Source organism: Gadus morhua, chromosome 20 (genome assembly GCF_902167405.1).
Source record: "Gadus morhua chromosome 20, gadMor3.0, whole genome shotgun sequence".
Classification (NCBI taxonomy): Eukaryota; Metazoa; Chordata; class Actinopteri; order Gadiformes; family Gadidae; genus Gadus; species Gadus morhua.
In genome coordinates, this window is record NC_044067.1 from 17,380,725 (window position 1) to 17,523,819 (window position 143,095).

The 143,095-nt window shown below is 45.0% G+C and overlaps 7 protein-coding genes, 3 long non-coding RNA genes and 1 pseudogene across 11 annotated transcripts in view; 3 read left to right on the forward strand and 8 right to left on the reverse strand.

Moving 5' to 3' along the window:
• Positions 1-4,303: 4,303 nt before the first annotated feature.
• mstnb (myostatin b) lies at positions 4,304-7,113 on the reverse strand. The gene is made up of 3 exons (XM_030343257.1): positions 6,461-7,113; positions 5,674-6,044; positions 4,304-4,689 (listed from the first exon to the last, which is right to left on the reverse strand). Exons 1-3 carry the CDS (start codon positions 6,867-6,869, stop codon positions 4,309-4,311), a joined length of 1,161 nt encoding a protein of 386 aa, XP_030199117.1. The 5' UTR covers positions 6,870-7,113; the 3' UTR covers positions 4,304-4,308.
• A 723-nt stretch (positions 7,114-7,836) lies between these two features.
• On the forward strand, positions 7,837-13,773 carry akap19 (A-kinase anchoring protein 19). The gene is made up of 2 exons (XM_030343259.1): positions 7,837-8,344; positions 9,577-13,773. Exon 2 carries the CDS (start codon positions 9,927-9,929, stop codon positions 10,215-10,217), a length of 291 nt encoding a protein of 96 aa, XP_030199119.1. The 5' UTR covers positions 7,837-8,344; positions 9,577-9,926; the 3' UTR covers positions 10,218-13,773.
• An 849-nt stretch (positions 13,774-14,622) lies between these two features.
• hibch (3-hydroxyisobutyryl-CoA hydrolase) lies at positions 14,623-36,880 on the reverse strand. Its single transcript, XM_030343258.1, has 14 exons — positions 36,761-36,880; positions 36,363-36,405; positions 36,052-36,183; positions 33,610-33,694; positions 33,124-33,204; positions 32,075-32,127; positions 25,136-25,214; positions 21,441-21,586; positions 19,529-19,615; positions 19,178-19,236; positions 18,831-18,912; positions 16,565-16,684; positions 16,165-16,198; positions 14,623-15,585 (listed from the first exon to the last, which is right to left on the reverse strand). The coding sequence occupies exons 1-14, from the start codon at positions 36,787-36,789 to the stop codon at positions 15,470-15,472; spliced, it is 1,146 nt and encodes a 381-aa protein (XP_030199118.1). The 5' UTR covers positions 36,790-36,880; the 3' UTR covers positions 14,623-15,469.
• A 6,903-nt stretch (positions 36,881-43,783) lies between these two features.
• On the reverse strand, positions 43,784-62,510 carry LOC115533198 (lanosterol synthase-like). The gene is given in 21 exon segments (XM_030343549.1): positions 43,784-44,209; positions 44,391-44,469; positions 46,516-46,686; positions 46,864-46,944; positions 47,572-47,634; positions 47,847-47,952; positions 48,571-48,667; positions 55,727-55,876; positions 57,014-57,064; positions 57,455-57,526; positions 57,923-57,979; positions 58,081-58,108; positions 58,377-58,474; positions 58,977-59,095; positions 59,487-59,595; positions 60,049-60,158; positions 60,161-60,168; positions 61,055-61,151; positions 61,306-61,427; positions 61,892-62,000; positions 62,372-62,510. Coding segments are annotated over 21 exon segments (1,944 nt in total). The 5' UTR covers positions 62,451-62,510; the 3' UTR covers positions 43,784-44,071.
• Positions 62,511-62,518: 8 nt separating this feature from the next.
• LOC115533202 (uncharacterized) lies at positions 62,519-69,664 on the reverse strand. Its single transcript, XR_003974157.1, has 3 exons — positions 63,511-69,664; positions 63,338-63,389; positions 62,519-62,857 (listed from the first exon to the last, which is right to left on the reverse strand). It is a non-coding gene; the product is annotated as an uncharacterized LOC115533202 (long non-coding RNA).
• A 3,019-nt stretch (positions 69,665-72,683) lies between these two features.
• On the reverse strand, positions 72,684-74,191 carry LOC115533200 (uncharacterized). The gene is made up of 3 exons (XR_003974155.1): positions 74,080-74,191; positions 73,797-73,834; positions 72,684-73,330 (listed from the first exon to the last, which is right to left on the reverse strand). It is a non-coding gene; the product is annotated as an uncharacterized LOC115533200 (long non-coding RNA).
• An 11,428-nt stretch (positions 74,192-85,619) lies between these two features.
• On the reverse strand, positions 85,620-88,126 carry LOC115533201 (uncharacterized). Its single transcript, XR_003974156.1, has 3 exons — positions 87,905-88,126; positions 87,221-87,422; positions 85,620-87,026 (listed from the first exon to the last, which is right to left on the reverse strand). It is a non-coding gene; the product is annotated as an uncharacterized LOC115533201 (long non-coding RNA).
• Positions 88,127-90,446: 2,320 nt separating this feature from the next.
• Positions 90,447-91,550, forward strand: LOC115533197 (uncharacterized). Its single transcript, XM_030343548.1, has one exon. It carries the CDS (start codon positions 90,454-90,456, stop codon positions 91,537-91,539), a length of 1,086 nt encoding a protein of 361 aa, XP_030199408.1. The 5' UTR covers positions 90,447-90,453; the 3' UTR covers positions 91,540-91,550.
• A 2,310-nt stretch (positions 91,551-93,860) lies between these two features.
• LOC115533548 (uncharacterized) lies at positions 93,861-96,449 on the forward strand (annotated as a pseudogene).
• A 16,499-nt stretch (positions 96,450-112,948) lies between these two features.
• Positions 112,949-128,302, reverse strand: LOC115533383 (lanosterol synthase). Its single transcript, XM_030343891.1, has 22 exons — positions 128,106-128,302; positions 127,573-127,741; positions 126,219-126,357; positions 125,689-125,797; positions 125,103-125,224; positions 124,857-124,953; positions 123,838-123,973; positions 123,274-123,382; positions 122,761-122,879; positions 122,158-122,255; positions 121,862-121,889; positions 121,707-121,763; positions 121,235-121,306; positions 120,797-120,847; positions 119,482-119,631; positions 118,081-118,177; positions 117,345-117,450; positions 117,077-117,142; positions 116,368-116,448; positions 116,038-116,208; positions 113,558-113,636; positions 112,949-113,376 (listed from the first exon to the last, which is right to left on the reverse strand). The coding sequence occupies exons 1-22, from the start codon at positions 128,117-128,119 to the stop codon at positions 113,239-113,241; spliced, it is 2,208 nt and encodes a 735-aa protein (XP_030199751.1). The 5' UTR covers positions 128,120-128,302; the 3' UTR covers positions 112,949-113,238.
• A 233-nt stretch (positions 128,303-128,535) lies between these two features.
• The window catches only part of mcm3ap (minichromosome maintenance complex component 3 associated protein), a 21,405-nt gene continuing 6,845 nt past the window's right edge, over positions 128,536-143,095 (reverse strand). The window contains exons 6-29 of one of the 2 annotated variants that reach the window (XM_030343555.1): positions 142,885-143,084; positions 142,291-142,430; positions 140,939-141,136; positions 140,433-140,701; positions 139,210-139,372; positions 138,526-138,686; positions 138,079-138,365; positions 136,944-137,245; positions 136,718-136,818; positions 136,346-136,477; positions 135,981-136,094; positions 135,361-135,513; positions 135,006-135,203; positions 134,644-134,712; positions 134,404-134,538; positions 133,954-134,107; positions 133,375-133,642; positions 132,895-132,992; positions 132,199-132,556; positions 131,432-131,737; positions 131,138-131,267; positions 130,679-130,870; positions 130,373-130,523; positions 128,536-129,212 (exon numbers count right to left, since the gene is read on the reverse strand). In XM_030343555.1, coding sequence (XP_030199415.1) covers positions 129,036-129,212; positions 130,373-130,523; positions 130,679-130,870; positions 131,138-131,267; positions 131,432-131,737; positions 132,199-132,556; positions 132,895-132,992; positions 133,375-133,642; positions 133,954-134,107; positions 134,404-134,538; positions 134,644-134,712; positions 135,006-135,203; positions 135,361-135,513; positions 135,981-136,094; positions 136,346-136,477; positions 136,718-136,818; positions 136,944-137,245; positions 138,079-138,365; positions 138,526-138,686; positions 139,210-139,372; positions 140,433-140,701; positions 140,939-141,136; positions 142,291-142,430; positions 142,885-143,084 — 4,456 coding nt within the window. In that variant the 3' untranslated portion in view covers positions 128,536-129,035. Of the gene's footprint in view, positions 129,213-130,372; positions 130,524-130,678; positions 130,899-131,137; positions 131,268-131,431; positions 131,738-132,198; positions 132,557-132,894; positions 132,993-133,374; positions 133,643-133,953; positions 134,108-134,403; positions 134,539-134,643; positions 134,713-135,005; positions 135,204-135,360; positions 135,514-135,980; positions 136,095-136,345; positions 136,478-136,717; positions 136,819-136,943; positions 137,246-138,078; positions 138,366-138,525; positions 138,687-139,209; positions 139,373-140,432; positions 140,702-140,938; positions 141,137-142,290; positions 142,431-142,884; positions 143,085-143,095 lie in introns of those variants that run through there. The other variant, XR_003974158.1, reaches the window with a different exon arrangement.

The window sequence follows — 143,095 nt, forward strand, 5'->3', positions numbered from 1 at the left end:
ATGTTAATGATGGCCTGGTTGTGCTCACCGGAGCTCCGCGGGACACACGCGTCTTTGTCTCCGTTAACGCCGTCTCCAGCTGTGTTGGACTACTCCCTCACCCCCACGGTCCCTTCTCCTTCTCGCTCTCACTTCCTCTTACCTGTCAAGAGGTGGAATGTCGCTGGCCGCCGGGGCCCTCCAGGGTCCTATACTCCTGACAGACGTGGTGAAGATCGTCAGGCCTAATGTTTCCCCCTTATATATCCCGTCGATGCCGAGAGCACTGACACAATCAACTGCTTTACAATCAACTTGAGGAGTGAGGACCTTGCTGGGAAAAACATTAATGAACCGCTGTTTCCTCCCGGTGACAGCCCTGACTATATTAAAGTATTGCTTCTGAGTTGTCTTGGAAGACCAGCGTGTTACCATCTACAATCTTTTTTTCAGAAGTTACTTTTTTTAATGCTTTAATGAGCAGGTTTGGGTTAGGGCATCTGGCCCCAGGATGCCCTAACCCATGAGGACATTGGGGCCTAAACCTTCTGTCTTCGACATCCTCAAAGCAACACTATCCTACTCCCACTGCCTCCAGTATACATTTGCTAGATTCTGGGTTGGGATCATCACTTGGTAATTTCTAAGAATAGGCAGCATTTAAGTTGACACAATTCACAATCTTATTATAAGTGTTAAATGGTCATGAGAAAGGATGGGATGCAATATTACTCAGAAACAATACAAACTTTAACCTAAAGGTTATAGATTCATCCAGCAATTTGAAATGACTGGATAATGATTTGTAATCATAATTTCAGTTACATTATTTTTAATCAATCTTGATGTTCTTAATTGTTCTTAATAGGGAGTGTTATCATTCCTATTTTTCCTACGATGATTATCATTATCACTGCTATGAACTGAGTTGATCACCAGTGTCTGTGTCCGGCTCAAATATAGCACACGTGGGAACAGTACACTTCTAGGAAGCGGTGCTTTTTCCAAGAACTGATTTTCCAAGTAGATTTTTCCTAAAAATGTCCAGATGGTGCATAAATGGTCATGATATATGCACACACAGAGGTTATGTATCTGCACGTAGCACGTACTCAATAATGCAGAGGCCAATTTGTTCTGCAGAACTAAGTCGTACTAATAATTAGTGTGTTATTATGATTTAATATTTATAAGGACTTATGCCATATTTTCATTTTTGTTAAAACCTGTTATTAATCTTATTCTACTGCTGTAATGTTCACCCTTTGTTCTGGGGTTGCATTCAGGCTTGTTTTTTACCGACATGGGGGGGGGGGGGGGGGGGGACAGCAGGGACAGAAACATGAGCAGGGAACAGAGCTAGGGTAGAGGTTTATCAGATCGCCCTGAGATTCTGTTCCGGGTCGGGTGGACTTGATCACCATGGCAACGTTTCAGATCTCATCAGGAAAGGTAAGTGGACGAGGTCAAAACACTCATTAGCCTACAATATCTTCAGTGTAACCAACAAAATCCGGATTTGATGGATTAAAAGTTGTTAGGGATGGCGCCAAATGCAAAAAAGCAACGAGTTCACATCGTTAAAAGAAATCTTTCTATTTTGTAGTTTAGCAGAAGCTTTGATCAAAAGTGACTTGAATTGCGAATATCGATACATGTCCTGAATGAGCCAGTAGGAGTTTAGGTGTCTTGGCCAAAGATGCCTAAAGGGCCTACAGGTACAAACAAAACATTGACAATCCGATTACCATTCATCCAAGCAACACTCAAGCCTACAATACCCTGTTGTAGAATGACATGTCTTTCTACAATGTCCTACTCCCAGAAACAAAGTCATTTTGAAAATAAAAAAAGTATATCTCTGCTGTGGAAGTCTTTCTGTAAATCATGTAGGTTTCCCATCAGAGGACAATATTAATAGTATTTCAAGTGTGCCGGGAAAAACAGATTTGTGTGATGATCTCAGAGATTCTTTATGATGAAGAAGCGATGATGTGTTGCAAAGTGCATACAAAGACTGCAATGAGAGTTATGGAGATCTCTCACAATGGTAAAAAAAAAGTTGTTAGGGATGGCGCCAAATGCAAAAAAGCAACGAGTTCACATCGTTAAAAGAAATCTTTCTATTTTGTAGTTTAGCAGAAGCTTTGATCAAAAGTGACTTGAATTGCGAATATCGATACATGTCCTGAATGAGCCAGTAGGAGTTTAGGTGTCTTGGCCAAAGATGCCTAAAGGGCCTACAGGTACAAACAAAACATTGACAATCCGATTACCATTCATCCAAGCAACACTCAAGCCTACAATACCCTTTTGTAGAATGACATGTCTTTCTACAATGTCCTACTCCCAGAAACAAAGTCATTTTGAAAATAAAAAAAGTATATCTCTGCTGTGGACCAGTCAATGCTGTTAAATTAAGTGTTTGTGCTTACCACACTCTGATGTCCTGATGTTGCTGTTTAATTACCACTAGTCAATCCTTTTCATCAACTTTGGATACAGGCCATTAAGGATCAGGTAGGGTTAAAGAAGTCTTAAGTATTAGTACGGGTCAACTGCAAACATGGGAGATCAAACCCATAACACCCTTACCACTAGACTACCCTGGTGCTTTATGCAAATATAGGCTAACTATCCTGCCCCACAATCTATTTCAGAAAGACTATCAAGATGTATTCTGGAAGATAAAATATATTTGACGAGAACAATAAAAAACTTGAAGAAACAAAACTAAACAAATAAGCTAGAAACTTTATTTGTTAAACGCATATACACTGTTGCTGTTGTACATCATTCTTGGCTAGGTTGTGGTCTTAAACATTTATTAACAGTGGTCTGGAAAAGGCATCTGCTAATGGAAAATGGCATATGTATACAGTACAAATCAGCAAACATATCAAAATCAATTTTTACAACTTTTTTTAGCAACCAATTCCTTCTATTGGTGTGCCATAGTGCAAACTGTGGTGTTTGTAAAACAGAGTTTCCTTTGATTTTAACATTCATACATCTCTTATTGATTTATCTGTCTTAAACACATTATATTTTCTGTAGACTGCATTCGTCTTGCCTTCAGTTCAAGTCTTTCTGTAAATCATGTAGGTTTCCCATCAGAGGACAATATTAATAGTATTTCAAGTGTGCCGGGAAAAACAGATTTGTGTGATGATCTCAGAGATTCTTTATGATGAAGAAGCGATGATGTGTTGCAAAGTGCATACAAAGACTGCAATGAGAGTTATGGAGATCTCTCACTATGGTAAAACATACCTTTTCTGAACATGCACACCTTTATACAAGTTCAACATTTTGGATCTTTCCAAAAATGTAAAAAGAAAACAAAAGTTAGATCTTGAAAAATCCCAAACTTAGGTTGGGGAAATGACCGGCAGTGGAATAAAACAATGCTATGGACTATTGAACAAATGTAAAGTTTGGGTTACCTACACTAAAGATTTACACCGTGTTTAAGATTTACACAGATTTACTCTTTCAGGAGTGTTTCTTTCTTTGATTTTTTTCCAAGTGCTTTCAAAAAGTCCATGAGGATTTTCGGTTTTCCTCTGAAAACCAACATTCATACAAACGACCATTAAAAAAAAACACAACAGTGGAGCTAAAGTCACATAAAGCTGGTGAGAAGGGGACGCAACAATCAGATGATGTTCCTGTATATGTGATTGTACATGGATGTATTCTGTCGGCACGTTTATACAGACGGAGCCCAGACCAATGCAAGAGAGACAGAGAGGGAGAGCGAGAAAGAGGGTAATTAATCATTTTCATAGTTACTGTTGTAACAAAAAAGTCCACTCTTTGAGGCTTTCAAGTTATATTGTTCCTGCAAACCTCTGCCTCGTCAGTCTATGGAGTTTATACATCACAGAGATAGAAACATGAGGGGAAAAAAGAATGTGATATGAATGTGAGTTTGTAACACTCAACGGAAACCAAAAGAAGAAGGGGCACCTTTGCTGTCTCCACTACACTGCTGGGTTCTACACAAGAACCGGAGGAAGGAGAAGACGAAGAAGAAGAAGAAGAAGAAGAAGAAGAAGAAGAAGAAGAAGAAGAAGAAGAAGAAGAAGAAGAAGAAGAAGAAGAAGAAGAAGAAGAAGAAGAAGAAGAAGAAGAAGAAGAAGAAGAAGAAGAAAGAAAAGGAGAAGTAGAAGTAGAAGAAAAGTAAAATTGGCAATGGAAGATGTGTCAAAGAGTCTTGGCGATTGGACTGAAGCACAGCCCTCCTTCGTCTCCACCCCGGGCAGGGCTCCCCCTCCCTCCCTCCCTCCCTCCCTCCCTCCCTCCCTCCCTCCCACCCCCTCTCACTCACGAGCAGCCGCAGCGGTCTACGACCATAGAGGGCAGCTTGCCGTAGATGATCTGCTCCTTGCGGTTGAAGTAGAGCATGTTGATGGGGGACATCTTGGTGGGCGTGCAGCAGGGCCCAGCGTTGCCCCGGGGGCTGGCCTTGTGCACCAGGTGGGTGTGGGGGTACTTCTGCAGGTACATGTACTCACACTCCCCGGAGCAATAGTTGGCCTTGTATCGCTTGGGCGCGATCACCCAGTCCCAGCCAAAGTCTTCAAAGTCCACTGTGAGGGGGTAGCGGCAGCACCGGGACTCGGGGGAGTTCTCGTCACAGTCCAGGCCCGAGTCCCTCCGGGTGCGCTTGGGGCCCTCGGACACCTGGACCTCCATGAAGGGTTGCTGTGTTGGGGACAGGGAGGAGGGGGCAGAGAGATGGGGGCCATCGGATTAGAACTCACTTGACTTAATATGCTCTAAAATAAGGAAGGTTAAGTATAGACCTATAACCCCCCCACGCACACACACAGATACACATAAGGTGACTGGGTTTGGGTTACTGCCAACACGCCCTAGAATGTTCTTAAACCTTGTTCTTCTTTTTTTCTCCCCTCATTTGATTTGCTTGAATTGACGCTTGACCAGACACCAGTTTATGAAACTCTACCGACCAGTGCTCTGAAGACAACAGAACATAGTGGCTTTTGAAGCGGTGTGTGGTGTGTGACTGATTGTAGACCTACTGTTAGTGGGACTACTCATGGGACACTGATAGTATGCATACTGGCGTGTGTAAAGGCAATTACTCTGATTATCAGAGACCCACCAGAGCACAGGGAAATGGGAGGCAGGTGCACTCTTATGTAATGGGCCAATGAGATTGCAGATTATTGGTGCACTGGGCTCGTGTCCAGATGCAGGGTGCGTCTTTGTGGGCCTTTTAAATGTTAATTCCTCCTTCCTTCTCCTGGGCAACACATGCCTGCCAAGCCCCTCGCTGGGAGTGCTAAAGCCCTGACCCAGCATCTCCCAAAGCTTTACGTAATACTGCAGCATCGAACCCGAGAATCAAATCAAAGGGACCTATAGTCATAGTTTGGGAACAGCATAATAAGGCTGGTGTACGGTTTTTTTAAAAAACATTATCCCGCTGTGGTGACACAGGGATTGCGATATTTGCCACTAACTAAAATAGAGCTTTACTGTACAATACTGTATATAACTGTCTGCCTACTATACTATCAGTGTTTTGCAGCATAGGCCTAAGAAGTAATACTTTGATTAAGGTTTACAAAACATTACTGCAAGAAAGTAAGTCTATTTTTCCTCCTGGTAATATGAGAAAAATAACGATTTGAATTTGGGGCAAATTTGGGGCACACTCACCAGTCCTTCCTCCCCGGGCTCCACGGAGGTGGCCACCAGGTCGTTTCCCTCCGCGTCATACGCGTTGATCTCGATGCCCCAGTTGGTCTCCGGCTGCCTCAGCCACACGCTCAACACTTGTTTGACGTCTATGCTTTTCCATGAGCTGACCCCGGCATTCACGTCGATCTTCAGCGAGCGGATCCCTATGTGTCGGCTCCCGTCCGTGGAAGGCATGAGGCGGGAGATCTGCAGGAACACCGTGGTGTCCTCCTCCGAGGCGCGTAGGTGCACCCAGAGCTGGGCGCGCAGGATGCGATTGGCTTGAATCTTTTGGCTAAAGGAGAAAAAACAGCACCTCGGCGTCCGGTTGACCTGGACCACTGAGTCGGCTGTATTGTAGGGGAGGGGAAAGAAAACAAATGCCCCAGTTTGTTATGCGCTATAATTACCAAACGACAGTCGGTCACAACAGCCAACTGATTCAATATTGCCCAAATCTGGTTGAGGACTAAGCGCATGGTTTAAGACTACGTTTTAATAGAAAATGCATAGATCAAAGCTGTTCACCATTACGTAGCGCATTGTTTAAACGTGTGCAATGATGTGACTAAAATACAACAACAACTAGGACAGAACGACGCAAGTATCACGCCATATCCCGTGCGTAAAAGTGCGCTCCTTGTCATCGCGTCTAGTTCTCAACCTCGATAACCCACGTTAATAATAATAATAATAATAATGATAATAATAATAATAATAATAATAATAATAATAAGACTGAATAATAAACGAACACGGGACTCACGCTCGGTAGCTATCAACATGATCGTCTCCGTCACCGCGTGCTCGTCGTCCTCTTCGATAAGTCCATCTTGATTGTCGTCACCCAGCACGTCGTACTGGTCAAGCAGCTCCTGCAGCGGCGGCGCCTTGGGCAGCAGCTGCTTCATCACGTCGCGGCTGATGTTCGGCGCGTGTTTCAGCCGCAGTTTGCTCAAAATCTGAGACTTGATCGCGTTTAGCCTCATGGTCTTGATCTGCTGGCGGATCTCGCAAGAGGAGCACTGCTCCGCCTCCTCCGGGACGGCAGCAGCTTCGGCCGCGGCTGGAGCGGCGGCGGTGGGCGCCTGCTGGTGCGTGGTCTGATCTCCCAGGCCGACTGAACCCAAAGCGATCAACAGGCAAAGGTACACCAGGGTGTGAGGCAGATGCATCGTCTCACAGGATCCCTCAGTGTGTGTGTTAAACGAAGGGAAGCGTGTGGTGGATGGATGATGTTGATGATGATGCGCACTGGCACGGCCTGGTGCTTCATCAGCGGCGCAGCTTTTTATACTCCCAACTTTACCCACTTTTTTGTGTCGTCCAAATCTATGATTGGCTGGACTGGCAACAATGAATCTTACCGACTTTTTTTTTTTTCTCACCGTCGACCCATTCAGGGATAGCGAACGGTTAAGTCTCCGAACACGTGCCGAGCGTGTCCGCTGCTCGGATGCGTGTTTTATTCATTACCGAATCACTGCAGGAATGCGAGCGCTGCACTGACAGTCCCGGGACTTTGTTGATGTTATGCAATTTAATTAAAAGCACTAATCCCACATCGCCATTCCAAAGCTGCAAACGAAACTAATAACATAACGTTTTGTAAGTAGCGTGGCTATAATAACAACAATATCACAGCGATTATATCCTTAAACCATACAACAAAAACAAACATTGCACCTATGCATTTATCCTAAAGGTTGCAATCATGTAATAGGCCTTCACATACGTTTGTGTCGCCAAACGTTCTTAACTCATCCGGTTGGGTAACACATACATAGCGGTGCATTACAGATCAAAATTTAAAAACAAAGATAGCCACTATATCCCAAATCTATTGTAATCCCATTGAAGACGATGATAGCGGAGGAGCTCGACTGCAGGCTCCTGTGGACAAGACCTCTGCTGCTCCCTTGTGGCCGCAATCTGTCGGTTCACGTCCGCAACGCGACGAAACCATCAACAGAAGCCGATGGTTTGAGGTGTTCACCAAGATGTTACCCTATCTACTCCGTTTCTGATCAAAGAATAATATTCTGCATTAACTCCACATCTTTTTGTTGTGTAGTTATCAAGTTGTATAGTTTTAATATAGTTTATTCTCTTCATGTGTCAAGGCATAACAATGAAAACATGTGGCATGCTACAGCCACAAGAGGGAGCTATTGCAAAAGCCCAAATGTTCCAGACTCCATGCGCGATGCGCTCACAGTGTTCGTTTACAATGGACTGCTGCGTAAGATTAGGACCTGCACGGTGGAGCTGGAAGGAGATCATCCTGTCTGTCCTGCCTGGAATCATGTCCTAGCCGTGTGGACCTACCTCGCCAAATACCTGTAGTCCTCCAACTCTGGCGGACTTCAGGATTTCTTGTTTTATCACAGGCCATTTGGAATTACAGGTATTAAAAAATAACCGCATGTGAAGCAATTGGTCTACGATCAATGATGGACGTAAACTTGGATAAAACCTCGCTGGGTGCACAATGCTGGCTTTTCTTTCAAGTTCATGCCATGCCTGTGTGTGTCTGAAGTACAAGGAGAATGGGAGTCTCGTCATCTCACGATAACGTCTGGATGTATTTACTCCCCTATGCGACCTTGGGACTTCATTCTGTAACCTTTTTGCTGAGAGGAGACCAACTGTAAGTTATTTATTCATTAAAACTTCTTTTATGTATAGGTATATACATTACAATTCATGTTATGTACTGAGTGAGATAGGCTTTATCACACTAGTGGACATAGGCTTACAATTGTAACAATAATTATAATACGTCTAATAATAATAATAAAAAATAATACAAATAATAATTATTGTTATTATCATCATTATATATTCCAATATTTCATCAACATAAATACTGACGTACATTATACCTACATTGTTTTTATTGTTTGATCTTTTGTGTATGATATGCAACATGCATGCAAGTCAAAGTTGACCGCTCCATAGACCTCTGTTATCATGCCTAACATGGTGACATTTCCTAAATCCACGTAGGCCTACAACGTAAAAGCTTGTTTCCTCGTTGAATTTTACAGTAGACCGACTAGCCGGTCCCCATTATTAATCCACAATAATGTCCACAATACGCCGGTTTCTCAATTAAGTGATTGTTTCCGACTTCATTAATCATTTCGTGAAGTAACCTGTCACACTGAATCATGTTCGGTCGTTTCTACATGAAAAGCTCTGAACGTCTTCGTGTTACCAACCAATCAGTGACCGTGGGCGGTACCACGCTCTCCGTGACCAACCAATAAGTGATGGTAGATGCGCGATCCAATGGTCCAAGCCCTTCTTGTGATAGAGCCATGGTCCGAAGCTGATCTATAATGGGCGCCACAGGTCTCTGTTTGCAGCCAATCATTGATGGTGGGCGATACATTCGATTATCAAATCACTCTTTTGGTCACTGATCGGTAACTGATCGGTTGGTAACTGTACGTTCGGACCCATGGATGCAGTCAACCATAGCGTCATTGGAGAGGCTCAGGCTTTGACCTGATTGAGACACGGTTTTATTACAAAGCAGAGGGATTCAGGCATTCGATTTTGTCTGGCCTCCTATAGGCCAGGGGAGTGAGTCATGAAACCCTCTCTGACCCAGCGGCGAGGACAGATGATGTCATGATGTGCTGAACAGCTTGTGTATGAGAGACCTCCTGACCCAATGAGGGGTCAGCAAAGCTCAACGCCACGGCGGAACTCTCATCCGGGCTCTGTGATTGGTCAGCAGTCTGGACACTTAGTCTGTCACGTAGGATCCCACAGCCTGTGGACATCACAGCCCTCCCTCTGTATCACTAACAATCTTTAGGCCGCGTTTGAATGACAATAAAAGGCTCGTCTCTTTTCTGTCTCTCTCCACAGTCTAGGAAGTATTGAAATGCAAGCCATCTAACACGAGCAACACGCACGCCCAAACAGACTCCTGCGGAGGACCATCCTTCTCCATGCAGACCGCCAGAAGTGTTTCGCTCCTGTTACCCACGGCTACGACGCAGACACAACTTCCTAACGTTGCTTTTTGAGTCCATGAAAGAATGACAGTCAGAGATCACAAGAGGGGCCAAGGAAGTTGACATCTGTTGGTTTGGACGTAGTAACATATCAGCTCAAAACATAACGACAAACTAAAGTATTTCTAACAGGCAACGCGGGTCTTGGATACAAGTTTCCTTGTTTCACTACCCCCCCCTCGATGCGACAACCCGCAGAGTATGGGGTGTGTCAAATCCAAGCGGAGTGAATCGTCTGAGGAGAAGGCCAACTCTGCAGAGCAGTCCGACGGTGAGGCCAAGGGGAGGTCGCGGGGGGAGAAGGCCTACCTAGTGCACTCTGAGACGGGCTGCGACGCGGACCCCGAGTCCCCCACGGCCAGGGTCAACCCGGTAGTGCTGGAGTACGCCCAGAGGCTGTCGGAGGAAATTGTGTCGCGGGCAGTGCAGCAGTGGGCCGACATAGATAGCCGCTACAGCGACATCCCCTACATCGAGTGTGACGTCCCGTGACAGCGTGGGCTGGAGGACGGGAGTTCCCCCATCAGCAGCTGCTACTGCTGCTGCTGTTGCTGCTGCTGCTGCTACAACTGGCTGAGGTCCATCAGATGTCACCAGTTACCCAGCTGAATCCCGCTCTTTCTCGACCGGGACATGGGTGGCCAGATTCACGTGAGGATTAACACCTGGATTAAATCTGACCCCTGCCAGACCCACCGTAGTATTTGTTTGTCGTCATACTATTGGATATTAGAATAACTTCCGGATGTCCCCATACTGCCTTGCCATGGGGCTCACATGACACTTTTTGGGAGGGAATCTTGAGATGCGGCAATGTCTACCTGCTGGGAATGTGGGTGTACATGTATGTAAAACGGCAGAGGCAGGACACACAAATCTATTAACTGCTGGCCTCGCCAGTCGAATCTGGCTGAAGCAGACCCTCTATAGCCGGATATTACCTTCACTAGTATCCCTTCCATCTCCTAACCCCTGTGTGGGGATTAAGAGTGCCAAGATTTCTATGTACGGTAGTTGCCATCGATTGCTTAGTTCGACCCCCAACATGAGGTCTACTGTTGGCCATTGGCAATCGCCATGGGGCCAAATCTCTCTCCTCTTACCGGGAGACTCGCTAAAAGGGGAGAGCAAATGTTCGGGTCACAAGTCTTTGGGCTGGGGAGAGATACAAGGACCAGACACTCACCTCCCCACCGGCTCAGCATCCGGCTGGCTTGAGAGACACTTTGTGGGGGCAGGCTAATGGCCTCCCTGGAGATGTTGTGGTGTTGCCACATCAAGGCGCAGCCTTAGTTCCAGCCCCTGCCTAGTGCACTCCTAAGAAAGACCCCAGCAGCACAGATCATCCGTCCGGTCTAACCCCATCCCAACATGGAGCTCAAAGTAGGTCACTTAGTGGCGGCGCAGGGACTTTGGTGTAGCGCTGCACCTGCAGGAACTGAACTTGAGTTGATGCTGTGTGCGGTTGACAGTCCTGCCGTCACCTCTGATACAAAGAGCAAACAAAAAAAAGTGGCTTCTTAAAAGAATAGTAAGAAAACAACCCTTTTCATTCCAATCAATTCTGTGTTGTCTGCGGACCAAAGAGGGATATCTGCAATCTATGCTGCAGGGGGAAGCGGTGGACATATGCAACCATAAACGCCTGTGATACTTTAACAGCTCTTTGAAATAGTGTGGTGCTATGATGAGATAAGATGAGGATCAGAAGGTACAGCGGTTCCACTGGGACTACAAAAATGGTCACAGCTGCCAATATCATTTATGAAGTGTTATGATGAAGCACAATGCATCCTAGCTAGTTATTGATCCAACATAAAGGCCGAAACACGACCCTGTTCCCTGTTCAGTGGGCTGATGTAGGATGTAAACATCAGTTCACTAGAGAGCAACCTCTTGGAACCTAAAGGGAAAAGCTGATGTCAGTGGTATTTACGTGTGTGTTGTTTGCCAAACCCAATATGTACTCTAAGTCAAAGAATGACCAACTGCCACCCAAACCCCTTTAAAATAGACCCTGCTCTTGTTAGAAATGTTTTGAATTTGCGGTCGTGATAACAAGCCTGAAATGACTGGTACCAATATCAGCAACATAATTCACTACAATAATAATTACTAAGCCATAGAAACAATAGTGGGGAATTATATCCAGTTGCCTTATGCCCAGAACTTGGCCTTTAATTATTCTTGTAAACACAAATATGTCATTGAACTGAAAATATGCAGATTTCATTGACGGGTATTATTTACCAATGAGGTTGATAGAAAAACCCAAGCAAATGTGGTTATGGTATCTCAGATCTCCCATGAAGAGAACCTCTTTTATGTAGAAAAATATCGATCTTGTCGTTTGTGATTCACCCTTTTCGTAAAGGTCCCATGGCATGCCACCAGGTGTGGTGTGATTAGCCGGTACAAGCCGTTTTGGAAATCTGCCCCTTATGACATCACAGGTGGGCGTGCCCACTTAGATGTGTGCTGGATAGATCAGCCTACCAGCCTACCCAGTGAACTGTAGCAAACGTTGCTCATCTATTGTCACACATCTAGGTGGACATGCCCACCTGTGATGTCATAAGGGGCAGATTTCCAAAACGGCTTGTAGCGGCTAATCACACCACACCTGGTGGCATGCCGTGGCAGGACTTTCAATAATAACTTTTCAAATCCTATGTTTAAAAATCCTATAATGTTGGTGAACGATTTAAAAAACAATAATTTAAAGGGATTTGATTCAGAAAATGTAATTGTGCTTTAGTGAGCTAAACCGCCCTGCATTCAGCATTTACAAAGGCGGACAAAAAACAAACAATATTTGCACTAATCTTGGTTGGGTAATTAATCTGACTCTCCAAAACACAGCCAGAGAAACATGGAAATAAATGTAAAGATGACTTACCTTGACACAATTCTGCTCAAAGCCACAATACTAATTAGATGTAATGTGTGTTGTTCCAAATAAATAATTCTGCCAGAATAATTTTATTATTTTATTTTTCTCTAGCTTTTTCAGAACATGAATGGGAAACATGACATGGTATGCAAGGAGGGTTTACAGTTAGTTGTTTGCTCAAAATGTTGTTTTGTCCTCGCAAATACCATAGGTCTACCAACGTCTCATGTTCCTATCTAGCGAACCTCTGAATGGTTGGAAGCTTTGTCCATGTTTTAGGCAGACTAATTTTAGGCAAATGCAGTGATAGAAGTCTGTCCTCTAGGCTGGGGACCGCAGGTTTGGAAACAAAGTCCTACATTTTGGCTAACTATGTTGCAGGCATTTTACGAGTGAGTATGCATTTTACTATTCACCATTAATGTCAATACCGGGAAACCTGTTAGTATGGTGTGTGTTTACAGCTAGACAAACAGAAAAAATATTTCACCAGTTTGTTTCCCGGTCAAGTGTAATACCAAAAGAGGTTACTTATCATATCCAGTTTTATTGTTGAATAAAGTGTTGACAGGATGAACACAAATTGAACCAGTGGCATCAACGGCCAACAGAAAGCATAGTGCTCATATACAAAGCCAAGTAACTAAAGGACAGTGGGTATAAACTTCACCATGAACTTGGGGCCAACCTTTTCCGCTAATACATGCTAGTTGGGTCGCGCTGTCTGAAAGAATGCCTGGTTGGTTTTTACCTCTGGCCATATCTTGTGATTACTTTTCATGATTAATGCTGGAACGTGACGTTGAACAAAGAGTAAAAACTATGTTGAAGTGACTTGACCTTTCCCAATACGTAGTTCTAATTATGTGTAACTTATGTTTCCCCTTCTCATATTATTCTTCCATGGAACTCAGCTAATTGTACCACTTATTTAGAGGATAGCTGTGCTGTAAGCATTGTACTCTGTCTTATAAAAGGGATCAAGCAAAGGGAATTTTGTTCATAGTTGTGATTGTGGCTTGTGAATATGGGCCTGATTCAACTGAATTATCATATATGATGTGCATTTGTAATGTCTTCAATTTGGTGGCTACATCTGCTTCTTCTTTGGAGTTCAGTTACAGTGTTTGAATTAAATATTCTGTTCAAACTCAACGCTATTCTTCTTAATTTACAGCGTACTAAGCTTGTCTGAACCTTATTAGACATGTACATTTATGTGAAGATGAATGAAATGCCAATACATATTGGCATCCAGAGTTGCACCATTGTGGGATAACGTTGAGTTTATTAGAAATGTGATTGCCTGCTAGCTTCTTATCTCATCATTTGTGCAAACAGTTTTTTTTTAACTGGGTAAAAACCGTTGGAAACCTTTGTTTGTTCAATAGTTTCATAACACATTTCTTTCAGCACACGTCCACCTTAAAGTATTTTTTATCTTCCTTCTAGACGTAACACTCAGCCAAAGTTCAGTTTGGCTTGCAGACGGAGATGACAACAGGCGACAGACACCTGGCCGTTTGTTTGAAGACCAAACCGCCACCATAAATTATGTTCTGTGATGCCAAGACAAACACTCAGACCATTAGCTGATGTTTACTGCGGCCCGGTGTTCCCGAATATTGGCTGGGCTCGGGGAAAAGTCATTTGGCCACAGACTCTGGAGGACAGGGAAAAGTGGGCACAAATGAGTGTTTAACAATTCAAGTACACTCAGATTAAATATGATACGCACTTTAGAAGAGATGGGTTACCTTAGTCCTTCTGGGAATCTGAGACGGGGCTTTGTCGAGTTAAGACCTCAGGTCAACAGTAACTCATGCTCCGAAGACATATTTAAAGTAAGTCCCTTTTCAAAGTGTGATGAATATGATGGCTAAAGGAAACAGGATTTACTTCAGAAAGTATACAGGTTGGCTTGCATAAAGTGTAGCAATAACTTAATAACTTATAACTCATTACATATTCGACTTGTGGAAATGATAACTCAACACGAAGAGGCTAGTCTTTGGGACTTTGACACTACAATATTTTATTTCAAAGAGTTTAATAAAAACTAAAATCACTTCAGAAATCGCACAACAAACAACTTGTTATTCTTTACAGCTGAGTTTAAAGTTGTGACACATAACATTTAATCTACCTCAAACGCGGTAAAGACATACAGAACCGGTAGTCACTGGATATATTCACCGTTATTGAACATGAGTGTGTCCACCACACCCCACTGTCTCCCACCCCCTCATGGTAATACACTACTGCAGTGTTGGGCTAAGACCTTATCCATTTGATTAGCTCCCGAACCACCAGATCCACTTGGATCCAAAAGGCACTTATCCCTGTTCCAGCATCTCTCCTCTGAACATGATATTTTCTCCCTCTCTTTCGCTCTCCATTCTCTTCTGCACTATAAAACAATAGACAAAGAAAAAACGGCCTCATCTGAATTTCACCTCAACAGAAAGTTACGTTTTCTTTTGCCCCCTTCTGTAACATGTTGCAGCAATCGGCAGGTAGAGCGGGGAGCAAAAACAGAGGAAAGAACATATTTGTGCAGAATACCCCACTGTATACACTTTCCTGGTCAAGTCCCTCGCCCATCTGACTTGAAGTTGTATTTTCCACTGTTTGGAGTGGTGGAGTGACGGAGACGTGCCTGGTCGGCCGTTCCAAGAACAGGGGAGTGGCGAGGAGGGAAGGGGACAGATGAGAGGAGGTGCAGCTGTTCCATCCGACCAAACGGGCCACGTGGGAGGGCGGTCTGGTCCGGTTACCATGGTGACCGAGAGAGAGAGAGAGAGAGAGAGAGAGAGAGAGAGAGCGAGCGAGAGAGAGAGAGAGAGAGCCTTCAGAGGCGGAGGTCCGTCTCTCCCAGGGGGGAGAAGCACTGGTCCACGCTGTGGTCCGACACCTCAGCGAGCGTCGCCGGGCTCCACCGGGGGCTGTGGTCCTTGTCGATCAGCACTGAGGGACACAAGCGAGGATGCCGTCGTTAGGGATACGTTTTGGTGCCCGGACACACGGAAACCATGGTCATCGATTAGTATCGGTGGACAAACTAAGAGAGGATCATTATTGATATGTATCGGTGAAGAAACACACGTAGAACCTATTGTTATTGATTGAGTATTGGTGGACACAAAGAAACGATCACTATTGATTAGAATAGTGGACACATGAAATTATCAGTATCAACCTTTCAGAACCACCTTGTTCCATTTGAGATGCATTTTTTATTTGGGATACACTGCTTTTTATGATAAAAACAAAAAAATGTGTTGCATTGGTTTATCCTGTTGCATCACTCGTGTTCTTTATTGTTTTAATGTTGTTGTACATTATTATTATCAAGTTATAGTTTCTCATCACAGTTAGGAGGTCTACGAGGCTAGTGGGTGCCTGTGAGGCTCATTAAGGCTTAAACCTGACTTACTATAGAAATATGTTTGACTGGTTGTCATTTACTGGTGTGCTACAGAGTACAACACTATGAGACGGATGGAGTCGGCAATCTGGGACATTTGAGAAAGAAGGTCAACTTACCTGATCGTACACCTTCGTAGAAGTCCTTGCCCCTCTGGAGAATAAGGAAAGATAGCCGTGAGGGGTAGGTGTGTGTGTGTGTGTGTGTGTGTGTGTGTGTGTGTGTGTGTGTGTGTGTGTGTGTGTGTGTGTGTGTGTGTGTGTGTGTGTGTGTGTGTGTGTGTGTGTGTGTGTGTGTGTGTGTGACTCAACACACGGTTGACCTCAATAGTATTAGGTCCATGTTAATACCCTACAGAGAAATGTTTCTGCACACTCTTGAGGTTAACACAAGGTAGCTAAAGTACATTACGCAAGCCATTTGTATATTACTAATAAATAGTCTCTATTTATTACCAATTCAGAATTTAATATGAATACCAAAACAGTATTTGGATGTGAATAACAGTGTATATATTACCATGCAGGCTTGGCATAAGCGGTACTCCATGACCAGCACGTCCTGCAGGCTCATAGCAGCCCCCTGCTCCAGCTGCCTGAAGGTGATCTTCAGGGACGTGGGGGACATCCGGGCCAGGGTCTGGATGGAGGGATGCATAACATGCTTTGGATCATTTATATTAAGAATACTTCTTATTAACCCATGCACAAATGCCTGAGGAAAAGACAGTCTGGAGTCTGCCTGTTAGAAAGAAGCCTAACCTCTACCCGCACATGGATGATATTATCTACAATTTAAAAAAGAAAGTTGTATTGGATAAAAGTGTCAGATAAATTATAGTTTATAGGGGAGAGTAAACAAGAAGGCGCCAATTTGGTATTTACAGTCTTCAGTTTCCCTCCCCATCCTAAATCAAGACAATACTATGAACAACCATAAATACAAACTATTAATAATACATATGTGTGAAAATCCATTTAGGTTGAAATATACCTATACCCATGCAAACCATGAAGCAACAAAGACAGCATAAATATTGACCATATAGTCTCTATATCGCTGTCGTAAATGTTTATGCACTGGAAAATCCGTGGGTCACACCACTATTTATACAAAGCACATTGTTAAGGAGAAGCAGGGGTTAGGGAATCTTTGAGCTGGGTATCAAACACACCAACTGCTACACTATCCTGCTTTAAAGGGCGTATCAATATCAACATAGATTATTGTATTATTTCAAAACCTATCCAAATAGTATCCAAATAGTACAATCACAGGGAACGTCACTCATGTTTAAAACATTTGGACAGAGGCAGCGTTTGACCTCTGTACTGCAGCTATTAATATGGTCATTATTATTCTGCCCAGAGATCCCATGAACAGAGATCTGTCCCTGGGAGCTAAATGTTTACCATTCTGTGGACCGGAGGGAGGAAGAGGAAGGGGGAGAGGAAGAGGGAGAGAGAAAGGAAAAGAAGAGACAGAATGCACTTTGCTTCAAACACAAGTAGTGTTTTATACATTTTACCATCGCACAGAATATTTCATACTGTATATACATTTTGTATTTGTTAGCAATTACATGCAATACATTGTTTTGATGTTACTTTTTTACTTCTTATGTGCTTAGGCAATGCAAATATATGTTTCCGATGCCAATAAAGTCCTTTGAATTTACTTGAACAAGAGAGAGCCAGAGCAAAGGAGAGAGGAAGGCTATGTAGGGCAGGGGGAAAGGTGACGTAAAAGGTTTGAGGCCCAGAGGAGAACACTATGGTAAACCCAGGGCCTGCTCCACACACCAGGAAGGGTTTTATTCCTACTGTTCTTTACTGGCCTAATCCCATTGGGACCATCTGGGCCTGATTAAGGTCAATATCACTGGGACCACACAGCTAATCCACACAGTGGGTACATGTAGGATGAAGAAATAAAGAGCATGCTTGCACTGGTCCATGCAAACTACACTTCTGGCTGAAAGTGTAAGTGAACCCACTGACCCCGCTGGGGTTCAAACACTAGGAGATTACCAACAATGTTTTGGGAGCAAAGTTCTAGGAAGAAGGGGGCATGTTATCCCCATGGCTACAGCCTATGGCCACTTTGTGATACGTTTTCATTGATGTTCGAGAAGCATAACCCAATCTTGGAAGTGGCGATTTATCATCATAATCCAAACACCTCGCTTCAGGTGTCCCTCCACCGAAATGTCAAAAGAATACTTAAAGGCACTGAGACGCAATTAAAAAGAGTTTGGGTTCACCGCCACTTAAATGCTAGCGTGGCCTTTCAAATGAAAGTCCCCCATAGGCTCATGGGTTTGCCTTCCCATCTGCTAACAAGACAAAATGCTATCCCCACTTAGCGCTTAAATGGCCGGCCAATTACTCATTACTAACACCTACTGTTTAGGGTCTATGGTCGAGGATGGGTTCGCTGTACCTTGAAGCTACTGGATGAGACGCGGCAGGGTGTTTGACTCCCATTCAAAAGGTTGGGTTCAAATCCCAATGTGCGCATTCTACCTGTAGGCATCCTTGCACAAGATGCCCACACTCCTAACTGCTCCTTAATAACATGTATCTAGAGAAATATCAACGGTAGCTAAAAGTGTCGGCTAAATCCCTTCATAGGCGATGCGAATAAGTACCAGCCTGTCAACACTGTTTCCAGTCTTTTTGTTCCTGTGTGTGGGACTCCAAACGGTAAACACAGATCCCTGTGTGGTATCAGCCGATGAAATAGTGCCAATGGTTGTGTTCCTGATTCAGTGCAGTGGGCCTACCTCAGCCTGCTTCTTGGCAAATGCAGAGTTGTCTGTATTGAGGTTCTGCAGGATGCCCTCCACACTGCCTGCACTAAACAGTCTGGAGGAGAGGAGAGGAGAGGAGAGGAGAGGAGAGGGGTGGAGAGGAGAGGAGAGATGAAGGTTAGCAAAAATACACAGGATTACCAGAATAAATGACCAATCAAAATCACCTAAGAAGTATAATGTACCACAAAGAGTGACTGATTTCTTTATTTCGCACTACACTTATTCCAATCCAAGTCCACGATTTGTGTGCATTATGTAGGTCAGAACAATGGGTGTTTTGGTACTTAGTATAAATGCAGAGCAGCTTCGAAGCAAACCTGTTTATGTCTTGCAAGTGAGGCTGCAGCACAAATGGCTTCTCTGCATCCAGGCAGCTCTGTTTTAAGAAAATAAACATTATACACTGAATATATGTCCCACATGCCTAGCTAATACAGAGATATTTGGAGTGATGTAATGTTTCCAAGAACCTGCCACCCTTTCAGAATGAAATCAGTCCATACAAATAGAAACCAAGAAAGCTTTGCACTTGCGCGCACGCACGCACGCACGCACGCACACGCCCACGCACACACACACACACACACACACACACACACATACAAACAAACAAACACACACACCAAGTGAACCAGATGGATGCAGTGAACTCCCAAAAACATGGTTACCTGTGTCTGGTAGGACTCCAGCAGCTTGGACACGTCTTCATTAGAGGGAGATCTCAGACCAACCAAGTCCAGCTCCAGGGCAGAGATCTGTTAACAAGCAGTGACCTGAGATGAACCCCATGAGAACACCCCAGCTTTGCGTCTCATAAGAAGAGCAGCCTTGGAATTAATACCTCTGTTCTTCTAGGTCAATTTTTGAGTACTTTAGTTGTTGAGTTCTAAAGTTTTTTCTTATGGTTGATGATTTCAGGGTGCATAGGTTAAAGGGAAGGTTGGTAGACAAGACAGGTAGGCCCTCCAATAATAACGTTTGGCCCAAATGTAACGATTGTACGGGTATATTTCACATATGTGATTTGTTTGCGAATGAGAGTTTCAACCAACTTAGGAAGGTGGCTCGTAAAATAAATGACCTAAACAAACTTTAAAAGGGTACAATATGTAACATTGACACACAGCATTTAAAATGGGTGTTGCATTCACAGTATTGGAGAGTTGATTTCAGCCGCTCCCACCTCCCCAAAACGCTCACGCAGGTTGCCAGGTTGAGGTCACTGAATGGTCAGGAGCTCAAGACGAGCCGAGCACAACAACATTATATTTTGAGACGAGGACAATTCTTTTATTTTGACGATGAAAAGCAGCCACTAGTTCTGTTGTTCATCTAAAGTGAACGTCTGCAACTTGTTTATTGTTTGCAAATGGACAAACCAGCTCATGTGGCATCTGTCTTGAAATCCCCCTGGCTCTAAGCTGTCGCTATCATTCCCATGCAGCTCCAAGATTAACCCGTGTTTCAGCGTGGCCCTGGTTCACAGAGCTATTACGAAAGAGTAAAAGGCTTCTTAGGTTGATTAGAAAACAAGTTCAATTGATCCAGTTTGTTGCTTGCTTCCATGGCTGCGGTTTCCGTGATTCATAGATTGCAAACCTAGGTACCATGTACCGCATCATTACACACAGGCCAAAACATTAACAAGCTTTCTGAAGGAGAATGTTTTTTAAGGAGACATGTTTTAAATGTTTAAAGGATACTATTGTTTTGAGAGAGAAGCCAGCACTTGGCATGTTTCCACAATCTCTGATGACATTGTTGTCATTTGATGAAGTACAGTACATGTGTTGCTTATAGCTCCTATAAATATCTTCTTCAATAAATATAATAAATATTGTCCATTTTTAAGAGTGGAACTTCTCAGTCTTCAGAAGAGGAAAAAAATGGGCAGAGTTAATTTGTTCCAACAGCATTATTTATATTCACTGCCGCTAAGTTTAACATTTCCCAATTGTTTTTCAACATCCTCAATTGTTTTTAGTCCAATTGTTTTTTGCGACCTCACACAGAGACCCCCCCCCCCCCCCCCTCCCCCACAAAGATGAACAGCAGCTGCCCTCTGGCCAACTCCTCCATGGTGGCTCATCTACACACTGCTAGCCTGGGGCGGACATGCAGTGACACAGCACTGTCACACCCCCCCCAGCCCCCTACCACCACCGCACCCTCTCCTCCAAACACCCTTGAGCGGAGAGGAAGAAATGTTTCTAAATCATATTCCTACAATTATAGACTACATGGTATTTATTACTGCTGGGGGTCGCTTCCCACTGGGGACAACCATGCTAAGAATGTATGCCCTGCTGGTGTTATGAGTCGCTTTGGATCAAGGTTTCCACTCGAAGGAATATCCAACACCACACCGACAACAATTAAATACACAGGTTGTTGAGGCAGGAGATCACTTTACACATAACAGTGGGCAAAGGGCAACACGACTAGTAAAGCATACAAGTGCATTTAGACTATTTACAGAGTTAAAGATTACGATGGCGGTAGAGACAAATATCACTTGGTGTTACGAGCACCCAAAAAACGACATCCCGAGGATCCCAGTAGGGTAGCAAACTCTGTTACCTTTTGCGACTCCACAAAGTGACTGGCCACGCCGACGCGCTGCACATCACGTCCCTTCAGACGGAAGCCTGTGAGGGCCAGGAACATACCGAGCTTCCCCTGGAGCCTGGGCAGGAAGTACCCCCCTCCCACATCGGGGAAGAGTCCTGTTAGAAACACACACACGCACACCCACACCCACACACACACACACACACACCTTTTTAAAAGACAGTTACACTGTGCAGTCATTTAGTTTATTTCCTGAAAGAGAAATCATTTCATAGTTATACAGAGATAGTTATACAATATAGTTAAATAAATATATTGAGTGGTAAACAGCTGCTACATGGTCAGAGGGAACTGACCGTCAAACCGGGTGTTTGAGCAGGTATTTCAGTGATGTCATATGACAGATAACATAATGTAGGCCAGTATGACCCAATCCCCCGCCCCCCGCCGCCCCCCCCCCCGCTGTGCATCAACTTAAACCACGTTCAGCCACCAGAGTAACCGTCAACATCCAAACCCTTTGACTATTTAAAAGCTGTCAACAAATCTCCCATCAGCGCTAATCTGATAGTGGTTTACCAATAATTGTAAGACATAATAGTGGACATTTTATTGACACTCGACTAGAGCATGCCATTTAACTACGCTGGATGATCCATGCGTGTCAAGGCGGGGTACTGGATTGTGTTGGGAAGAACAGAGTACAGATTAAACGGGATGACCTTGTTCTAGGCGGAAATGTAATATCATAAATGTGTCCGATTATGGCAAACGTGGAAGGGCCGGGTTAAATCTTTTAATCCAAGGGTTCAATGGGTTAAAAAAGATGCTGCATAATGCCCCTCTCTCTGATATTCGTGTCCCCCTGTGTGTGTGTGTGTGTGTGTGTGTGTGTGTGTGTGTGTGTGTGTGTGTGTGTGTGTGTGTGTGTGTGTGTGTGTGTGTGTGTGTGTGTACACGTGTCCATATGTAAGTGGGTTTTCTGCTCACTTTTGTTCGTGTGAGATAGAGAGACACAAGATGACACAGGATGACTATGACCATGTCTCGATCTCAGGGCTTTTGAATAAAATTTGGCTCAACAACAACTCCCAAAATCTATTGGGGAAACCGTCAGTGTGGTTTTTAAATTACGTTCAGATTATGTATATCGTTTCTGAGAATATTCTGGCAAAGCCTTGAAAACTCATCAAAAATTCAGAAGGAGCACTTCCCATATCCATTATCCATGATCAGTGGATTTAATAGTCACTTACTGGAAGGAAGGGGACATTAACTGTGTGATGAATTACATGTATCCATTTTACAGCAAAAAAAACAATGTGAAAGAACTCAAAAAAGCAAAAAACATGAACGATATTGGAGTGGAAGATACACACAACCTTAGCCTGTATTCTAAGTATTAAACACAGTATTCTAATACTGTGCACTGTCTTTCCATTCGTATTAATCTTCACAAGATGATTGGAATAAAAATGGAAAACAAAAAAAACAGTTGTCATCAACTCAATACCTCTTGATTTGACGGCTCCCATAATGAGAGACTCCCCAGCCTTAACAATGGGGCCATTAATAACAGCAATCGTGATTACACCAATATCTCCCAGCTAGCACTCATGGAAAGTCATGGGAGCCCGAACGCTTAAATAAAGACAACTAGTGATAGCAGAGCTATGGAGAAGCCAGGTATTAATATTTACCATCCACTGACTGTGAATTCAGACAGGTCATTAAGGAGAGAATCCCTAGATCATCTTGCTCTTGGGATCTCTACAGGTTAGGTGACTCTGTCTGGGAGTAAAGCACCTTTAGTCTTTGGTGCAAAAGGGTAAAGCGCCTTAACTAATAGAGTACATTGGTTCAGGCGCCTTACTCCCAGACAGAGTAACCAGGAAGCCGAACCTGTGGAGATCCTCTCAGAATAAAACAAAATCGGTAAGACAGGGGCAGCATAGTCTATTGAATAGAGTCTTTTCAATAGTACTAATACTATACTGCCCTTGTTTGAGTGATTTGTTTTATAGTATTCTATTCAATAGACTATACTGCCCCTGTTTAACCAATTGTTTCACTCTGAATCCCTGCCTCATTTTATCTTTACATGCTCCCTTAATGTTCCTTGCTGAACTTCCTTTGATGCAAAATTGAAGGTGAGTCGTAAATCAATTACACTTGATTCCTACTGTGTTGCCCCTAAGGCATTGGTGTTTCCCAAAATAAATTGGCCATCACAAAATTGTTTGTTTCTAGAGGAAGAACATATCATATAGAGCAGACTATAATTAGCTGTGTGATTCGCCGGAGATTAGTCCATAAACTGCCCTTGATGGGGAACTAGATAAACCAGCAAAATATGGCTTGGTCGTTCATCGGAGGCAATACACCTCAGTTGAGGAATACATTGATTGCAACACTGACGTTGGGTTGTAAAAATGTGTTGAGTAATTGCAATGCAACTGTGTGTTGCAATCCCCACATTTTCAATGCAATTCGGCTTCAGCTTATGCTATATATTGCAAATATAATATCTAAATTAAGGAACTCAGGTACATTTTCAATCACGGCACCAAAATCCATTAAAATCTATCTATTGAGCATCAATTGTCCTCAAATTCTTAAGGTTGATCTGCTTTGACAGAGCACAGTTTCAACCACAATATTTCTGCCTAAGATCCCTCAGTGCAGGACCCATTGTTTAAACAGCCCGGCTCCTGCCCTCATATTAAACAACAACACGATGCAGTAAACAAACAATAAAGGGCAGCATGACAAATATGAATGCGTAGTTTTTCTGCTAGATGTAGTTATATTTCCCCTAAGCATCTTACTATTATAATAGCAGGCCTGTCGACCAGTTATTCGACAAAAGCTATTGAATAATTGATTTGCATGTATAGTATACCACACTTTCCATCGAACAATTACCCCTGTTAACATAAATTGACTATTTTTAAAATGTAATCAAGTGCTCACACATTAGCTGCTTTCAGACACACGCGAGTCCTGATATTCTCCTGATGGGCCGTATGTGTGAACAACATATCCTGACATTTGTACCCTGAAAATCTCTTGAATAATACTACCTCTGAGGTAGTATTTTCTCCGTAGGAAATGTAAATTACCTTATGTGAATGAGGAGTTGAAAGTCTGTATTTCTCACACCACTTCAGTGGGCGTGTTGATGACGATTCTGCATGTCATTGAGTGGCCCCCTAAATGATAATCAGCCTTTGGCCTTTTGTTCGCTGAATGGTTAAAAAGTACTTAAATGTTGGCACTGCTTTTAAGAATCATTTGTGGTGAACGAATGTTTTACGTTGTAACATTATAGGCAAAATTATATTATAGTAAGCGCTCAGAAATTGGTTACATTGTCAACTGGGGTTTCCACATTATTGCTATGGGTTTAATTACAACTAGAGGTTGAGCAAGCGCAACGTGCGCGCGAAAACTCTAGTTACATTAAATGGCAATGGTCGGCAGCGCATGTGATTATGAGTGCACTCTCTCATAGATAATAGATGAGCTGAACCCCTACTGCCATTGATGGCAACAGACATGGACCCCTGTGTGTGTATGTGATTGTATATTTATTTGCACATGCATGAGTGAATTTGTGTGTCTGTATACACTTGTCTGCATATGGATGTATGCATGCGTTTCCATAGGCTTGCATGTGTGGGTGTGTGTGTACGTGTGCTCACCGATGGCCGTCTCTGGCATTGCGAACACTGTCTTCTCTGTAGCCACCCGAAACCGGCCGTGCACAGACAGACCAACGCCCTGCAGACAGAGGAGAGGAGGAGTAAGCTGTGTGTGTGTGTGTATGTGTGTGTTTCTCTGTGTGTCTCAGTGTGTGTCTCAGTGTGTGTCTGTGTGTGTGTGTGTGTGTGTGTGTGTGTGTGTGTGTGTGTGTGTGTGTGTGTGTGTGTGTGTGTGTGTGTGTGTGTGTGTGTGTGTGTGTGTGTGTGTGTGTGTGTGTGTGTGTGTGTGGTCGGTCGGTCATAAGGAGAGCTGGCTGGACGATACCTTCGATTCATGAGACAGTGCCAGTGAATGTTCATTTGCACGAGAGACAGAGGAGACACAGCCTGCACGGTTGCCATAGGAACAATAATCTGCCATACCTCCGTGCATAAAAGAAAAAGGTGAACGACAACCTTGGAGTTTGTGCTCCGTGTTTAGGAAAATCATTAGCACGCCCAGCCCACCACCACGGTCGGACAGAGGAGACTGCTGCCCTGTGGAGACACACGTGTGTCGTTCACTACAGAATCACTGTGATCATGACCTTGAATGAGATTATAACACAAACACACACACACACACACACACACACACACACACACACACACACACACTTCAAGGTAGGACCGATGGGTCAGGCGCTGGTCAGGTCAATACCGTCCAACAGCTTGACCTCGGCGATGGATGGACGGGGACGAGCAACACGCTAAATCACCTGCTCGCTCCCCTACCAGCCGATGATTCATCCTCACCATCATAAAGCATGAGGCAGGGAATGAGGTGGTACCAGCTAAATTACATACACAACAGAGTCGAGGAAGCTGCGTCTAAGACAACTTATGAATGCGGTGCCTGGCTACTGCTTGGCTCCTGCTTCCTACAGGAGGTAAGCCAGCTTTTACAAGTTTAAAAAAGTTTATTTCCAATAAAAATATGATAACCATATGAAGTCAATCAGCTGTTAATTGGATTTGTGCGAGGGAGAAAACAAGGGCAATCCATGCATTTGAATTGTAAAACTAATTTAGAATAATTCCCATCCAAAATGGTGTATTCACAAAATTGGCAGGAAAAAGGTTGATGGGATGGATCCGATAGGACTGGCTATTGCGGCAGCCTGACTTAAGATAATTCGATCTGCATTGATTTTTCTAATGAACAGGGTCCGGCGTGTGGAGCATAAGCCAAAAAAAAGTCCAGAAGAACTGGCAGATAAACGTACTGGTCCAAGTGCAACACATTACGGCGGAAAATACTATTTAAAGGCAAGGGAACCCGACCCAGAAGTATGATGGATAGATCAGCCTACCAGCCTACCCCGGACACTGTAGCAATAGGGGCACTTAAAGTATGTTAAGGTCATCTGACAATCTGGTACACCAAGGGGATTACAAACCAGTGAACTGCTACTTTTGCCCCAAAAACCTCCAGGCTTTTACCTTCAGGCATTACCCCACACACAGCCACCATCAGCACCACCACCCAATCATCCTGGTCGACTGCTACGTGAGGGCTGGTGTGAGTCAGAGCTCTGCAACGGAGAGTCCATTCTGGTCCCTATGCTTAGAGGACGCAAAGAAGGTCAGAAATCCTGCAGGTGCTCAGTGTGGCAGGGCGGGATGATGCATCCTATCGGTGGTTAACTCTACTCAGACACAAGCACGTGCACGCACGCGCACACACACACTCATGAGCATATGCATGCAAACACACTCTAAACAAGAGGAGTTGGAGAATACTCTCCTATCACGACTCACACAGACCGGCCTCTAGGCTTGATGTTGTATGTTCTGGTTTCATAAAGACACTGTGGTTGTTTTAGGATAGTGAATAAAGTCATTATGAAGGTGATAATGGCCTCTTCATTATTGTAAGAGGCCAGTTTCTGATTAGAGTCACAAAATCACCGGCACAGGGGAATAGATCGACTTTTACATTGTCTTCTTTGGATTTCATGATGTTATGTCATGCTACGATACACACAGTGATGGCGGGTGGGCAGGAGATGATGAGAAGGTAAACCACTACAATCTTTCTTGAGCGTTATAGTAAATGTACATGTAGATCACATGTACCCCTCAATGTACTCAAAGATATATCTTTGAGAACAATGTTCTCAAAGATATAACACAAATCAGTCCCATCACGCAGTCAGCTACAGGTCGGTTAAAGATTACGAGACCCTATTATACTACTTTTCTGGTCTTAATTTCTTTGACTCCTATAGCGCAACCTGACACGAATCACAGCACAAAAAACGATGTCGATTTTCGGGAAACTTCCTCTCACCTGGGCACTTTCAGCATTCTCTGTCAACGCTCAGTTTCGTCCTTCTCCGCCCCCTCGCCCCCCTCCTGCCAACCCCACTCCGTTGTGATTGGTTACCTTCCGGAAGACCTGCGAAGGGCAGTCAAGCTCCTACCCCTCCTTTTGCGCGTGCATGCAGCCTACTACAGTACTTGGGTCTTTCGGAAAACCAAATGAATTAATTAAGTTTCCCTAACAACCAAAAAAACATTTTTTGGGAGGGGAAGGCATTGTTCCACAAACGTGCAAAGCTACACTGTGAAGTGAAAAGTACGGACTTGAAGCGCGCGCATGGGCAGATTTGACCATATGGGGACGTGGCAGGAGTGCATCTACGTAGATGATTTCCCGGATATGTGAAAAAGTGTATCGCAAACGTTGTTCCGAGTGTTTAGCGCTCTGCACAGCCACCCCAGAGCACAGCACAGCTGCACAGCACAACCTCATTCCCTGCCTCATTCCGTGCAGGTGCACAGCCACCTGCACGGAATACCTTGAAATGCATGTACGTCATTATTTGACACTTTAGTATGGCTAAACATGACTATCAATCATTATGACAACGTTTATAGGTCATAAAAGTCGAAAAAGCATAATAGGTCCCCATTAAGGTCAACTGTTAAAATGTAAGCAAAGCGAAGCGACTCTTTCCTGAATGTTCAACACAGATCTGAATATCTTCTTCCAAGACTGGGATTGTGTCTATAACCTGCACGGACGATATTTGGTATTTACGAGAGAAGACTATCATTGTCTAGTATCGGTCACAAAAAAACTAAAAAAGGGGAAGCAGCGAAAAACAGAATAATAAATCAACAGACTAGAGGGCGGATGGGGAAGATAAATGAGCAAAGTGCTAAACAAAGCCAGGCCTTAGGATGGAGAAGGCACAATAACACATTACTCAAAGCAAACAGGGTTAGGATGTGCTTGGGGTTGATGGAGGGCTGAATCTGACATTCCTCTGGAAGATCATGACCATACAAGCAGTGGTACCATGCAGACCACGACAAGACCTGTGCCAACCTCCATATAAGACCGGGTCCGCAATAGACTATGTACAACCATACAACTGGATCCACCATCCTGTTGACATGTTTACCAATAAATCATGCTTTACAATTCCAAGAATGGTGATGAGATTCTGCGCAAGTGCAATACACCATCAGGCGATTCAGATGGGTATAGGGGATCTGCTTAAGAGGGCGTAAGCTACAAAGATCCCAGAAGATGAGAACTTTTAACTTTGGGATAATTGACAGAGATAGACACATACAATCCCAACCTGTGTCTATATTGGCCTCATCTTCCATCTTCCCATTGGTCACGGTGGACATAAGCCAACCAGAACAGCTCTCGATTCTCCTGGGAACGCGATATTACACATCTAAACAAACCCAGGACAAATTGCCAATCAATTGCTTGCAGCTTGTATGCCAAGTCTCCGAGAGAAAAGCCCCAAGCCATCTATTCTGGTCTCTTGTTGTTATAAAGAGACGTGGTCCCACTATGAGTGTTTAGAGACTCGATGGGAAAGCAAAGAAAATCCTCCTATTGGTTATTCAAGTTTTGAGCAAGGCCGACATGGTTTTGTCGATATCTATCTATCTATCTATCTATCTATCTATCAATCAATCAATCTATCCATATCAAAATATGTCAATTTAATTCAGTCTAAAACATTATCATAAAAAATAATCAATAATCATGATTAGTTTGATTTGAGAGGAGACGTCCATACATTTGACATACATACAAAAAGACAAATCCAGAGCCTGCTGACTTTAGCCCTCGTGAGCTAACATGAGGCTACATGAGCGCTTAGTGATTACAACCTGCCAAAATGTGTTACATGTCACTCCATCTCTTCTTTTGTTCTTCCACTCTGTTCCTGGTCTCCCTTCCTGGTCAGTCCCATTAAATGAAGGATAAGCTCATACAAATATTTATGAAATGAGAAAGCCACTCAGAAGTAGAACCGCCCCCCCCCCCACAGATCTGCCCTGGGGTTGGCCTCAGCTGCGTCTCCCAGTAGAGACTTGACGTACAGTGATATAGATCAACATTTTTTACGGACTTGCATTTGGAGGACTACATTACAGAGAAGAATAGACCATCTGGGGTCTTTCTCCCTACCAAATCCGGGCTGGTGGCATGGGCCACTCGGCCCCGCCTCCCTGGACATTTATCTGCTCTATTCCCTATTCTGGTCAGGTTTATTGGTAGAGGCCCCCTCTCCAAGTCTAAAAGAGGCCATTGTCCACATTGGGCCACCTTGATTCCAAACGCTAGCGGGGTATATAGTTATTAGAACACTGATGATTTAATGTCATTAATGTATTGACTTGCGAAATAGCCTGTTGTGTGCTTCTTATAGCAGAAGTGCCAACAGCTGCTCTTCTCTGCTGCAGAGCATAAGCACTCCTGGGCTGATTGCCAGTGAACAACCACCAGGACATTTGGGCCACGGTTTCTTGTGCAGGCTATTTGTCAATATGTATGACTTTTTATAAACTAAGCAAGTAATCTAAATTAATCAACAGAAATAAATACAATTTAGACAATTAATAACGGGAGCCTTATAGTATATTGAGGGAGACATTTCCTGGTAGAACAGGTTGTCAGGTGGGAAGACGTATGTCATTAGGAAAACAGCACTGCTACAGTAAACAACATTGCATAATGTGCTAGAGAGCTCCCTGCACCAGAGCACAGGTCCGGCAGCCTGTGAGTGTCTGCAGGCACCTTGCTTGTTCCAACATAAACAGATGGGGTTGCCAGGATGTTATTAGTTTATGATATGAATCTAAATTGAGATCAACTTCACATACAGATACAAAGACACACACACACACACATACACACACCTTTTCTCAGTTGTATAGATAGAGTGCCAAGCCTTGAAAGTAAATTACTCTGGACGATGGGGGGGGGAGGGGGGGGGGAATAGTGTTTGACTCGCCGCCTAAAGGTACCGGGTTTGATCCCTCATGTCTGCAGCCTTCCTGGAAGTATCCTCCGGTAATATGTCTAACCCCTCCCCGCTCCTTAATGACATCTACTTCACAGTAAGTCTGTTTGGATGAAAGCTAAATAGCTTTCATCCAAGTTTGCTCCATGATACTGTACTGCCAAGAGTATCTACTGCACAAAAGGCAAGCCGTTGTGTAAAACCCCAGCTGAAGGACAGCTAGCTCTGACGTATAGGGCACCAACCCGTGGGAAAACACTGTCTGCGCTGCAGACTGGCTGTCGCCCTGCGTGGTTGACTCGGCCGTCGGTGTGTGAATGTGTGCATGAATGTGTGCATGAATGTGTGCATGAATGGGTGCATGAATTGGGGAATGTGAGGCAATGTTGTAAAGCGCTTTGAGTGACCACTGGTAAGAAAAGCGCTATATAAATGCAGTCCATTTACCATTTATGCACGCACATCCTTAACATGCTTGCTGATTAGATGATCTGAAAATTGGAGTACAATTTGACAGCTTGGTCAGTGATACCAATGTTAATTTATTTGCACTGCCTTAGTATACGTGGGTCTTTCTAGTGATAGGGTTTACACATTAAACTGTATGCTGTGTTTTTTAATAGCTCTGATTTAGCTGTCGGCCCTATAATGACGACATGTAGCCATTATCAGCTGATGACCCAAAGCTATCCATCATAAATCCAGCCGTTTGTCATTCACAGATTTTGCTCCATAATTCCCCCCTCTCCAATTGTCTCATGCACTTTGTCGTGTCAGCCTGTGTGCGTGCCTCTGTGTGCGTGTTTGTGTGTGTGTGCATGTTTGTGTGTTTCTAAGGGGGCATGTCGAGATAATAAAGTGCCCAGCACTAATCATTGCTGGATTTGCGCCAAGGGTGGGGCTTTTCTGTCCCCCTGTCCCCCCGTCCCCCCCCCCCCAACTTGATGACTCACACATGCTCCTCGTCCATCATCCTCATCATCCTCCTTCAGTGTGTCAAAAGGCCAAAACATGCACACACATTCACCGTAAATAACCCTTTGCCATCAAATGCCCTTTCTTCTGACAATGTGCCTGAAAATAAAATATGAAGAATTGCGACCATAGTCAAGGTCACCCTGGCCAGGATGAGAAATTCTTCTTAAGATAAGTGGAAGAAGCTTAATATCCACTCTCAGCTGGGGGACAGAACACACATCTAACATTTACAGCACATTTCAGGCTCTGTGTCTTTGTATCAGAGCTATAGTTCTGCAGGGTTTTGCAGACCAGGATGCCTATTCAAATTCCGTTCAGTCCGACAGTGAAGGGTTAGAAGAAAAAAATATATAGGAGAGTGTCAGCAACATGCTCCATAAGCTGTCATCCCGTTTCAACCAATCGTTGCCGACCTCACAACTGGAGGGTAATAAACAACCAGTGAGAAAAGACATCCAGTACTATGCTGCCACCCGCAGGCCAATGTAAAATGTAAAATAAAGCATGAGTGTGAGCATGTTTTGGGTGTGACTGATTTGATTCATAACCTGGACCTTCATAAGGTCCAGGTTATGAATCAAATTGTAAAGTATAAAAATATATGGCATAATTTGAGCAGCATATAATAGAAAATACTCACCCCTCCCATGGTTATCCCATCAATAAGAGCAATATAGGGTTTCTTATACATTCCTGAGAAATAGAAAACATACACTTAGCACACAGGATAATATAACAGACTTGTAGCGGATTCATTTTATTCAGGGTAATATCTAGCCTATGCGAATAAAAGATGCAAAATTGACGAAATTTTAGCATTTTCCAACAATAATTGCACCTGCAAGAATGACAAAATGACCTTTTTAGCAAAATATCCTAGATTCAAAGGATGCAATTAGGGATGTCTGATATTGGCTTTTTTGCCGATATCCGATATGCGATATTGAATAACTCTAAATTTTCGATTCCGATATCAGCCGATACCGATGTCGATATTTGGGTTATTTTTCCTCAAACCTAATTTAGGTAATATTACATATCTCCTGTTGTGGAATAAACACAACATGCTTAATGTTATTGTGATGCCCCACTGGATGCATTCTTGAATGCAACAAGGCTTTCCAAATGTTAACATTGTCTGTGCAAAATAAGAAAAATACTTCAACTTAATTTAAGGGAAAAGTGCCATGCTTATTTTTTTTATTTTTTTTTATTTTTCAAAAAAAATCCGATACCGATATTGACAGATATTACATTTTTATGCTAATATCGGGCCGATAATATCGGTGGGCCGATAATATCGGACATCTCTAGATGCAATTATAATGGCATTTTCTTTTTAATCCAAGATATAATACTGTAGCAAATGGCTGTTCGCAAAAGGTATTATGATGTTCATTCTTTAATGCATCCATATTTAGGAGACGTTTTTAAGGTTCAACCCAAATAATATATAATGACTGTAATAGTTGGCTATCCCTCTCTTGAAGAAAGTTGCTGTTACGATACAGCTGCACACCTTCTTGTTATCAAGAGCAACCTATATTCATGTCCTACATTGCAAGTAGACATTGTACAGTCCCATTCAGCTCCATGATTTCTAATTATTTGAATGACGCGGGAAAACAACAGGTATTTGCGTTCAATGTAAAAGGACCTTTAGTATCTTCATAAATAGGTGTCGGTTACCTATAGTGTTGTTCAGAACATATTCCTCACGGAAGAAATCCTGCGCTAGAGGGTCTCCTGACTTTCCTGCCTCCGTGACCGCTGCAAAATGAAATAACAAGTTAGGAACGTAATGCGAGATCGATTTCAGAAATCCATGGCATGCGAGTAACAAAAAATTTGTGCTGACACTTTAATCCAAAACAGTTTACAATGGAATTCAGAGACATGTCATTTATGTGAAGTAGGGGTGAGACTTTGAGGTATCTTGCTCAAAGTCAGCTACCAAATAGGATACAGCCATTGAGGATCAAACCCAGTGCACTTTTGGCTGGTAGTCTCTGATAACACCACCTCGGATAATATAAGGAGAAGGACATTACATCTGAGGTGGTTGACTGATGAATATATCTTATATCAGTCTGTAATAAAAACCAAAACATGCAATTAGACTATCCAATAGATTAGGATGGGTGCTGTGTGTGCGTGTGCGTGCAGGTGTGTGACCTATGATGTCTCCGCCGGCGCAGAAGGCCCGTCCTCCGGCTCCTTTGATGATGACAATGTCCGTCTGCTCATCTGTCTCCCATTCCTACAACAACATACAACAGTACTTCGTACTTCGTACAATTTCAATTCAATTCAAAGAACCATCCCGTGAGGGAACTTAATTTGTGGTCAGGCACATACACACTTCAACAATAAATAGTTATAATAAATTAATAAATAAATTCTTAAAAGCTAAAAACACCCTGTGGGTAGGGGTGGAGGTTTGGGTAGGGAGAATAGATTGTTAGTTGGTGGAAGGTGAATAGGTTGAAGTCTGAAGTGATTGGTTGGGTTGGGCGGGATGTGGGGGCTTACTGTTATTTCAACAGCCTGATGGATGCTGGAACAAAGGTGGACATGGCTCGTTTGGTTCTTAGGGACAGGGAACGGGGTCTCCTTCCTGAAGGTAGCAGATGGTACTGGTTGTTGAGGTTATGGGTGGGGTCCGATATGATCCGTCTACTTTTCCTGATGGCCTGTTTTTCATATATGGCTGTGAGAGTGGTCTGTGGCTGTCCAATGATCTTCCCACTCATCTTTATGATCCTGTTAAGGGGACATTTGTTCACCTCACTCAGGGAACGAAACCATGGCAGGATGCTGAAGGTGAGGGTGGATTGAGTATTGACTTGTCGACTAGCAACCGTCGTAGCTTCCGGAGAAAGTAGAGGTGTTGTTGACATTTCTTGAAGATGCGGTCTGTATTACTTTTGAAGGTGAGCTTGAGATCAATGATGGATCGAATATGGCCCTTTATAACTGATTAAAGTGCAGTATCAAAGACGGATTGATTTATTTTGTACATATAGCAGCACATTGTCTTTAATTGCTGGCCTTTTATAACTACTGAACCAACTCCACACACCTGTAAATGAAGGCTTCAAAAACATAAATCATAAAAAATATATATATAATCGAAGTAATTTAAAACTTAAATCCACACAGGGGCGAATCCAGATCGCGATTTTATAACGATTTATCGTGCAGGCCTACTGCAGTGGCTGTTGAGTCTCACTAGCAGTCGTCTGTCTGTGAGGAAGGAAAGGACCCACAGTGTCAGGTGTGGACTGACACCCAATTTCTGGAACTTGTGGCCCAAGAGGGGAGGATGCACAGTATTAAATGCACTTGAAAAGTCAATGAACACCAGCCTGGCGAAGTTCCCTGGTTCCCTGGGTGCATGAGGACCTTGTGCAGCAGCGTCTCAACTGAATCATCAACCCCTCCATCCTTCCTGTGGGCAAATTGAAGTGGGTCAGTAAAGCCACCCACCTCAATCTGCAGTTTAGTGAGAATGAGCCAAACTCTTCACCACTATTGATGTCAGGGCTACAGGGCGAAAGTCATTATTGCAGGTGGGGTTGCTGTGTTTGGGCACTGGACAGATGATGGAAGACTTCCAGAGGGCAGGGACGGAGTGCTGTGCTAGTGAGTGGTTGAAGAGCCCACAGAAAGCTCCTGAGAGTCCCCTGCAGCAGGTCTTCAGGAGGCGACCTGATATCCTGTCAGGACCAGCTGCTTTGCAGGGGTTCAGTCCTTTGAAAACATTCTCTACGTCCTCCCTCTGTACTGCAAATGCTGCTGTGGATACTGAATTGTCTGTTGGCTGTGTCTCTGTGGAAAGGTCTTTCTGCTCAAATCTGCAGTAGAAATGGTGGATATCTTCAGCAAATTCAGTTGGGCTTTGTTCTAGGGGACATTTTGTGTTACAGTTGGAGGAGACGCCGACCAGTGTCTTAACAGCCTTCCATGCTTCCCTGGCGTTACTGTCTTGAAAAAAGTTTTTCCACTTTTTCCTTGTACACTCTTTTGGCTTTCTTAATTTGTTTGTTGAATTTTGCCTGGATCAGTTTTAATTCTGTTTTGTATCCTGAGATAGAAGCTATTTTCTTTTCATTTTGTTGTTTTGAGTTGTCGTTTTGAGTTCTTTGGTCATCCAGGGTTTATTGTTGGAGAATATTTCAACAGTCTTTGAATGTATGTTTTCTTCACAAAATTTAAAGTAGTCTGTAGCTACATCTGTGGCTTCCTCCAGACTGTCAGCTTGAGTGTGAACCTGCCAATCCCACCCAGAGGGTGGGACATAAACAGCTATCACTGTCACTTGGCCAAACTCTCGGGGGAGGTATCTTGGTCTAAAAGACACACATAATAGTTCCACGGCTGGTGTGCAGCATGTTTCTCTGATGCTGGCCGATCTACTCCATGCTTTATTTCCATACACACACAGACCACATGGGTGGCTATAACAAACACACCATGGCCAGATTCCTATTATTGTGCAGTACAATAATTAATTCAAATATGTCCATCAGCGCTTGTGCAGGAGGCTTGTTTCAACAGCTCTGGATACAGACGCACATTATCAACTGCAGGATTTGAACTTTGACTTCTGTATACCTTGAGCTGCGGGTAGAGCAGGCGGGTCATGGTCAGGTTGAGGGCATTCATGGCCTTGGGTCGGTTCAGAGTGATCACTCCCGCACGGCCCACCTTCTCCAGCAGAACCTCTGGGGCCGAAGCACTCGACATCTGCTCCATAATAGAGTCCACACAGCAAAGGTTCAATTATATGGAGGAGAGATCAGAGAACTACTGCATTTAAATCTGATGGGAAGGAAAGACTTGAGTAGATACAGACATGTAGGTCAAAGGTGAATATCATCTCAATCACTGGAGGAATAGCAACAAAAAAAAAATAGTACACTTACCATGTGTGCTTGTAATCTTTGTAGTCTACAGATGGACCTAAATCTAAAGAAATACATGATAAAATAACTATCTGGAGAACATAAAGCCAAATTATCTTAATGTATATAATTGTGAGTATTATATTTCTTGGTAGCAATAGAAATGACTGAGAATAAGCATTGTTGCATTGAGTCAAGTCATCAATAACACTCCAATAATGCGTTACATAGCTGTATGTTTAGTAAAACGTCTATTATTAGATTACTACTACTAACAATTGACAGTCCCTATCAACCTTCAAAAAGAGGGACCACCTATCTCATTTTAAACTTCATGTAGCCTTGAAGCTAAGGCAGCATGGGCATGCATAGAGAGAAATGCATGAAAAACTTTCGATACCAAGGGAAACTAAACATACCTGTAAGCGTATATGATTGGTGGCATCATGCTTGCATTCAAATGTATGACTTGACTTCTTGTTGTTGCCTGCCTCTGCTGTCTCGCACAGATACATTCACTTCCTGAAACACTCGCTTCTGATTGGCTATTGCAAACGTCAACGATGAGGGGCGTGTGAACAATCGAGCAAATAAGAATCGAGCATGGAATGCGGCCATGTGCACACTGCCATCTATCGGAGAGAGGAGGGACTTCTTACATTATTGTCTTCCTAGTTTATATTGACCTGCAGTTACAGTTGTTCTCTGTATTGTTGGCGTTGTTTTAAGCAAGGACTGGTGTACACCTAAGTATACTCTTGAATTTAAACTTTATCTTTAGAGAGTAATAATACAATAACCGAAAGTTGTATTTATAGATGGCACCTTCATCCAGAATTAGCAATTCAAATTGCTTTACAGAGCTACATTGAAATATGTATAATATGCCAATATAATGCCATGAGGACAATTCAGCTTTGAGAGATTAGCATGCGAGATTTTTTTTTCATAACAGATAAAATATTTGGACACTTTCTTGTCTGGCCTTGAGTAAGCATACACTTGCGTAGAATACAATTCAGGCTTGTTCCACACTTGTCACTTGGCTGACTTATTACTGTTACTGATAAAAATCTATGACTGGACCTAATAAAAGCTGGAGGCTTTGTTGGGTTCTGGCTTTTTTTTTACCGAACGATCAGCCTTCACAGGAACACCTCCTTTATGGCAGTAGCACTCACGCTGTTATACTCTAATAGGTATGGGAGACGGTCTATTTTATGGGTTGGTGTGAACACGTCCGCAAAGACAGCAGCCTTGATCAATGACACAATCTTCTGCTCGTTCAAATAGACATCACGCTGAGGAGAATACTTCTTCAAAGCCCTCTTGCAGGAACAACTCACGAAGGTTTCATGAGATATTAGGTTTCTAAGAGAGACCTTGTCAAATTATTTTTAGCCTATACAGGAAGATTATGAAGAATAAACATATTCCGGGAATATACACAACCAGATATTATTGCAATTAGACTTCACCTTACATATTATGCCCAAACTCTTTTTTGAACTGGTAATTCTTTTTATTGTTCTATTTTATTGTTAAACACCCCACACACAAGAAAATCCAATCCAAGATAGCTTGCATGTTTCAGCATTCATCAAACCACATTCCATATTATTTTCAGATTTTTGAATATTTGAGATTTCCAAAGAAAACTTTGAAAATATAAGGTTAATTTATTACAGAACGTATTTTAAATGAGTTTGTTTTGATGACACAACCAACAACCATGACAGCGACAGGCAGTGTGTTGAAGGACCAGAGGTTGGTGAGCCTCATGCTGCCTTCTCTGAGGATCTAGTCAGAATCGCTGCTGCAGGAGCTACTGGAAGACTGTGGGAGGAGGGGCACAGGAGGGGTACATCATGTTAGCTCACGTCATGGCCAAACTGCAAAGCAAACATCTCCGGCTGCCACTGAAAAGACGTAGAACCTGTTTGTTATCTGTGATGATGGATGATAAGAAAGCTGTCTCAACCCAACATTGCCGAAGTCGAAATGCTGGGATTGAATCAATTTAGTTTTAACAAGAACAAAATGTAATTATTTCCAAAAACAAAACTTTTCTTTTTGGAATATAAGTGAAAGACAAGGGGGAAAAAAAAGCCCCCATGATGTCTTACATCGTGACTTTTTCTTCCTTTCTTGTGGCAATTGGAGTGGTTGTGACCAAACTTATGCTTGTGACGGCCCCCATGCCCATGACCGTGTCCGTGTCCGTGCCCGTGACCATGGTCGTGACCATGGCCGTGTCCATGACCATGCCCGCCACGCCCATGCCCGCCACGCCCATGCCCGCCATGACCATGCCCTCCATGTCCATGGTCGTGTCCATGACCATGGCCACCATGACCATGGTCATGTCCATGTCCATGGCCACCATGACCATGGTCATGCCCGTGCCCTCCACAAGACCCCCCTCCATGGCCTCCATGTTGGCACCCCTGCTGGCAGCAGGAGGGTTGAGGAGGGCATGGTTGAGGAGGACATGGTTGAGGAGGGCAGGTCGGTCGAGACCCGCAGCCGGAGGGCCACTGATTTCCTGTTCACATACAGGAGAGATGTTAATACTCTATTCATTTGATGCAATATGCAAGAATCTTTCAGGCTAAATGAGTTTCCAATAACAAAACACTGCTCGTCCCCCTTGCCTTTCCGTACTCTCTCCAAATCCCACCCATCCGTAAGACGTGAGGCCTGCTTGAGATTTAAATGACTCTGCTGCAGAGTTTAACCAATTAACCTTATCCCAATGTTGACAATGTTTTTTAGAGGATATTTCAAAGAAAGATTATTGCATTTTTTACATTGAAGCAGGTTGGTCTCTGTCTATCACATATTTTAAAAGGGAGACCAGACCAAGAAAGCAGCAATAGCATACAATGCATTAAACAAAATGGTATCTGTAAAGTAAAGTACCTGTTGGACAGTAAACAACAGAACACCACAGAAGATAACATGCTTTCATCATCATATCAACATTCTTCAATGGTATACATTTTTGGTTATTATTACCTTGATTTTGACCCCACATTTCAATATGCGTAGTTCAAATCCTGAAATTTAAAAATGCATAAACAGTATAATAAGTTTATAGAAGCCCTAAACAGTATACTTGGTACACAGAAGTTCGAAGTTAAACACTGTCAAAGGCCGATAGATAAACATAATATACTTTCATAAATGCATCACATGCATTCACAAAAGATATCCTGCCTTTCCTTTATGAACCACATGTTAATCAAACAAATACAACATTTCAGTAAAACTTCATTTCAGAGATGAACTTACTGTGAGTCGGAGTGTAGATCTGAGGAAATACTATCAAATGCTACCCTTTTATAGTAGCTTCCTTGGCCCCTCCTCTCTCACAAGCAGCCTTGCCTTGAGGGGCCACTCACACTAGGGCCGTTTGCCTGTTCTGTGCTGCAGGAAGATTCAGCACGATTCCCCCCCTCCCCACTCCCCCCGCTGGCCCGTGGTCACACTGCTCCCAAAGTACGTCATAACCAAGCATCCTCGCCTATAACAACAATGGAGAACTACAACGAATGAATGCTGTCGTCGGCCCAAATTTCAAGTAAACACTGGACTTCACTATCGCACCAACGTAAACCCACTCGTGAACCGCTTGCCGCCATTGTTTAAAATGATTGCTGTCGGGAAGAAGGGCAAAGAAAGCGCAAGGACTATGTCATCCAGCTCACGTTGCGTATCCGCGCGTGTGCGAGTGTCATCTCATTAGCATCTGTACTTTGGCCACGGCACACCTCTCCCAAGTGTGCCGTGGCCAAGGGGCTGTTCCGTGCTGGAATACGGATGGCGTGGTCACACTAGCCAAACGTTCTAGACTTTAGTATGCAAATGAGCTCAGGCACGGGGCCGCGGCCCTAGTGTGAGTGGCCCCCAGCTCCCTTTTGTTCCATCAACCCTGCAAGTATTTGTTTTGAATCTGCACACACTTCATGCATCATCTTCAACACAACATAGACAAAGGTATACAATAACAATAAAAAACATTTCAATTGGAAAATGTGCTGTTTTACCATAGCAATTTATAACGAAACAATAAAGTCATTTCATGAAAATATAAGGGTAATTTATATTTTATAGAGGCCTACAAAACTGTGAACGCCCACTATTATAGTAGTAGATTTTCTGTTCCTTCAACATTAAAGAAATAATAAAGCAGTTGAGAGATAAGCATTGTGAGATAATCACATGAGAATCCTATTGCTAGGCAACTTGATGAAGGAGTGAAAATAGTTAAGAGACAGCGAAGAATGAATTGATGCAGAGATCTGGGGAGGAGAAAGCCAGAAGGGAATGTGCCGCTCCTGTGTACACATCGGTTGTTTGAGCCACATGCAAAAACACGTGGCGATTTGGTAAAGCGATAGTTCATTTCAGCAAACAACGACAAAGGAAGAGAAATCAACTGAGAAACAGGCAAAGTAATTTCTCCTCATACAAAAGATGAATCACACAAGGAGTTGAAACACACTTTAGAGTTTCTGATCCGAGAGAACGAACTGAAGTGAACCTGAGGCAGGGAGGTGAACACAAGCGCTCTTATCTTGACACAAGCTCAAAGCCTAAAACAAACACATGTGTCACCTCTGCGGGCCATAACCTATTTATCATTTCCATCTCACCGTGCAGGGAGTGACATTGAATAGATTTGTCATTGCCTGTTGAGTGAAATAAAACACACATTCCCCCTCAGATGTAAATCAGATAAGATTCCAAAGTTGCTTTAGTTTAATGCATGCACACAAACGCACAATAAAAAAACCCACTCGCGCATATGACAAAAAAACACACAGATGAATGGTAAGCAGAGGAGGGGTCCCTGGCACCATAGGAGAGCTCTTCCTTACTTCCACGCCTTTTTAAGTGGCGAGCACGGAGTCCTCCAACATTCCATGCCCTAAACATACAATCTGGTAAGGAATACAAAATGTGCATCTCTCTGCAGTGAAATGACCACTAACTGCATCATTATGTCACAGTGGAAAGGATAACAGCGAGTAGAACAAGTCATGGCTCAAATGCCACTGGTTTATATCTGGATTAGGGAAATGAAAACAAAACCTAATATTATTATTAGGTATTCACAGTCCATCTACACTGTGAATATCCACTAATAATATTGTGTTTCAGTGTATCTGTGAATACACTGTCAATCAGCACGTCCAGCCCAATGGATTACAATTCTGTATGCTGAATATTACTGCGTCATGGACACATAATGTCCATCTATGTTTTTTTTCTGGACAGTCTTATTTTGGCATCGATATCTCATTCAATGACTTCATTGATTTACTCAATGATATCACAGTGACTAATGGTGTGTTTACATCGCTGGAAATTATGGGGAAACATTTTCACGACGTCGGAAAGTTCTCGTGAACGACGCCTCATGACGCTCTTATGATTCTAGTTCCGTTCAGCAAATCGGGCCAAATGGTTTAGTGACGCGCATGAACATGACGGAACATGAACATTTTACTCAATATAAAAGAATCAACCATCATATACTTTAATATTGATTGATGTTGTAACCGTCTGTTGGCATTGACTTTGCTCAGTTGTAAACATTGTGTACTAGTAAACAAGCTCTCGATAAGGGCAAGTGTTGCCTTCCATACAGTGGCAATACTGTATGTGCCTCTCATAAATAAAAGCAATAGGATAGTAGGTGATAGGCATCAAGGAAATAAAGGCATGCAAACTTGAAACTGATCCTACTAAGTTCTGTTTAGTTCTGACTAGTTTTTATTTAAGAAAAAAACCCTGCTGCGGAGAACTTTTAGAATCCAAACGTAGCGCACATGAACGGTCGCTGTCGGGAACACACGCAAGCGTGAGCGCCATCACTGGCGAGCCGTCTCGTTATCACCAGGACGATGAACGCGCCTTCCTCCCTCAATTCCTCATAAGCGCAATGTACAGCTTCGCCTATAGGGGGCCCTAATTCACAAATAAACTGCATCTAGTATTGAACAAGTGTCTGTGTGTTTCTTTCTGGATGTGTGTATGTCTTTGTTTGTGTTTGTGTGTGTGTGTGTGTGTGTGTGTGTGTGTGTGTGTGTGTGTGTGTGTGTGTGTGTGTGTGTGTGTGTGTGCGTGTGCGTGTGTGTGTGTGTTGGGGGGGGGGGGGGTATTGAAGTAAAAAAAAAAAACATTGGTGAAGAATAAAGACTGAGCATAGTTGCGTCCAGTAGTAATGAATACACCTGTGATTCGCAGGGTAGCCCCTGGCACAGGCCTTGCGGGGGCTGTGAATACCTCGCGGGCATTCAAGGCAAATATGACAACTGTTTAAATTAATTTGTGAGACCATCAGATCATTGAGTGGCTGCCAGTGGAAAACAACAGTCACACTAAGACCACTTCCCGGTGGGGGTGTTAGGAAAGTGTGTTTAGGTTCCCTAACTTCCAAGTAAACAACATTTTGCACATTGTTTGCCTCCCGGTTTACATCACTATGCCTGTTATTTTAAGGAAGTTCATATTTCACAAGACGCTATTAGTCATACAGGCTGATGTGCCAGCAATGTCTTGAAAGGTCAATACACCCACCAGGGCCCTACGCCAAGGCATATCGGCCCCTGGGCGCTCCCACGGGCCCTGGTGCTTATTGATGGGTTATATACAGAGATAGCATTCAATTGACTTAGAAATTCCAAAATAGTGAATCCTATCTTATCGAAATAATAATTGGCCCTTGGATATATTTCTTTGTTTTCATTCATTCAAAATTATTAGTTAAAACAAATAAATATGTTGTTGGGGCACATGTGAAAATCTATTCTATACTAAGAACCAGCATGACATCAGAAGTGTCCGATTTAAATTGTCGACACAATATAATCTGGTTTTCCATCTTGAAGGCCCTGCCCCTGCTTATAATGATCGTTTCTGATGGTAGTATGTCATACAAATATGCATTTTTTTTAATGTTAGCTTGCTAACGTATGGTATGGGGCGTATACCGTGTAAACCGGCAAGACGACATACCAGGTGAGGTGATTGGAATGCGCTGATAAGCGAGCAGAGGTCTTCAGTGATCTCTTTTATCAGCCCCTCAGTCTGTCTGTTCTCCCCACCTGCTTCAAGAGGAACTGCATGATCGCTGTGCCAAGGGGTGTAGCTGCATGGATGACAACCGTCCTGTAGCATTGATCATTCATCAGTCATCAGGAAGTGCTTTGAGGGGAGAGTCTGCTCCTTTTAATTTTTGTCTAGCATTTGTCATGAAGACTTGTCAGCGCGTGCCCAGTCCGATTCTTTTGTTCTGTGCAACCGACAATAAAATAGGTGAAGTGTGTTGTTAGCCCATGAGCACACATCACATACATTTCTTTCCATCTGCTGAAGATAACAAAAAAATCCATTGGAGATTAGAGGAAAAAAACACACTCCTACTGCACATGTCTGATCACAGCAAACTGCCATGTATTTATTTATTTTATTAATTAAATGTAGTACTTACCCCTTCACATCGGGTGATGGAATGTCATCACAGACATCTGAGTGCATCGGTCTGTATAGCTTCAGTCTGAAATGTTTGGTGATTCTTGTCAGTTTGAAAAATGGTAGCCTGTTCCCTCCTGCGGTGTCAGCCAGGGCACCACTTCAGCACTCACTTCACATCCTTTAGGCGTTTCTGCTGTGACAGCTGGAGGCTGTTGGTCGGTGGGTCGTCGGTTATCTACCAGGGGTCACAGCTTGACCTTCCCGGCTAGGGAGCTGGAGGGGTAGAGGGCGGAGAAGCGACCCAATGCCCAGACGGGGAAAACGTTCCTGTAGGAGGTGTAGCTGATGGCACAGCTCTTGTTGAACACACCGGAGATGTTCTCCTAGGGAGGGGGAGAGAGAGAGAGCGCGAGCGAGAGAGAGTGAGAGTGAGAGTAAGAGTCATACGGTACTCAACTATTACAATTGCAGATCAACATTGATTCTATGTGGTCACTAATGATAAATTTGGTATTTAGTATTTATTTAAAGAGTGCCTACGAGAAGACAGAGATGGGCGCATACCTGTGGCCAATCTCCATTGGGAAGCTGCCTGTCAATCAACAGCTTTACTCCTCTCTCAATGGACCGTCTGTCAGGGTGCCTAGTTAAAGGAGGTCAGCTGATGAGTTTCTAAATAAATACAATCTCGTATATTTCTAAGAATACTAGATGGCATACTTCTTGAACATGAATAATGCGCACATCATCGATCTCATGCGAAATGCCTTGCAGCAAAAACAGCATAGCCTATGTAAAAAAGACGAGTGTGTGTCTTTGTGTTTGTCCGAGTTTGCTTGTGTAAATATGTAATTTATTAGTAAGTCAGGATACGGAAAAAAGACCGACAACATTAATAGCATGTTCGCAGTGATATTAATTGCTGAAAACCCAGATGTGGCAGCATTTAGATCTTATCTGGGTAGAATAGGCATCACAGGTATGCTCTCTCACTCTACATCCCAGTGTAGCCCACATCGGCCGTAGTTTGCATACACCTCTCCAGTAAAAGTACCTGCACGTCAGAAAGGTATCTTAAATATTAAAAACATAAATCCTAATTTTACGTCTTTAAATCCTCACATGAAAAACTTCCAAACATACATAAATCTTAACATCTTAAATCTTCAAATCCTTAATCCTAAACCTCCATAATAATTAATACCCATTTTTGGGAGCTTCTATTAGGGCCTGTATGACTAAAACAAAACCTTTCTGATATAGGTTATCATAGAACAAACACAGATATCACTCATCACACAAATTATGGTTCTGCTCCTTTATGTACCAGGGCCCAGATAGTAGACTTACTATCACTTGTCTACGAACCGTGCCTTGGTAAATACCGTTGTACAACAGTTAGATGCGAACAGCTAATTTGATTGGACTTGACAAAAGGCGTTCTATGAGTTCTTATATATAACAGCACAGGGATTCTTTAACTATACATGTTTCACTCCGATGTGCAGGTGTTTCTCATGACCGTTAATAAGCCTTCAATTAGGATCGTAAGCTGTTAACTTATCGGAATCACACTTTCCACCAGAGACCATGGCGATGGGGGGAGTGTGAATACACAAACTGTGCTTCAAGCGCTGCGCGGGCGGGGTCGGGGGGTAAATGTGTTCAACTGTGTAACAGCACTTTCTCTTGTGGTCTGTTGCTTAAATAGCACACCTGTAATTAGTGTTTAAAGGGACACCTGGGTTTGAAAAAGAGTGTAGAATTGACAAGAGGACGGGGTCCTAAAGATTATTGTTTTGTGTGTGTGTGTGTGTGTGTGTGTGTGTGTTGTGTGTGTGTGTATATATATATATATATATATATATATATATATATATATATATACTTATATACAGTGGTAAGAATAAGTGTATGCACCCATGCTAAAGTTGACTAAAAAGAGGAATAAAAAATCCAACCTTTTTGGCCACCAATTTTCTTTGGGAATGAATAATGTATCATAAATAAATAAATGTTCTTCATTAAAATAAAGGGTGCATAAGTATAGGAACCCCTATGTTAAATACCCATAGAGGCAGGCAGATTTTCTCACATCAGCCTGTATGAAAACCATTCCAATCTCTGGGTATGGTGAAGGGTATGTGATGATGTGGGGCTATTTTAATTCCAAAAGCCTATAGGGGGTGAATTTACCTGATGCATAGTATCCTGCATCCATGAAATAAATGGCCTTTAAAAATAGAAATCTGCCTGCTTCTATGGGAATCTAACATAGGGGTTCTTCCAATACTTATGCACCCTGTATTCTTATAAAGCACATTTATTTAGTTACGATATATTATTCATTCACAAAGAAAATTGGTGGCCTAACAGGTTGGAATTTTCCTCATTTGTTTAATTAAGGCATTAAGATCAATTTCCAAAAGATGATTTTTTTATTCCTATTTTTAATCAACTTTAGCATGGGTGCATACCTACACATACATACATACATACATACATACATACATACATACATACATACATACATACATACATACATTCATACATTCATACATATATATATGCGTGTGTGTGTGTGTGTGTGTGTGTGTGTGTGTGTGTGTGTGTGTGTGTGTGTGTGTGTGTGTGTGTGTGTGTGTGTGTGTGTGTGTGTGTGTGTGTGTTTGCGCTAAGGGGGCCCTACCTGACAGCCATCAGTCCCAGCAGAGCCCAGCTGGTGTTGTGTATCTGGGAGTTGGCGCTCTGGACGTAGTACCGCTGCTCGCACGACTCAAAGTCCTCCCCCCACCCTCCGTCCTCCATCTGACGCCGCAACAGGAAGTCACAGCCCCTCCTCACCTCCCCACAGACCACCCTGGGGGGGGTGGAGAGAGAGAGAGAGAGAGAGAGAGAGCGAGAGAGAGAGAGAGAGAGAGAGAGAGAGAGAGAATGAAGGGAGGTAGGGGGAGTAAAAGCAATTATAAACTGAAATAATTCCGATATATAAAACGAGTGTCTATGTTTGTTGAGGTAAGTTTTTGGTGTTACTTACTCGTCCTGGTAGACATGGCCCATACAGGCGAAGGCCTCCAATCCAAACCAGGCCCCATAGGTAAAGCACACCCCCCAAGACCTGGTGGAAAACACACATATTACCTGACCTTTCCAACACTATTCAATGCTATGTGTTATGTTTTGTGTCATTTAGCAGACACTTTTATCCAAAGTGGGTTCCAATGAATACAGATATAGGTTATTAAAGGCCCCATGACATGCCACCAGGTGTGAGTGTGATTAGCCTTACAAGACGTTCTGAAAATCTGCCCCTTATGAGATCACAAGCGGGCATGTCCACCTAGATGTGTGCTGGATAGATTAGTCTACCAGCCTACCCAGTGGACTGTAGCAACTGTTGCTCATCTATCGCCCACTTGTGATGTCATGGGCCCACTTGTGATGTCAAGGGGAAGATTTACAAAACGGCTTGTAACGGCTGATCACACTCACACCTGGTGGCATGTCATGGGACCTTTAAGGACTGGCAGGTACCTGCTCATTACTTACATGTAACGTTTTTATTATTTAATTATGAAAAATATCACCTGTTTAGAATAAAAGTGTTGGGCGAAAAGGCAGACAAAGACTGAACAGTGACGAGAAAGAGGAAGAAAATCCACATTGTTGACTACAGCTCCTGTATAATATATGATCAATAAACATTACAGATCAATAGACACTGATCAATAAATGTTGAACCCACCCTTCCCAGCCGTCGCCTCTCTGCAGCCTCCTGCAGTATTCCAGTCCTCCCCTCAGAGTGGACCTGAAAAAGGACAGTCAAGCCATGAACACACATCAAGTGTGTGTGTGTGTGTGTGTGTGTGTGTGTGTGTGTGTGTGTGTGTGTGTGTGTGTGTGTGTGTGTGTGTGTGTGTGTGTGTGTGTGTGTGTGTGTGTGTGTGACTGTGGGTGTGTGTGGAGTTTTGCTGGCATGTGCGCTCGCGCCAGTGTGTATGTGAGTGTGTGTGTATGCACCTTATTTCCTGTGTACGGTGCTCAGGGTAGACCTTCTGGAAGTGTCTGAGTGCTTGCATGACAGCTGATGTGCATTCTACGTATGTATAGTCGATCATGATGTCACCTGAGAAGGGGAGGGACAACAGAAGTCATCAGGAAGGGAAACACCAAATAAGGGCAATTGGTAGGAAGGGCAGAAATATTTTGTCAGCATAGGGTTAAACCTCTGTGTGCCCCACAATTGATCAAATCTTCCAAGTCCACTTTAGTCATCTTAAAATTTCAGGTTGGTTGATTATGTTGATATGACATTTAAGTTTTTTAATGTTTTAAATATCTCTTAATCTCTCTAACTGTGAAACAAACTCCCTCTTCATGTCAGGCTAGCCCTTTCAGTGCCCATCTTCAAATCCCTCCTAAAAACTCATTTCTATTCTCTCGTGTTATTTCCATAAATATTGTATTATTATCTTATTGTCCCTTTTTGTGCTTGCATTTGTTTGTTGTTATCTGTTTGTTTATTTTATAACTAGATAGTTGAATTGTACAGCACTTAATCTCATTCAATGCTAAATTTATGTCTTCATGCATCTAGAATGCATTATACGAATATAATTTTATAATATTAACAAATTATGTATTTTTATTATCATTAATACAATTGTCTACTAGAGAAGAGTTGCTCATAAGTGTCTCCAGTGTATTTTTCTCCATTTACTTTACAGGCCGACTTTAGACCCACCAAAAACCTCAGATGGGTTCAGCAGCTCCAGAAGTTTCCCTCCTCGTTTGGTCTCATAAGTTGCAAAACCTCCGTCTGAGTTCCTCATGCTGAGGAGCTAGGAGAGGAGAGAATAGTTCAATAAGAGTTCACTCCACTAACACAAATAACTAACGGAAAGCTTTAGAGGAGACTGTAAACTCATGCCTGTAGAGGAGTAGCAAGAGGGTGACACAAGTTTTAATGTTTTATTAGCTAATGAAACCCTGGTCGAGTTGTAAAAAAAGCCAGGGGGGATGGTGGATTTTAACTTTTAGGGACAGATCATTTGTGCTGATGACTGCGCATATGGTGTAGCACGTGAAGGCACTATTGCGCAAGTACGCCTGTGTGCTTGCGCAATAGCATACTGCCCGAGAATGCAGTATCGCTGTCAAATCTGTCCCTAGGAATAGGAACGTTGCGCTAGGGTTGCCGCGGTATGCGGTATTACCGGTGTTGAGGACGCCGGCAACACAGTTTTTTGTTTTTTTTCTAGTAATAATTTTTGTTTTCTTTCAGTAGAAATTAATAATGGGCTATAATTAAGAAAATAAAAATGTAATAATAATAAATAGATATAATAATAGATAGGCTACCTAATAAACCGTTGGAACACACAAGACCGGTAACCATAACAACACCGGTAAACAAACCACGCAAAGCCCAATCCCTACGAGAGCTCCGCGCGCTACGGCCATCCGGAGGCGCACAGAGCTTTTGGCTGTGATATTATCTATAAAATTATATTATACTATTATATATAGAACGTTATAAGACGCTGTCACCGAGAATTGGCGCGCTGCCAGACGCTGTCACCGAGTGTGAAAGGAGAGTTTTCTTTCAATATTCATTCGGTATCTCACTATGGGACACGCCCCTCGCGCTGTCCCCCAGAAGCAATTTTACACTACGCCAGTCGTGACTGGCCAACAGACGTGACGTCTGCCTGCAGAGGAGGGGCTCCCTCCTACTACATAAGCCCCGTCGTCACGTCATCTCTTCAGTCTTTAACCTCTTCTCGCTCCTAGAAGCACCTCGCGGACAGAAGTCGTAGACGGACTAGCACACTGTTCACTGAGCGAGCTAACCCCTCGGTCACCGAACGCTAGCCTATCGCTACCTCTGGCCTTTGTGAGACTGAAGAGAAAGCTAGTCTGTCACCAAACAGTAGCCTCTGCTAGTATCCATACTAGCTGCTAGCATCTACACTAGCTACACCCGTGTCCAGGCTGACCTGTCACCAAACAGCAGCCGGCATAAACGGAAGGCGAGAACATGCAGTCAGAGGTTGAACCTACCCTAACTGACGGCTCGGGGAAGCCTCCGACAAAGTTCTGCGCGTGCGGGAACAAAATGTCGGGAGCGGATAGCCACACCGCCTGCATTCGCTGCCTTGGGCTGGAACATGCCAAGGCTGCCCTTGCATTCCCGCCTACCTGCGAGCATTGCGCACGGTTTTCAAATAAAACCCGCAAACGCCGGCTGACTAAGCAGGCGAAGCTCGGCACAGATGATCCGGTAATGGGGGTAACCGACCCGCCACTACCGGAGCTAGCGGGAGGTTCCCGGGGGCTCTCCGCCCCACTGGGAACCAGCTGGGGATCGGAGGTGGACCTCACCGACGCTTCCCAGCCGCTGGAGTTGACTCAGCCCGACGCTATCGAGGCTAGCCTGCTGGAAGGGCCCGACGAAGCCGAGGGCGATCACTCCGAGTCGGGGGGGGAATCCATTAGCCTCGGCTCTGACGAGGACGAGGATGATGATTCCTTTTCCCCCCGCACCGCGTCGCCTATGGTGGTGGGCGGTGCGTGCACCCCCTCCCCGAACCCGGCCGTGAGCATAGACCTACACGAGGCCTGCAAGAGGGCGGCTGCGCGGCTAAACATCGAGTGGCCGGAGGCCCCGGTGGAGACCGCCACATCTCGCTACGAGGGCAAGCGACTCCCGAAGGCGAAGGCTTCAGCCAACCTGCTACTTCCGGCCTTTCCCGAGTGCCTGGAGGAAGCGACCCGGTCTTGGGGCAAGCCTCTCTCAGCCAAGATCCCCGTCCAGGGTGGATCGGGGTTGGATTGGGCCGGTATGGAGGAAAAGGGGTTCTCCCATCTTCCTCCGGTTGAACCACTGCTGGCGTCGCACCTCCACCCCACGCAGAAGTCCGCCATGACTTCAGCGAGCCCTACACTGCCGTCCAGAGCCGACTCCTTCCAGTCATCAATGACCGAGAAGGGCTACAAGGCGATGGCGACGACGGTGAGGGCGCTCAACGCGTCGTCGCTGCTGCTGGCCTACCAGGCTGAGCTGGAGCTCGACATGTCCTCGTCACCCACCCCAGCCCTTTGGGATGAACTGTGCGTGGTGACGGACCTGTGCCTGCGCCTTCACAGGAGCGCTGTCCAGGCGTCCGGAAGGGCCATGGCGCTGATGGTCGCTCAGGAGAGGGCGAGGTGGCTGAACCACTCCAGTCTCTCTCTGAGGGAGAAAACCCAACTCCTAGACGTGCCTGTGGACCCGAAAGGCCTGTTTGGCCCGGCGTATGATGTCATGCTGAAACGCTGGGAGGAAAAAAAGAGGGAGGGTGAGGCGCTGCGACTGTGTCTTCCCAGAAGAGCGCCTTTCCCCGCCAACACACCCGGCCAGGTGTTCACCCAGCCCCGCGCTCCTCCGCCGGCTTACCGCGGCCAGAAGCGTCAGCCCCACCCAACCCACGGGGCCGGCCGGGGCCAGAACAAGCCGCCGGAGCACAGTGGCGCGTGGGCGAGGAAGCCACCCGCGCCCGGGGTTGCGCCAGGTGGCCGTGCAGCCCCTTCGGCTACTCAGGGGGCCGGGAAGAAACGGCGCGCTACCTGAGGCGCTGCGACCAGGGGGGTGCGGCAGGCCCGGCCAGACGCCGTCGCCGTCCCCCCTAGGTGTTCTGTTCCAAACCCGGTTCCAAGAAGGGTTACAGAGGGCATGTTCCAAGCCCTGCAAAAGGCGTGCAGAAGGCCATACAGCCTTCACAGTTCACGACGCGAAGGAGAGAAGGGTCGGACCTGCAGAGAGCTCGGTGGAGCCGCAGCAGTGTCTCGCAGACACATGCATGTGTACAAGCACACACCAGTGCCCAACATCACACATGTGTCCCCCTTCCCCAAATCATTATTCATTAAAAATGTTTGCCAGCGCGCATCCAGGATCCGAGCCGAGGGCGCAGCTGCTTGTGAAAACAAAAAAAATGAAAAAAATGATAAACATAAAAAAGGAACAGAATAATAAGACGGTGCCTGGTGGGCGTGCGCTCCGGTGCGCAACCCACCACGCCCGTTCGGGCCGGCACGACAGCGGAACCAGCGACGCTGGGACCGCTGGCTGGCCGGGCTCAACAGTGGCGGGCATGTGGTGAGCCGGCTACAGGCTCCAATTTGCGTCCACTCCTCCCCGTTTCAACGGGATACTGCAGTCGCAGGCCCGTGGAGAGAAAGCTCAGGTTCTACAGGAGGAAATCACCTCTCTAAGAAACAAAAGGGCAATTCGGGTAGTGCCACCGGAGAAAAACCAAAGCGGTTTTTACTCGAGGTACTTTCTAGTCCCGAAGAAGGGTGGGGGCCTCCGGCCGATATTAGATTTACGCGCTCTGAACAGATACATGAGACAGTACAGTTTCAGGATGCTGACACACGCCGCTCTCATACGCTTCGTGCGCCCGGGAGGCTGGTTCACAAGCATAGATCTGAGGGACGCTTATTTCCATATCCCCATTTATCCCCCTCACAGGAAATATCCCAGGTTCGCCTTCCAGGGCGTAACGTACGAGTATTTGGTTCTCCCGTTCGGCCTTTCGTTAAGTCCACGGGTGTTTGTGAAATGCACGGAGGCTGCTATCGCGCCCCTCAGGTTGAAGGGAATGCGTTTGGCAACATACATAGACGACTGGCTTCCAGCCACACAGTCGCCCCAGGAGGCTCAGGCGCAGACCAGCGTGCTCATATCAAACCTAGTGTCCCTGGGTTTCACAATAAACGTGCAAAAGAGTGTTTTGGTCCCTACTCAAAGCATAACGTTCATAGGCTTGTGCCTCGATTCAGTGACGTTCAAAGCACGTCTATCCGCGGAGAGAGTGGAAGCCTTTCAGGCTTGTCTGGCACTTTTTCGCAGGGGGACGATGTTGAAGTTCAGAACGTGCCTCAGACTATTGGGTCTGATGGTGTCGGCGCTGGTAGTAGTCCCACTTGGCCGCCTCCATATGAGGCCGGTTCAGCGATGGGTTGCATCACTCAGACTGAACCCGACGTGCCATGGCCATCGCCGGGTTATGATCTCCATGGCGTGCGTCTCGGCGCTGCGCCCTTGGGGACGCGCGTACTTTCTGACTACAGGCGTTACCATGGGAACTGTCCTGGCGAGGAAGGTCCTTTCGACGGATGCCTCTCGGGCGGGCTGGGGAGCCGTATACGAGGGCAGATCAGTAAATGGCACGTGGAGCTCACATATGCAGTTTGTTCTCATGAACTGCCTGGAACTTCAGGCGGTGTCACTGGCGCTGAAACATTTTCTTCCCTTTCTGAGAGGGCAACATGTTCTAGTCAGGACGGACAACACCACGGTGGTGGCGTATATAAACCGTCAGGGGGGGCTGCGCTCCCCTCAAATGCACACGTTGGCACACAGACTGACCATTTGGGGCAACGGCCACCTGTTGTCGCTGAGAGCAACACACGTGCCGGGCGCGCGGAACTGGGGAGCAGATTTAATGTCCAGGGGCGACCCTCGCTACAAGGACTGGAAACTCCACGTCGTGGTCGTGAACCAGATATGGGAGAAATACGGTCGAGCAGAGGTCGATCTCTTTGCATCAGAGGAAAACACTCAGTGCCCTCTGTTCTATTCCCTAACCGGTCGGAGCGCCCCAATGGGGATGGATGCTTTGGCATACGAGTGGCCGCGCGTCCTCCTATACGCTTTCCCGCCATTAGAACTGATCATTCCTACTCTCGCCAGGGTGCGAGAGAAGGGTCATGCGCTGATCCTTATAGCCCCCCGTTGGCCGGGGAAATATTGGTTGGCGGAAATAGTCCAGTTTCTGTGCGGCCAGCCTTGGCCTCTGCCTTTACGAATGGACCTCCTGACGCAAGCGCATGGGGAAATCTTCCATCCTCATCCGGAGCGCATGGCTCTATGGGCCTGGCCCGTGAAAGGATGAACCTAACGACGGCTGGACTCCCATGGAATGTCATTACGACTATCCAGGGCGCCAGGGCTTCCTCCACGCGTAGCGCATATGACGGGAAATGGCGTGCGTTCGAGGATTGGTGCGCGAAAGCTGGGGAAATAGCTTTCCAGAGTCCCGTGCCTGTTATTCTGACATTTCTACAGGATTTGCTGGATAAAGGCCGGGCTTTCTCCACTGTCAAAGTGTACTTGGCCGCTATATCGGCTTGTCACATAGGTTTTGGGGACAAATCGGCAGGTCAGCACCCTATCGTTTGCCGGTTTATGAAAGGTGCACGCCGTCTTCGGCCGGTGTTGCGGAGCTTGGCTGCTCCTTGGGATTTATCTACGGTGCTTGATGCACTGTCACGCCCACCGTTTGAGCCCTTACAACAGGTAGAGCTTAAGACGCTCTCGTTTAAGACGGCTTTGTTGCTCGCGTTGGCCTCGGCTAAACGCACTAGTGACATCCATGCGCTGTCGGTTAGCCCGACGTGTATGCAGTTCTTGCGGGGGAACTCAAAGGTTCTATTAAAGCCGAACCCTGCGTTTGTTCCCAAGGTATTCGACTCTGCGTTGTCATACCGCCCTATTGAGCTGTTGGCTTTCCATTCCCCTCCTTTCTCCTCCCAGGAGCAGGAGCGGCTGAATGCGCTCTGCCCGGTGCGGGCTTTACGCGTCTATGTTGATAGGACGGCTGGATTCAGGAAATCGGAGCGGCTGTTTGTATCATGTGCTACGTCACATCTGGGGAAGCCTCTCTCGAAGCAGCGTTTATCAGACTGGATCGTGGGGGCTATAGCCATGGGTTATAGTAGCGTGGGTTTGGAACCCCCTATCGGCCTGCGCGCACATTCGACTTGCGGCATGTCCGCATCCTGGGCACTGTTTCAGGGGGTCTCAGTGGAAGAGATATATGCGGCTGCCAGCTGGGCGACGCCTCACACTTTCGCTAGATTCTACAGGTTGGATGTTACTGCGCCTAATCTGTCTCACACTGTCTTGAGCGTTGGATCGGTGAACATGCCTGTTTGATGGGTTTGCACTGGTACTTCTTTGGCAATACGGGAGTTACTATATCCCATAGTGAGATACCGAATGAATATTGAAAGAAAACTTAGGGTTAAGAAATTAACCAAGGTTTTCTGATATATGAGTGAGGTATCTCACCAGACCACCCTCCGTGCCCGGAGCGAGGAAGAGGTGTTTTGCCTATAGACTGAAGAGATGACGTGACGACGGGGCTTATGTAGTAGGAGGGAGCCCCTCCTCTGCAGGCAGACGTCACGTCTGTTGGCCAGTCACGACTGGCGTAGTGTAAAATTGCTTCTGGGGGACAGCGCGAGGGGCGTGTCCCATAGTGAGATACCTCACTCATATAGGCCTATCAGAAAACCTTGGTTAATTTCTTAACCCTAACGGAGAAGATGGCGGTTGATCTAGTTTCAAAGCTTATACCGTTTGTACTCTGTAATACCTGTTTTGACACGATTGTATTACTCGGTGTGAAAATGTCCACACCGCGGCAACCATACATTGCGCCGAAGTGAAAAAGGAAACCGCAATAATGAAATAGCGGTAATATTTCCAAATTAATTGATAAAATAACAGGGGATGGGAAGGGGGGATGGCTGTTTCAGAAGGGGGATGATTTTGCTCATTTTAATTCCAAAGGGGGATGCCATCCCCCCTCAACTCGAGTGCTGAATGTAACTGCTTGGATGCACTAAAAAATTCAGGGTCTAAATGTTGCTGTATTTTTAATGTGTTTTACTAACTTTGAGTTTATCATTCATTGTCATTTTCAATCCCTGTGTGCAACAATTCAGTTGAGAAACTAAACGTTTCCTTAATCCTACAGTGATACTCTGATCTGAGCATCAATACTTTATGAACATAATAGATTGAATCTCAAATCTTTCCGATCCCCCCAGCTTTGCTCAATGCTCACCACGTTGACGGCCTGGTAGAGCCTCTTTGGGGGGACGGGGGGCTCGATGGAGGGGCACAGCTCCTGGAGCAGCATGAGGGACTTCAGGCCCTCCGCCGTGCAGTCAGCCACGATCCAGCCACAGTCCCGCGTGCTGAAGGGGAACCCGCCCTGTTGGGGGAGGAGAGGGAGGGGGGGGAGAGAAAAGGCCATGGTACACTGAAATGTCTGGAGCGTTAGCATGAGTCAATTGTGTTTGTTGTTTTTTTTTTTAAACTTCTCATAGAGACATAGAAAGATCGCTGAAATATGTTAACTTTCAAGAAGATGGAATTCTGCGTAATGGAACCTACGCTATCATTGATTTCGGAATGCTAACTCGGTCAAATGGAGTTCTTCTGAGAGCATGAGTTGATTGAAAAAGAAAACGGTGTGGTCCGTCTGACTAAAGACCAATTTACACCAGAGCCGTTTTAGACACGTTTTTTAATCGGCTGTCAGGCGTCCGACATCAGCTAGAGAAAGAAGCCCATTGTAACTAGTGCACTGATTTACAACGGCAGCGTTCTAGGCCCGTCTCACGGCCAACCAAAGCTTAATTTTACGCTTTACTTTTTTTCCAGAGTTTCTGAAGCGTCTGTTATGGGGTCTCGGTTATGACGGGCAAATATAAAATCGCACGTTCGCAATGAAAACTATCTCCGTCCACACTATCGTTTTCATATCGTTTACATAATATCGCATCGACTTTCCACACTGACATGGTTTTGATATACAGTTGTTGTCATGGTTACGTGAATTCCACCATGCCTCTGTTTAGATTACAGGCACGCGATCAGCTGATAGTTAAAGTTGATCAACTGGCTAATAATTTTCACTCAGAAGCAAAAATATGGCTTAAACCAAAAGTGCTGGGGCGTTCTAGAATCTTGAAAACATAGTCAAATAAACTGCGGCGGTGTAAATTCATACGCCTACGTTACGCTCGCGTCTCTCTCCTGCCTGCGGTGTAAATTGATACGCCTGGCTAATTTACGCTCACGTCTCTCTCTCTCCTTTTGTGTAAATTCTGAGTAAGGGTACGTATGTGTATGTTGGAGATGCTAGCTCATCCCACACGTACCTGCATGCACAGACAGACAGGCAGTCCCTCTCTCAATAAACAGAGACGCAGTGAATAACTCTCTCTCTCTCTCTCTCTCTCTCTCTCTCTCTCTCTCTCTCTCTCTCTCTCTCTCTCTCTCTCTCTCTCTCTCTCTCTCTCTCTCTCTCTCTCTCTCTCTCTCTCTCTCTCTCTCTCTCTCCCACCTTGTTCATCTGTCTGTAGTACTTCTGGTATTCTGGAGGGTCCTCTGGGATCTATTGGAGGGAAACAACCGGTTTATTTACTGCTGGAAGATCTGAAAAGGCTTATCAAAATTAGCTCATCAAATTTTCTCATCCTTTACAAATAAATAAATAAATAACATTGTCTCATCTTTACACTCATATTTAGTATAAATTGTTTCATTCTGGAAATTGAGTTGCTGAGATTAACCGACTATGAGTCGTTACTAGGATCACCACGTAAAGGTTCTCAGCTCGATCCCTGTGTGATAATTCTAAAGGAAATTACACACACGAACGACGATGACGACGACGACGACGACTCATATTTAAAATGTTATTATTGTTTCAAAACTAGCTAGGATATCGTCATAGTCTTTTGGAAATGGTGATGACCAAATAATGACCACACTGTGGTATTACCTGTGTAAAGGTGAGGAACTGATGAGCTCGTTGAAGACATTTAGCCAGTTTAGGATTGTCCTGACCACCTGCCTGAAGGACCCGATATAGAAAGAAAAGTAAAGAAAATGTGAATAATTTCCTTGAGCTTACACATACATCGTAATCAAATTTAATTTAAACAAGGAATTTGTATCCCAGGACTTTTTGTCGCACTTCAGGAAATACAAAGTGTCAGGAAACGACAATATAAACTTAAAGATACGTTTGTTTAAACAAACAGTTTAAACAGGGACTCCTAAAAACTAATTAAAAGGGAAAGGAAGATAGAAATGATTACAAAGTATTCAAAATAAAGGACAATGTGAAAGTTTAGATAAAATAAATGTATAAGATGGAAGATAACATTCACGTAGAACATTTAATTAAAAAAGGAGATATCAAGTTGATTTGATAGTAAATGTTCAACTTATAGCAGGAAGACGTCACCTCCAGGTAGGCCTGCACAGCGAAGCAGGTGTCCCACAGCTGGGATCCGTTGGTCCCCTGCGTCAGACAAGACACACTTAACACAACTTAACTATAATAACATATGTGTTATTCATAGCTCTGTACGGTTGTAAGCTGTGACAGATTTCCAAACGCACCTGCATTTTCATGCCATCCAATCCTAGCCTAGAGATGGCCGCAAAAGAAGATCATGTTAGGTCATCCAGTTCTGTTTATATAGAGGTAAAAACATGTCTTACACTTTTTATACCATTGGATGTTTAATAAGACTTTTATAAATAAACATTTTGACAATTATAGCATGGTTAGCATCAGCGGGACCAAGTTCTGAGACAAGACTAAATGACTAAGACTAGAAGACTAGAGTCTATGAGGAGACTGGATGAGCACCAGACTCTATGCGGGGGTGACTAGAGGAGGCGGGAGGGCTGACCAGAGGTAGTCTGGGATCCTGGACACATGCTCCTGGAAGGCGGGGGAGGTGGGTCCGTCCACGTGCCAGCGCACCAGCATGTTGATGGTCTTGGAGATCTGGGGACCGGAGACCAGCAAAGGGCTTCATGCTCGTGCAATCTATTTGCCACTTAGTCATTCAGTAGGTGATCCACCCCCTTACATGCACAGGTAGGGGTTAGAGCATCATTGGGGTTTGAACCCAGAACTTTTCATCTGGGTCCCAATGTGACTAAACGCCCTAACCATTTCACTATACTGCCTCCTACTGGTGGACAATCTAATGGATACCTTGTGGATACTGCTTGGCAGAAGGCTATAAGTAGATTTTGTTTTCCTTTATTTCATTCAGTATTAATAAAGTATATATCGCTCTATCTATCTATCGCTCTATCTATCTATCGCTCTATCTATCTATCTATCTATCTATCTATCTTGCAGTTTTAGCTTAAGGTCATTTGACACCTCACAGTCAGTGTAACCAATTTCAGATTTAAAGTAGACACATTTTGTGACATTTAGTCAGAGACATTGACGTAACGGCGGGGAGAGGAGGACAGGTGGAACCCCTCTGTCTCACCGGGCCGATGCTGATGGACTTGGTGAAGCGGTCGTCTGCTTGGATGTGTTCGTACAGCTCCTTCACGGCCTTGCCCCTCAGACCCGTGCTGTGGTGGGCTTCATACACGTTCATGAACACTGGGGAGACACGCCGGTTAGAACCACACACACACACACCAGCAGCGGACCCAGACACGGGCCAGCGTTCTGGAGCTGAGACTAGAGGAGCTGTTACCTTAGCATAGACATACGTGGAGACATTAGCGTCCCTGCGTCCTGATGTGGGAGGATGTAATGTTTCCTCATTTGCTTGCATCTAATAATTATTCATTGATTCATATATTTTGTGTGGGCTTTTGTTCCTTTATGGACAAGAGAGTGAAGATAGACAGGAATGTTGGTGCAAAACGAGGGTGAATAGCAAAGAAGTGATAGGACCGCAGGATTCGAACCGGGGACCCTTTAAGCTGTGTTACTACTGCTGCATATGAGGGATGCAACAGAGGTCAGAGGTCAGAGGGGAGCGTACTATAGGCAAAGTTGAGCAGGCGGCTGTGGGGGGTGTACATGTCACAGGCTGCTACGTTGTTCCTCTGGGCCGGCCAGCAGATGCTTTCATAGTCCTGGACGTACAGCTCCTGAGGACACAGAGACACAGAGAGTTCAACTTTAACCCAGAGGTTCATAACCCTAACCTGGGTTTAACCACTTATCCATTCTAATGCTAGTTTAAATCCTGCAGTGCTTCTTCAACAAAAAGGAAGGAACAAAAGATTTAAGTTTCCATTGTTCATTGATTAAGGACATAATTATTTCCATATAATTATATAATTAATAGCCAATGTATTGCTTTTCAATTCTAGGATAAGGTTTTTTAAAAACCTGCTAACTTTGCAGGTCTTATTTTCAATCTTTATCTTAACCCTGCTTATCATGTTTCATCATTCTTTTGAATATATTACTCAACACAGGTAGCCTTTGGTCATGTGGATTATTTGCAGAAAGTCAACTGATTGCAAGTAAGTAAAGGCATTAATTCCTTGAGTTTGGCGCCTCCTAGTAGTTCGGTCATGGAAACTACCAGCACCCACCTGTCGGAGGCTGAGCACCAAAGGGTCCTCCTTGGCCGCCAGACGGACGGCGTAGCAGTAGCTCATGGGCAGGTAGACCTGCCGGCAGTGACACCACAGTGTGGAGGGGTGGGGAACAGCCTGACACACACATGTAATATCCTCCATAAGCAATTTATTCTGGTGTATTTAAATTTTTAGGCCTATATTTGATTTGATTACTTTAGTTTTTTTTACATTTATATATTTAGCAAATACATTTTTGTTCCACTGTCAGTATTATGTAATAATATATATATAGATATGCTTGTTTGTACTAATAGTCACAAAATATCATATGAACATTTATGTATAGGCTCAAATATTGCTGCTATTACACTCTTAATTATTTTCTTTCGTTTGATTTACACTGTTCGGTCCATTTTGGTACTAATAACTGAAAAGCCCTTATTTTATTATTCTATGCAATGACTCGACTAGAGAACTGGAGGAATAGGATTTGGTATAATAGGTTGTAGAACAGGGCTCAATGTAATTGGGTGTGGTCAGGGTTGGGTGGAATAGGTTGTTGAATAGGGTGTAGAACCTGGTGTAGCAGAATAGGGAATGGAGAATAAGGTGTAGAACCGGGTGTAGTAGAATAGGGAGTAGAGAATAGGGTGTAGAACCGGGTGAAGTAGAATAGAAAGTAGAAGAATAGGGTGTAAAACAGGGTTTAGTAGAATAGGGTGTAGAATGGGGATTAGTAGAATAGGGTCTATAACAGGGTTTAGTGGAATAGGGTGCAGAACAGGGTTTAGTAGAATAGGGTGTAGAATGGGGATTAGTAGAATAGGGTCTATAACAGGGTTTAGTGGAATAGGGTGCAGAACGGGGTTGAGTAGAATAGGGTCTATAACGGGGTTTAGTATAATAGGGTATATAACAGGGTTTAGTAGAATAGGGTGTAGAACAGGGTTTAGTAGAATAGGGTGTAGAACAGGGTTTAGTAAAGGGTGCAGCCAGAGTGTTTTCTTCATCAACTTACCACATCTCTGGCAGCAGAGTGTTCATGCCCTCCCAGCTGTAGACATTTAGGATGGCCAACCAGAACTTACCCCAGGAAGGAATCCCTGCAGCACCGCCTGTGTACAACACGGTAACACATATACACAGGCAATGTAATGTAGTATGCTTTTTTATTTTGCTTTTATTTTTAAAGTTTCAGTTAGCAGAATTGCTTAAAAAACAGATATGTTAGAAATATGTAGAAATAAAATTCAAGGGTTATCCTCTGACCTTTGCTGTGCAGGTTGTTCCGAGCCCTAACCATATCTGGGTCATCGGGCTGAACTCCCAGAATCCTCAGTGAAGTGTAGCTCAGAGCAGTGCCGAACACGGTCGACTTGTCTTCAACATGGCTACACAAGAAAACACAAGACAAAAAATAAGCATATCTTTTGTTATGAACATATAAAGAGCATTACGATCAGCTTCCAAGTATAACATTACGTTTTATTTAAACCTCTTCCCCCGTTATAAATAAAAACATTTCAATGCTCAATTTACCTAAATGTCTTAAAGGTGCCATGACATGCTATTTTATGGATGCTTTAATATAGGTATTAGTGGGCCACTAACACAGTATTCAAAGACGTTCCCGACTTCAACTTTCCTTTTCAAAATAATAATCATAGCTTCATAAAGCTTGTATATACCTCCCTCAATCTATCTAAATAAGGAACACATGAAATTAAATGAATCTGCTTATTACAGGTTTCAACTTTTCAACATCCAACATGGTCAGGTAATGCAACTTGATTGCTATGCCTGACCACGCGTGTGTCGTTCCAGGTACATGGTGTAGAGATGGAGGAACACATACAGGCCCCAGCCTCCGTCAGGGAGCTGCACCGAGCGGAGGTACCGCACCATCTCCTTCCTCCAGGCCTCGGCCAGCGGGATCTGAGCCACGTGGCAGGTGATCAGCAGACCTGCAGCACACACGCACACATGGGCAATGAAACACACACGCACACATATGCACACTCAAACAGGCAATGACATACACACATACACACACAAACAAACACACACATACACACACAGTCACACAGGCATGCAAGCAACGCATGCACACACACACACACACACACACACACACACACACACACACACACACACACACACTCAAACACAAAAGGTAATGACACACACACACACACACACACACACACACACACACAGACACACAAACACACACACACACACACACACACACAAACAGATCACCCTCATTCATATAACATCACTCATCATGCTACCCCTGCGGAACAGTGAAGACCCCCGGGTTCGTGTGTTATACCTGGCAGCAGGAAGAGGGGCCCCCCATAGTCCCCGGACCAGTGGCCGTCCTCCGCCTGCAGCAGGCTGTAGAAGCCCATCCCCTTCAGGGCCGCGTCCACCGCTGTGTGGACCGCCGGCGACGCCCTCACAAACCCACTCTGTTGGTTCGGCAACAAACAGCTCTCAATGTAGTGCTGCAACGATTGGAGAGATTTGGTTGCTGTTTTCAGTTCTGGTTTTATCGCTGATTTAGGCGCCAATCCAGAAATTCCAACCAAGTGTAACCCATATGGAATATAGAGCTACTAAACCCTTTATTATTTAAAGAGAGGACGGCCATATTGCGCCTTCCTGCAGTAATGAGCCAAACCCTGAACAAGTTCACATGAAAAGAAAAGAGTTCAAACGAAAACAACAAGCCTGGGAGGAACAAAACAGACATAATTTAAACTAACCTCAGTTCCTGTCAAGGGACTGCCAGGAACTGAACTCAAGCATCAATGTCCTAAAACCAAATCGAAAACCCAATCATCCATTCGCACCCACAAGATAGAAAATCAAATTAAGTTACCAAAAGGGCTTGTAGGAGAGAAATGTACGGCTAATGTCACAGTGTCAGGAGTTAACTGTAATGTCTCCTCGACACTGGGTGACCACTGTTTCTGCTTCTTTCTACAACAGCCATCTTTCAGAGAATCCCATTCAACCAATCAATGGCCTGGATGTTGAGGGCGCTAGTGGTGAAAACGTTCCTTATTTGGGTTATGTGCCACTCATTCTTAAGTTTGCCCAAAACTTTGTTGAAACAGAGCCTGAGGTCTCTAGCTTGGCGTTGGTTGTTCCTGACATACGCTCCAACTGTGACCTACCTGTACTGATCGGAACCAACACACTTGATGTCTTGTATGATGAACACTGTCATGGAAAAAACTCTCATGACTTGTCCCCTGTCTATGGCTATAGCCTATAGGCAGATCCTTCGCACCTTAAAGCTCCGGAAGGAAGTGAACTCCACAGGAAGAATTGGCTTGATAACTCTGAAAAACGAAGAGCAGAGAGTTATACCTGCACAAGGGAAAGTGCTTCTTGAAGTCTACGTCAAGGCCAACACAACCAACGAATGTGCTATTGTCGAACAGCCAAGCACATCCACCTTACCTGGTGGGATCTTTGTAGAGTGTTGTCTTGTCACTTTGCCCAAGAAGAGTCTTCACAAGCTACCTGTGTGGGTAAAAAATGAAAATGAGCATGATGTAACACTCCCATCCAGTTGTGTCATTGCCGAGCTCCATGCTCCTGAACAAATCTATGACAATTTACCTAATTCTGACAAGAAAACTGACGCTGTGAAATGTTGTGCAGTCGCTTCTCAGACAACAGTTGATCCAACCAAGTCAGGTCTCCAATTTGACTTCGGTGATTCCCCTCTCCCACGAGAGTGGAATGAAAAGATAACACAGTCTAGAGTCTAAAAGCTTATGGTGATGTTTTTGCCCAAAATGATTTTGATTTCAGGCAAGCATCAAAAGTTAAACATCACATAAACTTGAAAGACGAAACACCTTTCAAGCAAAAGTCCCGACCGATCCATCCCAAAGACTATGAAGCTGTAAGGAAACATCTGCAAACACTCCTTGATGCAGGAGTGATTCGTGAATCTGAGTCACCTTACTCTTCGCCAATCGTTTTAGTACGGAAGAAGAGTGGAGAGGTACGTCTTTGCATCGACTATCGGAAGCTTAACACTCTGACAATACGAGATGCCTACGCACTTCCCAATCTTGAAGAAGCTTTCTCTGCTCTTGCCGGCTCCAAATGGTTCTCAGTAATGGATTTGAAATCTGGTTATTACCCGATAGAGATGGAAGAACGTGCAAAGCTAAGACCGCCTTTGTGTGTCCTCTGGGGTTGTACGAGTTTAACCGCATGCCCCAGGGCATTACCAACACCCCCAGTACTTTCCAACGATTAATGGAGCGGTGCATGGGCAGTCTCAATCTGAAGGAAGTGCTGGTGTTTTTAGACGACATCATTGTGTTCTCAAGCACATTGGAGGAGCATGAAGCCCGGCTTTTGCATGTCCTCCAGCAGCTTAGAGAAAATGGCTTGAAACTCTCACCAAATATGTGTCGCTTCTTTCAGAACTCTGTGCGCTATTTAGGGCACATTGTTTCAAACAATGGAGTTGAAACTGATCCTGAGAAGGTCAGTGCCCTCCACACCTGGCCAAGACCCCAAAATCTCAGTGAACTCAAATCGTTTCTTGGCTTCGCAGGATACTATCGTCGGTTCGTAAAGGACTATTCCAAGATAGTCAAACCTCTAAACGATCTTACAGGAGGCTATCCACCATACAGAAAGCGCAGAAAACTTACATCTTGCTCTGGGGGTACAAAGAACCCTTCGCCGACCGGTGGACACCTGCTTGCAAAGCAGCATTTGAGGCGATTGTAACCAAACTCACTTCCTCTCCCATACTTGGCTTCGCCAATCCAAAAATCGCTTACATCCTCCATACAGACGCAAGCACTTCTGGTTTAGGTGCCGCCCTTTACCAAGTACAAAAAGGCAAAATGCGTGTTATTGCTTATGCAAGCAGAGGGCTTTCGCCCAGTGAAAAGGAAGTGAAAATTCTGGAATTTTGAAGTGGTCGGTTGTGGAGAAATTTTATGACTATCTTTACAGAAACACGTTCACGGTTGTAACAGACAACAACCCATTGACGTATATTCTGAAATCTGCAAAACTTGACGCAACCAGTTACCGCTGGCTTGCTGCTCTTTCAACCTTTAACTTTAACATAAAGTATCGTGCTGGAAAGAGCAACCAAGACGCAGACGGTCTTTCCAGGCGGCCTCATGACACTCTGCCTGAAGACCATGCTTCTCTTGAGGAGAGAGAGAGAATCCAACAGTTTGCTTCTCATCATCTATCTTCCTTTCCAAACCAAAAGGACACACCAGCTGATACAGTCACTGTCTTGTGCAACCGCCATCTGTTGAGTCAGGCTGACGACGACCTACCATCTATCACCTTGGTAGAGTCCCTTGCACTTACTGCGGATGCAGTGCCAGACGTCTACGGAGAAGCGGAAATGCTAGGTTGTTCCACCATACCTACTTACAGTGAAGAAGAACTCCAACAACATCAGAGGTCTGATCCAGTCATTGAGCAAGTTGTCAACATGTTGGAATCTGGAAATAAAGCGAGTCCAAACCTCATTCCTGACTCACTCGAGCTCAAGCTGATGCTCAAAGAATGGAAGCGGTTGGAGTTGAAAAATGGTCTCCTCTACAGAACTCGTCTATCAGAAGGGGACACCACTCACCAATTTGTGCTTCCCAAGTTTCTGAAGTCTACCATTCTCACGTGCCTCCACGATGATATGGGCCACATGGGTTTGGACAGAACCATCGACTTAGTCCGTTCAAGGTTCTATTGGCCGAAGATGGCTATGGATGTAGAGAACAAGATCAAATCATGTGGACGTTGTGTTAGGAGGAAAACGCCGCCTGGAAAGTCAGCACCTCTTGTGAATATCCAAACATCTCGTCCCATGGAACTTGTATGCATGGATTATCTGTCCTTGGAGCCCGACAGTAGCAACACCAAAGACATCTTGGTCATAACTGATCATTATACCAAGTATGCTGTAGCCATTCCAACAAAAGATCAGAAGGCTACAACAGTGGCCAAGAGTCTTTGGGAACAGTTTTTGGTGCACTATGGGTTTCCAGAGCGACTACTAAGTGATCAGGGAAGGGGCTTCTAGTCTCAACTCATCCGAGAGCTCTGCACCCTTGCTGGAATCACTAAAGTACGCACAAGTCCTTACCACCCAAGAGGAAACCCAACATGCCTCCTGGGCATGTTGGGAACCTTAAAAGAAAAGGAGAAAAACCACTGGCGTGACCATGTAAAGCCACTAACTCATGCCTATAACTGCACCAAGAACGATGTCACCGGGTTCACCCCATATGAGTTGATGTTTGGGCGCCAGCCTAGGCTGCCATTGGACATTGCATTCTGTTCGCCAGTAAAAGACGGTGCTCCAAAATCTCACTCTCAGTATGTTAGAAAGCTGAGAGCCCGTCTTCAAGAGAGCTATCAGATAGCAACCAAAAACTCCCAAAAGGTTGCTGAACGGAACAAACGACGATTCGACAGAGCAGTAAGAGAATCAACACTAGAAGAAGGTGACCAAGTGTTAGTAAGGAACCTGCGCTTGAGGAAAAAACAAAAACTTGCGGATAAGTGGGAGTCCACTGTGTACAAAGTTCTTAAAAGGATGGGAGATCTACCTGTTTACACAGTACAGCCAATAAATGGAGACGGCCCCGTCCGAACCCTACATAGGGATCACCTACTCGCTTGTGGGAACCTGACTGAAGAGGAAATTGAGCCGGCCAAACCAAAGGTCCACCGGCCAATAACTAGGCGCAGCCAACCTCTGCTCCCTGTGGAGAACTCAGACTCTGAGGACGACTCTTACTTCTGTCCTACCCAGTTGCCTGTCATCCCTGCAGAAACAGTAGTTGAGGTCTATGAAATCCCAAGGAGACCGCAACCAATTGTAACCCCAACAGAAGAGGCTAACTGCTCACCAGTGCCCAATACCTCCTTGACCCCCCAGCCCCAGGGTGAACCCTGTGCAGGCAGTTCCCCAGTATTGCCGGCAGAAGCTGTTGCAACAGTCCCTGAGTTGGTTCCAGGGGGTGAACCAGATATCATGGATGAGCAACTCTCTGCTGAAGAGAATGTAACTTTACCGGATATGACAAATGGAAATCCAGCCATGGCTGAGGATGATGGAAATGGAGAAACTGCTGAAGAAACCCAGCAGCTGAACAACAAACCAACCGGGGATACCGATGACAAAAACAAACAAAGTGGAACTATCACAGATGGAGAGACAAATGATCAAAACATCACAACACGAACATCTGGAAGGTCGCGCCAACCACCTGAGCGCTTCCTATATATCCAGATGGGGAAACCCTTAATCTCCTTTGCACAGAGTCTCTTAGAGAGCTTTAATAAAGTCATTGATGCCATTGGTGACTACGACGTCTCCCCTGTAGTCTACCGATTAGAGCATGAAGGGACTCATGCAGAGTCAAGGGAGGAGGGTGTAACCCATATGGAATATAGGGCCTCTAAACCCTTTATTATTTAAAGATGCAATTACATGAGTTCTCCAGTAGGGCGCGCTCAACATAATTCCAGTAACAGGAAATTACACACACCCCGTTTCCAGGGGGTCACCTTGAAGCGGACAGACGGCAGGACCTGAACATTGAAATTACAAGAAAACTACCGTGAATTATATTGTTCACTTGAATCTCCGGTCGTTTTTTTTTGTTTGATCGAAGGAAGATTGCATCTACGATGGCGAGCTTAGCCCAATAGAACTGTGGATGGATTGGATACGGCGTTGCCAGCCGTGAACACCGCCATAGACGATTGTGAAGATCCATTCATAACAGATAAGACAACAAATAGATACACACTAACCTATCCGGGTAGTAGTAAGAGAAAGACACATATCTGGATATTCCCCCCTGAACTAGACATTCCTCGACCAAACAACTCCTTTTCCAAGGAGTACTGTAGCTGTGGAATCCAGCTACAAAGGACTTATTATTTTGATTTTGTTTGTTTGTTTGTTATTTTCAAAAGCTTTATTTTGTACCAAATGTCAATGTTTTATGATGAAAGGCATTAAAATAGCTCATCTATTCAACCAACACCAACTCCCTTCGTGAGTCATTAGTGTTTAACTTCTTTAGGACCTGGAGTGATGCTAGCATCCTATCTGCCCCTTCCGGCTAAGACCACGGGTGCTACACAAGTCTCTCAAACGGCCAATCAACATGTTGTGATCGACTGTGTTGAAAGGCTATAGCATAATTAAAAGTGAGCAGCTTCCACCCTCTGCAGCCTGGAGAAGATAATTGGTTAACCCTGGTTATTTGGTACCATGGTGGTAACGGAAACCAAATTACAATGTATCCAGGGTGTTACTTGATTTAAAAAAAAAACAAGAACAATCGAGACCTATGATGAACTATAATCCAGACCTCCTTTATAAGCGGCTGAACTATAGTGGTCTGGAAGCAGGATTGGACTGTTCCAGTGGTAAAGGAACACTACTTTAAAAGTCTGGTTGTTCTGAGGCATCAATCCATATTTGAGATGTTGGATCTAACATCCATTACTTAGCTTGTAAAACTTTGTTTAACTACTTGCATGAAATTAGTGGATGATTTAAAGAAGAGACATTTGGGGTTTATACCTGTGTTCGTAGTATTCAACGGGAATCGGGGGTTGTGGCTATGTTTGGAAAAGATACCTGGAGGATATTTTGCTCTTTCCTCTTTGACTCATGTCTCATGTCTGACTAAAAGATCCTCAGCCAGTTGGAGAGACATCCCCGTGTTACCGAACGGCAGTACATACTCCCTAAAGAGCGATATTCCTTTAGATTACCTCTTTCCCCCCCTCAGCAAGATGGCTGTAAGGTGGCGGCCAGACGGCGTGTTTACATAACCTGTGGTTCACCTGCTTCTAGGAAGCGGCTTCCCTTTGAGCTTCGTGGGCAGACTGGAGACTCATTACACGAGCCCGTGGATACGGACGCTTGTACTAGTTTCCTAGTTTCCCACATTATCCCCTCTACCTCCCATCTACAGTCTGTGGAAGGTCAGAAGACGGGTCTGCGCGCTGTGGTTACAGCCAGTGGACAACGCGCGGTCATGAGTGCTACGGCCAGACGGCTCGTTGCCTGTTCGGCGGACACGAGCGAGGCATCTATACAGCTCGCTGTTTGTACAGCGACTAGCCTCTGTAACGTCTACCACGCTCGCTGAGCCTCCTACCTTTCATGGGATGCCCCCCTTGGTCCACAGACTGTGTGAAGGCGGTAGGGGCCGTGGAATACGGGTTATTCCTGGACAGCATTCCTCAGCTGTCAGTTCGCCCTCTCTCCGACCGCTATGTGTGTTGGCTTGAGCGGTGCGTTCTACCATCGTGGTTGGACAACACGTTGAGATGGGGTCATCCCATACAGTTCAAGCGCCGTCCCCCACCCTTTATGGGGTTGGTGGAGACCAGGCTACGGGATCCAGCGGCAAGCACGGCTCTGGCAGTAGAGGTGGCCCATCTCTTGGAGAAGGGGGCCGTCACTGTCGTTCCCCCCAACGAGTCACACCTAGGGTTTTACTCCCGCTACTTCCTGGTTTCCAAGAAGTCAGGGGAGAAGAGACCTATTCTGGATCTTCGCGTGTTCAACAGATTCGTTGCCGCGAGGAAATTCAGAATGCTCACTATCAGAGCGCTGCTCCGATGTGTGAGAGAGGGCAACTGGTTCAAATCCCTGGATCTCAAGGATGCTTACTTCCTCGTCCCTGTTCGGCAGGCGCACAGGAAGTTTCTCAGTTTTGCCTTTATGGGGGTGGCGTACGAGTACCAGTGCCTGCCATTTGGCTACTCCCTGGCCCCGCGCACCTTCTCGAAGTGTGTGGAGACGGCGTTGGGACCGCTCAGGCGTCAGGGAAAGAGGGTTCTCTGCTACCTCGACGACCTACTTCATCCGAGCAACTAGGAGGAAGCTGCGAGACGGGACACCATGACGGTGATAAACCATCTCTCTTTCCTGGGTTTTGCCATCAACTGAGAGAAGAGCTTCCCGCTCCCCGGCAGGCAGATGATCTACTTGGGGCTTGGCCTAGTCTCAGCCGCCATGACAGCGATGCTCTCGCCTCCTCGGCGAGACGCCATCCTGTTGGCACTCTCCCGCTTTCGCGTTCTCAGAAACGTGACCGCGCTGTCCACCATGCGCCTATTAGGGCTGATGGCAGCCGCCCATCCTGTGGTTCCCCTGGGTCTGCTCATTATGCGCAGACTCCAGCGGTGGTTTGCTCGCCAACGGTTGGACCCCGTGAGAGACAAGCTCAGGGTGCTCCTCCTACCCCGTTCTGTGTCACCAGACCTGGAATATTGGGGAAACCCCCCCACCCTTCTCAGGGGTGTTCCCCTGGGCAGAGTGACGTCCTACGTAGTGGTCTTCAGGGACGCCTCGTTGACGGGTTGGGGAGGAACGTGCCTCTCTCACTCGGTGGGAGGCGAGTGGCGCACGCCCCTTACAGTCCACATAAAGGAGGAAAGTGCTGTTGCATTTCTTTCACCTGGCACGTTGCCGCCACGTTCTGATCAGGACAGACAGCTTGTCGGTGGCGGCGTACATAAACAAACAGGGGGGAGTGCGCTCCTCGGCTCTCCACCAGAAGGCGGTCGAGCTCTGGCTTTGGGCTCATCAGCATCTCCTCAGTCTGAGAGCCCTGCATATCGCGGGCGCCCAGAACTATCCAGCTGATCCTTCCTCTTCTGGAACGGGTCAGACAGGAGAGATTGTCCCTGATTATAGTGGCTCCGGAGAACCGCTCTGCCGATTGACGAGTTGGTTTTGTCTGCCAGAATGGCACTCCGTTTTTTAAATAAGAAACGGACGAGAGAAGCTCCTTATTGGAGAGTCGAACTCCGTGGCTCCACCCCCGTTGGTAGCGGAACTAATGGAAACCGTATTACTCTGGTTTTTCCCTTCACTTTTCATGGATTCCATGAAGGACGAATTGGGGCCGGAGTCTTTGCAGACTCACTTTTTTCACTTGATCATCGCCTTGCTTGATCTAGGAGGAATTCGTATTTTATTAAGCTGTTGTGTTTTGCACATCCTCGCCTTTTTTGAGTCTTACGTGCCCTGGGGACTTTTTTTTTTTTTACTGGGGTCCAGCAGGAGTACATTGATTGGGCTCCGCTCGCAGCTTCACCCATAAGGCGAAGCCTAGACGGCGTAGCCTACATGTAATAGAACTAGTTATAATATCATAACTATCGTTTTCAGTGTTCTAGACATATTATCTGTCATTGTCCAATCAGAATCGTCAGATTCAAGTCGCGTTTCAAATGGTCCCGCCTCTCTGGGAGAATTCGTTGACATGGAAAATCGCCCAAAGATTCTCCCATTGACTGTCATGTTAAAACTTTTTTTTTCGGAAAATGAGCCTTCAATGCATTTTCAATGGGGATTTGGGACTCGCCCTAACGTGCTTGCGTTATACGTAACTAGGCAAAGAGCGCGAAGGGATATCTTCGATCAAGTCACTTGCTAATTTTAACATGGCTGCTGATGTGTGCAATTCCGTTGCGTATCTGAAAGAAGTTCCTTTTAGTCGCCGATCCAATTCAGATAAATTGGCATTAAAACAATCAGGACCTCCAAGAACATAGTTAATAAAAAAGCGGTCACCCAACGACATTCTGTACCAGAAGCTCCAGAAGAAGGACATTGATGCAGTCTTCATCACAAGGGCCCTCGAGAGCTTCACAAGCAGTGTGCAGGCCATAAGGTAAGATAATGTAGTGGTATGAGGCAACACGGCTGCTTAGATACAGGCTTCTGTTTCACCACACCCTCTCCGGCCCGTTCGCCAATCATTGCTTGTCGAGGGGATAAAAGTAGGCCGTGCCCTTCCTCCTGAACTCTCGCTTCCTGCCTCTTCGGCCCGTCCACTTCCGGGTCGTTGCCCTCGCCGCTCACCTCAGAGCACAGGTAGGCTCACCTCCGCATGCTGTTGCGTACATTCGTCAGCGTTTTACTAAAACTTAAACCATTACTATAATAGATCTGCCGAGATCCTCATCGCAATCGAGTGAGCCGAACCAACTTCAGCGAACCTACTTAAAGGGGTAGTTCGGAATTTTGGACATGGGGCCTGATTCTGAAGTGAGCATTGGTATTCTATGTCACTGGAGACAGTTTAACACATTTCATTCAGTCCTTCTAGTTGCAGAGTTCGCTCGTGCTAGGCTAGCGCACGTCAACGGGAAATGCTAGCCTGCTATTAAAAACAGTCTTACCCACTCCACAGTAGCCTACAAACCTATGGTGGCATCATGCATTCAGTGTGCATATTATATATAGTTCTCTGCAAACCTATGGTGGCATCATGCCTTCAGTGTGTCTTGAACAACCACACATAAAAGGTTGCACATATTATATTGATATTTTATCGTATTTGTCTAAATGCATACTTGACTGTAGATAGATTTATGAGTGAAGTTACCAACACAATAGATTGGCCGTAACCCACTCACCCCTTTTAGACTCACTCACTCACTCTCCCACAAACACACATAGAGACAGAGAATGTTAACTTGTGTACAATTCCCAATTATTATTGATGTATTTGCACTTTTAATCTTGCTGAATTCTACAAGGCAAATAAATTAAGTTTAAACTTAGTTCCCCGGCTCCATTTGTCTTTGTAAGGAAATGTTATATTTTGTCTTTATTATTTTGTCAGAATGCACCAGAATGCTTCATTTGTATGGGAAAATCGTAAAAAAATCTACGGGGGGAGGATGCCCCCAGACCCCCCTACAGGGGTTTGGTTTACAAACTTTCAGCCCCCCCTATAATAAAATTCACCAGCCGCCACTGCGCTCAGGAGCATACTTCTTCAAAGCCCTCTTGCAGGAACAACTTACAAAGGTTTCATGAGATATCGGGTTTCTAAGCGAGACCTCAAATTATATTTATACAGGAAGATTACGAAGAATGAACATATTCCGGGAATATACACAACCAGATACAATTGCAATTAGGCTTCACCTTACATATTATGGCCAAACTCTTTTTTTTAACTGGTAATTCTTATTTTATTGTTAAACAGTATCTTTAAACAACAACGACATTTTTATTAATTCCCGCACTGTCCATGCCCACCATGTCCATGGCCTCCATGTTGCCCGCCCTGCTGGTAGCAGGGTTGAGGAGGGCATGGTTGAGGAGGGCATGGTTGAGGAGGGCATGGTTGAGGAGGGCATATTTGAGGAGGGTCTATTTGAGGAGGGTATATTTGAGTACAGAATGGTTGAGGAGGGCAGGCTGGTTGTGGCTCGCAGACGGAGGGTTTTCCTGATCACATACAGGAGAGATGTTAATACTCTATTCATTTGGTGCAATATGCAAGAATCTTTCAGTCTAAATGAGTTTCCAATAACAAAACACTGCTCGTCCCCCTTGCCTTTCCGTACTCTGTCCAAACCCCACCCATCCGTAAGACGTGAGGCCTGCTTGAGATTTAAATGACTCTGCTGCAGAGTTTAACCAATTAACCTTATCCCAATGTTGACAATGTTTTTTAGAGGATATTTCAAAGAAAGATTATTGCATATTTTACTTTTAAGCAGGTTGGTCTCTGTCTAACACATATTTTAAAAGGGAGACCAGACCAAGAAAGCAGCAATAGCATACAATACATTCAACAAAAAAGTATTTGTAAAGTAAAGTACCTGGACAGTTAAGAACAGAACACCACAGAAGATAACATGCTTTCATCATCATATTAACATTCTTCATGGTATACGTTTTAGGTTATTACCTTGATTTTGAGCCATTTCAATATGCGTAGTTCAAATCCTGAAATTTAAAAATGCAATAAACAGTTGAATACGTTTATAGAAGCCCTAAACAGTATACGTGGTATACAGAAGTTCCAAGTTAAACACTGTCAAAGACCGATAGATAAACATAAAATACTTTCATAAATGCATCACATACATTCACAAAATTCATAAAAGATATACTGCCTTTCCTTTATGAACCACATCTTAATCAAACAAATACAACATTTCAGTAAAACCTCATTTCAGAGATGAACTTACTGTGAGTCGGAGTGTAGATCTTAGGAAACACTATCAAATGCTCCCCTTTTATAGTAGCCTCCTTGGCCCCTCCTCCCTCACAAGCACCCTTGCCTTGATTTACGAGAAGGGTCCATCTGCAGGCTTGGGCGTTTCCGTCCTGACACAAGAACGCCCTTTAGGCGTTCCTGGTAGCATTTCATTGACCTGACAAGGTGAATTGGTGACAAGGTGTTTCGAAAGGCATACAGGGTTTTGCAAGGCACACTGGGTTTCACAAGGCATACTGCGAAGCACAGTCGCAAGGTATGCTATGCTTTTGTAGCGTGGCACAGACTGCAAACCCAAAGGCTCAGTCTGGTGCTACACATTTATTATTTGGGTTCCTGCAAAATGCAAGAAAATTAACTTATTAGTGACAATGACTTCACAGTATTCTTAAGTTGTACTCATATGCAGGGAATCTCATTGTCTGACGTCAAAATAATAACAAATAACATGAGGCATAAAAATAAAGTATGACACAATTTCTGACAATATATTGTGTAACAAGTTTACCAGTTACATCACAAGTCTCTGACATCATACACAATAATAATACAGGATACACTGCATAATTATCCCATACAAACAAATGTCATAAAATAGCCAAATCGTAAATAAAATGTTTCTGTTCATTTAAATGTAACATAAGGGGCCCTATTTTAACGGTCCGAAACGCAAGTGGGAAGCGCAAGTAGCTTTGTGGGCGGTTCTACGGCACTATCGCTATTTTACAGGCGGATAAATGACACTTGCGCCGCGGCCTAAGTGTCAAAAGGGTTGGTCTGAAGCAGCCTAATTACCCGTAGGTGTGGTTTGGGCGTAACGTGCAATGAACCAATCAGAGCGTTTTCTCGCATCCCCTTTAAGAGCGATCGGCGCTTGTTCCATGGCGGATTGCTATTATGATGGCGGATTTGCCAGGCGCACGCCAAGAAAGGTTCAGAGGAGTGAGGAAATAATTTATTTTTCGGCTAAATCTCCTTCAAATCTTTGCAACTTTTCATTTTTCGTTTTGTATTTTTTTTTTTCATTTACGCCTACGAACATTTGGACAAGTCGAATAAAAAATGTCTCAAGGACATTTCGATGTTTTGGGCTCACTTTCTCTGAATCACAAGGTTATGAATGCATGGTAATAATTGTACAATGCAGCTAAACAATAGAGCGGAGATGTCATTAGTTTGCGTACCTCACTATATACGATGCAGCTCCTCTGACAGATGAGCTCTCCTCTCCCGTGCTGCTGCTGGGGCATTTGGACGTAATGGCATCGGCACATGCAGTTCAGCATCACGTCTCCTTAGGTCCTCTAATCTATCCTCATTAATGTCATGGACACATCCATGATTCATGGCAATGTTGTGTAAAACACAACATGCCACAAAGAATGCTGCGACTTTTTGAGGACCATACTGTAAAGTACCACCTGACCTATCCAAACACCTGAAGCGCATTTTCAGTATTCCGAATGTACGTTCAATTACACTGCGTCTTTGTGTGTGTTTCCTGTTGAATACAATTTCGCGCACTGTTGCTGGCATAAGAAATCGGGTCATGAGCCATGTCTTCAACGGTTAGCCGTTGTCCCCTAACAGCCACCCATCCAAGGGAGGATTCCCCTCGAATATGGCAGGAAAGGTCGAGTTTGCCAATATGAAAGAGTCATGGCTTGAGCCAGGGTAATTAGCAAAGATGATTTCCCTACCAGATTATGTATATGAGTGCGTTTACGGATGGGGCACGTAGCTGCACATGGGTGCAGTCTATAGCACCAAGGACGTCAGGGAACCCATACTTGGTCCAAAACTCCTGCTTTGTTCTTTCCTGGCTGTCAGGTGTAACGGGGAATTTGATGTATTCCCCAGCATGTCGGACTAGACCTGACGTAACTGCATGTATAGCCGAACTTATTGCCGATTGTGAAATGCGTCCAATAGAAGGGGATGCTGGAACGACCCGGATGCATAGAAATGCAGTATCGCTGTAACTTTCACTGCAACGGGGAGGGCATAGGGACAGCGTGCATCAGTCCCCAGCTCATCTGATGGGAGATGGCAGATATCTGTGACAGCCTGACGGGTCAGGCGTAGCTTACGCCTGCATTCCTCCTCACTCAGGGAGAGATAGGTGTGTCTGGGCCGGTAAACCCTCTCCCCCCGGCGTCTGATCCTCGGTCCCAAGACGTATTCCATTCCACTGTGCAATAGAAAAATTATGAGCAACCTCAACTTAACTGGTAAGTTGCAGAGTAAGGTTTTAAATGGACTTACAGAAGGTGATTTCGCAGTCTTCAGAATTTATTTCGCAGTCTTCAGAATTGTGGTTCCTGATTCTTGACGGACAACCCACTTTGACAGGTGTCCTTATATAGCCTACATATGTCTCTTGCCACTATTGGTCAACCAGGTTAATTTGATCCGTCATTACGCCTGCTACAATTCGTGTGAATAATTTGGGTAAATGTGTACGCTAGATTTATGCCTATTTATTTTATCTTTATGGACACCACAATGATTTTCCTTGTGTGGTAATATTTTATTTTCCTTGTAATTATGTATGGCTTGCAAAAATGGGAACTGCTGTCCGTGTAGATGAGAGAAGCAAAGTGTATGCGCGAGGTGCACAAGCAATCCAAATACATCGCATGCGCATGTATGCATGCGCCCTTAAAATAGCATCTGAACGACACGCCACTGACTTTAAACCAGGTATTTGCTGGTCTCTGGCGCAGTTGTATTCAGAAACGGCAAAATATCGTTTGTGCCAGTACACGCCTCCTCCTTTCGCCGAACCGCCCCTTGGGGCGCAAGATCATTCCCTAATCTACCGGCGAGTGGCGGTGGTGGGAAAAGAACGCTCTGCGCCAGTTGTAAACTAGCAACGACACATGCGTCAGTGACTAAAGGCCGATTTATGCTCAGTTACGTAAGCGTAAGCGCAAGCGCAAGAGGCCCTTGCGCGCCCTTGCGCACCCCTTGCGCGACTTCTCACGTCCTGCGTGCGTCGGGCGATTTTTCTAGACTTGCGTCATTTTTTACGTAAGCTTTTACGCGAGCCGCGCAGCCTGCAAGGCTGTGATTGGTCTGCTGGTCTGGTTACTACTTCCTGTCTGGAGTATCACATTTCCTGTTTTCATACCGCCATTTTTAAAAGCCAGAAGGCAAGGACGACCCGGCAGGCTCATATACAAAAGCATTAACGTGAAGTGAAGTTAACTTTGCTGCCAACACATTATGTCGTTTTAAAATGTAGAGAGATATGCACATTTATACAACCCCAATGATCAACAACTTCATCACCCCTGTTCCTCTGTCAGTTGCCATCATTCACTGTGTATGGGGAGAACACGATCTGGCACATAAACAAACCAACGACTCCCACAGACAAAGACGTCATTCTCGAGGTCGTCTTCAACGAAAAACTTTACTCCACATATTACTCCACCTACTGTTCTGGCGGTAAATTGCTTGGCAACACGCGCAACACGCGCAACCTAAAAGGGAGCATGAATTGCTTTGAGTAAATTTTGCGCAACAACGTAACACCAACGCTGAAGCATGCAGCCGCCTTAAGTCACTTGCGCCGGACGCAAGATAGGGCCTAAGGTGTTAAATGGGCTATTTATGTTATCAGTCCTGAATTAAAGCTAAATTGTATTACAGTGGACCTTCTAATATCAATAACATGATACTATTGCCCACAAAATCAATACAATAGGACACAATGGTGAAATGCAGTTTAGACCCCTTCGTATTTACAGACAGATAATATAACAGTAAAACACAAGTTTCTTAATGAACCTTCATAAACGGCCATAACAGTTCCCAGAATCATAACATGAGCAGCGGGTTCCCTCGTAAGGGCTCATTGTCAAGGCATCCGCCACGCCCCCGTACCACTATCCTAACATGGCGGCCGCAACACTATATTAGCTGCTAACTGGCTAATCAAGACGGTGATGCGGTGAGCCGCTCATAAACACCTTATAACACAACACAGTGTTATCATCATACAGTGCAACCATTCTCTCCACTCCCCGTTTTAATCTAATATCACCAGCTTACCTTCAAAATGCAAGAAAATGAACTTATAAGCAGTGTTGCCACAGTTACCTTGAAAAAGTAATCTGATTACTGATTACTAGTTACTCCTTAAAATAGTAACTTAGTTACTTTACTGATTACTTGATTTTAAAAGTAACTAAGTTAGATTACAAGATACATTATTAGTTACATTTAGCTGCGAAAACACCCCCTGCCGCCTCAAAATAAAAAATTACAACCGTTTTTTTAATTAAAGAAACACTCGTTTAATGAGCGTCAACAGACTTATTGCGCCACACTTTCCTTCCTTAATGGCAATTTTACCTCTCACATTAGATTCAGCAATCATGGAGCCCCCACTTGGCTAACGTTAGTTCTATGCTACCCATACTTACTACTATCTTATTTTGAAACTTCTGTTTGAGAAAATCTAACTAGCAAATGTTCCGGATGTTGACAGCCGTGCGAAGAAGAAGGGGTTCGGTGTTGACGGTGAAAGTTAGGCCGGTTTATAGCAGAGTTTCCGTTGTCCGGTTATTACCGGTCATTGACCGGAAAAAAATGAGGAGAACCGAAAATTCTAAATGTCCCCGGTCAGAATGAACAATGGAAATAATTCTCTGCACAATTTGAATTGTGTTTAAATATGCTACAGTGGTCATTTGTTTAGCCAATTCATGTTAAACAATGAGGGTTTTGACTGATCCGACCCGGCCCGCCGATATTTCCCACCACTATCCTTGAGCCGGGTCGGGCTGGGCCTTTGATCGAGTGTTTGTTTTTTTTGCATTGCTTTATTGGCCTAATCTGAGGAGAAATCTATGCCGTAAACAGAAATATTATAGGCCTTTATTACACGGGTCTTCACAATGCCGTGGAACGCTCCGTTCACAAGGCATGGGTAGTAGTCCGGTAACTTGTCAACCCCAGCGTCTTCGGTTGCTAAGCGACGTCAACGTCTTTGGAGGACCACTTCACTGCTGATCAACACTACGAATGCTGGTAACGAATAAATTGTAAAAAGACACACCATGTGAAGTTATTTTGCAAATAAGATTTGAAAAGCTTTGGAAGTTTATTTACAACACTATTTACATTGTTTCGGAGTAGTACACTTTGACATTTGAATACAGTTCAGCGAGAAAGGCGAGGAAGACTAAGAAGGGAGCGTTCCAGTCTGCGTAAACGGGAACCCCATTTGTGTCTGCAGTGGGATGATATTGTGATTTACAGGCTCCCTTTTGCTCCATCACCCCGGAAGAATTTGATTTTGAACGCCCATTTGTGTCTGCAGTGGGATGATATTGTGATTTACAGGCTTCCTTTTGTTCCATCACCGCCGCAAGTATTTGATTTTGAATCTGCACACACTTCATGCATCATCTTCGACACAGGAACATAGACAAAAGTTATACAATAACAATAAAAACATTTCTCTTGGAAAATGTGCTGTTTTACCATAGAAATGTATAAAGCAACCATAAAGTAAATGCATGAAAATATAAGGGTAATTTATATTTTATAGAGGCCTACAAAACTGTGAACACCCGCTATTAAAGTAATAGATTTTCTGTTCCTTCAACATTAAAGAAATAATAAAGCAGTTGAGAGATAAGCATTGCGAGATAATCACATGAGAATCCTATTGCTAGGCAACTTGATTAAGGAGTGAAAATAGTTAAGAGACAGCGAAGAATGAATAGATGCAGAGATCTGGGGAGGAGAAAGCCAGAAGGGAATGTGCCGCTCCTGTGTAGACATCGGTTGTTTGAGCCACATGCAAAAAAACACGTGGCAATTTGGTAAAGCGATAATTCATTTCAGCAAACAACGAGAATGGAAGAGAAATCAACTGAGAAACAGGCAATTAATTTCACCCACCACCCTTCTCATACAAAAGATGAATCACACAAGGAGTTGAAACACACTTTAGAGTTTCTGATCCGAGAGAACGAACTGAAGTGAACCTGAGGCAGGGAGGTGAACACAAGCGCTCTTATCTTGACACAAGCTCAAAGCCTAAAACAAACACATGTGTCACCTCTGCGGGCCATAAGCTATTTATCATTTTGTAGCAGGTCAGAGAGCGCGCGGAGACCACAGTTCGTCTTCCCTCACTGGGAGCTTCTTTATTTCAAATGGTAGCAAGCAAAACAGAGACTTGAAACTATAAATTAACGTCCGGGAGAGTCCTCGCGTTCAGCGCTCCGCGACCTGGGATCTCTGGTGGGGATTGCGTTGGAACTCACTCTCTGCTCCCCGGGGCCTGTACTACGAAGCTCGATTAGAGGGTTAGCGAGGTATGTTGAGCTGAAATCCTGGGTTAGCTGTACCACGAAAGTCGATCTCTTTAAGCGTCGCTGTATCACCATGGTGACTTATAATCGCAACCAAACCTGGTCGGGAGCAGCTTTTCGGCTTAGTCTAGCCGGAGAACGGCTACTTAAATCGGCGTGCGCAGCTTCCTAGCCCCTCCTCTGACAATGGCGTCACCATTTGTGGGTGTTCCCGTGGACCTCGGCGCACTTATCGTACAGATGTCTCTCCGGAGACAGAGGGTTTTTCGGGACAGAACCGATCCCTTGGCATTGTCTGACGATATTCTTTATGAGAGATAGGCTACAGATTCTCATCAGAGGGTATTCGTTTTTTGATCTTCCTTGTTGGACCGTATGTAGTCAATGCTAGACAAAGAAGCCGTGCACTTACTAGCCGCGTTTACATGGACACATCTGATCCGCATAGATTTCTATGCGGAATAGAAAATGATCATATATACGCCTCATTCGGAATACAATTATCTGTTCGGCATATAATTCTATGCAGAATAGAAGAGGTGGTGTAGTTCGTTTTAATCGACATGCATACACTTATTCCGAACAGATTGGGGTTTAATTTAGAGCAGCTGCAGTAGTTCGCAATTGGTTCACTGAGCTCCGTTGGTACTTTAATGCACACCGAACTTGACCGCTGTCAAGGAAAGTGGATTTATTGCCTGATTCATGTCTTTGTTTCTAAGTAGTCCGGTAAGCGTGTCCGGTTGCTAAGCGACGGGACATGGGTGTTTATTAATGACGTGTTCGCGTATCACTGTAAATGAGTAGGCTACTACTATTAATTTTGCAGGTTGAACGTTAAAATACTTCTTAACTTAGAGAGACCACTCTCTCCCACCAGTCTTGGCTGCTGACTCGCATTCAAATTCCTCTTATTTGCAGCCGAGGTGGGGGTCAATATAAAGATCGGACGTAGCTGTGCTGTCCTCCTTCTTAATTTAAGGAGCAGGCAGAGAAAAGCTCTCTCCTGCTGTGCTTTCATTAAAATCTAATTCACAATGCCAAATAGTGATAAGACGTCCATTATGTCGCCGCCGGTCCAGAGATGTGTCAGGTGTGCGCGAGAGACGTAACGGACACTTTTGTTACTGCCATGTATACATTAGGCCAGGGGATCACATTTTAGGAACAGATCTATTCCGCATAGAAATCTATGCGGATCAGATGTAAACGCGGCTAGTGTTGCGCAGTGTGTCTGTGTTTCAAGTTCGTAGGAAAAATCACCTCAATAGTCGGAAAACCAAATCATAGGCTAGATTCACCTGAAATTATTAAAATGGATGCTTACAACTTACCACATTGAATAATATTTTTATATTTATTTTTGACTTAGCCCCAGTTTCGTAGGAGCAAACATGGGGCCCCACATATATGGGGGTAAAAGGGATGATGATGCATAATATTTTTTAGACAATATGCAGAATCTTTTCACTTACGAATTAACACGGTCGGCTATTTTTTGCCAGCACGTCACCCTAGCTATATTATCGGCAACCGTGTTCCCCTTGGCTGTGATTTGAACTTTGAATTCCTCGTAGGAGTTCATAATAATACACTGCTCGCCTTGGATGAAATACACCGCTCTCGCACGATTTACTTTGCATAAGGGTGAGTCAAATGACGCGAGAAACGCCCCTTTTATGTGAACGCGCATTGAACCTTAAAGCTATACTGTACGATGTGAGAGAGCTAGCATGATTTGAAATTAGCTTCTCTTCGGAGTTCCGTTTAACTCCTCCCCCACCCTTCAGGACTCCCTGCCCCCACCCCTCGACACAGAGCCGTGCACGAGCGCTGCTGCTGCTTACGGCTTACTTCAACGGCAACCATTGCGTCACTTTTCAGGCCATTCAACTCCCTCAGCTGTCGCCATCGCTGAAAAGCTAATCCAATATTTATTCTCGTTTTTCCTCGAGCAGTCTCCAACTTCTTTTTTGTTGCTGCCTTTTCAGTTTCTGTCTTTCTTTTTCTTGCCTTTTTAAAAGGATGAACCGGGGCAAGTAACGGTGGCAGTGGTAACTTCAGTTGTTTCTCTTCCATTGTGTAAACGTTGTAGGCTCACTAGTGCCCTATACCACGAAGCTCGCTGAACATACCCAGGCTTTCTTGGGAAAACCTGGCTCGACAGAGCCGCAACTCGCAATCAGAGTTAAATGGTACCACGAAGCTCACTTTAGATTCAATTAGTTGAACCAGGTTTTCCGCTTTAGGTTCAGTGCGCGTTCACGTGAAAGGGGCGTTTTTTGCGTCATTTTTCTCACTTTTACGATAGATCAAGCAGTCTATATGCGTATAAGTGAAAATATTCTGCATATTGTCTGTAAAATAACTATGCCAAATGCACAATTGTTCGCCATTAATCCAAATAGAATGATGATGATTTAAAAATGCATAAGCAACGTCCATCCTGCCTTATTCTATCATTTAGGGAATTCACTTTAAATACACCCTATTTAAGAAATGTATAGCATGTTTTCGACCGCTGAGAGGTAGCGGCTCTAGCGTAATGGATTGGTATAAGACCCAAACGCCAGCGACCGGGGTTCAATTTCGCCGGACTTTCATCATGCATTTTACCCCCATAGATGTGGTGCCAGCACGGCCTTGAAAATATGGGTTCAAGTTCGAAATAAGCACAAAAATATAATTCCCTAAGCTTTAGTGAATAAGTATTCCATATGCATGAGAATTAGGACTTTTTAAGCTTCACATAAATTTGCATCACTTGGGAGTCGAACCCCCCGCGCAGAAATTCAAGACTGAAGCGCTACCTCCACTCTAGCACACTATCACGGAGACACAATGCGCAACAGTAATCATTGTCTACATAAGGTCCAAAAGGACGATCAAATAACGAACACCCTCTGATGAGAATCTGTATCTCTCATGAAGAACCCCAATTTCGTTGTTTGCACAATGACAATAAAGTCTGAAATCTGAATATCGTCAGACAATGCCAAGGGATCGGTTCTGTCCCGTAAAACCCTCTGTCTCTGGAGAGACGCCTGTACGAGAAGTGCGCCGGGGTCCACGGGAACACCCACAAATGGTGATGCCATTGTCAGAGGAGGGGCTAGGAAGCTGCGCACGCCGATTTAAGTAGCCGATCTCCGGCTAGACTAAGCCGAAAAACTGCTCCCGACCAGGTTTGGTTGCGAGCATAAGTCACCATGGTGATACAGCGACGCTAAAAGAGATCGACTTTCGTGGTACAACTAACCCAGGCTTGGAGCTCAACATACCTCGCTAACCCTCTAAGCGAGCTTCGTGGTACAGGGCCCAGGTCTAGTCCACTGTCATGAACTACTATGACAACAACGCTTTCTTTGCCCTCCGTGAACGCGCTCAGGCCGGCTCAGGCTCGTACACAGAGGGAAGAGAACGCGCAGGCTTGTGATTGGTTCTTTAGATCCGGGCACAGTGTCTCCGATTGGTAAGCATTTTAACAGGTTTATAGCATAACAGAATTCGTTCTTTTTTCGCTTCTTTTTCATTGCCCATAAGTTATTTATTGCTGTCAGGATGTAAAAACCAATTTCAACAACATATTAAAAAGTGCATATTACTGGATCCCGTACAACATGCCTTTAAGCGGAAAACCTGGTTCAACTAATTGAATCTAAAGTGAGCTTCGTGGTACCATTTAACTCTGATTGCGAGTTGCGGCTCTGTCGAGCCAGGTTTTCCCGAGAAAGCCTGGGTATGTTCAGCGAGGTTCGTGGTATACCCCCCCGGTCTGGTTCCTACTAACAACAAAGCAGGCACATAAATACAAACACTCCCTGATTGGCCTGAGTGCTGACACCTGCTCGCACTCAGGTCCAACCCCCCCCAGCCAATCTGGTGCTCCCAAGCTGCCTATACTCCCCCTGCAGCCCAGACGTCGCACGTCCCCCCACACACCCCCACCGCCCCAACACAGGCCGGGGTCACATCCGGCCGCCAACTCACTCACTATGTGCTTCAGGATCCCAGACAAGGGATTCTTTCTTGCTGCCTTTTCCCTCACCGTTTGTAGCTCCTTCTAATTGTGCTGCTGGAGCAAGCAAGCAAAGTGTAACCCATATGGAATATAGGGCTACTAAACCCATGATTATTTAAAGGTGCAATTGCATGAGTTCTCCAGTAGGGCGCGCTCAACATGATTCCAGTAACAGGAAATTGCACGTGAGCACCCTGTTTCGAGGGGGTCACCTTGAACCGTAACACTGGAAAGACGTTAGAGAGGTATTAAGCACAACAGAGAATCTCCCGGTATAAAGCGCCATAAATTAATATTTCTACCATGATTAATTCAGTCATTAATATTTCCTTGGTATTAATAAGGTGTTGTTTTATTAGGATCTGATCATTGAAAATACAGGAAACTACCGTGAATTATATTGTTCACTTGAATCTCCGGTGAGTGCTGCACAGGCCAATGCTAATGTATTGTTGCTTAGTACTAAAGAGAACAAAATACTAAAAATGCTGTTTGAGTTCAGATACCTTTTTATTTATACTTTTGTGTTCATGGTGTCATTTTAAAATGTGTTTAATGAATCGCTAATGCGATCGCTAATCGTTAGCTACATGTTAAGCGCTAGCTGCTAATCGTTCATACCAGGCTAATTGTATGCTAATGCTAGCGAAGGTCAATCACTATGCTAAGGACGCATCTTAGTAGAGCAGCACAGAGATGATGATGAAACCTTAAAGGAGCAATGCGTTTATTTTGATGTTACCGAAGGACATTGTTTTGCATACTTAACCCGCTTTAAGTGTGATTGTATTAATTTCATTGACTGTAGTGCACTTGTTAGATAAGTTTAAGAATAATTTCATTCAATTTAATGGTTAAAACATAAATATGTATACAAATAATTTAAATTACAAATGTTAAGTTAGAAACATGGTTTAAAAAGATAAATAATTAATTGTTTGATTAAATACTGTGACATATTCTAATTCAAGATTAGTATTTCATTCTTTGTGGTTTAAATACTAATTGTTCTAATAGGTGACAATTCATTTCATTATATTTATAAATATAACCTTGGTTTTTGGTTATACATTGTAATATAGATGTGTCAAATCCCATGTTTGATATAGAATAGTACCAGATAACTTACAATTCTGCACTATTTGTGCAGGTTGGTTTTTTTGTTTGATCGAAGGAAGATTGCATCTACGATGGCGAGCTTTGCCCAATAGAACTGTGGATGGTGTGGATACGGCGTGGCCAGCCGTGAACACCACCATAGAAGCCCTTGTGAAGATCCATTCATAACAGATAAGACATAGAAATAGATACACACTAACCTACCCGGGTAGTAGTAAGAGAAACACACATATCCGGATATCCCCCCCTTGAACTCGACATTCCTCGACCAAACAACTCCTTCCCAAGGAGTACTGTAGCTGGGGAATCCAGCTACAAAGGACTTATTCTTTTGATTTTGTTTGTTTGTTTGTTATTTTCAAAAGCTTTATTTTGTACCAAATGTAAATGTTTATGATGAAAGGCATTAAAATAGCTCATCTATTCAACCAACACCAACTCCCCTCGTGAGTCATCAGTGTTTAACTTCTTTAAGGACCTAGAGTGATGCTAGCATCCTATCTGCCCCTTCCGGCTAAGACCACGGGTGCTACACAAAAGCAAGAAAGATTAATTTATACAGCAGCAGCACATTTTCACATATTGAATGCAATAAAAGTGCTTTACATAAAAACAGCAAAGATACAATGTGGTACATACAAGATGTTGTAGGAGGCAGCAGAACAGATGTTTCTTCTGTCCATGGATGTGCAGCTGTTGGAGGAAGAATCTTCATGGCTTCTCCAATGCAGGCCTTCTTTCTTTCATCAATATTGACACAGAATCTTTCCTTAAATCTGGGATTTAAGAAACAGCACATTTCCATCATTTGTTTTGTCTTCTCTGAGTACCTTGCCTCCAAGTCGCCTCTAATTGCCTGCTTCATTGCCTTGGTGTCAGCTGAATCTGCACCATCAATGAGAAGGATCTCGCCAATGATGTGCTCCATTATTGGTTTCACAGCTGACATGGTGACCCTTTTCTCCGAGGCAAGGGCATCTTCAAAATCGTTAAGGGGGGAGAGGAGCTGCCTAAGTTTCTCCAAAGTGGTGACGTGGTGTTCCTTTGGCATCAGAGCCCATGAGCTCCAGTCGTCAGCTAAAACACTGCTAATAGGTTGCTGCTGCTCCAGGAATCGGGATACTATTTTGAAGGTGGAATCCCACCTGGTTACCACATCATGTATGAGGTCATGGTTTGGGAGCTCCAGGTCATTTTGCTTCTTTTTGAATGCGCGTTTCTTCTTCCAGCTTCGTGAAAAGGCTTCCACCAGGTGCCTGCATGCCTTTACTGCCAGTTGGACTTTCTGTATGCCCAAGGCTTTTGAGATGGCTTAATTTAGATTGTGCCCAAAACACCCTAACCACACCCAAGGATGTTGGGAGCATATTTTGCTCCCTTGGCAAAGGATTCTTTTATATTAGACTGGCTGCTTGATGGCGCACTTGAAGGACTTGCTTTCTCCTAATAGAAACACAAAACAGAAGCCCATATTACAGATACAATTTCAACAAGGTATACACAACTTGGTTATACAACTTAATTTAGGCACTTTTAGGTCTGTCGTTTTAAAATTATCTTTCAAATTAAAATCACTGAACAATAGTATGATCATTTGATGTTATCTGTGATCTGTCACGGAAGTTCGCCAACCTTACCGTGGATTTGACGATTTTGGCATGGTCTTGTGGATGTTTCTCACGGAGATGATATGCCATGTTGGACGTGTTTGCCACTTTGCAAGGCGCTTTTCTCTTGCAGCGTTTGCAAGTCGGCATTCCATCTTCAAGAATTTTGCCGTCTTCATCCTTTGGATAGCCGAAAACTTCCCACACTGCCGACCTGGTCCGTTTTGGTGGCCTAAATAGCGACACCGTATTACATGAAAAAACGTACGGTTGACATTCGTGGCCTTATCATATCACAATATACCGTTTAACAGTATATCGTTACATCCCTAGTGTACACCTAAGGGTATCTTACCTATTCACCTAAACCCCTATGGAATCTCAAAAACAAAGGCAACGGCATGACACAGCCAACAAACAGGCAGACAATGGCGTGTTACAATGGAGACAAACAGGTGCAAGTTATCAAGGCCGGATGACACTGATTGGCCAACAGACAGCTCCCAGATTGGACGAAAGGGGAGACACAGGAAAACAACCATGCACGTAACACCCCGACCCATAAGAGCAAACATCACACACGAGAAAGGGCATCCACACACACACATTCTCGGAGCCCTTCTTGTGACGAATCACCAGGTTGAAGTAAAAATAAAAGAACATTGGTGAAAAATAAAGACGAAGCATAGTTGCGTCCAGGAGTAATGAATCCACCTGTGATTTGCAGGGCAGCCCCTGGCACAGGCAGTGCGGGGGCTGTGAATTAGGGATGCACCAAATTTTCCTTTAATGTCTCGCTGCGGCTTGTAGGACATGGACATTCAACGTCCAAGTGCTGTCACGTGATTCCACTTGCCACCCCCACTGACGTCACAGGCTAATCGCGCTGGAGAGCTTCATGGAGCCAGTTTCCTGCCTGAGCTTATAACCTGAAAAAAATTCAAGCATCTGTAAACATGATTTTGTGTTCTATTTTATCTTCTTCATCATTTTCACCAACACATTTTCAAAGTATTTTTTTTTTCACAAACATGTTTTCAAAGTTCAAACAATATCATCAGCGCATTTGCAGAGTTTCAAATCTGGCACTGTTCTAACAGTGTATTTCATTGTTACCCGGTTTTGAAACCTTGTAAATGGTTAAACCTCTGCAAACAGGTGTTCATACATTGAGAAATACGTTTTGAAAGGTTGAATATTTATTTTTAAAAACTTGTAAAGGTGTACGTTTACGCCATTGCAATGTATTTTTTCAGAACTGACTTTTCGGCACTGACTTTTCAGAGATTTGACCACACAGGCGCAAGCTTTGAGTCACTCCTGACAGTCAAAGTCTGAAGAAAAAGAAAACGTTCCTGGGGGCGGGACCATTTTGCTCTAAACCTATTGGTTGCTCTCGGCTGACGTACATTCCAATCACATGTGCCGTTCACCGGGCTGTGCGTGATTGACAGTGCTCTGCCGATGACAAGAATGTGATTGGAATGTACGTCAGTACATTCCAAGGGGTCAGACAACTATCATACCGTCGCAGTCCACCGCCCAGACTCCCCCATCCGCCAACACCCGCATGGGGATATGGGAGGGACGAAGGATGTACATGTGCCGTTCACCGGGCTGTGCGTGATTGACAGTGCTCTGCCGATGACAAGAATGTGATTGGAATGTACGTCAGCGGAGAGCAACCAATAGGTTTAGAGCTAAATGGTCCCGCCCCCAGGAACGTTTATTTTTCTTCAGACTTTGTCTGTCAGACGGTGTTTCACTATGGGAATCGCCTAGGCGTGACCTACTACTGGAAGCTCCAATTGCACCACGTCTGTCCTTGACAGACAGGCCAGACTGTGCCACAGGGTCCCGCCCCCTGCACTTATACAGTCGACCCGCCCTCCTCAAATCATTCTCGCTTTCTTCCCGTGAGAAAGCTACTTAAGCTCCCTCAGCTCATCTAGGTTAGCTTTAAACTGCTTAACAGTTCACAGACGAGCCGTCAAGGATTCGGTTGTCGAACGTAGTTGTAGGCTTTTAACCTGGTTCGGCTGAGTAATAACTTCGTAAGAAGCTATTTGTTACTACACCCGCCGGGCAGTGTCCTCATAAAGGCGAGCTGCTTCTCCGGTTACCCTGTATTTGTTTACAGGTGTCACTGGTTTACGGTGTAGCTTATCGTACAGTACACAGTACACATTAGCTTGTTGACTGAGGCAAAACACCCGGAGTATAACGAACGCATCACGGCGAGTGAACTCTGCGATATGCATTCGCCCGCCACCCCCGCCAAAGGGTCGGAGCCGAAGGCTAAGGAGGCTGTATCCCGCCTGTGCCCCGCGTCAAGTGGAGCCTCCATATCAGGCCGGGACCCCCACCCCATGTGCATCGCGTGTAGGGGCATTAAACACGCTCAAACTTCGCTAGCGGACCCGCATTCATGCGCTCACTGTGCATCGATGCCGGAGAAAATTCTGGAAAGGAGGCTAAGGGTGACGGTAGCCACCAACCAGGATCCCTGCCTGGCGGGTGCCCCCGCTATAGCGTCAACGAGCACCCATCAGTCCCACGCAACAACGAGCAGGGCGGACATGATGGAGGCGGCATCCCCGCTCGTGCCCCCGCTATTCGATTGTTTAATCCACGAGGCGGAACCGGGCGCCGAGGACGCAGAGGGCAACGGCGACGCCAACTTTGAACTCCTCGACATGGACGGAATTGAGGAGGAGGAGGACGACTCCACTTTTCCGGTCCAACTGTCCAGACCCCCTAGCGCCTCTGACGCTGTGCAACCGGTAGACGGTAACCTGTACGAGGTGTGCAAACGGGCCGCTGCAAAACTAGGCATTCAATGGCCTGCAGCCCCGGATGCTGAAGGGGCAGAGAGAGACCTGTACGACGGCAAGAGTCTCCCACCAGCCCAGCCGCCTTCTAAGCAGCTCTTACCAGCAGTTCCCATCTGCATGAAGGAAATGAGCCGCTACTGGTCCAGCCCATTTAAGAGCAAGCTTCCAACCAAGGGCTCCTCAAAGCTGGAGATCCACGGGATGGGTGAGCTGGGAGCCTTGAGTGGCTTACCACCTCCACCCAAACCGTCGCTCTCTCTCCGCTTCTGCAGGCATCTCCCTGCCTGGTAAGATGGACCGCCTCACCGCTTCCACTTACCAGAGGATGTATAAATAGAGAGGAGACAATCGTCTCTCACGCAGTGTCTCTCCCTCTTCAGGCGGGGAGAGACTGTATCGTTCAGGTTATGCCTACGCCTGCTTGGCCTTATGGCTTCGGTGATATCAGTAGTGCATTTGGGTCTTCTGATGATGAGAGATTTTTTAGCGCTGGGTCGCAGCGCTACGTCTGTGCTCCCGTCGCCACCTGAATCGCAAGGTGAAAGTACCACCAGCGTGTGTTACCGCTCTCCGCCCGTGGTCGGTGCGCACGGTTCTGACAGCGGGCGTCCCGCTGGGGGCGGTGTCGTCCAGGGTAACCATGACAACGGACGCGTCCTTGTCAGGGTGGGGTGCGACAATGATGGGCAGAGCAGTGAACGGCACCTGGAGACGCGATCTAGCTCAGGCTCACATAAACCTCCTAGAACTTTGGGCAGTGTTCCTTGCTCTAAAACACTTCCTGCAATTTATCCACGGCCGCCATGTCTTGGTAAAGACAGACAATTCCACTGTAGTGGCATACGTCAACCGGCAGGGCGGCACTCGCTCACTGAAACTAAACGAGTTAGCTCGAGAAATTATCTTGTGGAGCAGCACCAGACTCCTGTCCCTTCGGGCGACGCATGTACCGGGTGCCCTGAACAGAGGAGCAGATCTTATGCCCAGAGGAAACCCCCTGTACGGGGAATGGACTCTTCATCCACAGGTTGTTGGACAAATATGGCAGAGATACGGCTTGGCAGCCGTAGATCTCTTCGCCTCGCTGGAAAACACTCAGTGCCCGCTGTTTTTCTCCCTGTCAGACGTAAGGGCTCCCCTAGAGGTAGATGCGCTGGCCCATCCGTGGCCAAACGTGCTGCTATATGCCTTCCCCCCTCTCAGCCTGATCTCCCCCACCCTAGCCAGGGTGAGAGAACAGAGTCTGTCGCTAATCCTAATAGCGCCGCGGTGGCCGGCTATACAGTGGCAAGTGGCGGGTTTTTGAGGACTGGTGCGACTCGAGGAACGCCATTCCATATCAGTGTTCCATGGTGGACCTACTGTGTTTCCTACAGGGATTATTGGAAAAGGGTAAGGCCTTTTCCACGATTAAAGTGTACGTTTCCAGGCCCCTGGTCCCTTTGTGGGATTTATCGGTGGTGCTGGATGCCCTCTCTCATCACCCTTTTGAGCCGTTGGAGGCGATGGGGATGACGTTTGTGTCGCTGAAGGTGGTGTTGCTCTTAGCTTTAACCACAGCTAAGCGTGTGAGTGATTGACAGGCATTCTCTATCCGTCCTTCCTGCTTGCAGTTTGCTCTGGGGATCTCCAAGGTCTGTCTGCGGCCCAATCCGGCTTTTGTGCCTAAGGTGGTTGAGTCGACCTATAGGTGTCTCACGGTGGAACTGTCAGCGTTTCACCCGCCTCTGCTCTCCTCTGCGGAGGAGCAGAGACTCAATACATGATGCCCGGTACGGGCTCTACATGTATATGTGAGTCGGTCAGCTGCTTTTCGAAAAGGGGATCAGCTGTTCGTGTCTTGGGCCACTCCCCATAGAGGCAAGCCTTTGTCCCGCCAGAGGCTATCCCACTGGATTGTGGAGGCTATATCTCTTGCTTATGAAAGTAGGGGCTTAAGGGCCCACTCCACAAGGGGTATAGCTACTTCATGGGCCTTATTCAGGGGAGTGTCGGTGTGTGAGATTTGTGCTGCGGCGAGCTGGGCTACGCCTCACACCTTTGTTAGGTTCTATAGGCTGGATGTCTCAGGGCCTTCTGTTTCTCAAGCCGTGCTGGAGACGATCTCACCAGACTCAAAGTGATGTTTGCTGCCTGGCTGAATTTGCATGGCTTCGGGAGACATATGCAATACGTGACTGGTCTATATCTCCCATAGTGAAACAAAGAGCGAAGTTAGAAAAATAACTTTGGGTTACTTAACGTAATCCCTGGTTCTTTGATAACAGGATGAGTTGTTTCACCAACACGTCCCTCCTTGCATTTACACAGAAAGAAACCGGTATAGAATGATTTGAGGAGGGCGGGTCGACTGTGTAAGTGCAGGGGGCGGGACCCTGTGGCACAGTCCGACCTGTCTGTCAAGGACAGAAGTGGTGCAATTGGAGCTTCCAGTAGTAGGTCACGCCTAGGCGATTCCCATAGTGAAACACCTCACTCTGTTATCAAAGAACCAGGGATTACATTAAGTAACCCAAAGTTATTATTACATGCAATTTATTTATCTCAACGAAATTTCAAACAGTATATTAGATACATACAAATATATATAAAGGAAAATATACGAAAATTAAATGGCTAAAGTTAATGCAAAATCACGATGTAGTTGAATACAAACAGTCTACTCTCATTGCAGTCTTTGGAAGTTAATTCTGACTGATATACTGTTATCTTCCACAGCATGACATAACATCTCAGGAAGAGGTAGTGCTCCACTTTGTTGGAGAATCTCCATACTTAAGGGTATAGCTCTTCTGGAGCAGATGTGCTGTGAATTCCAATATTAACACAACCGTAACAATGACATACAAAAACGATTTGTGTGTGTGTGTGTGCTCGTTTGTGTGTGCTTGTGTGTGTGTGTGTGTGTGTGTGTGTGTGTGTGTGTGTGTGTGTGTGTGTGTGTGTGTGTGCAGTCATTGCAGACGGTTTGCTCATTTCACGGAGGAGGGCAGAGAGATGGCAAGAGGAACTCTACCACCTTTCTTCGGCATCCCGAGGAAGCGCAAAGTGTCCGAAATGGAGGAGACATAATATTTGTCTTTTCTTTATTTCTTTATTTTTTATTGGTTTGTTTGAAGAAAAGAGCAGAAAATTAAATTGATAATAATGGATACCAATTCCAAGAAACGTTTTATTTGAATCGAAATGAAATCTTATATTGCTGGTTATTAAGCACACAATATAAAATTAAATGAAGACTAATTTGAAAATCGACATAAGTTGAGCCTCTTTTTTTCACATGTGAATTGGGACTCTCACTTTTGGCCCAACCTCATTGAAATCAATAAGACAAGAACGCATTGAAGCGCTTGTTTTTGGGGATACTAAATCATCGAAATCTTATAAACATTTGTTTTGTACTCCAGGGTGACAACGAAGTGCAAAACAACGTGCAATTTCCTATTTATTTTATCAGGTTCAGTGTGGAGAAACTGTGTTCCCAAGAGGCTGAGCTTACAGGAAGGGTTACAGCATTATTGCTCTAAAGAGCGCAAAGGAAACTTCCCTTTTCTATTGTTCTTTCCTCATTTCATGACAGTTGCTATAAGAACAGCAAGTCACTTAAGAAATGAAATCGTTTTACTTAGCTTTTACTTAGCTATCTATTGCTTAATAAGGGAACAAAATGGTGATTTAGCTTATGGCACACTTATGAAAGCCCTTGCGCAATAATATGAATTTTAAGTCGTTCCCCATTTTGTTATACTTTTCCATCATTGCCAGTACGTGATTGCCAGGCCTGATGACAATGATTGGCCAACAGACAGCTCCCAGATTGGACAGGGGTTTGGACGATGGTAGAGGAACAGTCAATGGCGTGAGACCTACAGAGAACAAGAGGGGAGACACAGGAAAACAACCACACATGTAACAGTGTGTGTGTGTGTGTTGGGGGGTGGGGGGGTATTGAAGTAAAAAAAAGAACATGGTGAAGAATAAAGACGAAGCATAGTTGTGTCCAGGAGTAATGAATACACCTGTGATTCGCAGGGCAGTCCCTGGCACAGGCAATGCGGGGGCTGTGAATTAAGGATGCACCGAATTTTGGGCCACCGAAAATGGCCCCAAAAGCGCATTTTCGGTTTTCGGCGAAACAGAAATTTGTGATGATGCAAACAAAAAGCGCATCCAGCACACGCTTGTCTGGATAAGCGCCAATATGTCTGCAGTGTGGACGTTTTTCAATGTTTCTGAGAAAGACCCGCGTATAGCGTTTTGAAAAAATTCCAATGCTGTAGTACCGGAGGAAAAGGAGGACGTAGGCAACGTAATAATAACCGTTTTAATCCAAAAAACAGAGCAGAACAATCACTCACAGTGCATTGCAAGAACAACTCGTGCAACCGCATAAACAGTCCCCCTAGACCCCCGTGACTCATAGCCAGTTCCCTCCCACTCGATCAGCAAGAGGGGAACACAAACCCATAATGTAGTCACTACACCAGCCCCCCCAGTGTTCACCTCAATATATCGCTGTGCCAAAGGGTGTAGCTGCATGGATGACAACCGCCCTGTAGCATTGATCATTCATCAGTCATCAGGACCCCCTGTACGGGTAATGGACTCTTCATCCACAGGTTGTTGGACAAATATGGCGGAGATACGGCTTGGCAGCCGTAGATCTCTTCGCCTCGCTGGAAAACACTCAGTGCCCGTTGTTTTTCTCCCTGTCAGACGTAAGGGCTCCCCTAGGGGTAGATGCGCTGGCCCATCCGTGGCCAAACGTGCTGCTATATGCCTTCCCCCCTCTCAGCCTGATCTCCCCCACCTTAGCCAGGGTGAGAGAACAGAGTCTGTCGCTAATCCTGATAGCGCCGCGGTGGCCATCCAAACATTGAGTGGCGGAAATAGTGCATCTCCTGGCGGGCGACCCATGCCCCTTCCCCTGCGCAGGGATCTCCTGTCCCAAGCGGGCGGGGAGATTTACCATCCGCGACCGGAACGGGTAGCGCTCTGGGCTTGGCCCGTGAGAGGTGGGACTACAATGCGGCAGGCCTGCCTGCACAGGTCGTTGACACCATTCAGAATGCAAGGGCCCTTTCCACTCGCCGGCTCTACAGTGGCAAGTGGCGGGTTTTTGAGGACTGGTGCGACTCGAGGCACGCCATTCCATATCAGTGTTCCATGGTGGACCTACTGTGTTTCCTACAGGGATTATTGAAAAAAGGGTAAGGCCTTTTCCACGATTAAAGTGTACTTGGCGGCCATCTCAGCTTGTCATGTTGGCTTTGGGGATAAGCCTGCAGGGCAGCATCCCTTGGTTTGTCGCTTCATGAAGGGGGCGCGTCGCAAGCTCCCAGTTTCCAGGCCCCTGGTCCCTTTGTGGGATTTATCGGTGGTGATGGATGCCCTGTCTCATCACCCTTTTGAGCCGTTGGAGGCGGTGGGGATGACGTTTGTGTCGCTGAAGGTGGTGTTGCTCTTAGCTTTAACCACAGCTAAGCGTGTGAGTGATTGACAGGCATTCTCTATCCCTCCTTCCTGCTTGCAGTTTGCTCCGGGGATCTCCAAGGTCTGTCTGCGGCCCAATCCGGCTTTTGTGCCTAAGGTGGTTGAGTCGACCTATAGGTGTCTCATGGTGGAACTGTCCGCGTTTCACCTGCCTCCGTTCTCCTCTGCGGAGGAGCAGAGACTCAATACATTATGCCCGGTACGGGCCCTACATGTATATGTGAGTCGGTCAGCTGCTTTTCTGAAAGGGGATCAGCTGTTCGTGTCTTGGGCCACTCGCAATAGAGGCAAGCCTTTGTCCCGCCAGAGGCTATCCCACTGGATTGTGGAGGCTATATCTCTTGCTTATGAAAGTAGGGGCTTAAGGGCCCACTCCACAAGGGGTATAGCTACTTCATGGGCCTTATTCAGGGGAGTGTCGGTGCGTGACATTTGTGCTGCGGCGAGCTGGGCTACGCCTCACACCTTTGTTAGGTTTTATAGGCTGGATGTCTCAGGGCCTTCTGTTTCTCAAGCCGTGCTGGAGACGATCTCACCAGACTCAAAGTGATGTTTGCTGCCTGGCTGAATTAGCATGGCTTCGGGAGACATATGCAATACGTGACTGGTCTATATCTCCCATAGTGAAACACAGAGCGAAGTTAGAAAAATAACTGGGTTACTTAACGTAATCCCTGGTTCTTTGATAACAGGGTGAGGTGTTTCACCAACACGTCCCTCCTTGCATTTACACAGAAAGAAACCGGTATAGAATGATTTGAGGAGGGCGGGTCGACTGTGTAAGTGCAGGGGGCGGGACCCTGTGGCACAGTCCGACCTGTCTGTCAAGGACAGAAGTGGTGCAATTGGAGCTTCCAGTAGTAGGTCACGCCTAGGCGATTCCCATAGTGAAACACCTCACTCTGTTATCAAAGAACCAGGGATTACATTAAGTAACCCAAAGTTATAATTACATGCAACTTATTTATCTCAACGAAATTTCAAACAGTATACTAGATACATACAAATATATATAAAGGAAATTATATACGAAAATTAAATGGCTAAAGTTAATGCAAAATCATGATGTAGTCGAATACAAACAGTCTACTCTCATTGCAGTCTTTGGAAGTTAATTCTGACTGATATACTGTTATCTTCCACAGCATGACATAACATCTCAGGAAGAGGTAGTGCTCCACTTTGTTGGAGAATCTCCATACTTAAGGGTATAGCTCTTCTGGAGCAGATGTGCTGTGAATTCCAATATTAACACAACCGTAACAATGACATACAAAAACGATTTGTGTGTGTGTGTGCTCGTTTGTGTGTGCTTGTGTGTGTGTGTGTGTGTGTGTGTGTGTGTGTGTGTGTGTGTGTGTGTGTGTGTGTGTGTGTGTGTGTGTGTGTGTGTGTGTGTGTGTGCAGTCATTGCAGACGGTTTGCTCATTTCACGGAGGAGGGCAGAGAGATGGCAAGAGGAACTCTACCACCTTTCTTCGGCATCCCGAGGAAGCGCAAAGTGTCCGAAATGGAGGAGACATAATATTTGTCTTTTCTTTATTTCTTTATTTTTTATTGGTTTGTTTGAAGAAAAGAGCAGAAAATTAAATTGATAATAATGGATACCAATTCCAAGACACGTTTTATTTGAATCGAAATGAAATCTTATATTGCTGGTTATTAAGCACACAATATAAAATTAAATGAAGACTAATTTGAAAATCGACATAAGTTGAGCCTCTTTTTTTCACATGTGAATTGGGATTCTCACTTTTGGCCCAACCTCATTGAAATCAATAAGACAAGAACGCATATAAGCGCTTGTTTTTGGGGATACTAAATCATCGAAATCTTATAAACATTTGTTTTGTACTCCAGGGTGACAACGAAGTGCGAAACAACGTGCAATTTCCTATTTATTTCATCAGGTTCAGTGTGGAGAAACTGTGTTCACAAGAGGCTGAGCTTACAGGAAGGGTTACAGCATTATTGCACTAAAGAGCGCAAAGGAAACTTCCCTTTTCTACTGTTCTTTCCTCATTTCATGACAGTTGCTATAAGAACAGCAAGTCACTTAAGAAATGAAATCGTTTTACTTAGCTTCCACCTAGCTATCTATTGCTTAATAAGGGAACAAAATGGTGATTTAGCTTATGGCACACTTATGAAAGCCCTTGCGCAATAATATGAATTTTAAGTCGTTCCCCATTTTGTTATACTTTTCCATCATTGCCAGTACGTGATTGCCAGGCCTGATGACAATGATTGGCCAACAGACAGCTCCCAGATTGGACAGGGGTTTGGACGATGGTGGAGGAACAGTCAATGGCGTGAGACCTACAGAGAACAAGAGGGGAGACACAGGAAAACAACCACACATGTAACGGTATGTGTGTGTGTGTGTTTGGGGGTGGGGGGGTATTGAAGTGAAAAAAAAAGAACATGGTGAAGAATAAAGACAAAGCATAGTTGTGTCCTGGAGTAATGAATACACCTGTGATTCGCAGGGCAGTCCCTGGCACAGGCAGTGCGGGGGCTGTGAATTATGGATGCACCGAATTTTGGCCCAAAAGCGCATTTTCGGTTTTCGGCGAAACAGAAATTTGTGATGATGCAAACAAAAAGCGCATCCATCACACGCTTGTCTGGATAAGTGCCAATATGTCTGCGGTGTGGACATTTTTCAATGTTTCTGAGAAAGACCCACGTATAGCGTTTTGAAAAAATTGCGATGCTGTAGTGCCGGAGGAAAAGGAGGACATAGGCAACGTAATAATAACCGCTTTAATCCAAGAAGCAGAGCAGAACAATCACACAGTGCATTGCTAGAACAACTCGTGCAACCGCATAAACAGTCCCACTAGACCCTCGTTATTCATAGCCAGTTCCCTCCCACTCGATCAGTAAGAGGGGAACACAAACCCATAATGTAGTCACTACACCAGCCCCCCCAGTGTTCACCTCAATATTCAAAATCCCCGTGGCGAGGAGGGCTTATGGTCCGGCCCCTACAACTGTAGGCAAAGTCAGGAGGTGCGGGAGGAGGCGTGACATTGTCCATCACATCCTCTTGTTGGGCGGTGCGGGGGGCGGGGGGCAGGGACGATGAAACTGATGGACTGATTTAAGCGCTCAACAAGTCTGTTAGCCTGCGGGTGGTAGGCAGTAGTGCGGTGGAGCTTGACCGCCATCGCCGCCCACAGCTCTGAGGAGCAGGAGTGCCGTAGCGGGAGACCCACACCGCGATGGACGCCCGGGCCAAGTCGGGGGCTGTCGTTGAGGAGAGCGGGACTGCCTCCGGCCAGCGCGTTGTCCTGTCCACCATGGTAAAGAGGTAGGTGAAGACGTGCGAGGGGGGCAGGAGTCCCACTAGGTCCACGTTGACATGGTCGAACCTCCGCTCGGGCACCGAGAACTGTTCCCGCCTTGACATGGCGATGCACCTTGGCGCGTTGACAGGCAGTGCAAGTGTCGACCCAGGCCCTCACATCTCTCTTGAGCCCGTGGCAGACGAACTTCTCTGACACCAGCCGTGAGGAGGGTTTCCTACCTGGGTGAGACATGCCCTGTACCGCCTCAAAGACGGGCGTCTCCAGTTGGCTGGGACTACAGGCCTTGGCTGACCCGTGGAAACGTCGCACAGGAGCTTGGCCCCTGTATCACTGAAGAGCACCTCCTCCAGGCGCAGCCCCGTGTTCGATGACTTTAGAGCTTGGACGGAGGTGGTCAGCGGCCTGATCCACAGCCATGCGGGAGTAGTCCAAGTTCAGCTGGACCGCACGTTGGTCTTCCCAGCCACGTGCTGGATGTCTGTGGTGAACTCGGAGATGTAGGAGAGTTGGCGCTGCTGGCGGTCGGACCACGGCTCCGCTGTCTTGGACATGGCGTGTGTGAGCGGCTTGTGGTCCACGTAGGCAGTAAACTCACGGCCTTCTCGTAAAAAACGGAAGTGTTTGACCGCGAGCCACAGCCCGAGGAGCTCCCTGTTGAAGGTGCTGTACTTGCGCTCTCTGGGAGACAACTGGCGGCTGAAGAATGCAAGTGGCTGCCAGGCATCCCCAACCCACTGCTCGTACACCGCCCCCACGGCAAAGTCTGATGCGCCCGTGGTGAGAGCAGTGGGTGCAGAGGGCCAACATGGCCGCGCGGGCCAGGGCCGCCTTGGTGTCCTGGAAGGCCTTGACACGTTCCGCCGTCCAGTCGACCGGTTGCTTCAGAGCCTTGCCCTTCTGGGCCTCGTACAGCGGCTGCAGGATGTGAGCTATGTGGTGGAGGAAGCGATAGTAGAAAGTCACCATCCCGATGAACCCCTTGAGCTCTCTGACGTGTGCAGGGGCATGGGAAGGCTGCAACAGCTTCCACCTTCGAGGGGAGGGGGATCACACCCTCTGCGGAGACCTGATGCCCGAGAAAGTCAAGGGTGTCTCGTCCGAACTCACACTTTGCCGGATTGACAATCAGCCCAGGTTGACTGAGCCGGCTGAAGAGGGTCCGGAGGTGGGACAGGTGTTCCTCCTTCAGGTGCTCGCGACGAGGATGTCATCCAAGTAGACGAAGAGGAAGGGCAGGTCCTGGAGCACCGAGTGCATTAGGCGTTGGAAGGTCTGCCCCGCTTTCCTCAGGCCGAAGGGCATCCGCAGAAACTCGAAGAGACAGAAGAGGGTGACGACGGCTGTATAAGGGACGTCCTCTGGGTGCACCGGCACCTGATGGTACTCCCGTGGATGCGTCGTTGAGGCGGCGGTAGTCCCAACATGGGTGCCACCCCCCGTCTGGCTTAGGGACGATGTGCAGGGGAGACGCCCAGTGTCTGTTCGAGTGTCGAACGATGCCCAACTGCTCCATGTGTGGAACTCCGCCCTGGCGACGGACAGCTTCTCTGGGTTGAGGCGCCTGGCCCTAGCGTAGAGTGGAGGCCCATTGGTATAGATGTGGTGCTTAACCTTACATTTTATGTTGAACTATGATTATTATTAGGCCTACATATCATATAGATACTCTAATGGTGGAAGATGGCTGATCATCTTTCCCTTGTGTGTTGGGTGTTACGTGGCGCCAGTGAGTGGGTTCACACTATTCTTATCTGATGTACTTTCTGAAGAATATGCTGATATGCACACCTGTACACCATCTATCTGTTTGCATAGAGATAATATATGTTCACAAGGCACAGTTATGACCTAGAAAACAATAGAATATGCTGACATTCACACATGTACATCATCTATCTGTTTGCATAGAGGTTAATATATGTTCACAAGATACAGTATGACCCAAAAAAACATGTTATGCAAATCAATATTTTATGAAAGTCCAACTTTGTATTGTGTAATGATTGGGGATATAAGGAGCAGGACGAGAATCAGTCTGAAGTGTCTTTGCAAATCTCACTCGGCTTTGTTGTCTCTCATTTGTGGATTACAATAAACTCTCCATCAATACTTGACCCGAACTCTCCGATTCCTCTTGCGTATAGCTAGTTGAAGTGAATTAGATAAGTCGTTAATAGAAATCTACGACACTCCACTCCGTGCTTCACCGTGGACGCGGAGAAGGTGGGCTTAGTAAGGTCAGGGAATTCGGCAAGCAGCCGAAGGTACTGGTCACTTTCGGCGAGCGTGTTGGACAACCCGCTGTAGACCACCTCCCCCTGCGTACAGGCGAAGGAAGAGAAAGTCTGTGAGTTGACCAGGCGCCTGTTCCCCACGTCCAGTAACAGGTTATGGGCGCACAGAAAATCTGCGCCAAGGAGGGGAAATGTGACAGCTGCGACGACAAAATCCCAGGTAAAGCGTTGTCCTCCGAAGCACACGTCCACCGCTCTAGTGCCATAGGAACGGATAGGCGTGCCGTCCGCACCCACCAACTGCGGACCGTGCTCCCCCTTCGCCCCCTCCGATCTCCCTGATGGAATGATGCTCCACTGGGCACCTGTGTCACAAAGGAATCTGCGACCGGAGACGTTGTCTTGTATGAAGAGCAGCCTGTTGGTGACACCAGCGCTCAGGGCTACTACTCCTGTCCAAAGGAGCAGGGCGAGCGGCACCGTTTGGCCTTGGCGCCAAAGGTGGCGTGGTAGAAACAATGGCCCACAGCGTTACCCTGTTGGCCAGAGGGTCTGGCGTCGTCCTTCGCTCTCCTGCGACGGTCCGGTGGCGGGGCAGCCGCGGGAGCAAGCAGGTCGGGGGACCGTTGAGGCATGGCCAAGACGAACCGGTCCGCCTCCCTGGCCAGGGCGCGGGGTCCAACGATGGTGGTGTTAGCGAGCGCCATCCGGACCTGAGCTGGTAGTGTGCGCATAAACAGCTCCGTGAAGAGGATCACGGGGTCTTCTGTACCGAGAAGGTTTAGCATCCTATCCATACGTGCAGAGGGCCTCTCATCACCCAAGGCCGACATGTCAAATAAGCGGCGCACCCTCTCTGCGGTGGACAGCTCAAATGTCTCCAGGAGCAGGGCCTTGAGGGGCTCATATTTGTTTGTCGTCGGGGGGGCGGACAGAAAACCCCCCACACGCGCTGCGTTGGAGCTGCCCAACATAGCCACAGCATGGTTGTACCGGTCGTCGTCGTCGGTAATGAAACGTCGGAAAAACTCGTGCAACCGCATAAACAGTCCCCCTAGACCCCCGTGACTCATAGCCAGTTCCCTCCCACTCGATCAGTAAGAGGGGAACACAAACCCATAATGTAGTCACTACAATGCCTTGATTTTAATAAAATTAGTACACAATCATAGCCATAAATGCAATGGTACTAGGGTTGCCGCAGTGTGGATAATTTCATATGCATATAAACATATGCATATAAACATATGCCCTTGCCAAAGAGGGACGAACATTGGACTGTGATATCTCAAACACCAGGTGGAGGCTCACGAAATGTGCTAGTAACCTCTTCATGTGAGGCCTCGTGATCTACAAGGCTTGATTTCAGCCAACAGGAGCAACATCTATGACCTTGTCCAAAACCCCCACCTGTATCCTGCGCACCAATACATGAAGATCACCTGAGCCCTTCAGTTCCGTGCAAACCTACAGACAATCTCATGATTTCAAATGCTGAAATGTCCATGTTTGGGTACATTATCATGACGCATATTTTCAAAATTATTAATTTTTAGTTTATTATTATGTCACATATTTTGGAGAATGATGATTTTCAATGCATGCTGAAAACATATTGTTATAATTTTTATGAGGGTATTTTAGGTACACATTTGATTTGGTTGTATTCTAAATGTGGAAACATTGTGGTGTTATGTTTAGAAAGGTTTTATGATCTTTTTATGAATACTCTGCGGGAGTCAAAAATATTGGACATAATACACCACATTTGGCAATCCTTTTCATCACCAGGTTGCAATCCCTGGATGCAGGTTGAAACCCCTGCTTTAGATTAGCGATGTTTTTTCTAGGTAGCCAGATGTGGTACTATTCTGATCCAATTGCCTGCACATAATCTCATAGACTAATTAATAGATAAAGGGGACATGGGGAAATTTAAGTAATAGAGATGTTATTATTGTTTTCTTTTATTGAGGCTTGGGCAAGCCTCAAAGGGGGGATATGAGGTAGAAATTAATCTTACATTTTATGTTAAACTATGATTATTATTAGGCCTACATATCATATAGATACTTTAATAGTGGAAAAGTGCTGATCACCTTTAGCCTAGATGTTATGTGCCGTGTGATGTGACACCAGTGAGTGAGTCCAGTCCATTCCCATCTGATGTGTCACACCAGTAAGAGAGTCCAGTCTACTCCCATTTTGATGTACTCTCTGAAGACAATGCTTACATTCACACGTGTGCATCATCTCTGTTTGTATAAGGATAATATATGTTCTAAGGTCACATTGGGATCCAGAAGACATGAGAATATGCTGACATCCACACAGCATGACCCAGAAAAACATTCTATGCACATCAATATTTGATGAAAGTCCAACTTTGTATTGTGTAAAGGATTGGGGATATAAGGAGCTGTCCGAGATTCAATCAGGAGTGTGTATTCGCGAATACCATTCGGCTTTGTTGTCTCTCGTTTGCGGGTGGCAATAAACTCTCCATCTATACTTGACCTGGACTCCCCGATTCCTCTTTGCTTATAGCTAGTTGAAGTGAATTAGATAAATGGTTATTATAAGTGCCACAACAAGCTACCCACACATAGACCCTAGGAAGCAGGACCAAACATTTAAGCTGCAATAACTACTTCAGCCACAGATAGCAGCACCTTTAGACAGGGGCGGAGCCATCACGTCACCCCGGCCACGCCCACTGCATAGGCCACTCCCTCATTAGTGATGGCGTGAGGACGCCCACTTGACGTCCTCTAGCGGGTGATTCGAAGTGAAGAGGCCAGAGATCAATAGGTAGAAGGCGGAGAGCCTCCGGGCCTAAGCCTGGGGGCTTGAAGTAGATCACGGTATTTTCCTCTCCACGCGTTAGATACAATTCCCTCCCTTAAGCTTCATAGTTACCATACCGAAACATGCCTACTTTAACAAATAAAGTCAGTTAAAAGCAACCCGGGATTGGACAACTTTCTTAAAGAATGCTGCAATAATTTGGTGACCCCCGACGTTTGGAAGAAAGTCCAGAGAATCCCGGCGGGCGCAACGCTAAAACAACTTCCACAGGCCACACACGTCTGAGGAAATGGCGGTATATGCAGTAACGAATGCCCAACACTCACAGACATTATGTTTTTCAAGCTTGCTGGGCCCTTCTGTCTGTTTTCATGCGTTTTGTGTATCAAAACAAGAGTGCAATAAACACTGGATGTGTCATGCACATTGATATTAGAGAACCAGGATGGTTCAAATAGACACGGGGTTCAACTGCTAAAATAATATGTTTGATTAATAAATGATGCACATGGTTTGAACCGGTGCACAAGGCGGGAGTTAGCTCAACTGCTGTAGTTCAATTACAATAACATTTGTTTCAACCGATAACTTCTGAATTTTTCTTTTAGGTTCAGTATTTGTTTTGTTTATAGAATATGACCATATATTTAACCCAGATGTGCATAAAAGTTTGGATGACTCTTTATTCTACCTAGTTTAGACGGTTTTGATTGACCTAGCTCAAAATTCCCCTGGTGTCAGACGTAGGATTGTGGCACTCCTTGGGAGCCCCCGAGCCACACGTCAACTGCACCAGGTGTCAGACGTACTAATCGTTCCTGTGGGTTCTGGAGTGGTGACGGTGGAGCTCATAGGGAGGCTCCGGGAGAGTTGACAATCACGGACTCACACGGGGAGTGGTGACGGTGGAGCTCATGGGGAGGCTCCGGGGGAGTTGGCAATCACGGGCTCACACGGGGAGAAATCAAGAAAGTCAGGATTACAAGGTTGAATTAATGTATCGATTTGATCCAACAAAAAACTGGATAATTATAATAATAAATACTGTTCATGTAATGGTATAGTTAGGTCTGGGACCTGCGTAGCTAAAAAAACTGTTTTGGAAATAGTAATGGATGTGTCCGGGACATGTATTGCTATAAAATAAGTAAAGATAAAACTGGGTTTTACTTTACTTCACTTTGCTAAGACATATGCACGTTTGATGTGGTAAGCAAAAGGTAGCGCAATAGGATGTTGTGCAGAGAATAAGGCGTATGCACGTTTGATGTGGTATGCGATGTACATAGGAGTGAATCAAAGTGTGGACAACATTAAATGCGAGCAATAGGTAGAATAAATGAAGATTAGGTCATCCAATATACATAGTTAGTGTAGGACAATCGGGTAGTATGATGAAGGTAACTGTTATTATGAGATACGGTTAACACAGAAGTGATATTGAACATGCACATTTTAACATTGTTATTTCCCTTTTACATCTTTTTGGCAGAGGTGGGGGTAAGTCACTCATGTGCAAGTCACAAGCAAGTCTCAAGTCATAACCTTCAAGTCTCAAGCAAGTCCCAAATCACTATGGTGAGAATCAAGCAAGTCACAAGTCAAGTCATTGCTCAGGTCAAGCAAGTCACAAGTCAAGTCATACAAAAATCTGATCATCTAACCCAGTTTCCACATTTAAAAATCGGTAGAGTGAGTGGTTCATAAGTTGAGTTTTATTTCAACATTAACAATAACAATGTCTTAACATTAACAATAACTCAAACTATTCAAAACATTCCAAAACCATTATGTGAATAGGCCCAAAACTGAAGGCAGCTCTGTCCATCACAAATGTCCAGGTAGTGGTTCAACTGAATTTGGGGACTGGAACTTGAACCCTCTTAATTTTTTTGCGGTATGCTGAGAACAGCCCAGTCTGACGCTCTGGCTCTGACGGTGTAATTTTACTTGAAAATCACTTGAAATCATTATTATAACCCACTTACAGCCACTGAGTTAGAAGTAGCATACTGACATAAAAATTAAACAATTCAATCATCTGTGGAACGGGCAGGGCTGGAAAAACTCCAGCCAATGATTTTCAGAACCACCGAGTGGCATTGGACAGTAAGTAGGTCAATCAAACGGTCGTACTGCACTCCCCCTCCCCCGCTCCCCGTGAGTGACCCCTTCGTGCACGTGCACGTACTCAAAGCTTGTGACCCAGAGCAAGCTTCTGTTTGTTGTTATCCTGCAGTAGCTACTGGAGCTAGCTAACTAGCTAATCCACATTTGGACCTAGCACTAGAAGACAACCCTAAACCAAGATGTGTACGTTCAATACACCCTTTGGACGATACTGTTTCCAGAGGCTCCCCTTTGGAATTATATCCGCCTCTGAAATCTTTCATAGGGCAATGGAGCACATCATCGAAGGCCTGGATGGAGTAAGAGCCTATGTAGATGACATAATTATATGGGGGTCCACAATCCAGCAGCACAATCAGAGACTGACCAGTGTTCTAGAGCGAATACAAAAGAATGGATTAAAGCTCAACAAAAACAAATGCCAGTTTGCTGCTCAAGAGATCGTGTTCCTCGGAGACAAGCTCTCAGCTCAGGGAATACAGGCAGATGAAGAAAAGATCAACGCCATAATGAACATGCCAAAGCCCACAGACAAACCAGGTGTCCTATGCATCATGGGAATGGTTAACTTCATCGGGAAATTCATACCCAATCTCTCAGCGAAAACAACTCACCTGCGTGAGCTCCTCCACAAAGAAAACAACTTCAACTGGAAAGCCAACCATGAGCGCGAGTGGCTAAAGCTCAAAGATGCACTCACTGCCACACCTGTGCTGACATTCTTCGACCCAACCAAAAGAATCAAGATGTCGACAGATGCTTCGAAAGATGGAATCGGTGCGGTACTACTACGAGCCGAAGGTGAGCACTGGAAACCTGTAGCATATGCATCTAGGTCAATGACAGAGACTGAGTGCAGATACGCACAAATTGAAAAAGAATGTCTCGGATTAGTGTTTGGCCTTGAAAAGTTTCACAGCTACATATACGGCCTACCCACCTTCACAGTTGAGACTGACCATCGTCCACTCGTTGCAATAATGAAAAAGCCTGAAATGTCACCACGGATACAGCGCATGATGATGAAGATGCAGAGGTATGACATTGAACTCATCTACACACCAGGCAAGCGCCTCATTCTCGCCGATGCATTGTCAAGAGCTCCTATCAAGGGTTGTGCGAGCACGACTGAAGAAGATGTCCAGGTGCACGTCAACACGGTGTCCGCAGCGCTTCCTGTGTCCGACGCCAAGACCCGGCAGATCATCGACGAGACGGTGAAAGATTCAGAGCTACAGCGCGTCATGGAGAACATCCGGGATGGATGGGCTGCAGGATCCTGTCCACAGTTCTTCCACGTCAGAGGTGAGCTGAGTGTAGTCAATGGACTGTTGTTAAAACAAAACAGAATAGTCATTCCACGCACACTTAGAAAAGAGCTACTGCAGAGAATTCATGAAGGACACTTAGGTGTCGAAAAATGTAAAGGAAGGGCAAGAGACACAGTATACTGGCCAGGACTTAACAAAGACATTAACAACATGACAGGCAAATGCGAGACATGCCTGAAATACAGAAACAAACAAACAAAAGAGCCAATGACGGTAACTGATGTGACAACAACACCTTGGCACAAAGTAGGAATGGACTTGTTCCACCTGAAAGGAAAGGATTACTTGGTAGTAATTGACTATTTCTCAAATTACCCTGAGATGGCATTACTCTCAAGCACATCATCCAACTGTGTCATTACACATGCCAAGTCCATCTTCGCCAGACATGGCATTCTGCATACAGTAATGAGTGACAATGGACCATGCTTCAGTAGCAAAGAGTGGCAAGACTTCGCAAAAGTCTATGATTTCAAGCATGTCACATCTAGCCCACTGTATGCACAGTCTAATGGCAAAGCAGAGAAAGGCGTTCGCATCCTGAAGCAGCTGTTGAAAAAGGCTGCAGACAGTGCTTCCGATCCTTACCTGGCTCTACTGAGCTACAGAGCATCACCTCTGGAATGTGGACTGTCACCTGCTGAGCTGCTGATGAATAGAAAGCTTCGAACAACACTTCCAACCTCTGCAAAGCAAAAGATACGCCCAAAGCTGGAACAAAAGCTGAAACATCAGAAAATGAAACAAAATAATTTCTATGACAGAACAGCAAAGCCGCTTCCACCACTGTCCAGGGACGACGCAGTCAGGATTGAAAGTCCTGAAGGATGGACGACGAAAGCTACTGTTCTTCAAGAGGTCGCTCCACAGTCCTACACTGTGAAAACACCAGAAGGACAGATCATCAGGCGAAACCGGCGCAGTCTCCTGAAAACACCAGCAACACCAGAGACTGTTCCAGACCAAGAGCTCAGTCAAACCCAAGCTGAGTCCGAGTCAATCTCCACACATAATGCACACTGCAACACAGACACAGACACTGATAATCTAACCAATACTTCTCTTCCAGGTGAAATGCTGATAAGAAGATCCGCAAGACATATCAAGAAACCTGAGAGACTTCACCTGTAAAAAAAAAAAAAAAAAAAGGAAATGAGTTAATGTGTTATGTGTTATGGCATTAATGTTTGAGTTTAGTTACAGTAATTAATTAGCCATTGTGTTTTTCTTACATAACTAAATACCAAGAATGAGTTATGATGTTTGTTGTTACTACCTATAATGAGAAAAGAAGTCCATGCAGTTCAATGGAAAAGTTGTCTAAGGTAATTACTGACACTTGATGCGTTTAGTTTTTCATGCTTCAGAGAAAGGGGGATGTGGTGATATCTGTAGTTCCACATGTTACCACAAGGTGTCGGTAGCGGTCCTACTAATGAGTGATTACTGTTAATACAGGGTAGATTTAGTACCGAGTTCATACAGTGAAGTCGCATGTAAGATGCTCCGTCTTTATAATAAATGACAAGTGCTAAACAAAGATTCTTTATTGAAATGAAGAACAAAACAGTTTCCACATTTAAAAATCGGTAGAGTGAGTGGTTTATAAGTTGAGTTTTATTTCAACATTAACAATAAAAATGTCTTAACATTAACAATAACTCAAACTATTCAAAACATTCCAAAACCATTATGTGAATAGGCCCAAAACTGAAGGCAGCTCTGTTCATCACAAATGTCCAGGTAGTGGTTCAACTGAATTTGGGGACTGGAACTTGAACCCTCTTAATTTTTTTGCGGTATGCTGAGAACAGCCCAGTCTGACGCTCTGGCTCTGACGGTGTAATTTTACTTGAAAATTAGAGATGTCCGATATTATCGGCCCACCGATATTATCGGCCCGATATTAGCATAAAAATGTCAATATCGGTATCAGATTTTTTTTGCCTTAAAACCGATTTTTTTTTTTTTTTTTTTTTTTATAGCTCAAATAAATGTTTTCAAAATTGTGCAGTACAGTGCACATTGTAATTGACTCATATTTATGTATTTATTCAATTAAGGTTATTGAGTTTTAGTTAAAGAAACATACTGCTATGTTGCACATAGTTGTTCAGGTACAATGTTTTATCATTTGTGAAGTCAAGTTTGCCCTATTTGTTGTGGGCATTGTCAAGATTATCTCAGGGAGAGTGTAATCAAAACTGTTGTCTGAGACCATTAACAAAATAAAAATAAACATGGCACTTTTCCCTTAAATTAAGTTGAAGTATTTTTCTTATTTTGCACAGACAATGTTAACATTTGGAAAGCCTTGTTGCATTCAAGAATGCATCCAGTGGGGCATCACAATAACATTAAGCATGTCGTGTTAATTCCACAACAGGAGATATGTAATGTTACATAAATTAGGTTTGAGGAAAAATAACCCAAATATCGACATCGGTATCGGCTGATATCGGAATCGAAAATTTAGAGTTGGACAATATCGCATATCGTCAAAAAAGCCAATATCGGACATCCCTAAAAATTACTTGAAATCATTATTATAACCCACTTACAGCCACTGAGTTAGAAGTAGCCTACTGACATGAAAATCGTACTGCACTCCCCCTCCCCTGCTCCCCGCGAGTGACCACTTCGTGCACGTGCACGTACTCAAAGCTCGTGACCCAGAGCAAGCTTCTGTTTGTTGTTATCCTGCGGTAGCTACTGGAGCTAGCTAACTAGCTAATCAACAGTTGGACCTAGCACTAGAAGACAACCCTAAACTCCAACCTAGCTAGCCTGGCTCACTCTCACGCATCTGTGTTCGCGCTCTTGCGTGATTGCGCGTCCATGTTCTTGGAATGGGTGGAGTCAGAGTCAGCGTTGAACGAGAGGGGGTAGGACCATTTGAGTTGTGTATTTTTAAAATCGGCTGGCGTATCGCAAATCCCATATCCAACATTTAATCTAACTTTAAAAAAGTCATTTTGAGTCATCTGTCTCAAGTCAAGTCTCAAGTCATGAAGACCAAGTCAAGTCGAGTCTTTTATCAGTGTTAGTCAAGCAAGTCTCAAGTCCTCAAATTTGCGACTCGAGTCTGACTCGAGTCAAGTCATGTGACCTGAGTCCCCCATGTCTGCCTATATGCAAGGGTTCTCAATTTAGATTCAGAAGTAGTGGGCTCACCTTTCAAATGCCACTGCTGCTGCTGTAACGCTTTGATACAACGTCAGCGTTTCATAGTATATTTTTTTAATTCTGATAAGTTGCGACATATAGGTATACTGACTCATGTATCGTTTACGGTTTAGTGCATTTGAGAACAGTGTGGTCTAAAGACGGCTGCATAGACCCACCAATATCAACCTTTGGTTTTGTATACTGGTTTTCATTTCTCTTCACAATAGATTGGTTTGTATACAGATGATTAAGGAAAGGAACTTCAACTTGGTTGCACTACGGCGTTGTTAGGTTTGGTTGTCATTCAATGCGCATGGCTGAAGCAATGCGCAAGGAGGGATGTAGTGTGAAATTAAATCAAAGTAGATACTGTAAAACAATTAAAATTAGAATTAAAGGAAATATGCTTTTGAACAACTAACTGCTGCACATTAGTTTGTATTTATACAATAGAAACAAAAGTTCCAGAACCAGATGCAGACACACCCGGAGCCTACAAACTACGTCCGCCGAGCAAGGAGTAACAGTCACATGAGGAAATCAAATAACGGCAGGATTTGAATCGGTTCTGTTTTGGTTGTCCACCATATATATATATATAAAAAAAAAAAATATGTATACATATATTGTTTGGATAAATAACATGTATCATAATCAGCAACAGTTCGTTCAGTTTACCAGATAAGGTTAAAAGGAATATATATAGATCAGTGGAGGCTTCTCCATTGAGGAGAGGGAGGAAGATCCTCCCTAACATTGTTGAGAATAAAAAATGTAGATTGCCCAGACTATTGTAATGAATTAATGCCCTTAAATATGACTACTTTATTGCCTTTGAATATATAATGTTCGTTTCCCTGGGTAAAGGGACATTAGCACCCCCTATCGCCTATTGACAATTACTTCAGGGAGGAATGTCCTCCCTCCGCCTCCGTTGACTCCCATTAATTTTCCCGAAAGTACTGGCGGCCGGTGGATAACATGGGTTTCAATGGGAGAGAGGAGGACAATACTCCTCTGAGTGGGTGGGACCTTAAGGGGTCTGATTCGCGCAAAAATCTATCCGTCTGCGCTATGAACCAATAACCAGGATCCCTGGATGTTGAGCAGTGTTGCCAGATTGGTCCGATTTCCCACCCAATTGGGCTACTTTTAACCATGTTAGGCTGGAAAGATTATCATTGGGCGGGAAATCTGCCCAATCTGCAACGCTGTCGAGAGACGCAGAGCAAGTGAAATCTGCGATAGCGAGATCCTAAATGCACAATGGAAACATTGGAAACGGAGGACATTGTTAACGTCTTATTACAAAAAGCATTCCATCCATTCAGTTACAGTGCTAAGTTAGCGACCAAAGAAAGAGGTAGACCACTTCCCAAAATCAAGGTCACCAGAAGTAATGGCAACGTCAGTGTTGTGAGTGCTACATGGTTTGCTAGGTACGCATGACTTACTGGTAGCATTACAAGCAATTGTAACTGAAAATAAACATAGCTAAATAACTTCAGTCAGTGAGGGCAAAAATAGCCCCAATGATAGGCCCAGATTTTTTGATTTACTTTTACAAATCAATAGTAGGCCTGATTTGACTAACATGCTTTGCATCCTTTCCTTCACAAATTACAGTGATGCCACTGGTGGCTTTGTATACATTTTGTTCACATAACTCCCTCCCTGCTATTTTGTAGTTCACCAAAACACCCTGAAACAACTTGAGTCTCACATTCTTATGCCACCATACACCAACAGTGCAAGCAGGCCAATGGCAACCAAGCACGCATTCCTTCCTCCCTCACTTTAAAAACCACCAGCCGCCACTGATATAGATATGGATATGTTATTGACAGAGCAAGGAGGGGTGAATGCGATGATAGGCACAACATGTTGTACTTTTATCCCCAATAACACAGCTCAGGATGGGTTGGTGGCCAGGGCGCTAGCATGATTACAATCCCTCAGGTTCGAATTGGCAGAGAACTCCGGCATTAATGACCCTTTCACAGGATGGATGGAGAATATGTTTGGGAGGTGGAAAGGCATGATCCAGTAAGTGCCCGTCGCGGGAATAATGGCAGAGACCGTGTTAATTGTCGCCGGCTGCCGTTGTATTCCCTGCGCACGAGGGCTACTGCATCTGCTGATCACCACAGCAGTGGGCGCTACAGAAGCGCCAAGTGCCATTCAGGCTTACATGGGGATCAGATATGATCCGGTGAAAGTGGACGAGACATCACCTGACATCACTTTTAATTTTTGTCTGGCATTTGTCATAAAGACTTGTCAATGGTGCCCAGTCCGATTCTTTTGTTCTGTGCAACCGACAATAAAATAGGTGAAGTGTGTTGTTAGCCCATGAGCACACATCACATACATTTCTTTCCATCTGCTGAAGATAACAAAAAAATCCATTGGAGATTAGAGGAAAAAAACACACTCCTACTGCGCATGTCTGATCACAGCAAACTGCCATGTATTTATTTATTTTATTAATTAAATGTAGTACTTATCCCTTCACATCGGGTGATGGAATGTAATCGCAGACATCTGAGTGCATCGGTCTGTATAGCTTCAGTCTGAAATGTTTGGTGATTCTTGTCAGTTCGAAAAATGGTAGCCTGTTCCCTCCTGCGGTGACAGCCAGGGCACCACTTCAGCACTCACTTCACATCCTTTAGGCGTTTCTGCTGTGACAGCTGGAGGCTGTTGGTCGGTGGGTCGTCGGTTATCTACCAGGGGTCACAGCTTGACCTTCCCGGCTAGGGAGCTGGAGGGGTAGAGGGCGGAGAAGCGACCCAATGCCCAGACGGGGAAAACGTTCCTGTAGGAGGTGTAGCTGATGGCACAGCTCTTGTTGAACACACCGGAGATGTTCTCCTAGGAGGGGGGAGAGAGAGAGAGCGCGAGCGAGAGAGATTGAGAGTGAGAGTAAGAGTCATACGGTACTCAACTATTACAATTTTAGATCAACATTGATTCTATGTGGTCACTAATGATAAATTTGGTATTTAGTATTTATTTAAAGAGTGCCTACGAGAAGACAGAGATGGGCGCATACCTGTGGCCAATCTCCATTGGGAAGCTGCCTGTCAATCAACAGCTTTACTCCTCTCTCAATGGACTGTCTGTCAGGGTGCCTAGTTAAAGGAGGTCAGCTGATGAGTTTCTAAATAAATACAATCTCGTATATTTCTAAGAATACTAGATGGCATACTTCTTGAACATGAATAATGCGCACATCATTGATCTCATGCGAAATGCCTTGCAGCAAAAACAGCATAGCCTATGTAAAAAAGACGAGTGTGTGTCTTTGTGTTTGTGAGAGTTTGCTTGTGTAAATATGTAATTTATTAGTAAGTCAGGATACGGAAAAAAGACCGACAACATTAATAGCATGTTCGCAGTGATATTAATTGCTGAAAACCCAGATGTGGCAGCATTTAGATCTTATCTGGGTAGAATAGGCATCACAGGTATGCTCTCTCACTCTACATCCCAGTGTAGCCCACATCGGCCGTAGTTTGCATACACCTCTCCAGTAAAAGTACCTGCACGTCAGAAAGGTATCTTAAATATTAAAAACATAAATCCTAATTTTACGTCTTTAAATCCTCACATGAAAAACTTCCAAACATACATAAATCTTAACATCTTAAATCTTCAAATCCTTAATCCTAAACCTCCATAATAATTAATACCCATTTTTGGGAGCTTCTATTAGGGCCTGTATGACTACAAAACCTTTCTGATATAGGTTATCATAGAACAAACACAGATATCACTCATCACACAAATTATGGTTCTGCTCCTTTATGTACCAGGGCCCAGATAGTAGACTTACTATCACTTGTCTACGAACCGTGCCTTGGTACATACCGTTGTACAACAGTTAGATGCGAACAGCTAATTTGATTGGACTTGACAAAAGGCGACAGGGATTGACAGGGATTGACAGGGATTCTTTAACTATACATGTTTCACTCCGATGTGCAGGTGTTTCTCATAACCGTTAATAAGCCTTCAATTAGGATCGTAAGCTGTTAACTTATCGGAATCACACTTTCCACCAGAGACCATGGCGATGGGGGGAGTGTGAATCCACAAACTGCGCTTCAAGCGCTGCGCGGGCGGGGTTGGGGGGGTAAATGTGTTCAACTGTGTAACAGCACTTTCTCTTGTGGTCTGTTGCTTAAATAGCACACCTGTAATTAGTGTTTAAAGGGACACCTGGGTTTGTCCTATGATGAAACATCTGTGAAAAGAGTGTAGAATTGACAAGGGGACGGGGTCCTAAAGATTATTGTTTTGTGTGTGTGTGTGTGTGTTGTGTGTGTGTATATATATATTATATATATACTTATATACAGTGGTAAGAATAAGTGTATGCACCCATGCTAAAGTTGAATAAAAAGAGGAATAAAAAATCCAACCTTTTTGGCCACCAATTTTCTTTGGGAATGAATAATGTATCGTAAATAAATAAATGTTCTTCATTAAAATAAAGGGTGCATAAGTATAGGAACCCCTATGTTAAATACCCATAGAGGCAGGCAGATTTTCTCACATCAGCCTGTATGAAAACCATTCCAATCTCTGGGTATGGTGAAGGGTATGTGATGATGTGGGGCTATTTTAATTCCAAAAGCCTAGGTGAATTTACCTGATGCATAGTATCCTGCATCCATGAAATAAATGGCCTTTAAAAATAGAAATCTGCCTGCTTCTATGGGAATCTAACATAGGGGTTCCAATACTTATGCACCCTGTATTCTAATAAAGCAAATGTATTTAGTTACGATATATTATTCATTCACAAAGATGGTGGCCTAACAGGTTGGAATTTTCCTAATTTGTTTAATTAAGGCATTAAGATCAATTTCCAAAAGATGATTTTTTTATTCGTATTTTTAATCAACTTTAGCATGGGTGCATACCTACACATACATACATACATACATGCATATATATATATATAAATATATATATATATATATATATATATATATATATTAGAGCTGTCAGTTAAACGCGTTATTAACGGCGTTAACGCAAACCAAATTTAACGGCGTTAATTTTTTTATCGCGCGATTAAAGCAATTATTTTATTAAAAAAAATATATATATATATATTTTTTTTTTTCCTTTGGCTCAAAACAAAGAAGCAGTAGCCTGACTGCTATGTTCAAATGACATTTGTTCAAAGCAGTCGTTTAATTGCACTATAGGCTCTTTTTTTGTATCGTCCTGTTTTGATCAGTGTACATGCCAATGTTGTTATCAATAAAAAATCATTTGCACAAGGCAAGCAGATGCACTTCACCATGTTGATAAGAGAATTAAAATGAGAAGAATTATGGGACAAAAAAATCAAGGGATATTTAGCATAGAAAAAGAATTTGCGATTAATCGCGATTAATTAGAGTTAACTATGACATTAATGCGATTAATCACGATTAAATATTTTAATCGCTTGACAGCTCTAATATATATATATATATATGCGTGTGTGTGTGTGTGTTTGCGCTAAGGGAGCCCTACCTGACAGCCATCAGTCCCAGCAGAGCCCAGCTGGTGTTGTGTATCTGGGAGTTGGCGCTCTGGACGTAGTACCGCTGCTCGCACGACTCAAAGTCCTCCCCCCACCCTCCGTCCTCCATCTGACGCCGCAACAGGAAGTCACAGCCCCTCCTCACCTCCCCACAGACCACCCTGGGGGGGGGAGGGAGAGAGAGAGAGAGAGAGAGAGAGAGAGAGAGAGAGAGAGAATGAAGATAGGTAGGAGGAGATAAAGCAATTATATACTGAAATAATTCCGATATATAAAACGAGTGTCTATGTTTGTTGAGGTAAGTTTTTGGTGTTACTTACTCGTCCTGGTAGACATGGCCCATACAGGCGAAGGCCTCCAATCCAAACCAGGCCCCATAGGTGAAGCACACCCCCCAAGACCTGGTGGAAAACACACATATTACCTGACCTTTCCAACACTATTCAATGATATGTGTTATGTTTTGTGTCATTAAGCAGACACTTTTATCCAAAGTGGGTTCCAATGAATACAGACATAGGTTATTAAAGGCCCCATGACATGCCACCAGGTGTGAGTGTGATTAGCCTTACAAGACGTTCTGAAAATCTGCCCCTTATGAGATCACAAGCGGGCATGTCCACCTAGATGTGTGCTGGATAGATTAGTCTACCAGCCTACCCAGTGGACTGTAGCAACTGTTGCTCATCTATCGCCCACTTGTGATGTCATGGGCCCACTTGTGATGTCAAGGGGAAGATTTACAAAAAGGGCTTGTAACGGCTGATCACACTCACACTTGGTGGCATGTCATAGGACCTTTAAGGACTGGCAGGTACCTGCTCATTACTTACATGTAACGTTTTTATTATTTAATTATAAAAAATATCACCTGTTTAGAATAAAAGTGTTGGGCGAAAAGGCAGACAAAGACTGAACAGTGACGAGAAAGAGGAAGAAAATCCACATTGTTGACTACAGCTCCTGTATAATATATGATCAATAAATATTACAGATCAATAGAGACTGATCAATAAATGTTGAACCCACCCTTCCCAGGAGCCGTCGCCTCTCTGCAGCCTCCTGCAGTATTCCAGTCCTCCCCTCAGAGTGGACCTGAAAAAGGACAGTCAAGCCATGAACACACATCAAGTGTGTGTGGGTCTGTGTGTGGGTCTGTGTGTGTGTGTGTGTGTGTGTGTGTGTGTGTGTGTGTGTGTGTGTGTGTGTGTGTGTGTGTGTGTGTGACTGTGGGTGTGTGTGGAGTTTTGCTGGCATGTGCGCTCGCGCCAGTGTGTATGTGAGTGTGTGTATGCACCTTATTTCCTGTGTACGGTGCTCAGGGTAGACCTTCTGGAAGTGTCTGAGTGCTTGCATGACAGCTGATGTGCATTCTACGTATGTATAGTCGATCATGATGTCACCTGAGAAGGGGAGGGACAACAGAAGTCATCAGGAAGGGAAACACCAAATAAGGGCAATTGGTAGGAAGGGCAGAAATATTTTGTCAGCATAGGGTTAAGCAACCTCTGTGTGCCCCACAATTGATCAAATCTTCCAAGTCCACTTTAGTCATCTTAAAATTTAAGGTTGGTTGATTATGTTGATATGACATTTAAGTTTTTAAATGTTTTAAATATCTCTTAATCTCTCTAACTGTGAAACAAACTCCCTCTTCATGTCAGGCTAGCCCTTTCAGTGCCCATCTTCAAATCCCTCCTAAAAACTCATTTCTATTCTCTCGTGTTATTTCCATAAATATTGTATTATTATCTTATTGTCCCTTTTTGTGCTTGCATTTGTTTGTTGTTATCTGTTTGTTTGTTTTATAACTAGATAGTTGAATTGTACAGCACTTAATCTCATTCAATGCTAAATTTATGTCTTCATGCATCTAGAATGCATTATACAAATATAATTTTATAATATTAACAAATTATATATTTCTATTATCATTAATACAATTGTCTACTAGAGAAGAGTTGCCAGCAAAGGCCATAAGTGACTCCAGTGTATTTTTCTCCACTGACTTTACAGGCCGACTTTAGACCCACCAAAAACCTCAGATGGGTTCAGCAGCTCCAGAAGTTTCCCTCCTCGTTTGGTCTCATAAGTTGCAAAACCTCCGTCTGAGTTCCTCATGCTGAGGAGCTAGGAGAGGAGAGAATAGTTCAATAAGAGTTCACTCGACTAACACAAATAACTAACGGAAAGCTTTAGAGGAGACTGTAAACTCATTCCTGTAGAGGAGTAGCAAGAGGGTGACACAAGTTTTAATGTTTTATTAGCTAATGTAACCCGTGGTCGAGTTGTAAAAAAAAGCCAGGGGGGATGGTGGATTTTAACTTTTAGGGACAGATCATTTGTGCTGATGACTGCGCATATGGTGTAGCACGTGAAGGCACTATTGCGCAAGTACGCCTGTGTGCTTGCGTAATAGCATACTGCCCGAGAATGCAGTATCGCTGTCAAATCTGTCCCTGGGAATAGGAACGTTGCGCTAGGGTTGCTGCGGTATGCGGTATTAACGGTGTTGAGGACGCCGGCAACACAGTTTTTTGTTTTTTTTCTAGTAATCATTTTTGTTTTCTTTCAGTAGAAATTAATAATAGGCTATAATTAAGAAAATAAAAATGTAATAATAATAAATAGATATAATAATAGATAGGCTACCTAATAAACCGTTGGAACACACAAGACCAGTAACCATAGCAACACCGGTAAACAAACCACGCAAAGCCCAATCCCTACGAGAGCTCCCAGCGCTACAGCCATCCGGAGGCGCACAGAGCTTTTGGCTGTGATATTATCTATAAAATTATATTATACTATTATATATAGAACGTTATAAGACGCTGTCACGAGAATTGGCGCGCTGCCAGACGCTGTCACCGAGTGTGAAAGGAGAGTTGACGGAGAAGATGGCGGTTGATCTAGTTTCAAAGTTAATACCGTTTGTACTCTGTAATACCTGTTTTGACACGATTGTATTACTCGGTGTGAAAATGTCCACACTGTGGCAACCATACATTGCGCCGAAGTGAAAAAGGAAACCGCAATAATGAAATAGTGGTAATATTTCCACATTAATTGATAAAATAACAGGGGATGGGAAGGAGGGATGGCTGTTTCAGAAGGGGGATGATTTTGCTCATTTTAATTCCAAAGGGGGATGCCATCCCCCCTCAACTCGAGTGCTGAATGTAACTGCTTGGATGCACTAAAAAATTCAGGGTCTAAATGTTGCTGTATTTTTAATGTGTTTTACTAACTTTGAGCTCAACTAAGTTTATCATTCATTGTCATTTTAAATCCCTGTGTGCAACATTTCAGTTGAGAAACTAAACGTTTCCTTAATCCTACAGTGATACTCTGATCTGAGCATCAATACTTTATGAACATAATAGATTGAATCTCAAATCTTTCCGATCCCCCCAGCTTTGCTCAATGCTCACCACGTTGATGGCCTGGTAGAGCCTCTTTGGGGGGACGGGGGGCTCGATGGAGGGGCACAGCTCCTGGAGCAGCATGAGGGACTTCAGGCCCTCCGCCGTGCAGTCAGCCACGATCCAGCCACAGTCCCGCGTGCTGAAGGGGAACCCGCCCTGTTGGGGGAGGAGAGGGAGGTGGGGGAGAGAAAAGGCCACGGTACACTGAAATGTCTGGAGCGTTAGCATGAGTCAATTGTGTTTGTTGTGTTTTTTTTTAAACTTCTCATAGAGACATAGAGAGATCGCTGAAATATGTTAACTTTCAAGAAGATGGAATTCTGCGTAATGGAACCTACGCTATCATTGATTTCGGAATGCTAACTCGGTCAAATGGAGTTCTTCTGAGAGCATGAGTTGATTGAAAAAGAAAACGGTGTGGTCCGTCTGACTAAAGACCAATTTACACCAGAGCCGTTTTAGACACGTTTTTTAATCGGCTGTCAGGCGTCCGACATCAGCTAGAGAAAGAAGCCCATTGTAACTAGTGCACTGATTTACAACGGCAGCGTTCTAGGCCCGTCTCACGGCCAACCAAAGCTTAATTTTACGCTTTACTATTTTTCCAGAGTTTCTGAAGCGTCTGTTATGGGGTCTCGGTTATGACGGGCAAATATAAAATCGCACGTCCGCAATGAAAACTATCTCCGTCCACACTATCGTTTTCATATCGTTTACATAATATCGCATCGACTTTCCACACTGACATGGTTTTGATATACAGTTGTTGTCATGGTTACGTGAATCCCACCATGCCTCTCTGTTTAGATTACAGGCACGCGATCAGCTGATAGTTAAAGTTGATCAACTGGCTAATAATTTTCACTCAGAAGCAAAAATATGGCTTAAACCAAAAGTGCTGGGGCGTTCTAGAATCTTGAAAACATAGTCAAATAAACTGCGGCGGTGTAAATTCATACGCCTACGTTACGCTCGCGTCTCTCTCCTGCCTGCGGTGTAAATTGATACGCCTGGCTAATTTACGCTCACGTCTCTCTCTCTCCTTTGGTGTAAATTCTGAGTAAGGGTACGTATGTGTATGTTGGAGATGCTAGCTCATCCCACACGTACCTGCATGCACAGACAGACAGGCAGTCCCTCTCTCAATAAACAGAGACGCAGTGAATAACTCTCTCTCTCTCTCTCTCTCTCTCTCTCTCTCTCTCTCTCTCTCTCTCTCTCTCTCTCTCTCTCTCTCTCTCTCTCTCTCTCTCTCTCTCTCTCTCTCTCTCTCTCTCTCTCTCTCTCTCTCTCTCTCTCTCTCTCTCTCTCTCTCTCCCACCTTGTTCATCTGTCTGTAGTACTTCTGGTATTCTGGAGGGTCCTCTGGGATCTATTGGAGGGAAACAACCGGTTTATTTACTGCTGGAAGATCTGAAAAGGCTTATCAAAATTAGCTCATCAAATTTTCTCATCCTTTACAAATAAATAAATAAATAACATTGTCTCATCTTTACACTCATATTTAGTATAAATTGTTTCATTCTGGAAATTGAGTTGCTGAGATTAACCGACTATGAGTCGTTACTAGGATCACCACGTAGAGGTTCTCAGCTCGATCCCTGTGTGATAATTCTAAAGGAAATTACACACACGAACGACGATGACGACGACGACGACTCATATTTAAAATGTTATTATTGTTTCAAAACTAGCTAGGATATTGTCATAGTCTTTTGGAAATGGTGATGACCAAATAATGACCACACTGTGGTATTACCTGTGTAAAGGTGAGGAACTGATGAGCTCGTTGAAGACATTTAGCCAGTTTAGGATTGTCCTGACCACCTGCCTGAAGGACCCGATATAGAAAGAAAAGTAAAAAAAGAAAATGTGAATAATTTCCTTGAGCTTACACATACATCGTAATCAAATTTAATTTAAACAAGGAATTTGTATCCCAGGACTTTTTGTCGCACTTCAGGAAATACAAAGTGTCAGGAAACGACAATATAAACTTAAAGATACGTTTGTTTAAACAAACAGTTTAAACAGGGACTCCTAAAAACTAATTAAAAGGGAAAGGAAGATAGAAATGATTACAAAGTATTCAAAATAAAGGACAATGTGAAAGTTTAGATAAAATAAATGTATAAGATGGAAGATAACATTCACGTAGAACATTTAATTAAAAAAGGAGATATCAAGTTGATTTGATAGTAAATGTTCAACTTATAGCAGGAAGACGTCACCTCCAGGTAGGCCTGCACAGCGAAGCAGGTGTCCCACAGCTGGGATCCGTTGGTCCCCTGCGTCAGACAAGACACACTTAACACAACTTAACTATAATAACATATGTGTTCATAGCTCTGTACGGTTGTAAGGTGTGACAGATTTCCAAACGCACCTGCATTTTCATGCCATCCAATCCTAGCCTAGAGATGGCCGCAAAAGAAGATCATGTTAGGTCATCCAGTTCTGTTTATATAGAGGTAAAAACATGTCTTACACTTTTTATACCATTGGATGTTTAATAAGACTTTTATAAATAAACATTTTGACAATTATAGCATGGTTAGCATCAGCGGGACCAAGTTCTGAGACAAGACTAAATGACTAAGACTAGAAGACTAGAGTCTATGAGGAGACTGGATGAGCACCAGACTCTATGCGGGGGTGACTATAGGAGGCGGGAGGGCTGACCAGAGGTAGTCTGGGATCCTGGACACATGCTCCTGGAAGGCGGGGGAGGTGGGTCCGTCCACGTGCCAGCGCACCAGCATGTTGATGGTCTTGGAGATCTGGGGACCGGAGACCAGCAAAGGGCTTCATGCTCGTGCAATCTATTTGCCACTTAGTCATTCAGTAGGTGATCCACCCCCTTACATGTACAGGTAGGGGTTAGAGCATCATTGGGGTTTGAACCCAGAACTTTTCATCTGGGTCCCAATGTGACTAAACGCCCTAACCATTTCACTATACTGCCTCCTACTGGTGGACAATCTAATGGATACCTTGTGGATACTGCTTGGCAGAAGGCTATAAGTAGATTTTGTTTTCCTTTATTTCATTCAGTATTAATAAAGTATATATCGCTCTATCTATCTATCGCTCTATCTATCTATCGCTCTATCTATCTATCTATCTATCTATCTTGCAGTTGTGATTTTAGCTTAAGGTCATTTGACACCTCACAGTCAGTGTAACCAATTTCAGATTTAAAGTAGACACATTTTGTGACATTTAGTCAGAGTACATTGACGTAACGGCGGGGAGAGGAGGACAGGTGGAACCCCTCTGTCTCACCGGGCCGATGCTGATGGAGTTGGTGAAGCGGTCGTCTGCTTGGATGTGTTCGTACAGCTCCTTCACGGCCTTGCCCCTCAGACCCGTGCTGTGGTGGGCTTCATACACGTTCATGAACACTGGGGAGACACGCCGGTTAGAACCACACACACACACACCAGCAGCGGACCCAGACACGGGCCAGCGTTCTGGAGCTGAGACTAGAGGAGCTGTTACCTTAGCATAGACATACGTGGAGACATTAGCGTCCCTGCGTCCTGATGTGGGAGGATGTAATGTTTCCTCATTTGCTTGCATCTAATAATTATTCATTGATTCATATATTTTGTGTGGGCTTTTGTTCCTTTATGGACAAGAGAGTGAAGATAGACAGGAATGTTGGTGCAAAACGAGGGTGAATAGCAAAGAAGTGATAGGACCGCAGGATTCGAACCGGGGACCCTTTAAGCTGTGTTACTACTGCTGCATATGAGGGATGCAACAGAGGTCAGAGGTCAGAGGGGAGCTGCGTACTATAGGCAAAGTTGAGCAGGCGGCTGTGGGGGGTGTACATGTCACAGGCTGCTACGTTGTTCCTCTGGGCCGGCCAGCAGATGCTTTCATAGTCCTGGACGTACAGCTCCTGAGGACACAGAGACACAGAGAGAGTTCAACTTTAACCCAGAGGTTCATAACCCTAACCTGGGTTTAACCACTTATCCATTCTAATGCTAGTTTAAATCCTGCAGTGCTTCTTCAACAAAAAGGAAGGAACAAAAGATTTAAGTTTCCATTGTTCATTGATTAAGGACATAATTATTTCCATATAATTATATAATTAATAGCCAATGTATTGCTTTTCAATTCTAGGATAAGGTTTTTTAAAAACCTGCTAACTTTGCAGGTCTTATTTTCAATCTTTATCTTAACCCTGCTTATCATGTTTCATCATTCTTTTGAATATATTACTCAACACAGGTAGCCTTTGGTCATGTGGATTATTTGCAGAAAGTCAACTGATTGCAAGTAAGTAAAGGCATTAATTCCTTGAGTTTGGCGCCCCCTAGTAGTTCAGTCATGGAAACTACCAGCACCCACCTGTCGGAGGCTGAGCACCAAAGGGTCCTCCTTGGCCGCCAGACGGACGGCGTAGCAGTAGCTCATGGGCAGGTAGACCTGCCGGCAGTGACACCACAGTGTGGAGGGGTGGGCCGGCATCCAAGTGGGGAACAGCCTGACACACACATGTAATATCCTCCATAAGCAATTTATTCTGGTGTATTTAAATTTTTAGGCCTATATTTGATTTGATTACTTTAGTTTTTTTTACATTTATATATTTAGCAAATACACTTTTGTTCCACTGTCAGTATTATGTAATAATATATATATAGATATGCTTGTTTGTACTAATAGTCACAAAATATCATATGAACATTTATGTATAGGCTCAAATATTGCTGCTATTACACTCTTAATTATTTTCTTTCGTTTGATTTACACTGTTCGGTCCATTTTGGTACTAATAACTGAAAAGCCCTTATTTTATTATTCTATGCAATGACTCGACTAGAGAACTGGAGGAATAGGATTTGGTATAATAGGTTGTAGAACAGGGCTCAATGTAATTGGGTGTGGTCAGGGTTGAGTGGAATAGGTTGTTGAATAGGGTGTAGAACCTGGTGTAGCAGAATAGGGAATGGAGAATAAGGTGTAGAACCGGGTGTAGTAGAATAGGGAGTAGAGAATAGGGTGTAGAACCGGGTGTAGTAGAATAGAAAGTAGAAGAATAGGGTGTAAAACAGGGTTTAGTAGAATAGGGTGTAGAATGGGGATTAGTAGAATAGGGTCTATAACAGGGTTTAGTGGAATAGGGTGCAGAACAGGGTTTAGTAGAATAGGGTGTAGAATGGGGATTAGAAGAATAGGGTCTATAACAGGGTTTAGTGGAATAGGGTGCAGAACGGGGTTGAGTAGAATAGGGTCTATAGGGTTTAGTATAATAGGGTATATAACAGGGTTTAGTAGAATAGGGTGTAGAACAGGGTTTAGTAGAATAGGGTGTAGAACAGGGTTTAGTAAAGGGTGCAGCCAGAGTGTTTTCTTCATCAACTTACCACATCTCTGGCAGCAGAGTGTTCATGCCCTCCCAGCTGTAGACATTTAGGATGGCCAACCAGAACTTACCCCAGGAAGGAATCCCTGCAGCACCGCCTGTGTACAACACGGTAACACATATACACAGGCAATGTAGTATGCTTTTTTATTTTGCTTTTATTTTTAAAGTTTCAGTTAGCAGAATTGCTTAAAAAACAGATATGTTAGAAATATGTAGAAATAAAATTCAAGGGTTATCCTCTGACCTTTGCTGTGCAGGTTGTTCCGAGCCCTAACCATATCTGGGTCATCGGGCTGAACTCCCAGAATCCTCAGTGAAGTGTAGCTCAGAGCAGTGCCGAACACGGTCGACTTGTCTTCAACATGGCTACACAAGAAAACACAAGACAAAAAATAAGCATATCTTTTGTTATGAACATATAAAGAGCATTACGATCAGCTTCCAAGTATAACATTACGTTTTATTTAAACCTCTTCCCCCGTTATAAATAAAAACATTTCAATGCTCAATTTACCTAAATGTCTTAAAGGTGCCATGACATGCTATTTTATGGATGCTTTAATATAGGTATTAGTGGGCCACTAACACAGTATTCAAAGACGTTCCCGACTTCAACTTTCCTTTTCAAAATAATAATCATAGCTTCATAAAGCTTGTATATACCTCCCTCAATCTATCTAAATAAGGAACACATGAAATTAAATGAATCTGCTTATTACAGGTTTCAACGTTTCAACATCCAACATGGTCAGGTAATGCAACTTGATTGCTATGCCTGACCACGCGTGTGTCGTTCCAGGTACATGGTGTAGAGATGGAGGAACACATACAGGCCCCAGCCTCCGTCAGGGAGCTGCACCGAGCGGAGGTACCGCACCATCTCCTTCCTCCAGGCCTCGGCCAGCGGGATCTGAGCCACGTGGCAGGTGATCAGCAGACCTGCAGCACACACGCACACATGGGCAATGAAACACACACGCACACTCAAACAGGCAATGACATACACACACAAACAAACACATACACACACAAACAAACACACACACACACACACACACAGTCACACAGGCATGCAAGCAACGACACACACACACACACACACACACACACACACACACACACACACACACACACACACAACAGGCAACGACACACACACACTCAAACACAAAAGGCAATGAGACACACACACACACACACACACACACACACACACACACACACACACACACACACACACACACACACACACACACACACACACACACACACACACAAACAGATCACCCTCACTCATATAACATCACTCATCATGCTACCCCTGCGGAACAGTGAAGACCCCCGGGTTCGCGTGTTATACCTGGCAGCAGGAAGAGGGGCCCCCCATAGTCCCCGGCCCAGTGGCCGTCCTCCGCCTGCAGCAGGCTGTAGAAGCCCATCCCCTTCAGGGCCGCGTCCACCGCCGTGTGGACCGCCGGCGACGCCCTCACAAACCCACTCTGTTGGCACGGCAACAAACAGCTCTCAAGTTTACGGTTTTCTGGATTTTCAACAGCATTTTGTGGAGCCAATGTAGTGCTGCAACGATTGGAGAGATTTGGTTGCTGTTTTTAGTTCTGGTTTTATCGCTGATTTAGGCGCCAATCCAGAAATTCCAACCAAGTCTCTCAAACGGCCAATCAACATGTTGTGATTGACTGTGTTGAAAGTCTATAGCATAATTAAAAGTGAGCAGCTTCCACCCTCTGCAGCCTGGAGAAGATAATTGGTTAACCCTGGTTATTTAACAATCGAGACCTATGATGAACTATAATCCAGACCTCCTTTATAAGCGGCTGAACTATAGTGGTCTGAAAGCAGGATTGGACTGTTCCAGAGATAAAGAAACACTACTTTAAAAGTCTGATTGTTCTGAGGCATCAATCCATATTTGAGATGTTGGATCTAACATCCATTACTTAGCTTGTAAAACTTTGTTTAACTACTTGCATGAGATGAGTGGATGATTTAAAGAAGAGACATTAGGGGTTTATAACTGTGTTCGTAGTATTGAACGGGAATCTGGGGTTGTGGCTATGTTTGGAAAAGATACCTGAAGGATATTTTGCTCTTTCCTCTTTGACTCATGTCTCATGTCTGACTAAAAGGTCCTCAGCCAGTTGGAGAGACATCCACGTGTCTCCCAGAATCAGGACAAAATCATGTTCTTGGGAAACCTTGATCGTTAAACATGAAACATAGCGATCAAAAGGAGGAGAATGAACCAAGCAAACAAGGTCATGTTGTTCTTGTATACAACTGCTAAACCACCACTGCGGCCAGTTGGTTACACAGATATCAGCCAGGATCCTGTGGTCGGTGAAGCCTGTATGCTTTGGCTGCAGGTAGCTGTTTGTTTTGTTACTCATCTTGTTGTTTTTAGGGGGTACTCGGTGGTGACGTTTGGGTGTTCTAGCGTTATACAGGTCAACAGTGCATTTGGAACAGTTACAAGTAAGCCCTCATGTAATTTCCATCTCAGAAACGGACCTGCAATTTGTTATTTTTTATTTCTTATATTATTGTTGTTGGGGATCACTCAAAGATTAGATAAGACTATATTCCAGTTCACTTTATTAAACTGTTTTTACATATTTAACCTTAACTCTCGATATGACATCACGACGAGCTACCACCTTGATATCAAATTAGATAATTGACAGAAGAAAGTTTACCGTGTCCAGGCCGAGAGAGTGTGCCTCTAACATGGTCTGTTCTCTGTCCGGGGTCTGGTGGTCTTCCACATAGCGCCAGGTCTGCCTCCCCTCCACGTTGGCCAGTCTCCAGCGGCTCAGGTCGGTCGCTGCCTCCGTCTTGTAGGGCCCCCCTCGCCGCCGCAGATGCCTGGCATAGGAGAAGGATGGGGGTACAGGCAGTGAACCGGGTTTTTGGTGATGTGAGTGGTCAGTGAGTAGAAAGTTAATGTCTTTCAGTACCTAGAAGAGCTCTATTTAATCATAATCATACAATAAGCACTTGTACTACCCAAGTTGCAATTCTATTTAAAAGAGCGTATTTTGGGTAGCATCGCAAAGATTCATTTTCAGCAACATGAACAGCACGCAAAAGTAGGATAACATCTCGTGCAGCCAATTCCTTATAGCCCTACTTTGAGTCTTTTGTCAACTTTTTATGGTAGAGACTTAAGAACGTACAAACACTAACGTATATAACAGTTTGTTTAAACGAAAAACAAAACAATACTTACGTCCCTTCAGTCATGTTGTGAGCAGTAGGATTTTGAATAGATACCCTGTCAGACGAATAGGTTTCTAGTTTACCACCTGGTTGAGTCGGCCCCCACGATAGAACTGAATGCGTAATGTAGTTTTTTTTTTAGAGTAAATCATTGCATGGACATTATTTAGGACTACGTTTCCCTCTTCGCAATGCAGTGCCTTCCGATTTGGTTGTCAGTGGAAAGATATGAGCAGAGACTTAGCTAGCCAATCACGAACCTGCCGGGCGGGGAAAGGGGTGGGTCTTTCTGATAACCCTCCAATAAACGCCTTCGAAAGGCTGACCAGAAAATAACCTCGGACCATGGCGTTACATCACTGTGCAGAAGGGCACTAGCGATATCAACTGTCTCCAAGATGGGGAGAACTCAATGAAATAAAAAATCAAATACACTTGCATAAAAAATACGGTATTTATTATGACTGACAAATACATGCTTAAAAAATAGCACACTTAAGTACTTATTTAATTCTAATTTGATACGTCCAAGTCCAGAAAAACATGAGACACAAAATCATATCCATACGTTGATAAAACATCTCTCAGAACAGCATATTCTCATTTTATAGACAACGTCATGCAGAAAGCAAAAAGACAAAAATTCATAGATACACAAACAAAAACATTCAAAAGGTTTTACTAATTGTACAGAAATAAAAAATGGGAAGGAAAACAGGCTATTGCAGGATATGTCTTCCTTCCATAAGACCATTAAGCTATTTAAAAACGAAATAAAAACACACCTGGCATCTCAAGAGGAAAGAAAAACGACAACTGACATTTCCAAGAGTGCTTCTACATTCTTGACAGGCATCCCTTCCAGTCCACTGAGGGCAGTTTGCGGTGGCAGAACACTAGCTGCTGGGTCACATGACATGAAGCAGTTTGGGTCATGTGATCAGTCGTCCACGATGCCCAGCATGCCGTCAAGCCTCAGTCTGCAGGCCAGCTCCTCCTCCTGGCTCCCTAGGATCTGGCGCTGGATGTCCTGGAGCCTCTGCGCCATGGTTACCGGGGACAAACTGGTCTGGCCCGGTCCGTCATCAAAAGTACAGTCCTCCGAGGACTTTGCTTTCTAAAATGATATACAACAGATGATGGTCACTATCACAATCACAATAATAAACTGTACAAATAACTTTTTATTTATTTGTAGGCTTTTTAGTGATTTTTCTTTTATCAAAGGCAACTTACAGTGAATCCAACATTTGTTTACATACATGTCCTACAGGAGCAGTTAGGGGTTAAGGGCATTGTTGCTCTTGCTACAGGTAGACTGAGGACATTGGGGTTTGAAACCAGGACCTCTCGGCGAGGAGTCAAACATCCTAACACTAGACTAAAGTGTTTTTCAACGTGCAGTATGTGTACCATTACGTTAGGTGGTATGGGGATTTTATTATGGAATAGACACATTTAAATATGAATTAATTTTTAGGTTTTATGTTAATTGTGTTTCTGAATGAAAGCAGCCTGTTTGCTTTTTCCTTCCAATGTTCCCCTCGTTACCATGGCACGCTCAGCCCCTGCATGTGTATTTACCTACTTTTTACCGTTTGCATACGAGTTGGTACGCAAAATGCCTTGATGATGACTTGGGCTGAATCTGAATACTTAGTACATACTATTTATGTTCAGCGTCTACTACTTAACCGTACTACACTTGACTGTGTAGTACGGTCTACAGCTATGCGTAGAACGCCTCCGAACGCTTCCGAACACCGCCGAAACTCCACCGGATGTTTGGAGATGACGTATCTCCCCTCAGATGCCGGCAAAATTACTTTGATAAGTTACCGGTTTTCCGTCTTGTCATGGTTGCTATTAAATTAAAAATGTCTCTTTTTACTTAATTACTTACTTTACTTTTTTACTCTTTTTTTTAATGTCTCTTTTTTTCGCCGCTTTCTACGATGTCTTTCTGGTGGTGTCGGGTCAGCCATCTCTTCTTCGTTCGTTACTAGACTCCGGTTGCATTGTGGGATAGCGTAGTGAACTCCGTTGTTTACTGTGGCGGTAGTACGCATTCGGAAACGTTTTCCGTACTACACAATGCGTACTGAGCATTCGGACGCGCTATATTTGTGGCGTACTACAAAATACCTACTATTTAGCAGTCAAGTATGAGTATTCGGATTCAGCCTTGGTTTTGGAACCACTTCACCTGACTATCCCAACCCCATTAACTTGATTTATTATTGAAATCCCAATAAGATAAATGTAGGACCATCATACTTTTGTGAGTGGGGCTCTCGATGATCTAGCCTTGCTAGAGGGCACGGCGGGGGGGGATGCGGAGAGCAGCGTGGAGGAGGGTATGAACAGAGGCATGGACAGGCTCTCCGGGGGGTCGGAGGTCAACCAGCGCTTCAGCTGCTCAATGCTCCTGCAGACAGACGACAGACAGATAGGAGAGAGACAGACAGACAGATGCAGAGAAACAAAGACATATTTAGATTTACAATGAACAGTTTGTCTCGACTCAAGATAGTACTCTTACAGGAGGCCTAAATCATGGTAGGGTAGAGGTAGGGTCCATGCCTCTGGCTGTGGGCCTTCTCCTCCTCCAGGCCGCGGAGCACCAGTCCAGGCAGCAGCTCCTGGGCTGAGGAGGTGTGGGTGATGTCCAGGCTGGGGGTGGAGGAGAGGGCGGCCTGGGGCGCTGCCAGGCAGTCAAACAGCCTTTGTCTCAGGGACAGAGAGCTAGGGGTCCCCTCGCTGGCATCGCAGCCTCTGGTGGAAGGGAGAGGTGAAAACCACACTGAAATATTAAATTATGCTGTCAAATTAAAAATTATGTGTGTCAGGCCAATGCTTTCATAACATCATAGGAGAACCACTAAGCAGATTATTTAACTATAAAAAAAACAAAAAGACAGAAAAGTAGATGTGGTGCATTTTGTAAAGTGCGTTATTTCAACCCAGAAAGGTTGAACTAATCCAAACGCCGACCTAGAGAAATAAGCGTGGATAATGGGGTTGAACACGTGCTCCTCTCACCCTTCTGTATGCAGCCGTTTCTGCCGGTGTGTGAGTCGGACCGCCTGGCTCCACTCCTCAGGGGGATCGAAGTGCTTCAGGGAATCTGTGAGAAAGTACACCAGCACCTCCCCGTCCTCTGTCACCGCATCTGATCACACGCAAAACAAAAACACACCCAGAAGATCTCATGAGAACGTGCGGCACTGCATCAGTGAATAGCGCCCCATGACTACAATGGAGTGCTTTCTTCTTAGGTCAACACATTCAGCGGATAGGGGTTGGACATTAGGGCTACAACCAGGGGGAACGTACCCTGGCAGACGGGCAGGTCGGGGCTGGGCCAGTCCTTCAGCCTGTGGTCGATGCACAGCACCAGCAGGTCGTCCCAGGGCACCTGGTTGTATCCAGGCCCGTGGCGGTCGTCCCGCCCCCCCCAGGACATGCGACGGGGCGACGAGCGGCGATGGCGGTGGGTGGCGGGGCCCGGATGGTAGTGCTGCTGGCGGACCCTCCCAAGGAGGTTTTCCAGCCGGGACACGAGGAGGGGCCGGCCGTGGGGGGTCCCGGGGATCTGGGAGGCGTAGCGGAGGACGGAGGACTGCAGCTGGGACCAGCCGGCTGTGGAATAAGGGATAGCATCAAGACATACGTTAATAGTCCAAGGTGGGAGGTGTTGGTGATTAATCTAATTTTGAACACGATTTCAATTTTAGCGTCAAACGATCACAAATTAACATAATCAGGTTTTTCGTTTTTCTGTTTTTTGTTTTATAGAAAGGGCAGAACAGCTGGATACATATCTGTACAGAATTTTAGATTGGAACATTTTCTTTTTGACCATTTTGTTCTCAGTTACAAAGTTTTCTTTGGGAGAGACATGCTGAATAAGTGCAACATGTTTTCATACTCACAAATAATCATTTGAATAATCATGATTTCAATATTGACCAAAATAATCGTGATTAGGATTTTTCCCATAATCGAGCAGCCCTAGTGGGTGTAGTAGAAATTAGTAGAAACGCGTAATGTAATCTAATGGAGTAGATGCTATTTGGTGGAGCCTCTGCCTCAGTACTCACCGGTAGCGGACGGCATGTCCCAGTCGGGGATGCTCAGGCCCAGCACCGCGCTGCGCAGCCAGGCCAGGTGCTGGGCCGAGTTCCAGCCCAGGTGGGCCCCCGGGGGCCAGCAGAGGCTGAGCAGCTCCGGGGAGGACACTGCGTCTGCCAGGTGGGCCAGCACGGCGTTGTACAGGCAGACCACCGGCGCCGGGTCCAGGGAGGGCAGGCCGACCGAGGCCCGCTCCCGGCGCTGGGCCTGCAGGCGGCCGCTGAAGTGCTGGCTGAGGCCCGCCTCCACGAACTGGACCAACGTCTGGCAGGAGAGGGGGCGGGGCGGGGGGGCGCGGGCCAGGAGCCAGCGCATGGCCTGGGTCAGCTGGGCAGAATCACAGGGGGTTAGGGTTCAGGCGGAAAACTGTAGGGAAGTGCCCCCCCGAGAGGTGACAATGGTCTTGCATGTCTTATTCATTTAAATAATTTATTGTCTAACAAGGAAAGGCACATTCAAGAAAATTTATAATTTACGTTGACTAATTAATAGATAAAGCAAGGACAGTTTTATTTTATTTTATTATGAATAACTATTTATCTGTTTACCTAAAAATGGGGAAAAAAACAACAAAGACCATAATGCTTTGCAATCTGAACGATCTTTCAACTATTCGAGGTAAACCATTGATTGTGCTGTGCGCCTTGCAGGTGTTTGAGGGCTACCTGGTGGGAGGCCTGCATGTCACTGGTGCTCTCCGGGATGTGATAGAACACGTGTTCAGAGATCAGGCCCTCCTCAACCAGGGTCTGCAGCATCAGAGCTAAGGGAGAGACAACCCACAACAAGGTCAGGAGCCATTTACAGTCATCTATAGACCCAAAGACCTAAAGACCTTCTAATATAGGAGGGCATTTAGTTAGTTCTAGTTAGAATTATATTGACTTAGCTTTACTTGCATGTGTTTTAGCCCTGTAATTTGAGATTTCATGAATGTAAAGTGCCTTGTAAATTGAAATAATAATTATTTCATCAAATAAGAAGGTCTTAGGATATTTATTTAACCTCAAAAAAAGAAACGATTAAAACGATTAAGACAACTAATTTACAGCACAGTATCAGGACTGTAATCAAAGTTTAAAGGTCAGAATATCCTATAAGCCCTATTTCAAAATGTCCCACTACAGGTCATCTTATGAGAGTACCTTCTTCTAGATTGTGCGTTTCACTGGTGCTGTGGTGCTGGGATCCCGGTACCAGTATGACCAGCGGTAACGGGATGTGCCAGGCGCTGGCCTGCTGGAGCTGTTTGAGCTGGAGCAAGGCCGAGAGCAGGGGGACGTCCTGGTCGTCCTGCCCTTCCACGGGGCAGGGCAAGGCGGGGAGCAACAGCAGCAGAGCCCCCGTGCCCTGGAGCTCACTGCTCTCCTCCATCTGGGAGAAACCCTCATCGCTCAGAGGGCCGCGGGACACCTTGGGGGACAATAAATGGGGGACATAAATTACGCGGATCCACAAAAAAGAGAAATTAAAGGCGAAAAATAAGGGATTAAACTATATCTGTCACATTTGTCAGCAGTGTTATGCATACCCATGCTAGGATATTTATGCAGTTACAGTTTACAAGAATTTTATTTGTTTTCATGTTAAAAACTAATTATTTAGCTTTTCACATTGTTCACGTTGTATGGGCCTTATTCTCCTAGTATCCATCTTGGTTCTAAAGCTAGCTGGGCGGGAGAACCGATGGTGGAATTCTGCATTCAGTTCAGAAGGGAACCTACCTTGATGCTGAGGTGGACCTTGTGCGCCCGCTCTCCAACCTCCTTTAGCGCGTTGGTGACACGCAGCGTCTGCAGCGTCCCATCCACCTGCTTCTCTTTGACCTCCAACCCCTCTCCGCCTCCCAGCTTCACCTCCAGCCAATCAGAAAGCACCCTGTAGAGGAGGGCCACATTGTTGAGCCATTAATCAGACACTAAACTTCTACCCAACCCAAAGCGATTTAGAGGGGAACCGCGCAGCTTGCCTGTTTCTTATATAATAGTACATGCATATGCATTGAAGAAATTGCGGCATGCAACAACAACTCACTTAGGGCAAAGACCATCCCATAAAGGTTTGACCCGTGAGGTCAATGGTCCAAGTTTTCTGTGCTATTTGTTTCATACCACAATGGATGAAGTCCACTAAACTGATGGAATTGGATCTCATGTTGGTATCGAGCTACTCACCGGTCAGCAAGGCTAGCGACACTCTCGTGGTCACTGGGCAACAGCAGGGTGGCCTTCCAGAATATTCTATCGGGGGGGTTTGGGATGTTGTCCGTCACCAACCCTGGCAAGTCCAGCGGAGCCCAAACCGCCTCGCTGCAACACACACGCACACAAACACGATGAGTACAGCGCGAGTTTAGTCGTGCTGAGAGCCAGTGGTGTGGGGAGAGATGGAAAGAGAGAGAGTGGACTGCTTACTCCAGGAGCCGCTGGTAGTAGTAGTGAACTCTCATCTGGTGGAGGGTTTGCTGTCTCATTCTCAGCTGCCTGTGAAACGGGGACATCGTCATATATGGTTGAGGATAGGAGAGGTGCAACGGCATGATGAATTAAAATACCCAAACAAAGGTGACACAGTAGGCTAACTAGTCTTTTTTAAAAGGAAATATATCCCAACTGAAACTAGTCTGGAGTAAATAGAAATAAAAAGGGCTTTTAATGCATCTTGTGCGGGCTGTAATAAGGATGGTATACAACCATGAGGACTCGTTCTCCTCAATATGACTTACGTGTGAAATATTTAACAGTGTAGTGCCAGGTGTGCAGGCAGGCTGGGGTACCTTGTGCTGGAGAGGGTCATGTCCCCAGCGTTGCCCAGGTTGACCAGCCCGCGGGCCAGCTGGGAGAGGGAGGGCTGCTGAGGAGCGCTGGGGGCCAGCGCCCACAGCTTGCAGCGGGGGTCCACGCCACAGGGGGCCGCCGGGAAGCCCCGCATCTGCCTCTTGAGGCGCCGCCGCACGGCCACCACGTCACGCCACCTGGAGAGGGGGGGGGGGGAAGGAAGAAGAACGTGAATATCCTACAATTAACTAAACTCCTCACAACAACTGCTGTGAATCTCTCATCCTTTATCTGCCTGAAAAGATTTGTCAGAAATATCGTCCTGTGCCTTCCACGTCCCCTCGGTTTCGGTACCTTTTGATGTACTTGTGGATGTGCTGCAGCTCCGCCTCCAGGACCTCCTCAGCCAATAGGGTGAGCTCTGTGTCCAGGGTCTCCTCCAACAGACCGGTGCAGACCTGCTCTGTGCACAGTGCTTCCAGCTCCCTCTGGTCTATCTCAGCCTCCCTGGTACAGGACACAAGTAGTCAGAGGCAGATCCACACCTACTGCAGGCAGTTGTTCACTGCTGTGTGTCATTCAAATGAACTCCCATTTAGCAGGCTAGTATCTAAAGGGAGAGAGAGAGATTTATTTGAGATGCATGTCATGAAGGAGCGGGTAGGGGTTAGGGCCCCTTGCTCAGGGATGAGTACAGGTACTAGGCTGAAGACGTTGAGGCTTGAGCAGGGAACCTGCCGCCCCGAAGACTTCCCAGCCACTACACTATTCTGCCCCCTTCATAGGGAACCCTTAGAACCCAGCAAAAACCCTTCTGGACACTAATCACAGATTGCGAACTGCAAACGGTTTAGTGTTCTGCTTTGGCCAGAACTTGTGTGAACTTGCTTCATCGTAGATCTGAACTAATGCAGGATCTGAGGTCAACGTCAATAGTCTGAGGTCATTGAGGGTGGTATCTCAGCCCGTCTTACTGGATCTGTTCCCTGGCGGTCTGCTGGATGCTCTCGGCCAGGACGTCCCTCAGGACCTCAGCACAGAGAGAGAAGCTGAACTGGACCAGGAAGGCCTCGCACTCCTGCTTTCTCCTGCAGAGAGACAGATTCATAAATGGTACACTGCAGTTACGATTGCAGAATAAGATTGAATTCAAATGTAATGTAATGTTTAATTTGAAGGTGTGCAGAGAGAATGGTTGAGACAGTAAATAATAGATTTGTCCTCAACAAATAATACCTTCCAGCCTGCATCAAATAAGTTATTTTAGTTTATGTGATTCATTACATCTTGAGCTAAATCAAAGCATGAATGAATCATGTGATGATGAGCTGTGTCCTACCGAGCCTCCTCTATTCTGCGTTTTTCCTCGGCAACACGTGAGGCTTCCAATTGGATCTCCTCAGAAGACACTTCCTGCAACACCTGGCCAATCACCTCGCTCAGGACCACCTCCACCTGCACATTGCTCTCCCTGTGGACCAATCAGATTCAAGTAAACAGCGTGATATACAGTCCAGTACAAACGATATACCCACTTCTAATCACTTAAAGCTTATGCTTATCAATTCTCATGCATTTACTGTACCATTACAATACATCCGTAATGACTATTTCTTATATCCATGTCAGCACTGACTATATAGATTTTTCAGGCACTAAAAGGTGCTGAGTGTATGCGTGTGGGCGTGAGTGTACGTATCTCTGTACTTACGACAGAGCCACTCTGGCGTAGTGTGCTCCCGCACTGGACACCTCTCTGACCGCCGAGTCCACCTCCTCCTCCAGGAGGCTCTCCACCACAGACACGATGTCCTGGAGGACAGACGGGTAACAACCGTAAACAACAGCACTTTTTCCTTTTTATCTCAGGATTGACCACATCATAAGTGCTTCATGTGATCGTAAAGCCAGCAACTCTACATGTTCTAACATCATACCTCATCGCTATAGGCTGGTGGTTTGGGCGCAGGGGGCTGCACTGGCAGAGGTAGGGGTGATGGGGCTTTGACGGCCTGGGGCGGGAACAGAGGCTGGAAGAGCTGCAGGGCGGGGTTCACCGGCATGGCCAGACCGCTGGGGGGGAAGCCGGCCAGGCTGGCCTCCCCTAACAAGGGGGCAGCACACGCATCAGCCAGGGAGCCAGGCTGGGCCGGCTGCTGGTCTCCAAACAGCCTAGACGGCCGCGGCGGGGGCAGGGCCTCGACCTCCTGCAGAGCCCTGGGGTCTTGAGCGAACTCGGCTGAGAGGGCGGAGACAAATAGGGAGATGTCACATGGAACTAGGGCTGGGACGACGCGTCGACGTAATCGATGACGTCGACGCATAAATTACGTTGACGCGAAAAATGCGCGTCGATTAAAAAAAGGAAAAAAAAAAGAAAAGATGGGCGGCGCCGGAGCGTAGTAGGCTCCTCAGACTTTCATAAGTGCAAGGCGCCACGCACTCGTTCCTCTAAAGTATGGGAATTCTTTAATGTGAAAGGAAACGATTCCGTGATATGTCGTCTTTGCAAAATGGAGATGACTTTCCATTCTAGCACCACGGCAATTCACCAGCACCTGAAGAGGCGCCACCCGGTAGCAGCTGCAGATGACTGAGCACCGTAGAATTCTAAGAATGCATTACTTTGCACTTTTATTTTGGAATTTAAAGGCAATAAACATGTATTGAAATGTTAAGGAATATTTTTTTTTTTTCGTTCAGATATGTAAATCAACATGTATAAATTGCTATTAGTCAATTAATGGGGAGATAATCGAGAATCGAATCGGACTGAAAAAATGAATCGTTCGATGAATCGATGCATCGAAAAAATAATCGCTAGATTAATCGTTGAATAAATAATCGTTTATCCCAGCCCATGGAACATGAATCCTTTTGTATTTTTCATGATATATGTGAGTCTTAAACGGGCAAATTAAATATACATTTATAATTAACATTTTCTGAAGAGTCAAATTATGTATCTGCTCAAAGCTATATGAACACACCTTCACTTTACAGAAATTACACGGTTTAACTTAATGGAAAGATATACAATTATGTGCATCCCTCTCATCAAAATTGACTTACAGGAGAAGATGCTGGTCTCTGGAGCCGCTGCCATGGCAACAGTGGTTGCGGTGGCGATGGGGGCTCGATATTGGCTGGAGGAAGGCTCTGGGGGCGTGCCTCCCTCTCCTCGGTACCTATTGTTGCCATCGAAGCTGCAGACGGGGATGTGCTGGGGGGGGCTTGGGAGCGGCCCTCCGTTCACCACCTCTCCGATCAGCACACACCTCTTCCCCAGGATGAACGCTGACTTCTTCAGGGACAACGACTCAGGGTCCTGGTAGGATGTGCGGCTCAGCTCCACCACGCTATGGAGAGGTCAAAGGTCAACTCTAGCAATGTGGTTCTTTTAGCAAAAATGTCTGTCTTTGTTTACACTCAGCGTCTGTCTGTCTGTGTGTATACATAAAACAATACGAACATTCAGTGGAGAGGAGCGCGTCCACTCACCCGAGCGCGTCCACTCACCCGTCGCTGACCACCAGGCCGTACTGCTGGACGAAGTTGGACGCCGCATCAACATCTGGGAACATCAGCATCCGGGCCAGGTCCTCCACGGGGAACGCTGTGGACCGCTGGGAGCCCACTGTGTGGGCGATGTTCAGGGTCAGCAGAGCCTTGGATCTCACCTGGACACGCAGACAGGGACAGCGAGACAGGTGGAGAGAAACACAGACAGACAGACCAGCACACAGTAATGAAACAGAGGTTTATTCACCAGACCTGGTTGTGCATTCATTTTATTTGGGATTCCCCAATATATGAATCGTCATGGATTGCCAATAATGAAGGTTTTTGTACCATTTCAATGCAAAAGCTAAACTGAAATATCAATATCGGTCCAGAAATTCCTTGAGGTTTTCCATGTAGCACACACACTCTGCTCAAAGGGAATATTATAACACAGATTCATGTCAATAAGAAGCAGATGGGGAACTGGGCAACTCGCAGAAGGATGTCTATAGGTTATGCTGCGGACATCGGGGATCAAACTCAGTACCTTACTGCTGAGAATTGTATATCCTTAGACATTGCACTGTGCTGTTAAACATTGTAACCCACTCAATTAACTATGGACAGCTGCAAAAAGTAGGGGAAACATTAAATTGCGGCATTCTACAGTCAAGGAACGTAAACAAGCTGTTTTCCCACCTGGTTGAAGTATCGGTGGAGGAGGCAGCTGGCCAGGTACGAAGCACACTTCACCAGCTTGAAGAAACGCACAAAGTTGTTGCTGTTGAGCGCAGCGAACGCCTGCACAGCAAACTTCACCTCCGGGGAGTTACGGACCTCGTCTCGGAACTGCTGCACCTCCCTGCACACCACATGTAATATATATGAGATGTATATAAGAACTTAGTTGTACCTATAGTTGCATATATGATGACGAGTAGACATACATGAGCACAAAAGGAAAGCAAAAATCAGGAGGCTTGTGGCCCCAACATGAAGAATACTGTCTTCATTGGATTTCATTGACGGGAGTCGACTCATATTTGAAAACATTTTACATCTCAAACTAACTGATCAATCCAAGCCAGTGTTTCCCCTAGAATTTTTTTTAGGCCCGGTGGTAAGAGCTGATAGTGTGATTTGTTATACATTTTTCACGGGATGCTAGAGTATTTGTTGGTTATTTCCATATAAAACACTTGCTTAGCCATCACAAGTTGATAATGATTCAACACTGACAAGTGTTGGGAGGAGATAATGATCTCCTCCCTCTGCCCCTCTGACGTGTTCCTCCACACCTGTCACTCGCCCTTCTTCCCCACCTGTACTCTCGTTTGGCACCGTGTTTAGGAAGAACCTTGAAATACCTTTTTGTCCTTCATCACTTTTACGTTTTTTTTTGGTGGTGCCATGCTAATGATGATATAACTTAATGCTGTCAGATTGTCCGTTATGATGGGGCATCATCTGCGCACGCGCGACACCGCTTTTTTTTTTTTTTTTCTCCTTTTAATTTTTTTTTTTTTTTTTTGGCCGGTTGTTGGCCTGGCGGGGGCGCTCGTTGGCCTGGTGGCCCGCCAGGCCTGAACAATGGTAGGGGAAACACTGCAAGCAGTTGTCACAAACCTTGTCCATGATCAGCAACAGTGCTAGATTGGGATCTCACACCTATCATCAGCCTGTAGCACCGTACCTCGCTAGTTGGCTGGTGCTTTCCTTTCCAAAACATACTTAAAGCATCCTCAAATGTAATATTATAATTATCTAAATAGGCCGCTTTCTACTTTTGATTGACATTCTCTTTGAGTGTCTTTAAATGGGATGCCTGCCGCTGACTAGGTGGAGCGCTCTCGACGTCCTCATGTTTAAAAGGTGCTCTCTTACTAAATTAACCGACTCATCAGTTCATTCCAGGGCCTCACCGCAGGGTGTCTCCCTCGTTAAGGTTGAGGAGCACGTTGTACAGCCGGAACTCGGCCTCCCGCGGGCAGTAGACCTGGCGCTCCGACAGGTCCTGGTACATCTCCTTCAGGCTCTGCAGGCACTTGGTCAGGTTCTCGTTGTTGATCTTGGGCTCGAACGTCCTCATGCTCTCCTCGCACAGTTGGTGGGCGCAGTGCACGTGGAAGCGTGTGCACTTCTCGATCAGCGCCACCGTCTCGGGGCAGCAGAGGTGCTGCTGGATGATGTCCTGTAGGAGAGGGGGGGGGATTATTCAATATTGATAACAATGATAACAAGCAATAACTTATCAATACATAACGTTTATTTGCATAGCCTTCATTACAAAGTCTTAAATGGTCTCCAAAGGCCCAGATTGAGGAAGCACTAAAGCTAGCACTTAGAGGCTTGTATGAATGAAGGTATAAATGTATGGCTCAGACGGCCTTGTCATTGGGAGTTATGGCTGCTATGGGTCTGTGCGGACCTTGCGGATGCCTCTGGTCCGGTTCCAGACGAAGTCGTACCAGTCCCGGTAGCCGTCAGGGCCCTGGTCCATGACCTGGGTGACCAGGTAGTCCATGGTCAGGCTGAGCACAGGGAGGGGCCGCAGCTCGTGGGGGAGGGGCTCCTCCTGGTCCGCAGACGACCTGCTGTACTCCTTAATGGCCGCACGGTGGTCCACCTGATTGGGTATACAATGGGTAGAAGAGGACGTGGCTTCAGCGCATCCAAAACCCTAACACCTCATTCTCCAAGCGCTGCTCGACTCGTGCAAGGCGTGTCGCTCGTGAGCGCCTTTTGGAGGACGTCATTCGAGTACATTATTAACTTGATTTGAGGCATACACTAATTACCTTTTCAGACGCACTCAATGTGCGGACAAACAATACAGTGGCACATCATATAAATGTTTTCAGGCTGGCCAAAAGACAGTAAAGAATGAAATCAAGTCATATGAAAGCAATATAAAAAACAAGCTTAAGGCTGAGTCTCAATTCCTTTGCTTCAAGCAAAATCTCAGCCCTATGCTGTTGCGCGTTCACGTGCAGCGAGTCATGTCCCGAAAGCCATTTTAAGGTAGGGTAAGGGGTAAGGGGGAGGGCTAACATCCCCTCGAAGTTAATATTTTTGATGGGCACCCTTGCAAGCAACGTTACAGTTGTGACCTGCTCCCGCAATACCTTGCGAGAAAATGGAAAATCAAGAGCTTGGAGGTTTAAGCTTTGATCCCCTGCCAAGTAATGCATTAGTTTGTTTTAAAAATGCTTATTAGCCTGGAGAATGGTGGATCAATGGGATAATCATAATGTTTTATAAACCAGTGTATCTTTTCATTTGTGAAGAAAAATCTATGTTATTATATATTGTACATAACATGTGGCCATATAACCCAGTTCTGCCATATAATTTCTCCTTATTTGTTATGTTTTCTTTCAGGAGATCATTGAGGCCGCTGCCATCACAGAGCCCATCCCTCCACCTCAAGCACCTCTTCTGCATTGGTAGCCCTAAGCCCCCCAACCCCCAGGAAGATAGCAAAATTAACCATCCACTGATGGTCTAAAAATCGACGAGTTAATGATAAAATGTGATGGTTGATGCCTTTTTGTAATGTGCAATATTAATATATTTAAAATAAAACGTCAACGACTACTAATGACGTACTGTAACTGGGTCTTGAAGGGTTGTCGGCCTATTTCGTAGGGGTAGGGTTAAGGGGTAGGGGTAGGGTTAAGGTGGAGATTTTTGGTTGAGCAAAGAAAGGGGTTTGGGCCTAAGTGCATTGACCCACGAAACGGTGATCATCAATGGCCGTGAGACCCAGCGCTCCCTTACCATCTCCGTCTCGGGGACCAGCTCGAAGCAGCTCAGCTGGTTGCGGGTCTCCCTCATGTAGCGCTCCTTCTCAGGACACATGTCAGGACACGTCCCCACAAACACCTTGGACAGGACCAGGTCTGTACGCTTGGGACGCCCTGTAGGGAATATGATAGATTAAGATTAAATCCCATCCATGGTGGGAGTTGGATTATAAACAGGGGCTGATGATAGCGTCGTGGATAGGGTCAGGGTGATACCCCAATGTCTGCAGCCAAACTTGTAGGTGAATTTGAGCAAACGCCCCTTACCCTTCCTACTCCTTGATGACACACATCGAACATCACTCTATGCTACATTGCAAGTCACTTGATGGAAGCGTCTGTTTATTAACTAAATGGCAAATCAGTTCTGTGTGTGCCACTGAATGGGTTTTAGGAACATGGTGAATATAATTAGCTGTTGATATTTAGATCTGTTAAAATAGCATTCATTATATTAATAAATAGCATCAACAGTGAGAACAGGTCAACATAAACAAAGCAGAGATGTTGTCGTATAACCAACGAAAAGGTGAAATAAGGAATAGTGTGGAGTGGTTGGTGGCTTCACCTTGCCGCATGATCTTGTCCCGCTGCTCAAGGAGGCGGTACTTCTCATCCGCCGTTTCCGCCGTCTGGCCAATCAGGGGCAGAAGAGAGGAGGGCACGGAGCGCTCGGAGCTCAGCGATTGGCTGTCGGAGGAGCCTTCCTGTTGGGGATCGCTGTCAAACTGCAGGGACTTGGCAATGGAAGGCTTTTTCACTGGAGAACTGCAAGGAAA

Bases quoted from the DNA above. Each gene is read 5' to 3' on its own strand.
- mstnb (XM_030343257.1), bottom strand. From the start codon at position 6,869: ATGCATCTGCCTCACACCCTGGTGTACCTTTGCCTGTTGATCGCTTTG. The intron at 6,045-6,460 runs GTGAGTCCCGTG...CCTACAATACAG, and splicing joins CATGTTGATAGCTACCGAGC to CCGACTCAGTGGTCCAGGTC. The intron at 4,690-5,673 runs GTGAGTGTGCCC...TCCCCAACACAG, and splicing joins AGCCCGGGGAGGAAGGACTG to CAACCCTTCATGGAGGTCCA.
- LOC115533383 (XM_030343891.1), bottom strand. The intron at 126,358-127,572 runs GTAAACTTTCTT...CCGTGCCAACAG, and splicing joins ACTCTCTCGGCCTGGACACG to AGTGGGTTTGTGAGGGCGTC. The intron at 121,307-121,706 runs GTGACGTCTTCC...CGGGTCCTTCAG, and splicing joins CTGTGCAGGCCTACCTGGAG to GCAGGTGGTCAGGACAATCC.
- LOC115533197 (XM_030343548.1), top strand. From the start codon at position 90,454: ATGGCTTCGGTGATATCAGTAGTGCATTTGGGTCTTCTGATGATGAGA.
- akap19 (XM_030343259.1), top strand. From the start codon at position 9,927: ATGGGGTGTGTCAAATCCAAGCGGAGTGAATCGTCTGAGGAGAAGGCC.
- hibch (XM_030343258.1), bottom strand. From the start codon at position 36,789: ATGATGCCACCAATCATATACGCTTACAG. The intron at 16,199-16,564 runs GTAATATATACA...CTTATTCTCCAG, and splicing joins GCTTATGCCAAGCCTGCATG to AGGGGCAAGGACTTCTACGA. The intron at 15,586-16,164 runs GTAAGTTGACCT...TGTGTCCCTCAG, and splicing joins CTACGAAGGTGTACGATCAG to TGCTGATCGACAAGGACCAC.